The sequence below is a fragment of the Echiichthys vipera genome (genome assembly GCF_963691815.1).
Source record: "Echiichthys vipera genome assembly, chromosome: 21".
Taxonomy (NCBI): domain Eukaryota; kingdom Metazoa; phylum Chordata; class Actinopteri; order Perciformes; family Trachinidae; genus Echiichthys; species Echiichthys vipera.
Genome location: NC_139846.1, coordinates 2,385,466 through 2,529,644, shown reverse-complemented (window position 1 = coordinate 2,529,644; position 144,179 = coordinate 2,385,466). Strand labels below are relative to the sequence as shown.

The window sequence follows — 144,179 nt, the reverse complement described above, 5'->3', positions numbered from 1 at the left end:
ATTTATCAAACCTGGAAATTGCGTCTGTTTTTTATACATTTTAATCGAAGGTGCAGAGTTAAAGAATTCAACATCTACTGGAAAAAGATCAACGGAATCACTTTCAACACTTTTAAAACATATTATTACCCAACGAAATACTCAAGCTCAATAATTTCTAATTGTTTTAAAGTTTAAACCCTGCAAAATAATGGACGGATTGTCCTGAGAGATAGACTGTATTAAATATCCTGCCTGCAGCAGAAACTAGAAAGGTATTTAAATTGAGAGTGATGTCGGCTTGTTAATTAAGCTACTGTACCACTGCTGTGCGTAAATGCGCACATTGCTCTTAATTAAAAGACGCTCCTCCAAACTTTCCATATGCATTTTTTTCATAACACAGTAGATAAACTCAAATTTCAGTGGGAACAGTGTTGTTGGTCTCCCTTTTTTGCCAGTGCATCAAAGTCTGGAGTTAGTTTTGTTGTGGCAATTCTCAGGATAGATCTGAGGTGTTGGTCAGTTAACCGGAATCTTTGACGGGCTTTGTTGATGTTCATGACGCTGAAAGTCTGCTCACACACGTAGGTCAAGCCAAACAATGCCAGCATCTTCTGTGCCGTCCTCCGGAGGTTTGGAATTGTGGCTTCGTTAAGTGAAGCGTAAAAGTCATTCAGTTTAAGAGACTTGAACTTCTCCTGTGAGACGGAGTCAGACTGAAGACCGATCAGCTCCAATTGCAGCTCATGCAGTGCTGTTTCGGGGTCTTGTGACAGGGGACAGGACACCAGCTGAAGTGACTTTTCAATTTTTTCAAAATCAGAGAACCGACGGCAGAATTCTCTGTGCATGTCGTCCAGTGATTTGCAGTATTTCTTCACATTTCGGGTGGCCTCTTTCTGCATGGCCAGTGTGGGAAAATGGGCGAAAGATTTGTTTGACATTTAGCTGGAAAATAAAATCAGCTTGGATTTGAAGGCTCTCACATTTGTGTACATGTCGTGCACAAACTGATCTTTCCCCTGCAGCTTCACGTTCAGCTCATTCATGTGTGACAATATGTCCACAGCAAACGCAAAGTCACAAAGCCAGTCCTTGTCGCTCAGCTCAGGGAATTCATCGGATTTCCCCATTAGCTCCAAAACGAGCAAATCTCCTCTTTGAGCTCCCACACTTGTTGACACACTTTCCCCAAACTTAACCAGCGGACACGAGAGTGGTAAAGTAAGTCCTGGTGATCCGCATCGGTTTCCTCTAGGAACGTAATGAACTGACGGTGATTAAGTCCCCTTTCTCGTATGAAGTTAACAATTTTCACAACTGGATGCACGACACGATTAAGCTGCAATACAGACTTACACAGAGATTCTTGATGAATGATGCAGTGAAGAAAATAACATCCTGGTCAGGGTTTCCTTCTTTCACTTCATTCTGGATTCTTTTCAGCAGCCCAACGTTTTTTCCAGTTAAATTTGGCGATCCATCCGTGATGTCACTGACCAGTTTAGTAAAAGGCAGCTTCATTCTCTCAATGACAGCAGACACCTGTTCATATAAGTCCTCGCCTCGTGTTTTCCCCTTCAGCGATTCCATGCTCAAAAGCTCCTCCGTTATCTCAAAACTGTCATTAATCCCTCGGATAAAAATTAGGAGCTGAGCAGTGTCTTTTATGTCGATACTTCATCCAGTGCTAGTGGATATAACTTAAAGGACTCCGCCTTTTTGTTTAACTCGTTTACTATATCTTCGTCAAGCAGTTCCACACGGCGAGTCACTGTCCTGCGTGATAAACTGATTTTTTCAAACTTGCCTTTGCTCTCCGGACACAAGAGCTCTGCTGTCTCTACTATGCATTCTTTCAAAAACTCGCCTTCGGAGAAAGGCTTGCTAGCCTTTGCTAATTTGAATGCCAGCAAAAAACTTGCCTTGGTACTTGACTTTTGAAATCAGTTTGTCGGTGAAAAAAATTCCGCTGAGTCTGTAAATTAGCTGCCAACCTCTGTGAGGTAGCCGTCCGTTCTTGTGTTGACTGCTAGCTAGCGTAGTTTGCATGCTTCGTAGCAAAGTGACGGCTGATATTGTACTCTTTAAAAACTGCAACCATTTCTTGGCATATCAGACATACAGCTGTTGATCGGACTTCAATGAAAAAATATTTTGTTGTCCACTCCTTTTTAAACACTCGGCACTCAGTGTCCACTTTACTTTTCTTTGGTCCACTCATTTTTACCGAAGGGCGGAAATGGCAGCAGGAAAGTTACACTCCAACAAAGGTCAATGTGACTAGTGTGCCATCTTTTGCGGAAACGAGGGTATTGCAGGGGAAAGGGTGAAAAGGGGAAATGAATGAAGTTTTTACACATCCATGGGTTTTTAGCCTACTATAATTTGGACAAGCTCGGGGAGCCGGATTAAAAAGCCTAACGGGCTGTATATGGCCCGCGGGCCGTAGTTTGCCCATGTCTGCCTTAACATAACCAAGTAGTTAGTGAGTGTTTCTATTCACATTAACCATGATAAAAACCGTTTCACATCAGGCGCCTATCGCTGGTATGAGGACGTGTTATCTGGGAGAAAATACAGTTCTTAAACCTGACCACAAAGTGTAGTTTGAGTTAACCAAATGTGACCCATGTTTAAAACAGTGACCAGAATGGAGCGTAACACTTTGGCACACAGGACTTTCCAGTGTGTTGACGAGTTCGCGTGAGAGGAGGTCGAGGAGGTCGAGGTGGTCAGCGAAGACAAAGAACAGTAATATCTGATGAAATCAGAGCTACTGTGATTGACCATGTTCTTGTCCATGGTATGAGCATGAGGGAGGCCGGACAAAGGGTACCACCAAACATCGGTAGATTCACTGTGTCCACCATAATCCGAAGATTTAGAGAAGAGAACAGGTAATTATCTTTTTTGACATTATAGTTCAGTATGTAAATGTTGAGAGCAAATTACTGTATGAAATATTACAGTATATACTGTACCACAGTATACTGTAAGTAAATATATGTTTCAGTCCATCACTGTGCCAATGTACTGTAGTATTGTAATGGAAGGTTAGTCTAACTGTCTGTAGGCCTAGTATTCCATGTATATTTTTTGTAACTGCATGTTCTCTTTTTGTAGAATTGAAAGACTGCCACATGGGGGTGGGAGGACAGGTGGCACATGTACACAAGTGGCAAATGCATATGATTTCTGTTTGTTTTGTACAAGTGCTGCGTGTAAATTCACAAGATTTCTGTTTTTTGTCTTTGTGTACAAGTGCTAAATGCACAGGTTTTTTGTTTTGCAACATGCATTCAGCTTCATGTACCGAGCATTGTGTTTTCTATTTGTCTATATAGTGTTTAGTGACTGCTCAGTAGTGTTTTTAATTTTGATTGACTTGGGGCACGATTTGACAACAAAGTTCAGTTTTGGGCACAGATTGAACTGTTATGAGGTGAAAGTCTGGTTTTGCAAGAAGAGTCTGAGGTTTTGTGAATGTAGCTTGAAGATTGACTGATCACATCCATCTGTATGTGTTTAAACATATGAACCGTATCTACACTGACTGATCAGATCAGCCTGTTTATGTGTTTTAAACATGAACCGTATCTAGACTGACTGATCAGATCAGTCTGTATGTGTTTAAACATATGAACCGTATCTACACTGACTGATCAGATCAGTCTGTATGTGTTTAAACATATGAACCGTATCTACACTGACTGATCAGATCAGTCTGTATATGTGTTTTAAACATATGAACCGTATCTACACTTACTGATCAGATCAGTCTGTATTTGTTTTAAACATATGAACCGTATATTACGGTGGCCCTGAAGTGCAAATCACTACAGCAAATAGAAAACACAACGCCAAATCTGAAACCACAACGACAAATCGTAAAAAACAACAACATTAACTTCTACTCTCTCTGTCATCTGTCCGTCTTTTCTCTCTCTCTTTCTCCTTTTCTTCCTCGGGTCTATGTAAATCCTAAATAAGTCATAGAGTGTGGTTTATACCTAGTCTGTAAAGTGTCCTGAGATAACTTTTGTTATGATTTGGCATTGTAAATAAAATTGAATTGAATTGAATCAGCCTGTGTGTCACCTGCTGCCCCACTCACTGCTCTGGGCGGAGAAACAAAGTCAATGAATCAGTTAAACACTGTTGATTTCTTCCCATGGAGCCGACATGAAAACTATTTTTCTTTAGTACATTTCTGCGGTCACTCGGCTCAGGAGCTGCAGACAGACAGCAGAGGGCCGCAGGTCGGTGTGACAGCTGCCTCAAGGACCTTCAGCCTCTTTACATGGGGCGACTGCTCTAACCACTGTGCCACCGGCCACCCCCAGAAGAACACTGACACATTTGACAGTGCTTGTTTGTTGTAAATGTTTACAGCCTGGTACATCAAAGATTTTGGTCTCTATATCTAATTTAACTATTCATGACAACAGTACGGGGGTGAATTTGTATATAACCCACAACCTATATAATTTAGGCTTAAATTCTGCATGCGGGGACTCGTTGGGGTGGCAGTAGCACATTCTGTGGGGATTTGGTCCCTGTGTGGACCGAGTATGAAGGGTGGACTGGTAGCTGGCAAGGATTCAGATCACCTCCTGGGCACTGCCATGGTGCCCTTGAGCAAAGCAATGACCCCAGCCCCCTCACTCTGACATCTATGCATGTGTCGAGGTCCTGTTTGTGCATGTGTGTGTGTGTATGATTTGTAAAAAAATTCCCTGTCAAGGAACTTATGAAGATATGTTTTCTATCTGTCATGTTGTGTCAGTTCACCCTGTTAATAAACCTCAATAAATAATCAATCGCATATCTTGTCTTTCCGTGACTTCTCTTCTCTTTCCATTTTATTTTAGAATAGAGCAGTTACAGGTGGTCACTTCCACAGCGTCGGAGCTTGAGACAGGTCAGGCCTTGTGCCACAGTATACACCCAGTCAATCACTGTAGTGATGTCAGCAGAACGTGTTGGCATATAGTAAATGTCCTTCATTGGGTCTCTGCGTTACCCTGCTGACTCTCAGTAGGGTTTGCCTCCGATGGCAGCGAGTAACTCCTGCCTCTCTGCAGCAGTGGGCATGTCAGGTCTCACACCGTCTCTTCTCCTCTGTAGCATTATGTTGTGCTAAAAGGAAACAAACACAAAATACTCCACATATGACAAGCTGTACAGTGGTTAAATGGTTTGAATCCTACTTTAAGTAAAGGGACAACTTTGATCTTCGATCAGACAGCTGCCGTTAATTCAGAACGCTGCTGCTCGAGTCCTCACTAACACCGAAAAAGCACGCTGGAGATCCAAATTAGAAACAAGTTTTAAATACTTGATTTATTCTGATATGTTGATATTCTTTATTGCTCAGAATTTGATAGAATGTGTCTATACCACTGCTGTACTAGCATGTTTATTTTGTAAATAACCAAGGAGCCCAACAAAAAATGTGTAAATTAGAGATCCCTTTCAGATCCCTCCCAGTTATTGGTGTTAATCTGCACCTGGTAACAGTTTACTTCATTGTTGGACACACCCTATTTATCTGCTGCTCTCCTGGTGACTTTGTAAGATACCAAGCTGCTCTAAGGTGACTGAAACCCTGAGACAGCAGGTTGTCCAGATGAAGGCCAAAGGGATGACCCTCTCAGCCATCAGAGAGAGGTTGGGCGTTCACAGTCTGTGATTTCCAGTATATTGAAACTTTACAAGGACACAGAAGTCCCCCAAAAAGGCTGGTCGTCCACGTAAAACAAGTGCACTAGAGGACAGGATAATGAGAAGACTTTCAATGGGGCTTTGAGTCCCAACTTCGATATTCAAATATAATTTGAATATCTAAAAAAGTAATGATATTTGAACAAATATTAGGCAGCCCTCAATATTTGAACCTGTTATGGACATTATTCTTTGTAAATGTGTTTGCTTGTAAACATTTCACGTTTTGGTGAAGTTGTGAATTGTCCGCTCATTAGCAAGGCTCAGGAACGGTCAGGAATGGGGTTGTTTCACTCAGCATTGAAAAGACTGATACTAATTATCTGGGCAGCATTCTCTAACAGCAGTCAAGTTTTGATTTTATTGTAATGACACATTAAAATAGGAGATGACTTGTGCTTAAAGTGATGCTCCGAGCTCCAGTGTTTGCATCAGAATCACCTGAATAATTTCAGGATAACTTTGCTTTTTTTTCATTGGTTGTTGCCTTAAATCTTAACCAAATCTTTGACATTGATACTCTGCCCTGTGGTGGACAGAAAATATACAACTTAAGTCTGACACCAACATAGGTCTTACCGAAGGCATTTAATGGTCAAAATATTATTAATGCATATTTGAATATATTCAAATATTAATAACCAAATGAAATTTTAATATGTTTTTTTCAGGCAAAAGTCACAACCCTAGTGCTGACCAGGGCACTAGGGTACACTGAAATAACAATGTCTCGTCGTTTAAGACTTTTTGGAGTGAAAGCCCACTCTGCAGTGACCAAACCTCTCATCAGCATGAAGAATAAAAAGGCTAGACATGAGTTTACTGAGGAGCATGTTTACGCCTATCCCAGAAAGCCAGTTTGGGGGAAAAGTGGAATATTATGCCTCGTTTTCACATAGACGGGACGCAAATTGCTGCCTTTGCCTTGCTGCCAATGTAACAGCTTTTCTGTAGAAAAACACCTTAGGACATCATCAGGGTTATCTCAGCCTGGGTATGGAGACTACACAGATTAGAAAGCCTGAAGTGTGTGGTGCAGGGCCGTATCGAGACCTTCTGACGGGCAGGGGCTCTGACCTCTCCCCTGTACAGACTCTGTAACACAACAGATATGTATGAAGTGATTTTACCTGGATCATAATATGCAAACATACATAACTATATGTCTGTGGGTATAGCAAAGATACGTCTTTTTTTTAAACTTCAATGTTTCTTGGAACTGAATAATCAGGATCCCATTTGAAGTTTATAGCGTGATGGGGCTGACATTTATGTGATTAAGACATCATTAGGCTATACTTGTATATATTTATGTGACACATTAGAGCCACCCAGTCCCTTTGATCTGCAGAAATACATTTTTATTTGACTGAAACAACTTTTAGGCACCAAGACAGAAATGACAAACCTTTTCTTTTGCTTTATTATTGTGTTTGTTTGTACAATCTTTAACCGGGTGCCTGACAACAGTAACATCGATAACAATACTGCAGCTGGACCAGAAGCCTGTTATTAAACACAGTTTAAGGGCGCACTCTCACTGTCCGTCCGTACCGTGCCCCATGCTTTAGGGTAATTGTCCCCCCCTCCATCTCCCCCCGTGCCCCAGGCCCGTTTGTACTCACACTACCTGGGCCTCAGCGAATCCTTCTTGCCTGCCTATACGTCATCACGCCGTAACACGTCACACGCATTGATTGACGTCATGCGTCGCCATATAGAACCGCCATAGGCCTCGTGCTCGTACACATGCGCGCGCTCGTGCTTGTACATGTGCAAACGTGCTTTACAAAAGCCCACCTCTCCCAAACGGGCCTTGGACGGCAACCTAGGAGTGGTACGGTTGCACTCACACTGGTCTAGCGAACTAGACTTTAGCCATGAGACGTCCTGGGGCTCGATACGGATGGACTGTGTGAATGCAACCTAAGGAGACTGATCAGTAGGGATGGAAGGATACACTGACTTAACTCACCATTGGATTCCATTCACTATACTGAGTTCACAATACGATGTTTTTAACCAAATGTGATCTAATCCACAAAATATATAGGCTATTCTCTTCTCTTTTTCAAATGAAAGTATGATTATTTCTGAGGTATGAACTGCAAAACGGTGCACATTTCCTTTTCTTTGTAAAAGTTAAACTGAACATGTTTTTTTTTTTAAATAAGAAAAGCAATAATTGAATTAGAAAAATAAGAAACTAAGGCTTGGCCTGTGATCTCCTGCACACATGATGAATACCATTCTGAATACCAGCCTGTGTCACTAACAGGACACAGGCTGGTATAGGACAGGAAATCAGTGGATGAAGATTCACAACTTCTTTCACTTCCAAAAGAGAAAACTGAGTTAGAACCTCCAATAAAACCGAGCGGAGCGACCTGCTGCGCTCGCCGCCATCTTTGCACCGATGTCAACAAAGTCAAAAGTAGATAGCGCGATGCTATTAATTTTTTCATCTCAACCTATTTGAATCGTCACGCATTTTAATCGGTTTTAACTGTCTCAAGATGCATCGTTACATCCCTAGCTCAGATTTCAGCACCAACCAGAAGTTAGAGCAAAACTGCGCACACACACAGGCTGCAGTGAGGTGCACGCCTGTGTGTATGTGTGTGTACGAGAATGACAGAGAGAAAGAGTGCTATGCGGAGATGAATAAACGGAACAATATTTCAAAAGCGCGTTGAAAAATAACAAAAAACCCGGAATCAATTTGTGGCTCTTAGTGTTGATTGTGTGGCGCAGAGCCACACATTGGTCTATATATGGCACTACTGCAGCATCAATGAGCACAACCTTTGCTGTCTTCTACCAATAAAGAGGGGAGCATTGGCACCAAAGACATGGCTACTGGGAATCAAAGCCTGGGCAGAACATGACCATGCCTCGCCTGCATCCAGCTTTAATCTTTTTAACATCTCTGAATTTGTTTTCCTATCAGTTATTTCTCTTTGACACTTGAAACATACACTCACCCAGTATTTCCTACAGTTCTTATATCTCTGGAAATAGGCTGAACACATGCTCTTCTCATAGTTGTGGGCATCCAAACACTTCTGAGAGGCATCACTTTCCTGAAAAAGAGAAGAAGTTTCAGAACAGGAACAGGATTAAACACATCCCTGCAGCAGGCAGACACAGTGCAGGATGTATAGGGTTGGTAAGCTTACTTCGATGCACGGGTTAATGTCCTGATTTCGAAGTTTTCGTGTATTTTTTTCCATCCGGATCTGTGTAAAGACAAACAGGTTCAGTACTGGTATTAGTATTAGTGAAAGTAATTTCACTAATGAAGTCATAGAATGCCCAAAGATATTAATAATAATATAAAGGTAGTTTTCTATTTGACCACTTTCTGATGGAAATGAGAAATCTGAATTAAAGCATTATGCTTGCTGATTAATTCTCTGTTAATTTGTTGATACATTACCTTCAAATTATCTTAAAGTCAGCAGAAACAAAGACTCCACATTGCATAACTAAAACACAACTGCAAACTGTTTCTGCATGTTCACCGTTGGAGCTGTATGATGATGTTGAGGAATGATGAAGCTTACAGTATGAATCGCTGAGTGAAATGAATCAAAACCAAGATTTTTTTTTTTCTGGACGTAATTTCATTAAATGGAAATATTCCAGATGTGTTGCACATCATTCTTTACACATTTCCCCAAACTTCAGCTTGACATGTTTATTAGTGCTCTCCAAATGAAGCTTCATGAAGCATTAGTTGTATTTGTCGAGTCCACTAGATGGAGCTCTTGGTTTAAAGAGAAAAGCTCAATGAATGGTGATTCAGTGTGTTGTCAACCCTTTGTTTACAGAGAGCTCCATCTAGTGGAATAAAGAAATGCTTCATGAAGCTTTGGTTGGACAGCACTACTGTTTATCTTTCAAATATATAAATCTCACATGCGCAAACCATACACCAAAACATGCAGAATGATCAGGAATGGTGTGCTATATTTTTTGTCAAAGATTTGCCGTGCCATTTTCACAAAAATTGCAAAAAACTGTGCCAAATTTCCACATACACAACAATGGGAAATCGTTGTGGACCAAGCTCAAAACCACCCCTCTTTGGGGCTATGCGGATTTGCCCAACTTTAACGCAGAAAACCGATTACAAGTTTAAAGAGGTTTGAAGATTTGTGGCTTATTTGGTTGAATGGGCATTTTGAAAACAAGCACTGTTTTCCACCATTTTGGTTTTGATAATTTGTTAGTCAATTACAAGGGATGTCCAATCCTGCTCCTGCATATTTTAGGTTTCTCCCTGCTGTAACATGGTCTGTCTCTTATCAAGCACTCAGGTAAAGTAGGTGTAAGGCTTTAAATGCTCTGCTTGTTACCAAGCTTCAGCTGCTTGATAACGAGAGTGCTCACACTATCCTTTTGGCCGCGGCCAAAACCGTTTTTTCAGCTAAAGTCTAGTACCTTTAAGTAGTGTGAGCGCACCCGCTCCGCGCTCAACTGGGGCCAGCTGGGCCGCCACGGCCCGCTTGAAAGAGGTGGGCTTTAGCGGAGCCGTTTGCACATGTACGAGCATGAGCGTGCGCACGTGCACGCGCACGCGCACGAGCCCTACGGCAGTAGCGTTATGTCCGCCTGTTCGGACATGTAAATAGAAGGACGGACCATGCGCGGACATTTAACAACAACAACAATGGTGGGGAAAGGTTCACGTTGGTGTGGTGCGGAGGTGGAGTGTTTACTGCAGATTTGGTCGGATGAAAATATTCAAAAACAGTCGACAAGACACACAAAAACTCCGAGGTCTATGGAAAGATTTGTAAACAAAGCCACACACGCGATCAATGCGTGTGACGTGTTACGGCTTGATGGCGTGTGGACAGCAAGAAGCATTGGCCGAGGCCATGGTAGTGTGAGTACAAACGGGGCTGGGGCGCGGGGGGGAGAGGGAGGGGGGACAAGTACCCTAAAGTCCGGGTCTCGGTCCGGGAGGATAGTGTGAGCGCGCCCTTAGACTCAGGTGTGCTGGAGCAGAGAGAAACCTAAACATGCAGGACAGCAGCTCTCCAGGAGCAGGATCGGACACCTCCGGTCTAACTACTACTAGCCAACTTCAGATTTCACTACTTTTGACCTTAAATCGGGATGTGCACCAAGTATCAGAAGGGGTAAAAGTCAAGCCCACACTTAAAATTTCTTGCAGAATTTTCTAGTTATTATTATTTTCAACATAAGCACACTTCTATAACCAAAGTAGGGATCCCTTAATTGATAATTTAAGAGTTGTGAACAATATATGTAGCCTACTGAGCAGGACATTTTACAATGGATACACACAGGGTTATATATATTTTATCTTTATGTATTCATGTGCCTTTCATTTACCAGTACTCTTTTGTCACACCAATACACATTGGTTTTCAAAGCAATTGTAAATGGTAATGGACTTGTTCTTATATAGCGCCTTTCTAGTCTTCCGACTACTCAAGGCGCTTTCACAGTGTTTGTCACATTCACCCATTCACTCGGACATTCACACAGTGGACATCTACATACCATCTAATCTAATCATTCACACCACATTCACACACCCATGTGCAGCACGGGGAGCAATTCGGGCTTCAGTGTCTTGCCAAAGGACACTTCGACATGTGGACCGGGGGAGGCAGGGATCGAACACCGATCTCTCGAATGGAGGGTTACCCACTCTTACACTGAGCCACAGTCGCCCAGTGTAAGAAGCATGTCCAGCTATTGCATATTTCAGGCCATTTCATATTAATAATATAAATAAATAGATAATTTAGACTCCACAGAGGTTTCAGAGGAGAACATTTAAAGGTTGAATGTGGAGAATGAGCAGAACAGCGCCATCTAGTGTCTCAAAAATGTAGTCGCAACAACAAAAAATAAAAAAAATAATTCTAGCAGTCGGGTTGCCAGGTTGGTCAGACCCAGTAGCTACAGGAGACCAGAGTCTGTTTTGTTTTTTTTAAGTTTATTTTTTTGGCAGTTTTTCAAGCCTTTATTCTATAGGACAGACAGGACATTGGGTGAGTGGGAGAGAGGGGAAGACATGCAGCAAAGGGCTGCAGGTCGGAGTTGAAGCTAAGTCCAGCTAAGTAAAGATGAAAGTGATGTTAGCGATCAAGGAGAAGCGTAGCAATTTGGGTGTGCATTTTAATGGCGTTTCTCTCCTTTCTCTCAGTCCATGGAGTGAATGCTTGGCCTATATTGACTCTGTTTTTTGCCCTTCTCTGCTCACTCTGCTGCTGGGACAAATTGCTTCCCCGGAGTTGTTTGTGCTTTGTCGTCTCGCAGGTCTCTGCTGATCGTGGTGGTGCCTGCTGCCGTGGTCCTGCATGACGCTTCCTGCTGCTATTATACTCTATAACCTTAGCTGTGCTTGTTTCTACTATTCTGCTGTGTTAACTGCCATAACATATAAGTCATATTCACATTACTATAGATATTATTATACTTACTGGAAGTGTGTCTGTCTCTGTCTCTCTCTGTCCATCTGTCTGTCTTTTCTCTCTTTCTCTCTCCTTTTCTTCCTCCCCAACCGGTCAAGACAGATGGCCGTCCTCCACAGAGCTGGATCTGTCTGACGTTCCTGCCTGTAATAGGAAAGGTTTTTCGTTGCCACTGTACTCTACGGGGGAATTGTTGGGTCTATGTAAATCATAAATAAGTCATAGAGTGTGGTCTTTACCTTGTTTGTTAAGTGTCCGGACATAACTTTTGTTATGATTTGGCTCTATAAATAAAATTGAATTGAATAACACCCCCTTCACTGAGGCTCAGAAGCAGCTGCAGGATTGGCAAACTCAATTTCACCCAGTGCCAGCCTGCAGTAGCTGCACCCAACAACAGACAACCCTGGCAAACAGCAACGCCGGCTGGTACAATCAACAGAATGTGACAGAAAGTCATTGTCAAACCCACCAAAAATGTTTTTATTAATTCAGACTAAATTTATTTTTTATGTAAAAGCAAAACTTTTGATTCTGTAGCCCATTTAAAAAAAATATAGCTTTTGATTTTACATATTCAACCTTTAAATGAGGTGATGTTTTACTTGAACCTTTTCCATTGTACAGGGCACATGTTCTCTGCTGTGCACCTCATGTCAACATACACATTCTAAATGTGTCCCAATTTACTTCCTGTTGCAGATTATGTGAAAGACATCAGCTGGCAGGAAGTTAACAAGGACCAAGCTGTTGCCTAGCAATGGAATTCCATTAAAAAGCTCTATCGAGAGAAAATACACTCCAGTTGATTCAATATGTCACAAAGAATACCGAGTTCAAATCCAAATATTATGATGCATCATATTCACAATTCCTAACGGAGGTCAGAACTTAGACACAGACACTTTGAACTACTGTTTAACTTTAAGCACTGTCTACCACTAACCATATTGCGTATTAGCGGAATAGAAAAGAGAAGTTCAAATAGAAGTGAACATTATTTGGCTAGTATTACATATTAATTCAATTCAATTTTATTTATAGTGCCAAATCATAACAAAAGTTATCTCAGGACACTTTATAAACAAGGTAAAGACCACACTCTATGACTTATTTATGATTTACATGGACACAACAATTACTCCGTAGAGTACGGTGGCAACAAAAACCTTCCCTATTACAGGCAGGAATTACTTCTGCTTTGTGTGTAAACTGTATGCCGAATTGAAAAGTGTCTCTTCCTTTTGTAGAAAATGTCTGTTTTCGTATGGACCGGTGGTGGAAGTGTAACAATAAACACGTCTTACCGAACTGCCCGATTTCTCCATGGAGGCTGGTGTCCTCTACCACAGTAACCCGTGTTATGTATGCTACACTGTAACACGCTGACCTTCACTGATGTTAACAAACGGCCAAACTGGAAAATGGGTAGACTTTTCTTGTGGACGAAATGATCAGTAACGGTGAATGGAGATACAGCTCCACAAAGCTAACACCTACCTTTCCCAAATACACACTTTGATCCAGCGGCAGTGGTGACTTTGTGTTCACCTAATATCCACACCAGTGAAGATTATCCCGCTTTTGAAAATACCAAATGAACTGCCAATAATTGTTGTTGTTATCATTTATATCTCCTCGGAGTGATAACAAGAGTCTTGCTTCAAACCGCTAGAGAACAGCTCTCTACTAGCACACATGCGGCTAACTGAAGCTACACGAGCCACCGGCTGTAACCTCCCAGTCATGTCCCGGATAACTCCACTCTCCTTGTTGCAACAGCGCACCAGGAAAATCACCCACACCGTCACCGACGACTGACAGCAACACCAGCCAATGGGAACCCCTGAAAACTAACAACATAGACTGACAAGCCAATGAGCCAATAGCATTTCTTGGCTGACATGCTAGTCTTCCTATCGTTGTAAATTGTGCTAAACCAAATTTAAGCGATTGACAGTACATCTAGCAAGTCCAAAAATTGAGTTTTACTGAAAGGAGCTGTAACTGACATTGCAGTGAAAGTGGCAGCGCTGTACACAAATCAAAAGGCACAAGTGGGCGGGACATTGAGTGGGCGTGGCCAACATCTAGTGCGGTTGCATCGCAGCGCATACACAATGGCTGCTCGAAAGAGGGGAAAGCAAACAATTTTCAGGCCCGCCGCGTCTAGCAAAAAATATGAGAAAAAAATTATTAAAAATTCGGAAAATAGTTGAAAGTCAAGAAAAACCCAACAGAAAGGATGTTAAAGCGACCCGGGTAAGTTTGATGTAAATTAAGTGAGTGGTTACTCAGTTGTTGAATTAAAATATCGGGGTTATTTATATTATGAGAGAGGGGTGAGCTGGGGAAAAAGTTTGTGTTAATCAGTAGGCTGCCCAGTTTGGGAGCACAGAGAAAACCAGGGGAAGGCACACGTTTAGAGTTTTTTTTTTAAATTAAATGTCACTGGTAATACTAGTGTCACAGTGCGTGTCCACGAACATTGAAGACAGCAAGAACTACAGGAATAGGAAAGTTGAGTAAAGTGGAACATAGCCTTCTAACATAGTGTTTTTTTAAAATATAATAACGACAGTGTGATGAACACCAACAGCAACAAGCGCACTTGGATTCAGCAATAATGTCAGTCCCCCCGGTATGTGCATTCACGTGTATTGTCGCTGCACACTTCATCATTAGCGTGAACATGTCCTTATCGATCTAAGCATCTCCTCTCCAAAGCTGCACCGCCGAATGCAGCCGTGGAGCGGCTGTGACATTTTGTCGCTTCTCTCCCAGCCTATAGCCGTGCTATATCGCGTTTTCACCCACTGCAAGTATTGATCACGGTGTCATAGCATACGGATGACAGGTCGACTATGACCCGCTGTAAGGCGAATCAACAAGAAACGACAAGAAAGTGCTGGTCAATAAAGTAGCAAAATGGAGGGAGAATGTATGGCAAACTTGTGCAGCGCTTCAGGTCTGGATGTGCAGCAGATTAAGAGCAAAAGTCAACGTGTGTTGAGTTTGCCTGGTGTGGCAGGTTGCGCTGTGCAGAGTGTTTGAGCAGATCAGGTCCTGTACTGTACTGCTGTTGATGCCAGGAGACGCTGCAGCAGTGTGGAGCTCAGAAGCATCTTCGCACATTTGTTATTGATGTGAAGGAGCCAGTGTGCTGGTGTCGGTGGTTACACTGTTCCTGAGAGGAAGTGTGTTGTCAGTGTTGGCTCAGGTCCGTGTTTACACCTGTCCGACCTTAAACCAGACCTAAACTCTGTCTTATATGCAATTAATCTGCAGTTGTGTAACTGCCATGGCCTGGGTTTGACTCTGCTCTTTTCTACACACACGCACACGCACACGCACACACACGCACACGCACACGCACACACACAGAAACAAGTGTTTCTGATATGAGTTTGGCTGCTGAGTGCGTGTGTTTGCGACCATCAATACATCAGGAAATCCAAAGGCAGGGGGTTGCATCAGATCCATTGGATTTCTCTTTGATTCAGATGTTTACTGCTTGAGTTGGAGCTAAAAGGTAATTGTCTCTGTTTTTCGTGTTGTTTGAAAGCATAGGAAGTGTTGGGAGGAAAGAGCTGGGGAGGATGGGATTGAGTTGGAAGTCCTGCATGCATTTGTGTAACATCAGGTCTCCTACGACATTTCTGGACCTCAACTGCTAGTTGAGCTTGGTGGGTTTCTTCAGATTGGAACATTGTTAACAATATATTTGTACAGAAAAGGACATTGTTCCATATGTTTATCCTCAGATCAGTATTGCACCTGTGATGGAAAAAACAAATCATTTTGTTTTCAGCTCAGTGTCAACTCAAACCTTGTCAGGACCTATATTGTTGTGACTTTCAGTACAGACAACATTTACTTTAAATTTCAACAAAATAATTAGCATTTTGAAAATAAGGTTGGTCTCTATTCATAAATTAGTATCCTATATTCAATACAAGAAAAGCAGCTAAAGGAAGTCATTAAAGACGGTGTATTATCATCATTGATTTTAGTCAGATGAAAAATGTGACTTTTTATTAAGACAAAATATAAATGATAAACTAGATATTTTAGGTGTTAAATTAAAATGTTCTTTCAAATTTCAAGCACTGATACGTGCAAAAGTGTTGGCTATCAATTTAGTTATTTGCACTATTTAGTATTTTGGTAACTCTCTGTTAGAAATGTCTGAATTTGAGATGCCGATCTGAATGTTTTTCAACTGATAAAGATGTCGTGAGCACAGATGGATGGATTTAATATTCCCTGACCAAATCTAATCCATATCTAACCTAATATCACTGTTGTTAACACAACAAAACCAAATAGTTCTGACTTTTGACCAAGAATTCCAATGACATGTTTTGATATATTTGGTCAATGTGTATTTATTTGGCAGAATGCTTGTCAAGTCAAGAAAGCATTTTGGATTTGTATATGAGACCTTCATTTATCAGCTATAATTATATTGTGCATCCCTAATATTTAACATTATTATACATTACATACAGTGTATAACATTGTTAGCTAATCATATAAATAAACATTTGGAAAATAAAGAATTTAAAAAAAGCTAAATAAACCTTAGTACTTATATATTCAGTATCAGCCAATTATTGACTCTGCTGAACAAACTACATAATGAATGGATTTCATCATCATCCCAAGTATTTGTTTTCTGCATGATATGCTCTGTAAAAGAACTTTACATAACAGCGCATATGGGACAACATTTCCACCAATACTGATAGATGCTGATGTGTCTGTGATGACAGGATCATTTATCTGTACCCTCATATACTGTGCATCCTTAGTAGGAATCACTGCAATGTGCTGCATGTACTAACACTTATAGATGTATTATCACATTACAGTATTATATTGCGTGGATATTTTGCTGACTGATCATTCACATTGTGGGAATGTTTAGTCTTCTGTTATGACCTACTCGATATGGAAAATGTCTTGAGATGACTTTTGTTCTGATTTGGCACTATAAATTAAACAGAATTTTGTGAATTTTCAATAAGATAATTTGTGATGGCAGATGTGATCTATTTATCTGTCCCTCTCTGTTGGTTGTCTAGTGTTTATTCAGCATATATTTGTGTTTTATTCAGTGAAAGGTTTGTTTTGTAAACTTGCTTGGTTTAAGGCACGGGCTAAACTTCACAGACTTCTTTGTTTAAAATACATGATAACATCTAACAAGCTTATTTATTTGTCTCAATTTCTGCTCATACGGAATGTGAACAGAGGTTTGTAGACAACTAAAACAGGGCTGATTAGGACAGATTCTTCAGTCTGACGTGGAAGTGGTTTTGGTCATAGACGATTTCAAGATTTTGAATGAGGGCGCACTCGCACTGTCCATCCATACCGTGCCCAAACAGGTTTTACGGGTAAAGCCTAGTTCGTTTGACCAGTGTGAGTGCAACTGCACCGCGCCTAGCTGCGGCCAGCTTGCCGGCCACGGGCCACGTCTGCACATGTACGAGCACGAGCGTGCCCACATGTACGAGCAGTACCCTAAAGCACAGGGCACGGTACAGATGGACAGTGTGAGTGTGCCCTAAAACACCTCTGGCAGCCATTTTTAAAATATTCCCCTTGTGTCAATAGCAGGATGTAGGCTAGTGGTCAGTGTTTTGGTGTGTTCCAGTGATGTGCTGCCCATCAGACTGTCATGGAGGCCTCGGTGTGATCATCTCCTGTATGCAAAGGCATTTACTGTCACTATGATGCCCGTTTACTTTGAAGAGGACTACTTTACATCGATGGTAGTAGCTGTATTACCATAATTAATACCTCTGTGTTATTTAAGCAATAGCTCACGATAGGCCAGGGTATGTTGGGATTATATCGCTTTGCTTCGGCCTGCACAAGAGGTGATATAATCCTAACAAATCACAGCCTGAAGTGAGCTATTGCTTTTCTAAAATGGTTACCAACTATGGCAATATGATGGACATATTCCAATTTAAACAAAAATCATCCATAAACTTTTGTTCTTACAAAGAAATAGGCCCTGCTGGCCGGCGGTTGCTATGGAACATACTATCTTGATGATAATGAGCCTGTTGCTGCCCTGTTAACCGAGTGTAGTCTAGCGTAGCTTGTAGACATTGTGAAGTTTCTCAAACTGAATCAATGCCACACATATAAACACTAAACTCTGTTGCTAACTCAGTCCTGTTATAACCAAGATATCTGCCAGACAGATTTAGTTATTACGTCCGTGAAAATGTTAGTGTAGTGTTAGCGTAAGCTAAAGATAGCATTCTGTCACCGTGTCAGGGAATCAGAATCAGAAATACTTTAATAATCCGGGGGGGGGGGGGGGGGATTATAGAGCGTGTTGTTAAAAATTAGACTAACCAATCACTTTATAAATATGTTTTACTAAATAAGACTAACCAATCACTTTATAAACATGTTTTACTAAATAAAACTAACATATCACTTTATAAATATTTTTACTAAATAAGACTAACATATCACTTTATAAACATGTTTTACTAAATAAGACTAACTTATCACTTTATAAACATGTTTTACTAAAAAAGACTAACCAATCACTTTATAAACATGTTTTACTAAATAAAACTAACATATCACTTTATAAATATTTTTACTAAATAAGACTAACATATCACTTTATAAATACGTTTTACTAAATAAGACCAACATATCACTTTATAAACATGTTTTACTAAACACGACTAACTTATCACTTTATAAACATGTTTTACTTAACAAGACTAACCAATCACTTTATAAACATGTTTTACTTAACAAGACTAACCAATCACTTTATAAACATGTTTTACTAAATAAGACTAACTTATCACTTTATGAACATGTTTTACTAAATAAGACTAACCAATCACTTTATAAATACATTTTACTAAACAAGACTAACTTATCACTTTATAAACATGTTTTACTTAACAAGACTAACCAATCACTTTATAAATACATTTTACTAAATAAGACTAACCAATCACTTTATAAACATGTTTTACTAAATAAGACTAACCAATCACTTTATAAACATGTTTTACTAAATAAGACTAACTTATCACTTTATAAACATGTTTTACTAAATAAGACTAACCAATCACTTTATAAATACATTTTACTAAATAAGACTAACCAATCACTTTATAAACATGTTTTACTAAATAAAACTAACTTATCACTTTATAAATATTTTTTTACTAAATAAGACTAACTTATCACTTTATAAACATGTTTTACTAAATAAGACTAACTTATCACTTTATAAACGTGCTTTACTAAATAAGACTAACTTATCACTTTATAAACATGTTTTACTAAATAAGACTAACTTATCACTTTATAAATATTTTTTACTAAATAAGACTAACTTATCACTTTATAAACATGTTTTACTAAATAAAACTAACATATCACTTTATAAATATTTTTACTAAATAAGACTAACATATCACTTTATAAATATGTTTTACTAAATAAGACTAACATATCACTTTATAAACATGTTTTACTAAATAAGACTAACTTATCACTTTATAAATATCTCATCTCATCTCATCTTCAACGGCTTATCCGGGGTCGGGTCACGGGGGCAGCAGCTTTAGCAGGGGACCCCAAACTTCCCTTACCCGGGCCACATTAACCAGCTCTAACTGGGGGATCCTGAGGCCTTCCCAGGCCAATGTGGAGATATGGGGCTGCCTGCCGGCTCAGCTCTCTTTTCGTCACAACGGTGCGGTAGAGCAACTGCAACACCGCCCCCGCTGCTCCGATTCTCTGGCCAAACTCGAGCTCCATCGTCCCCTCACTCGTGAACATGATCCAGAGGTACTTGAACTCCTTCGCTTGGGGTAAGGACTCATTCCCTACCTGGAGTAAGCAATCCACCGGTTTCCTGCTGAGAGCCATGGCCTCAGATTTAGAGGTGCTGATCCTCTTTTTAGTAATGCAATTATATTTAATCATTATAATAAAAGTACTTAGTAGTATTGAAGAAACCAACTTTTTCTTTTAGCCAAACCCATGCAGATATCTTTAGTTTACATGTCTAGAATAAGTTATCCAATTTATGTTGATGTCAAATTCAGCTCAGTGTTATTTGCTCTGTGAAATACAAAATTAGTGAAAGTATTTGGCCAACAAGGGGAAGATTAGTGAACTTATAGAGTGAGTCAGTCAGGTAGGAACTAAAAACACACTTTACACTCTCACAAACAAATACACACACACACACACACACACGCTAGTCACACACACACACACACACACACACATGCTAGTCTCAGACACACACACACACACACACACACACACACACACACACACACACACACACACACACACTTGTTCTCATCCCCAGTGGCTAACGCTAAAGCTAGCGTTAAAACCCGACACATTAACCGTAGCCTCATGTCGCACAAGCTTTCTAAAACACAAAGTATCGTTACGTCAATGTCCTGACTTACCTAAATGTCATTATGGGATGCCCTGAGGTGTCTTTTAAGATTTGTGGTGTTTTTTCCTGTGATTTTGTGGTCGCATTTCTCCGTTTCTTTTTCCACAACACATCCTGTTTTCCTTTCCACGTCTGTGTAATGAAAGTGTGTCTTCTTTTCCTCCCAAAGACGACCCCCGGCTGGTGTCACACTTTGTTCTCATTTTTCTTTAGTTGTCGTTAACCCTAACGCTACCGTTAACGCTAACCCACAGCAGGGGCATCTTCAGAATCTAAATAATGCCGCGTGCGGGGATTGAGGAAGTGACGTTGCCTAGATGTGAGACTGGGAAAAAACGACAAAATAATAATAACGTGACTAAACGAGACGAAACAACGTTATTTCGTCTCGTTTTCGTCAACGAAATTGAATAGACATTTTAGCATAGTTTTTATTTTGTAAACCACATTTCGTCTCGTTTTTATTCGTCAACAAAGTTGCATTACATATTTAGTCTTAGTTATCGTCACATGACCAGCATTTTCGTTTCGTCTCGTCTATTTTTCGTCAGGTGATAAAGGTTCTTTGACAACAATATTTCGTCATCATTTTCGTTGACGAAAGCAACACTAGGGAGCATGCCGTTAAGGGGTTTTAGACAAACAGGAGAAACTTACCTTACTCTGCAATGATGAATATTTAGTTTAACATGGATTTCCCACATAGAAAGTAAAACAAACTCAGAGATTTATAGACTAGCACATCTAATATTTCTCCTTCACTGAATAATCATTCATTTGGCCTCGCCCCATCCTTCGCTATTTGCCTTTTAGCTTCTACAAAGCTGTTTCGAGGTTTAAACAGAAGCACGCAAACGCCTCATCAAGATGACTAAACACATCAGAGAGAATAAGCCTAAGGCCTACATGTTTGAGCTTCAGACAGGAGGCAGCGGGGCAGTAGAGCCACTTGGATCACTGACTCTTATGGCAGGTGCAACTCCTTGATCCCCACAGGTGGATGGACGAACACGGAGCCTGAACTGCCTGTCCATTGAGCTAACGTTAGTGAAGTTCTAGTTTTTGCATCGTGAGCCTGGTGTCAGTCAGACCCAGACTCAGACGAGGAGTTGGTTGTCACTAAAATGGTGAACATGAAGAAGTATCACAAAGATAAGTGTAGTAAGCATCTTTTATTAGTTTCTGTTGTCTGTTAGCTTGTTGGCTTGTAACTTTCAGTGGCTGACAGCTATGATGACAGAGTGTTTTCTCTCTGTACTGACAGTGCGCTCTGAGCTGGAGGTTTCACGTTTCTTTGCCGGTGTCGAAGTTGTTCCCCTGTCCAATAGTGTTTCACATCAGATAGTGAATGGTTTATGGATTATTTACACACCAACTAAAGCTGCCCTGATACGTTTAAATTTCAGAGAAGTGCACAGACATCTGCTCGTTCAGGAGAGAAATGTTAAAACTACTCAGATACAAGTCTCTATAGTCGGGTGTCATTGACATTTTTTGAGGACAAAACACTTTTTTGAGTCGATGGTGACTTTGAAATCAATTTGGAGCCATACTGGCAGCCACTGGAGAGAGGCCAGAATAGTAATAGTAAAAAATAGTAAAAAATCCACGTTCTCTCAACATGATCCAATCATATATTTGCCTTCTGGGAGCCGCCATCTTGTCAGACTTTGACTCTGCCTCATTTTTGTTTGATGTGACATTAGGGGGAGGGAGATACGTCCATCTGGCTAAGTTATACCTGACGTAAACTGAATTAGCCACATTATCTCCACCTAGGCTAACAGAACACGCTACTAGATAAATGGGAATGGAAGTCAATGTTGAGATTTTTTCCGGACGGAGAGGGAACGGGAGTCATTTTTTCATTTTGTAACGGGAACAGGATTTTTTAGAGGTCAGTCTCTAGCATAGTCAGATGGAAAACACACCGGCTCCAGGAGTCAAGTACAGGCAGCCAGCATTTATGATCTATTATCTAAACTGATATTCAACACACTACCATGCCCGCAGACTGTAAAACACAGACCCTCACAGCCTGAATCCTCCCGCTGCTCCAGATTAGCATCTAGTGTATGTGTCATAGATAGCAGGCTGTACTGCAAGTCATGGTGCAAGTGCGGCTATTTAATTAGCATAACAAAGCTAACTTTAACATGTTGTGTTCCTAAATCTGTTTTTTACAGTCGACCACACAAATGACCGCAGTCCAGGTCTAGATGACAAGTTAGCATGCGAATCCTGACAACTAGCCTCTGAAGGGAAGTGAGGGCCAGACCACGCCCCTAATTAATCATAAACTTTAACCTTCAATCAAATAAAAACTAGCTTGTTACAAAACAATTCACCCCGCTTAGTGTTGTCATGGAGATATGACCTAAACATACAGACTAGAATGTTCTTTTGTCCCATGCCTTAAACAGGTTTAATGATGCTGGGAAAATGGCCTGTTTAACATGGGGGTCACTGAGAAACTGCTAGTATTTAATAAAACCATTACGTCCAAATTATTACCAAAGTAAAGGCATGATCATTTTTAATAGGCACACACACACACACACACACACACACACACACACACACACACACACAAACAAATCTGTCATATTTGAATCATACTGTGGTTTATGTGGCGTATAATTATCTGTAGTAGCCATGCCTTTACTTTGGTAATAATTTGGAATTAGTTGATAGTGTGTTTAGCAGGCAGAATACAAGTAACCATGCATTCACACCAAAGAGATGGAGGCGATTAAATTGCCTGGAACGCAATTATCGCGTCACATGCTCACATTTGTCACATTTTTGATTATCGCTTCATCGTGTCAATCACAGGTAGCAGCCGAGGCGGCTAGCTAATAGAAGCTAACCCCCGCTAACACTCCGCTGTTATGCTAAATGGACATTATGCTAGTGCTAACCAGGGGTCTGAATGCTTCTAAAAGAACAGAAATGAGCTCTGAGGGCGCACTCATACTGTCCATCCGTACCGTGCCCAAACAGGTTCCACGGGTAAAGCCTAGTTCGTTTGACCAGTGTGAGTGCAACAGCACCGCGCCTAGCAGCGGCTAGCTTGCCGGCCACGGACCGTTTGGGAGAGGTGGGCTTTTGTTAGCGCGTTTACACATGTACGAGCAAGAGCACGAGGCCTACCGCGGCTCTGACGTCATTTTATGTGCGCCTGTTCGGACATATAAAAAAAAAGAAGAAAAAGACGGACCATACGCAGACATTTAAAACAATGGCGCCGAAAGGTTCACGTTGGTGTGGTGCGGAGGTTGAGTGTTTACTGCAGATTTGGTCGGATGAAAATATTCAAAAACAGTTGGACAACACGCACAAAAACTCAGAGGTCTATGGAAAGATTTGTAAATAAAGCGACGCATCGTGATGACGTCCATCAATGCGTGTGGCGTGTTACGGCGTGATGACGTATGGACAGGCAAAAAGCATTCGCGTGGGGCCCAGGCAGTGTGAATACAAACGGGCCTGGGGTGCGGGGGGAGAGGTAGGGAGGGGACAAGTACCCTAAAGCCCGGGGCATGGTACGGACGGACAGTGTGAGTGCGCCCTGAGATGAAATGTGCAGCTCTTAAAAGAGCCAATTTGTTGTAGTAAGATCAGGCCTCCGTAGCTGTACCTCCGTAGCTGTACAGGTGCTGCCAGGTCTCCGGTAGATCGGATCAGCTTCACTCTGCACTGACGGCTTTCTTCTTCTTCTGGATTTCTGGCAGACTAGATCCCGGCTGGGGCCCTTCTGTGTGGAGTGTGCATGTTCTCCCCGGTCTGTGTGGAGTTTTCTCCGGGTTCTCTGGCTTCCTCCCACAGTCCACAGACAAGCATGTGTTAGGTTAATTGATGACTCTAAATTGCCCGTAGGTGTGTCTGTCTCTGTTTGTCTCTATATGCCCTGTGATAGCCTGGTGTCCTGTCCAGGGTGTACCCTGCCTCACGCCCGATGTCAGCCCCCCCGTGACCCCGCTAGGGACAAGTGGTTGAATATGGATGGATAGACAGATGCCTGAAGGCATGTCGCTGCCATCCACAGATCATAGTTATATCCATTATATTACATCCACAGGAACAGTCTGGCATCCCCCAAGGACTGTGGGCGCACTCACACTGTCCATCCATACCAGGCCCCGTGCTTTAGGGTACTTGTCCCCCCCTCCCTCTCCCCCCGCGCCCTAGGCCGGTTTGTACTCACACTACCTGGGCCTCGGCGGAATGCTTCTTGCCTGCCTATACGTCATCACGCTTTAAATGACTCAATACTTTATTTGCTGCATGGACTACTGGGCACTGCAAATTATGGATTCAAATTTTTGTATCTCTTTCAATGTCCACTATGTGGCACCAGAGAACACACACTTACTATACACCATGTTGCTGTATATTAGATGTTGGCCACACCGTATAAATTTCATGTAAATCGGACGATGTCTGTCACATAAGCTTTACTTCCTATTGTCAGCAGGTGGCGCTGTGACTTTGTGTCATCAGGTGTGGTCTCTTATCCAGAATGAGAAATCTAGGGCAGAATGGACAATGTGAAGTAAAGTTTAAACAGTTTAACAGTCTAAATTTCATGGACATCAAAATAACTTTTTCCCCAATCATAGCGTGTGTTTGTGGGCGAGCCTGCTGGACACACCTGAGCCCAATTTCTGCAGAACAATTTTTGCCACTTCTGATGTGTGTGCCAGTATGGTGAGTTTTTGAGAATTCGCAGCCTCACAAAATGCGATGAAGTTTGACACACAAAGCCATATTCCTGCTGTCAATATGTGGCACTCTGACTATGACTCAGTTCAGCATGTAGATGTCTTCAGGCCTGGACTGTTATCCAGCAGGTGAAAAATTAAAGTTGATCTATGACAACTGTCTTTTTCAAGTTTTGGGCAAAATTCACCACCATGCCACATTGGGCGCATGAATCCTCAAAAGCTTTGCAATTTAGCATCACAAAGGTCTTTAGATGCAACCTACCAGATTTGAAGTCACTCAGGTTAATTCTCTAGGAGGAGTTCGTTAAAGTACAACACGTCTGACTGGCTTCACTTTGTAAAAAAAAAACTACAGTAAATCCAAAATGGCCAACTTCCTGTTTGACTCAGGGTATGGCTCCAAGAGGCTTTTCTTTTTAAGTCTCCATACTTTACATCTGCCAACCAAATTTTATACGTCTACATCAAATTTGAAGGTGGGGGCAGTGACTTTGAAATATTCTAGGGGGCACCCTTGAGCCAATTTAACACACACAAGCCCAAGACCCATATCAGGTTTTAAGTTTAGACACTTATGATGCATGTGAAACTTTTTGTCCACTTAAGAGCCGATGTGTCACGTCCGACCAATTGTAACATCAAATGTTGTGCATCCTTAAGTCCTCAAATGTGTTCGTAAAATGAAAATTAACACATGGAATCCAAGATGGCCGACTTCCTGTCCAAAGATGTACATGTTCTTTAAGATGAGCGCAATGATCACGCCAAATCCCAAGCCCATCAAAAATGTGATGGCGCAGTAGAAAAATAGTTATGATAATAATAAAAATCATTATTTTTTCAAAAACAGTAGATCCACTTTCAATGCCATGGCCATTTCAGCACCAGGGGCCTCATTTATAAAACTGTGCACAGGATCACTTCAAAGGTGGCATACGGACAAAACATAGGACATGCATGTGCATAAAAATATTGGGATTTATAAAACAGTGCGCCCGCACGTCCTACGCCGGTTTCCCTTTATAATACACAATCAACTCTAAATGTGGCGCAGAATTAACGGCTTCATGTCACACCCATACATGCCTATAAATAGTCAATGAAATGCCCAAAATGAATATTCATTCATGCTGACATCATGACAAACAAACAGAGGAAAACAAAAGAAGACAGTCAATCAATGTGAGGTTAAAATTTTTGTTTGAGAGGTGGAAAAAAGGAAAACACGTTGTATGGAAGGCACAGTGTGGGCATTAATAAAGACAAAATGGCCATAGAGTGGAGACATGCTGCAGACACAGTTAATGCAGCATCAGAAGAGATGAATGGAACCATTTTCATTCTCACTCTGGGAGAATCTCTTATAGCAACATGAGTGCATTCAACAGCACCAATTACATTTGGAAAACAGGACATTGCTGCAACTTGTGCTTTTTTAATTCCCTGTTCCCAGAGATCCAAATGAACCATGAGAACAGTACACTGCAGTTGAACCGGCTCATTTGTCAGTAAATCAGCGAGTGTGCGTCATTACACATTGCGATGTCATGACTTTTTCTTTCGATTTGATTGATCTAAAAAGCTACAGGTGTCGGGATTAATCTGATATAATTTATAATAAATACAAACACATTGAAAACAAGAATAAAACAAACTAAATCCATACAAATAAAGACTGTATTAAACACTGTGATATATAATAACCATATTTTAATCAGGGGGAACTTAATGATTTCAGTTTTAGAAGTGAAAGTAAGAATTTATTAAAAATGCATGACAATATTATATAATATGATTGTATTGTATGAGAGTCTTTGGTGATTAGACTCCATCGAGACTTCATGTTAAAGGGGTAGTGAAGCCAAGGATAGAGCAAAAGAAACCTCAGTAACATGCAAGTATTGTTTGATAATTAAAGAACATATTTATGAGTTATGAGGGTTTTTTCAAAGATATTTTCATTTGAATTTACGATCCTACATTTTGTTGTTTTTTCCAGTGCTGAGAGAAGCCATCAAAAAGCTGTTTGTGTATTAATTGTAAGAATGGCTTTTATGAATTATTCATATGATTAATGAGAGGGAATATTCTGATTTATTTTATACAATGGTCTCACTTTCACAGTTTCTCTCGGCTCATCATTCTGCTGTCGGTGTCACCATTTCTCATTTCTCCTGTTTGTGTGACGACCGCCAATTCTCCCGTCAAGTTAACTTTTTTTAAATCCCAAAGTTTGCTTAGAAAGTGGAATGCGCCCTCTTCTGTGCGTACGCCACCTTTAGAAATGAGGCCCCTGGTCTGGTCCACTTCATCACTGTTGTGTAGAAAAATACAAAGTCTGTTCCTTCAGTTTACTAATCTGTGCGCACAGTTTTGAAATCTGTATACCAGCCCATGCCTAGGCTCCATTGGACTTGGACAAGGTATAAAAATCTGCAGTAACCTGTTTTACCAAGAAAGATTAGTTCGCTATCCAGCCATCTTTGGACTCACAAAGTTGGCTCTCTTTTAAAGGTTCTGTGTGTAACTTTGTACATGTATTGGACCTTTTTTATTGCCAATGGGCGAGCAGGTTATTACATGACTTAAAACATTAGTCCATCCCCTACATTCTCAGTTTTCTATTACAGTCTGTGGACTGACTTCTATACAAAGTATTTGGGATGGATTTTCTGGAAAACTTCAAAAGGATTTGATATTTTGCACGCTGGCTAACTTTAGCTGGCTTGCTTGCTGAAACTTTAGCTGAATGTGTCTCAGCTGCTTTGTGGCATTATTGTGAATATGATTAGAATTCCTTTTACAGTATTATACCAACATGATGCCGGTCAATTATAACTTGTCTCACTGTTGTGGGCGGAACTCACGTACGGGAGCAAGCGACAGGATGCTCACTACAGTTCACTAACGGCCACTGGTGTCGCTAATAACAAGGGTTTTCTGAAAGTTGAACCTTTAACCAGGGTTCAATGATTAAGAGAATTGTGTTAATGCGCCTATTTCACCACTACAGCTCAAAATAACGAGGATACTTTTTGATAATTGGAAATGAAACATATACCCACTGTTGTTTTTTTATTAGGAATTGATAAACACACTATTAATTAGCTTATAAATGCATAATTTCAGTCTGATAAACCTCAGACACGAACTACTACTTTTCTCTTCTCCTCTCCTCTCTGTTTGGGAGCAGAAAAAAGTCTCAACAGACAGACAGACTTGAACAATTTTATGTTGGTTGTTTGTAAGTTTCACATATTCATATTCACATATTCATGAACGTTTTATCAAAGGGGAAGCTCAGTGAAGAAGAACGGTAACCCAAAGGGAGCCAGACTAAGTTGAACATGTTTTTGTGGTGCCTCAGATCAGTTGATTTATGATTTAGTGTCTTTTGTATTGCCAGTAACTCAGTCAACAATCTAAAACTGAACCATTCAGATGATCTTTTCTCTCTCTCTTTCTCAGGCCCCTGAGTCCGGGCGGTGTTGAGCACATAAAACTGGATAGAGTAATTGCATCAGTACTAGTTGGGCACTTCACAACTGTCCATGTAGCTGGCCTGCCTTAGAGTGCCATGGCCACGGGAACCCAGGGCCACCGTGACCACGTCCTGGAGAAAAACAAGCTTGCGCCACCCACGGGGAGGCGCAGGAAAGCAGAGGGGAAACCGAAAAAGAATTTCCCTTGTCCAGAGTGTCAGAAAGCTTTCAACAGTCTGGAGAAGTTGAAGGTGCATTCGTACTCTCACACAGGAGAAAGACCCTACCGCTGCTCCCACCCTGACTGCACCAAGGCTTTCGTCTCCAAATACAAGCTGCTACGGTACAGACTGGCTGCAGCATGTTGCTTTTCTCTTTACACCTTTGGTAACATAGTGCTCAGTAATAATCAGAATGATGTGTTGATGAATACTAGTTTTCAAGTCTTGTGTTTATGTGTAATGTAAAGCATGCCTACATGATTTCAACAATTCTGAGTGCTCATAGAATGTGTCTGTGTTCCAAGGCATATGGCAACTCACTCGCCAGAAAAAAACCACAAGTGTTCATACTGTGAGAAAATGTTCCACCGCAAGGATCACTTAAAGAATCACCTACACACTCACGACCCCTACAAGGAGGCATTCACCTGTCAGGAGTGTGGCAAGAGCTACAACACCAAGCTGGGCTTCAAACGCCACCTCGCCCTCCACGCCGCCAACAGTGGAGACCTCACCTGCCAAGTGTGCCTGCAGCTGTTCCCTAACACTGGGGTTCTTCTGGAACACCTCAAAACACATGCTGGCAAGTCCTCTGGTGGGACCAAAGAGAAAAAGCATCACTGCGAGCATTGTGAGCGCAGATTTTACACCCGTAAAGATGTGCGACGCCACATGGTGGTGCACACCGGACGCAAGGACTTCCTTTGTCAGTACTGTGCCCAGCGCTTCGGTAGGAAGGACCACCTGACACGCCATGTGAAGAAGAGCCACGCTCGGGAGCTGCTGAGAGTAAAAACTGAGCCAGCTGATTCGCTGGAGCCCGTTGTCTACGACTTGGCATCTGGTGGCATCAAGGGCGAGCTCCCGGGAATGCTGACACCAAGGCAGCACCAGCTCAACATGTACACAGGCCCCATCCTGGACGCAGAGCCCTTCCCTACCCCCACACACCCCTTTTCTTTTAAGTACCCACTGGGTTCCAACTTTACCTCATACACCATCTCACAGGAGCGGGAGCAGAATCTAAAGGGAGAACTGGAGACCTACCTGATGGAGCTGCAGAGCACCATGCCCTCCTCATCCTCTGTGGCCCAAGAACCCCAACTGTCTTCCTCCAAACTTGAGTTGGAACCTCAAGTGGGTGTGCTGGAGGAAGCAAGTGAGGGAGTGTCCCTGTCCAAAATGTCCACACCAATGGCAGCAGCCACTGCAGCTGACTCTCTGGCCTCATCCTCTTCTCTGATGGACTTCTCACAGCTTTTCAACTTCCTGCCACTCAATGGGCCCCCGTACAACCAGGCAGGGGGCAGCGAGGGGCAGGGCATTGCCTATCCACCCAACGACGAGGCTACACCTCTTGTCCAGCTTCCCCCCCACCCTCCTGAAGGTCCAGAGGCGGCAGAGAGTCCTCTTCAAAGGCTCCCCTCCTCCTTCATATCCAACCTGAGCACACCCACCACACTGCCCCGCTTCCATCAAGCTTTTCAGTGATCCAGTATGTTCTGGGCCTGGCACACATCCACTCTAACACATACATACTGACACACACATCGAGCTACATGTGCACAACCTCCCGAGCACACACCGAAACAAAATGCTATTAATACATGTTGAAGACATTAGCACTTTTGTCAGTTTAATATGACAACGTGAGCAGATAAACACATGCAGCAGACATGTTCAGCACTGAGCAACACACACACACACAAACACACACACACGGTTTGGGATGCTCTCTTTTCACCTTTTTAAGCTTTTTATTGACAAGTTGGGATACCTTGACCACCACTACTCCCTAATGGCATGTTCACAAAACAGCAGAAAAAACAAATGTTCTTGATCTGTTTGGATATGCAAAGACAATATCATTACCAAGAGAAATTCCTTTTTCGCTGACCTGCGGGCTACAATATACATAAATATCTATAATCCTTGGACAATCAGTGGAATAGTGAATAGAAGACAGTGCTGCTCTGGTTCATCATTTTGGTGCAGCACTGCTCTGTGAAAAAAACACATCCTAACCCAAACACACCACATACACATTAGTGGGGCAAAGACCATTTTTCTGCTAATAATACGAACATGGCTTCACTGTGACAGTGACAGCTGTGTCAGTTTTATCATGAATTACTTATTATATTTGGGAGTTGGAGAATTTTCACATAGATGAATGCTAATAGGGTTTTGATTGCAGTTGCATTTTCTTTTCTTTACTTAACCCCCTATGCTTTAGAACAGATTGACCTTAGTAAGCAGATTTTGCGATGTATTTTGTTGTTCATACAGCACTTTGAACTGAGCAACGTCGTCAATCACAGTTGACCTTCGTTTTATGTCTTTCTTATTTGTAGTAGGGACCAAAGTGTAGTTTTGGGATGTTTTTGCCCATGAACATTAATTTAACATATCATAAAAAACAGCTGATCAGACCTCTTCCAAAGCATACCAGGTTTTTGATTTTTTTTTTTTCACAACGTTCCAGGCAGCTATTGGGTTTCATTCATTTCTAATCTGTATGGAAATCAATTTACTTGAGTCAGGTAATCCATTACAATGATCATATCTACTTGTATTATTATCAATAACCAAATAACAAATAAAGGTGTATCTTATTGATAATATCACTCTAATGGATGCGCTTGCATTACATGGTTCAATGGAGATCACCTTGTCAGCAGCAGCAGACTTAATGTTCACTATAATATAACAAGTCTCTTTAAATTTATTTCTAATACAAAGTGGAATTATAGGAAACCTCCGGCTTCCTGGAATTTGTGAAAACTCAGTCAAAATATCTCCAATATGCTATAATAGATTTTTCTTGAAAAAAATTAAAGTATATGGGATTTGTAGCCAACAGGCTAAAACATGCCAAACCTCAATTTGGTCCTTTCGATCGATCCATAAAGCAGAAATTCATCTACATTATTCTAGACAAGGTACTGAGTAGGAACTACTGAGCATAAGTATTATACTTTGACATTTATTTTTGGTTGTTGGTTGATATTCTGGTCAAGTTTTATATTAATTCTCCAACAGTGGGGACATGTTCATGAAAGCTGACATGTGTCTCGGGACTTTCTTAGTTAACCCCAAACCAAAGTTAAGCAAACTCACTGCTGAAACGTTACTGTAGACCGAACAATGTCTTTGGAGTATTCAACAAAGAGATTGAAATGACACAAAGGGCTGTCAACCTCCAATTTCCTTCTTAAACATCCTCTCCACCACACACACACACACACACACGCACACGCACACGCACACAGACACACACAGACACACACAGACGCACACACAGCATCACCAGTTGGAGAGGTAACAGGCAGCAGTTTCCACACAGAAAACTGAAATTAGACTCTGAGGCGTGACACACAGACACACGTAGCTAGTAGCTATTCACTGTTTATGAGCCGTACCCAGTCAACTGAAGTTAGTCAGTTATCTTTACTACAGGCTTAATGTGTCATGGCTGATGGTTTTAGCTACTGAGCTGTTTCACTCTCCCCTTGCTTGTGTCATTTTGCCTTATTTATCAAAGCTCATAAAATATATTTTTATCAAATGTCATACTCCTATCAAACTTCACAATTGATTGGGAGGGGCAAGAGGGCTGAACTGAACACGGCATAGCTTAATATTTTCACTGGGCCCCCAGCCCCCTTTAGGACCAGTATTTTCAACATAATAAAGGATAAACATTTTAAGATGATGTGACCCATTTTAAACATTTAATATTTAATGAAAATATTTTTTTTACAATGTGCATCACTAACAGGCCCATTAAAAGTTACCAAAACTAGCATTTGCCAGATTAAAGGCATTTATGACTAAAGGGAGCATGAAATCAATTCACAAACCTCCACTTTGTATACATGCAGGCCTATCTGATCTGTTCTTCACCAGCACACTGACTCGACTGCTCAAGGGGCCAAGCATGAAAAAAAAACAACTTTGACTTTGTTTCCACAAAAATAGGCCTATTGATCTATTCCAATAAATATTATAGTCCCAGTAAAAAGTCTGGAATTACTTTAAATTTAGCTATACTGTATGTGGACTGCATACATTTGTTTGTTAGCTCATAGCCCATATAATATTAGAATACTTATCAACAAACATTATTACACTAAAAAGCTATATATTTTATTTTGTTTTCCATGAAGTTTATAGATCTTGTGAGATGACGGGAGAAAAACCTCTGCTCCTCAAGTTAAAAACTGAAATGATGGCCCAACAAGCTGTCTGTAGTTTGATGGAGAATAAACTGTTTATCTGGCCCCACAAGGAATAGTCACAACACATGCAGCCACTGCTATCGCTCTGCTGCTTACTTGAGCTGAAATCCATCTTCTCTTTTTTTGTTTTTCTGCCATTCTTGCAGTCTTTCATCTTAAAGCAGGGTGAGGCAGAATGGAAAAAATTGCCAGAATGTGAACTAGAGTGAGAAGTTAGCCTTCAAGGCTTTCTGCCCGAAAGCGTTTATTTTAACTACTCTTTTCCTAAACTTAACCAAGTAGATTTTGTTTCCTAAACCCAAGAGATTTCTTTCTCACTTCAACAATTGGCTACATATTTCCTGCATCTGTAAGCTTTTAGAAAACATGCGCAAATGGTGAAGAAATTAACAGAGTATGTACAGAAGGCACCGTCTGTATCTGATCTAACGTAGAGCATAAATGGGCCTTTCCTCTCCTCATGCATTTCTCTTTGCTGCATCCACTTATGTTCTTTGCTTGCTCGTAGCTAAATGCAAGAAAACTATTTTGAAGCATGCATTTCCAAACAATTCAATTCAATGTTCAATTAAACAGATTTGTTGGATAATAATTAAACATAGGACAGCCCCAGCTGAATAGACAACGCGATAACCATTATGTCACACATGCATGGGTAGCCCCAGTTGACATACATATGTCTACCTCTTTATGGCAATGCCGCCCAACACATACCCACATTAAACAAGTCCCACATTCTTGTGGCATTATAAATTGTTGTTATACCCCAATTCTGAAATGGCTATTCTTTTTCTGCCCATATAAAATCAGCTGACGAAAATTGATAAAAGCTGACATTCGCTTTGAGGACAGCCTGCTATTCAGTTAACTTGGTTAAAATGGTAAACGGGAATAATGTCTACCTCGAATATAATTGCATTTGTTAAAAAAACTGTTAAAAAAAATTCTATACCACCAGCCAACATGTTTCACCCATATGCTTTTTTCTTATGTCTCTCAAACAAGCATGGGCAAATTACAGGGCACAACCTTTTGCCAATAGTCAGTTTGCATATACTGTATCTGACGTGAGAAAGTATTTTCATAATTTCTAAGAAACAAAAATACAGAACACTCAAATATTTTGATGGAAGATATAAAACCATTTCAATCATTCAATCGTGAACAAGATCCCGAGGTACTTGGACTTTACTTGGGGTAAGGACTCACCGGTTTCCTGCTGAGAGCCATGGCCTCAGATTTAGAGGTTCTGATCCTCATCCAAGCCGTTTCACACTCAGCTGCGAACCGATCCAGTGAGTGCTGAAGGTCACTGACCAACGACGCCATCAGGACCACATCATCTGCAAAAAGCAGAGACGATATCCTCAGCCCACCGAACTGCAACCCCTCCCCACCACGACTACGCCTCGATATCCTGTCGATGAAAATCACAAACAAGATTGCTGACAAAGTGCACCCCTGAGGCCAACCCCTATTGGGAACGGATCTGACTTACTGCCGAGGATCCAGACACAGTTCTCGCTTTGGGTGTACAGAAATTGGATGGCCCACAGAAGTGACCCCCTCACCCCATACTTCCGCAGCACCTCCCACAGTATCTCCCGGGGGACCCGGTCATATGCCTTCTCCAGATTCATAAAGCACATGTAGACTGAATGGGCACACTCCCAGGCCCCCTCCAGGATCCTTGCGAGAGTGAAGAGCTGGTCAGTTGTTCTACCCCAGAAGAATCCACATTGCTCCTCTTCAATCTGAGGTACAAAGTATAGTACAAATGACAAAATACATTTTTTTTCAAAATTTTAAATATGATATGAGAAATACTGTCCATCTGTGAAAAGAGGTATAAAATATGTACATTCATATTTTTGAATGAAAGTTGTCCGTAGTATATGAAGTGTAATATTTTAGGAAAATACGAAATGTTAGTCGTGTTTCACTTAGGTAAAATCTGTCCACTGGAAACGTTTCAGTGCACGCTCTCTAACATGTCCTCTCACTCGGTGTGTTTCCATTACAAATAAGGACCCCAGAGGTGATGTTATCACTCTGAATGGGTTACGATTGTCGGGTAGTGACAGTTTCGACCGTGACGTCACATACAGGATGCATTTAACCAAGAGAGTAAATAACAATGGAGACGCTGAGATGGAAGGAGCAGAGCTTGCTGTGTTTCTTGTTGCTGAGTTCATGCACATGGCAGCGGAGACTATAAGATACTCTCTACTTCGCCGGTTTACAGTGCGTGTTGCTGTGGCATCGTCAAATAAGGGGGGTTTCGGCAAGGGAGACCTGCCTTATACCGGGTAATCGACTGTAATGGAAACGCTCCTAATGCTATTTTGTCTTCCCTTTATGAAGTCTGACTAAATGTTTTCTTCAAACATCCATAATTATTCAACTTGTGCAGGAGCTTGTGAGGTGTGACTTGGATAGAAAACATGCTTTACCATGTTCTGCTTCCAGTAAAACTCAAGCCAGAGGTCTCCTGAACTACATTCAGAAATTGTGCAAATGTATTGTAAGCTGCTCTAATTTAAAAAAAACTTTTAAAGTTTAGAATCAGTTCAGTAGTTTTAAAAATAAATGTCCTCAGCTACATGTTTTCATTCCTCTGGCATGGCTCCACATGACTTTATGTTTAAAGCAAAGTTGAGGTCTCACCGCTAAAACACGTTACTTCTGTGGCTTTGACTGCTCTGCCCAAATCTGCCAAATCTCTCTGAATGGCTGAAGCATGACAGAGCTGGGAGGCACAATGACAGAAACACAATTCAATTCTATTCAATTTTGTTTATAGTGCTAAATCACAACAAAAGTAATCTCAGACATTTTCATATGGAGTAGGTTTAGACCACTCTCTATGACTTAAACACAATGGACAGAATCTGATATACTGTACTTCAACTTTAACTTTCTAAGACATAGATACAATACAGTAATATAGCAAAAGGGTTGGTAGAGGGTGGATGGTATTTACATAAAACAACTACACTACAGTAATATAACACTATATTGTGATCTGCCCAAAAAATGTTGGCATTTTATCTTTCTGCAAACCACAGACACATCGATATCTTACATTTTTGGCACCCTTTTACGAATATAATAGAGTTGTATTATCATCAACAGGTTCATATGATCTCTTATCTCTTTAGATTATGCACAAACAATTCTATATCCTATGAAAAATGAAATGATATTTACGGTGACCAGGACGGGACTGCAATGGTTACATTTGGGAAACAAAAGTTATCGGTTAGGTTTATGCACTACTAACTATGTAGTTATGTTGTCTAAACCTAACCATGTAGTTATGTTGTCTAAACCTAACCATGTAGTTTAGTTGTCTAAACCTAACCATGTAGTTTTGTTGTCTAAACCTAACCATGTAGTTTTGTTGTCTAAACCTAAGTAAGGTTAATCATTTAATAATAATTTGTTTTTAAATACAAAACATTACTCATGTTAATCAAAACTGTGACTGTGGAGCATCAAAACGTGTTGGTGACATTATTTTATTTAACATATCTGTGGTTTGCAGAAACATACAATGCCAACAGTTTATTCTGATGACTGGGTATATTCATTAGCTTCCAGTGCTAATTTACTTGTACAGCATTATTTTTCTTCAAATGCCCTAGGTCAGCTGAAAATCTGAGGAGTGATGGTCAACGTTGTTCTCTCCTTTAACTGCTTCTAGTGCACTTAGGCACTTAGCTGCACCAGCAAAGCTGCTTATTTGTGGTTGGTAGAAGACTATGGTGATGCGCTGGAATTTCCAAGGTGTGGAATGAGTAGAGCTGTATGGAAGTGAAGCAGGGGGGTGCTGGGAAAGAGCTGAGATTCACAGCTAACCTTCCCTGGATCAAATAAAAATGGGCTTGATTAGGCCAAAGCTACGTTCAGATCATTCGTCTTGCTAGCCCTTCCTAAGTAAAACTTTAAAGGACTGTCACTGCAAATGCTGTTGAATATGGTTGGGAAAAAGTTTTAACTGCTTTGGGAATAGTAAAACATGCACACACCCCTAAGGCTCACTGACAAATCACATCCCTCTATAGTTGAGCTGTATCTACCTGTGCAGACATTTTGAGTTTGATTTATTTATTTACTTTGAATTTTTAAGATGTCTGCCTCCCATCCAGTAGAGTGAAGGTGAAAGTTTCAGGGAGCATTCAAATAGGAACTGTGTCTAGGTTGGATGATTTCAAGTCTCACATTTTACATCCAGTGCAGTGTAATGTGCCCTGCATGTTGAACGCACAGAGTAAGGATGGGGAGGTGGAGCGGTGTACGTGCATACAGGATACAGAAATTTGCGTTCTTTCACAGACCTGCAGTTATATTTGACTTTTAATTAACATGACCATGATCTTTTCTTAACCTTAATCAAAAATGACCTTACACCAAGATTGTAGAAAGCAATCATTTAAAAAGCATTAGCAATAGTTGTAAAAAAAAAAACAACAATGGAAAAAACAAAACACATTCTGGATAATCATTATATCCTTTATAAAACTGCCATAGTTGGCTTAGTTGTTCCGATGTCATGGTAGTCTCAAAACCTGGACAAATTCCACTAAAACTATCTTCAGGGAAGGGAACATGTTTTCTTTTGTGATACAATCAATCTTTTTTTAAAGGACATGATGTGTGATCACATCATTTGATCCTTCTTTAAGTTCTTGAGATGGTATTGTCGCTATTTCCTACAGTCAGTTAGGGCTTCTTCCAACCAAACCATCAAGAGTAGCACTTACCAGCATTGTCTGAGGCTTTTGTTAATTAAGAGATTTAGAAGAAAAAAGTGGAAGCTGTATGTAAACCTCCAGCATGGCATGGACTGCTACTGAAACAGTTGAGAAGTGGTCATGAGTAGTGAAGAAAATCAGTGATGGACCATAAGTGCAGAGTCCTCAGTGTCCCCATTTGTCCAAACAGATACAAATGCACATTTCCACCTTGTCTTCATTCTACATTAAATCATGCACAGTTTCCGGTTGTCAGAATGAACATTATCATATTCGACTCATACATTGTAATAAGGAAATTATGTCAGGTTAACCATGACAGTAACATCCACTATATACATCCGCTACGGTTACCGTAGAAATTATGCTGTAACATACAGGATACTGAAGTCTCAAAATGGGCTATCTTTGCGTTGTTTGCGATTGAAATGTTTGTGCAGAACAGAATAACAAATTCTTTCAAACTACGGTCACGTGATGACAAGTGAACAAACATACTAAAACTGAGCAAATTCAATCTGCTGATGAAGGCTCAAGATGGTAAATCTATCCCGATGTCAACCGGAACAATGCTCAGCATTTGAGTACTGTTGCTTCTATTGTAAAATGAATAAAGAAAACTTGGTTTGTATTATTATGTTGTTTTGGTAGCAGTATTAAAACCCTGGTATCATACTGACACATATTGAAAAATGTCAAGCATAAAAAGTCCCAAAGGTGGTGTTAGCTGATTTATCCATCATTAAACAAGGATACTTGTTTCATCTGTAGAACAGACATCATTTTGGACCTTTATCCTTTTTATACTTTTAAGAGACTGCATTCATTCATTATTTCATTCATTTATAATCCAGTAGTGTTATCATTTACCTCACATACTGTTGTTGTTTTTGTGCTCTGAAATTTAAACATGATGATGAACTAGAAGTGTTAAATGCCCCCTCTCCCTTCCTGAATGGCAGGACTTGATGAGACATGAATGGACAGAATATCTTTCCGGGTTGTATGAAATGTAGAGTTGAATGTGGATTGTTTCAGCATTTATGGAAGTTTGCTATTTGTATCTTGTGAAGGTTTGTGGTTTTACAAGATATGTTAGCAAGCTGCTTTTTGTAATCATAGCACTTTTTGTAAATTGAATGCCTTTATTTCCTCCAATACCCTTTGTTTAAAACCTTTATTACAAATGTATAGATTATATATTTAGCTCTTTTAGAGAACAATAACATGTAAATACAATATCAAATGTTTTATTTTTACAGGTACAATTTTGACAGTGTTTTTCCTATCAAAGTGTCATTTTTGCTTTACTTGCACAAGTGCTCTGTGTATCTCATTGAGGGGTCTTTTAACAAACAATGTACCTTAAACGCAAATTTTTGTCGGCCTGGTTTTTCAGAAGGCCTTCTTTGACTGTTCTACCGCTGGTTTAGGTGAGATCACATGCAATAATGAAGCTCAAATGGACGGTTATATAGCACTTCATTCTACCATCTTTTCATGGGTTGTTTAATTAGTTGCTAAAAAGACAGACACAATATACTGTATATTATTCTCCTATGGTTATTTTGTCCTCTTCTATAATCCTTTGACCTCAGTGTGATATTCTGAAAACACATTACTTGATTTCATAGTGGTTTCTGCCTAAGCTATTGAAAACACATTTTCCAATCAGCTAACTGCAGTTTCAACGTGTGTCACTACCGTATGACAGAATCTAGGGATTTGACATGGGGAAAATAAAAACAATTAACTGTGGATCAAAGCTTAGAGAATATAATCTCTACACATTGGAGAAAGTAGATCTAGATTCAGAGTCTGGTATCAGATTAAGTTCATAATTCTCAAGATTATCTTAACTGTCCTTGGATAAAGAAATAGGGAAAAACAGAACATCTCCCACAGCTTTGTGGTGAGCAGGAGACAGGAGATGCTCTTCAGTGAGAGGCACAGACCTTTTAGCAATTCATGTCAAACTTCTTTATAAGCTTCAGTGGTACCAGTGAACTTTATTGAATGTGTATGTAAAAAAAACACTGCAATACTGCAATATATTTTTGGTATTGGATCAAGCTGCTAACATACTTCTAAAGCTCCTTAAGGTGCTACAGACCTCTTTTCTAGTTCTTAAATGTATCGTTTGTACAAACAAAGTATCCAGTTTAGCTGAAGAGTTGCCATGTGTGCCTGGTTGTACTATATAGCTACATATATTTTTTATTGTACTGTGACTTTTGTAGTCTTTTTAAAGACTTGCCTGTAATATCACATGCCCAACCCCCTCCCCACCTGTATGTTGTGATATTGGGAAACTGAGTCATGGTGGGAGATTGCTCTGAGTGAAGTCACCGGTGCTGACGCTGAGAAACACGAAGTTCACAAACGAACTGCACTCCAGCCATGTTGGTTTTGTTATTTGTTGCATTTCAACAATGCCATCCTGTGACAATGATGGACTCATTGCTAATTCTCAATATTTACTTCAAATCTATTTTACAAACTACTGTTGTATTTTTATAAATATAGGCAAAGTAATAGACATAAACATATATGTATATATACAAGTAAATATATATGTATATGTTTAAAGGTTGTGTAAAATAAAAATGAATGCTGCAGCTTTTATCTGTTGTTTTTCTAAACATTGACATCATCCAAAGAGGCAGATTATTTATTGTCCTGCAGAATAACCTGATTTGATTTACATACCTTGCTGCTATGAGAAGAGCTGCAGTTGTCAACTCCAGTGTTTTTCACAATGTAATAAAAGTTCAATAAACAGAAGAAGGATTCAACTGCAGGTCTGCTTGGTCATTCCTACAAATGTGCCATTCATTGTCTTTTTGTCTGCCTGTATCAGTGGTTCACTAACAAGACCACACCATTGTACGATATTGGAGAAGTTTAATTGGAATAGCCGGGAATGCAAGAAGGTGGGGTGAGGGTGCGTTTAGGTGGGATGAAAAGAGGGGTCGAGGGAATGGTGAGCTGGTCGATCGCCAGGATTGGTGAACGGAGTCGATTGTGGGGGGTGAAGGACGTGGTCCGATCGTCAGGATGAAGGACATGGGCCGATCGTCGGGGATGAAGGACATGGGTCGATCGTCGGGATGAATGGTGCGAAGCGGGTTGAGGTGTGTATGGATGTCACACCTGCCCGGGGAGCGTGGCTCAGAGTGGGGTTACGCCTTGAGGTGTGCTGCTTAATCAACCCCCCCAGGTTCATGTCCAGAAGCCTCTTATTGTAGTGTAGATTACTGAGCTGCTGTCTCATTAAAAAAAAAAGGGGAAGAGGAGAAGAACGGGTTGTCCGAGGGGGAGGGTTGTGAAAACAGAGACGAACGAGAGAGAGAGAGAGTGGGTAAGACACGAATATATATATATGGTTGCACAGGTGGTTCAATTCAATTCAATTAAATTTTATTTATAGTGCCAAATCATAACAAAAGTTATCTCAGGACACTTTACAGAGTAGGTAAAGACCACACTCAATGACTTATTTATGATTTACATAGACCCAACAATTCCTCTGTAGAGTACGGTGGCAACGAAAACCTTCCCTTTAACAGGCAGGAACGTCGGACAAACCCAGCTCTGTGGAGGACGGACATCTGTCTTGACCGGTTGGGGAGGAAGAAAAGGAGAGAGAAAGAGAGAGAAGACACACAGATGGACAGAGAGACAGTTAATACAACAGAATAGTAGAAACAAGCACAGCTAAGGTGATAGAATATGACAATGATAATAATTATGGTGGCAAACATGATCAATGATGAGTAGTGGCAATAGCAGCTACAATACAGCGAGACATACCACTGATGATGTTTTTATGGCTACAAATTTTTTAGTTTATTAGACTGGTGATAGTATATATGAGTAACAGTGATAATAGCAGCAGGAAGCGTCATGTAGGACCACGGCAGCAGGCACCACCACCATCAGCAGAGACCTGCGAGACGACAAAGCACAAACAACTCCGGGGAAGAAGCTGAATTAGTAGCATGCATTGATGAGACATGAATGGTACAGACAGAGAGGAGAGAAGCTCAGAGTATCAGGAAAAGCATTATCCCCCAGTAGACTAGGCCTATAGCAGCATAATTAAGCAGAAGAAAATCTTATCGTAAGTCCTAGCTGTAAGCTTTATCAAAAAGGAAAGTTTTAAGTTTACTCTTAAATATGGGGACAGTGTCTACCTCCCGAATAACATTTGGGAGTTTGTTCCACAGGATAGGAGCTTGGTACCTGAAGGCTCTGCCTCCATTTCTACTTTTGGAGACTCTAGGAACGACAAGTAGCCCTGCATTCTCAGAGCGCAGAGATCTAGTCGGGTGATACGGTACTATGAGCTCTTTAAGATACAACGGAGCCTGACCAATAAGAGCTTTGTACCTAAGGAGAAGGATTTTAAATTCTATTCTAGATTTTACAGGTAGCCAGTGCAGAGAAGCTAATACAGGAGAAATATGTTCTCTTCTATTTGTTTTAGTCATTACACGAGCTGCAGCATTTTGGACCAACTGGAGACTCTTAACAGATTTATTGGAGCAGCCTGATAATAAGGAGTTGCAATAGTCCAGCCTAGAAGCAACAAATGCATGGACTAGTTTTTCTGCATCTTTCTGAGACACAATGTTCCTAATTTTCGCAATATTACGCAGGTGAAAATATGCAGTCCTTGTCGTTAGTTTTATGTGAGAATCGAAGGACATATCCTGATCAAAAATAACACCCAGATTCCTTACTGTGGTGCTGGAAGACAACACAACATCATCCAGAGTAACAATGTCTTTAGCTATTGAGTTTCGGAGGCCTTTATGGCCAAGTACAATAACTTCAGTTTTATCTGAGTTTAACATCAGAAAATTGCAGGTCATCTAGGTTTTTATTTCCTTAATGCACATTTGAAGTTTATCTAACTGATCGGTTTCTTCTGGTTTGATCGACAAATATAATTGTGTATCATCAGCATAACAATGAAAATTTATGGAGTGCTTCCTTATAATATTTCCTGAGGGAAATATATATAAGGTGAATAGAATCGGTCCAAGGACAGAACCCCTGTGACTTTAGTGTGCATGGAGGATTTGTCATTAACATGTACAAACTGAGATCTATCTGATAAATATGACTTAAACCAGCTCAGTGCGGTTCCTTTAATGCAGATCAGATGCTCCAGTCTCTGTAGCAGGATGTGATGGTCAATAGTGTCGAAGGCAGCACTAAGATCTAGTAAAACAAGTACAGAGACAAGTCCTTTGTCTAAAGCTATAAGAAGGTCGTTAGTAATTTTCACCAGTGCTGTCTCAGTGCTATGATTCGCTCTAAATCCTGACTGGAAATCCTCAAATATCTCATTATTATGTAAAAAGTCACACAACTGATTGGCAACTAATTTCTCGAGGATCTTAGAGAGAAAAGGAAGGTTAGATATAGGTCTATAGTTGGCTAGTACCTCAGGATCAAGACTGGGCTGTTTAAGAAGAGGTTTAATTACAGCTACTTTAAAAGACTGTGGTACATAACCTGCTGATAAAGACATGTTAATCATATCTAATACAGGAGTGCTAATTAAAGGTAACACTTCTTTAAGTAACCTAGTTGGGATAGAGTCTAGGAGACAAGTAGAAGGTTTTGATGCTGAAATAGTAGAGGTTAATAGGAAAAGCAGTCCAAGAACATATCAGGTCGTACAGTTGGTTCCTGGGTTCCTGGGTTTGAAGAAAAATCTGTGCCAAGCGAGTTGATTTTGTCTCTTAATAGTTATAATTTTGTCATTAAAGAAGGTCATGAAGTCGTTACTACTGAGGGTTACAGGAATACATGGCTTAATAGAGCTGTGGCTCTCTGTCATCCTGGCTACAGTGCTGAAAAGAAATCTAGGATTGTTCTTATTCTCCTCTATTAAAGATGAGTAATAGGCTGCTCTGGCATTACAGAGGGCCTTCCTATATGTTTTAAGACTTTCTTGCCAAACTAAGTAAGATTCCTCCAGTTTAATGGAGCGCCGGTTGAGTTAATGAGACACAGGTGTTGCGTTAATGGGATACAGGTGGTTTAATTGTGAGGCGTGAGTGGTGGAATTAGTGAAGGGAGAGGGGTATGGTCTTGTTCCTGAACCTCAGTTAAATTAACTACATTTCACTAACAAGACCACACCATTGTATGACATTGGAGAAGTTTAATTGGAATAGCCGGGGAATGCAAGAAGGTGGGGTGAGGGTGCGTTTAGGTGGGATGAGGAGAGGGGTTGAGGGAATGATGAGAGGGTCAATCGCCAGGGATGAAGAACGGAGTCGATCGTCGGGGATGAAGGACGTGGGTCGATCGGCGGGAATGAATGGTGCGAAGCGGGTTGAGGTGTGTATGGATGTCACACCTGCCCAGGGAGCTTGGCTCAGAGTGGGGTTATGCCTTGATGTGTGCTGCCTCATCAAGCCCCAAAAAACTTCATTGGATGAGATGAGAATGGACTGTTCGAATATCGCTTGGATAACTGTGCATGGCTTAGGTAGTTTGGAATGACCAGAGGGTATTTGGGAAATAGATAGAAGCGCTGTTGAGGCTTTCACGTAGTGATGGGTTGTAGGTGGTAAATGCTGGACGTCTGAAGAAACCAAAATTGCTAAGACGAACATTAATTCAAGAGTTGGGTTGACGGGGGAGATGTATCCTGCACGTAGGGTCTGGATGCCACGGATGAGGAGGTCGGCGGCTGAGGGTGAGTGTTTGGAGCGATATGGGGTTCTGTCTTGCGTAGGTCTTATTAACACGTTTCTGCAGGAGTAAAAATAAAATAGAGGGGCTGGTGCTCCGGTTAGCTGTTTGGGTTAGTATACGCAATTATCTGGATTTAGGAATGAGAGGGTGTTGGCGACGGAGTTAGTAGCCTGAAATGTGGCGGTGCGGTTTAGTTATGGCTGTGGTTGGACATGTTGTGTTGAGCTGCCTTGTTTATGATGTCGACTGTAGTTTGGTTGTCTGGATGGATGATTTATCATAATTACCACTCCTGCCCCCAAAGAATGGCAGGGACAACAATGAGGCACGGTTCGAAAGCGCAGGGAGAGGAGAGAGAAGTTCTGGAGGCGGACTGTCTACCGCCGAGGTAACGACAGACGCTGAGGGACAGGTGGCTGTGTCAGCGCGGAGTCCGATGTCGCTGCATTGAGGTGAAGGAAGGTGAAGTAGAAGAGCCCCTGTTGTGCTTGATATGGTTTACACGGACCCAACAATTACCCCATGAGCGGTAACTTAGTGCACATGGTGGCAACGAAAACCTTCCCCTGTACGGGCAGGAACGTCGAACAGACCCGGCTCTATGGAGGACGGCCAGCTGTCTTGACCGGTTGGGGAGGAAGAAAAGGAGAAAGAAAGAGAGAAGAGACAGGCAGTTGGACAGAGAGACAAAGACAGACAACCGTGAAGGTAGAGACAACTGGAATCATTACGATTCGGAATAACCAAGGGATGCGGGAAGGATGGGGTGAGGGATGAGGGATAAAGGGGGGGTGTCAAAAGGGAGGGATGAAACGGGGGTCAAAGGGTATAGATGAGGGATGAAAAGGGGGAGTCGAAGGAGAGGAATCGGTTGTTGCGGGATGAGAGATGGAAGGGGAGGGATGAAAGGAGTAGAAGGGGAGGGATGAGGGGAGGGGTCGGCTGTCAGGGGATGATTGGATGAACTGGGTTGAAGGGGAGGGATGAGGGGAGAGGTCAGTCGATGAGGGAAGAGGGATGGAAAGGAGTTGAAGGGGAGTGATCGGTCGTTGCGTAATGTGGGGCGAAAAGTGGTCAAAGGGGAGGGATGAGGGTAGCGGTCGGCTGTTGCGGGATGAATGGTTGAACCAGGTTGAAGTGTGGACGAGCGTCTGAGAACCATCAATGTATGGGGTGAGAATTAGCTGGTCGGACGTCGCTTAGATTGCTGTGACTGTAACTTTGGTAGGCTCAGGATGACCAGCGCTCAAGAATTTTCATAGCCTGGTCTGGTACACCCTGCCCGGAAGTGGTCGAAACGGCTCCTATGTGAAAGTAGTAGTCAGAGTACCGGATTTGACCGGATTCGGCGGAGATGGTGGAACCAGAAGCGGGTTGCAACATGGCCCGATACCGTGGTAAAAAGCTGGTCATGTGGAGAGGCGTGGAGGGATAGTTTCTGATTTACAAAGGTGAGGATGGTACAGAGGGGAAGTGGAGAAGAAAGGATGCCGGGATGGAGGGATGCATGTGCGGGGATCGGAAGTGTAGCCTGCGGACACAGGGATGAAAGAAAACATGGGACCAATCAGATACAGAGGGAGCAGGCAGAGCGGGACATACGACCTGGCCCGGGGCTCTGGGAGGCCGTGACGCCATCGGCGTGCTGGTGATGCTGAAACAAGAACCCGGAAGCGGGCGGCTGCCCGGAGTCGTGTAGATGGTGGAGGCAGTGAAGAAAATAGTAATATTACTTTTACTTCCCTGTCCTAAGCACTATCGTGAATATAACTGGAATAATTTTATATTTTTTTATTCATATATTTATTAGAAATAGTACGTCTACCAAGTACTAACTAAATAAAATACCACATATTTAATATGATGAGGTTTTACTAGCCGTGATGTAATACACTTAAATTGTACAGTGGCATAGACTACATAGCTAAAAAAAAATAAACAAGTGTAGTGTACCAAGTGATAATGTTTATATTAGCCTACTAACAAAGTTAGTAAATTACGTACCATCATCTCCTTTAATCAATACGTCCATGCTGCTAGGAAAACCTTTGACTGTGTCCATGAGATGAACTATAGAAAAAGATCAGAAAATGTGTGAGCAGCAGAGTTGTGTCTCTGCAGGAGCCTTTCACTGGGCCTTTACTGAGACAGAACCTAATGCTGCTGAATGTGTTTCACTATGGCTCATGTTAGCCACGCACCCTCCTTCTCCTGCCCATAACTCCATTTTGGTAGGGTCTAAAATAATGAAAACATAAATTTTTTTAGTAGAGGGTCTAGAGATAATTATAAGGCTTTTGATTGGTATCTAAAAAAAAATTCAGAGGTGATCTCCTCTTCCCCATATGTATGTGAGTGAATGGGCACAGGAGACAAGACAAAAAGGCGAGTGCTGCAGTATTACGCTTGGCTGCTAAGCCCATGGTGGCATATTATTAGAGCGCCGGGACCCGGTTATCTGCAGTAGATGACAGTTAGCATACTGCCAGTTTGGAGAAGCAGAATGGAGTAGTGACATGAAAGCTAAGCAACTCACAGCTGTGGAAGGTGACAGAAAATAAACCGAGTTTAGACACCTAAATAAAGGCACACCTAATAAACCCATTTCCGTTTAAATGTATGCTATATTTAGAATATTTAGTCAAACAACTCTGCTCCAGTTTCTACAGAAGTTTCTCCTCTATCTCTTTCAGCTGTGCAGTGACCCGCTGCAGAAGTTCTTCTTCTGCATACTCAGGCCCATATGGGATTCTCTTGTCTTCACAGTGAACTGCATTTCGTCATCTTCGTTGTTATAATCACTCATTTTTATTTTCCTGTATTTGTTTATTCCATTAACCATGGAAAGTCTCAAATTTTTAGACTCAAACATCTGGTCTGCGGTGTAATACACAGTTGGGCTTCTGCAAGGTCATTTAGTGCTGATAATGATTTCTTAGGTGGCCTTTTGTAAGGTGACTAAAGTATGTTTTGCTGCAACTGCTGGCCCTGTCATCAGCAGCTTCAGAGTCAGCACTCCTGTCTGCTTCTCCAACTGTCCTTTACTGTAGCTAACGCACTGAATATTTAGAAGTACCTCATATAAACACACTACAAAATAGTCAAACAATCCCTTCAATACTTTGACTTCCCTACCCCTTCTATTATCCTGGAAACCAGACAAATCTGTCTAGCTCATGTTTCATTTGCTCAGGCAGATACGTCTGGCCCCTCTCTCATTCAGACAGATTTCCAGCAACTTGAGATGTGATGGACCCATTAAAACTGTTCATCTATCGTGAGGCAGGTTTAAGATGATGACCGACAGAAGCGCCATGCTTGAATGTATAGTTCCTGCATGTAACTGGTATTCTCAGTCCAGTCCAGCTTACCAGGCTCATGAAACTCTGATCAAACTGTGAAACTAGGCAGCACTGATCAAAAATTAATCAAGATTCTAGTACTGTGTTTTCTCTCCTCAAATATTTTCATAGACACATTTTAGTTACTGTTTAGCTGTGATTTGAGAAACTTTATGACCTGACTGATATTGTTTTCCTGCTTCAGGACAGACCAAGCATCACCTCAACTTGCATTTATGCATTGAAAATATGTGTCTGAATGTTTTGACTCTGAATTTAACTCTTTATTTTTCAATATTCATAAATTCAAGTTAAAAAAATTCAATGTTAAAAATTCAAAGTAAAAAAATTTCAGTATGCCAAATTCAGAAGCAAAATACAAAGTAGCAGCCACAGTTGCAATGAAAACAAGTGGCTACAGTCATTTATTGGTAAATGGTAAATGTACTTATATAGCGCCTTTCTAATCTTCTGACTACTCAAGGCGCTTTCACAGTGTTTGTCACATTCACCCATTCACACAGACATTCACACTGATGGCAGTGGACATCTACATACCATCTAATCTAACCATTCACACCACGCTTACACACCCATTCGTAGCACGGGAGCAATTCAGGGTTCAGTGTCTTGCCCAAGGACACTTCGACATGTGGACCGGGGGAGGTGGGGATCGAACCGTCAATCTCTCGAGTGGAGGACGATCCACTGAGACACAGTCGCCCTTTAATTGATATTGTTATAACAATTATTGATGTAATTTTGACTTTTGAATATGTCAGTACAAATTATGTATTGAAGTGATAACTGTTTACATTGTATGAGCTGTATGAAAGAACCAGCTCTTCTTGGTGAGCTGAGCCAAAGGATCTGGCTCACGAAAAGAACCAGAATGGATGAACTGTGCGGGGAAATAACACTGGAAAACTGGACCCAAATGCAGACACGGACACGGGGTAAAAGTACAAACAAATATTTAATGAAAACGACAGACAAACGTAAATAACGACAGGGTAAACAGGAACGCTGAGGACTAGACGATCGAGGGAAACAGGAACGCGGGAAACTATGGAGAAAACAGAGACAACAAAGATTAACAAAATACCAACAACACGGAGCGCAAAACAAACGAACGAGAAAACGGGAGCCAATCCGACAAAGAGTTTACCAGGGGAAGGATAACAGCGGTCCGGCGCTGCATGCCTGTCCGCTCAGGGTTTTTATAGTCCTACAGGTGATCAGCGTAACAGGCTGCAGCTGGGAAGGACACGCCTACCGGACCTGGACAAACAAAACACAAAGTGGAGACACATGCAGGGAAAAACAGACAGAGGGAGACAAACTCAAACAAAAGGGAGAGAGCAGGACACTGACAGAACCAACTCTTGACACGGAATTCACATCACTAGTAGTTTAAACAGGATGTGAGTTGGTCATTTTCTTGTGCTGGTGGTCTCATAATTTAATGTCACTAGTTTATTTAATCTTCTGGTAAACAAACCCATCAAATTGACCATTTCTATCATTCTGTCACATTTCCAGAGACCATTCCAACAAGACAGGTCACCAGTCTGACACCTAATGTGTTAAAAGTTCTCATTAGCTGTCCCTGCCTCAAATTTCAACTGAGCCAGGCTGGATTCTATGCAGTATAGACCTTTTCAAAGCTGTAAATATAAACATTATAAATGTGTCTTATTTTATTTCCTGTTGCAGTTTATGTGAATGACATCAGCTGACAGGACGTTGAGGACAGAGGCTGTTGCCCAGCAATGGAATTCCGTTGAAAAGGTCAACAGCATATACTTGTGTCTGTACAGTGTATTCTAGCTAATGGTGGTTCCACAGACTGTATAAAAAATGGACGTAGCGTCTCCGTTGAGGTCCGTTCTCTCAACTTGATCCAATCGTCCTAGCCTACGGGAGCCGCCATCTTGTAAGACTTTGACTCCGTCTCATTTCCAAAAAAGGGCATGTATGTGACGTTGGGGGGAGGGAGATACGTCCATCAGGCTGACGGAGAAGTGAGGGCAAGAGGCTAGCTGTCACTCAAGAGGCCACGCCCCTAATTATTCATAAACTTTAACCTCCAATAAAATAACATCGGAGCCAGCGACACCAACAGACTCAACAAACTGATCAGGAAGGCTGGCTCTGTGATTGGCTGCAAACAGGACACTCTGGAGGCTGTGGTGGAGAGGAGGACACTGAAAACACTGTTATCCATCATGGATAATCCTCTCCACCCTCTCCAACTCACACTGGTCAGACAGCGGAGCACCTTCTCAAGAAGGCTGCTTCAGCCTCGCTGTCGTAGCAACAGATACAGGAAATCTTTCCTGCCACAATCCATCACTGTATATAATAACTCTCTCACCTCTGCCTGACAGAGAACTCTCTCTACTGTTTTGTTGTATATATCATTATTGTTATCATTGTTATAGTATATTTTGCATATTTTGTTGTATATGTTATTATTGTTTATTGTTTATAGCACACTGTGCACTGTATATATACACTATGTATATATTGGATTCTATTTATGTTATGTACAAAGTGTTTATTTGCTGACCCGCTACTGCTGTTACAAAATAATTTCCCAGTCTGGGATCATTAAAGTAATTCTATTCTATTCTAATTCTATTCAATTCTAAAAACTAGCCTGGTACAAAAAAAATATAATATTCACCCCCCTCAGTGTTGTCATGGAGATATGGCCTAAACATACAGACTAGAGTGTTTTTGTCCCAGGCCTTAAACAGGTTTAATGATGCAGTGAAAACAGCCTGTTGGGGGTCAATGAGAAACTGCTCTATTATGAAACCTGCCCCTAGTGGACACTGAGAAATGCAGCTTTTGGCACTTCCTGAATGGATCCACCAGGAAGTCATTGTGGTGGGGAGTTGGGTGGTTGCTGCTCTCACTGTGATCTGTGTGCCTTGACATTCATGCTTCTCTCACTTTATCATGCTGTCCGTTTGCTTGAAACCTCTGTGTTTTTGTGGACGTTCTGGAAAATTCTGAATTTATGAGTGGCCGCAAGTTCAGGTTTCCATCATGCACTCCTGGACAGAGACACTGATAATTTCAAAAACCTACTTTGATATTCTAAGGATCAGCCTAGGAGGTCAACTTGTCCAGTCACAAGGGAACAGAACAAAGAGTAACAGAGTGTACCGTCGCTGCCCTCTTATCATTCATGGCCATCATACACTGAAGGTGTGTGTTTACTGTGTGATCATCTGCTTCTGCATGCTGAAGTCTCAGTGAAGACTGAAAAGGACAAACACAAGCTCTGAGCTGTTCCATGTTTTTCAGGGGGGCTCCCACCCCCAACCCTCATATTCACTTTGTGTACACTTTTAAACTCTACACTACACAAAATGGTCAAACAGTCTAGCTGCTCATTAGATAGTCCATAGCATGCACCTATGTGGTAAATGAGTTTCGACACATAAATATTATTGTGCTTAATACCACAGAATGCAAAAAGTGTCTTTGATCGCGCCCTCTCCTGCCGCTGAGAGTAAACTGAGTTGAACCATCAGGATGAACCTGTTGAACCCCAGCAGAAAGCATTACAGTACATACTCCTCAACACTAAGTGGCGGTGTGGCCGGCTGGCTGGTGTTTCGTGTGTGCGTGTGTGTAAAATCGTTGAGCACCGAGCTGTTAATCAGTCAGCAGCAGACTTCAGGCTGCACGCTGTCTCCACCACGCGCGATGCCTTCTCCAATCCCCGTGACCCGCCTGCTGCCCAAAGACATCTACCCCACACTGGACTTAGGGACCTGCAGCAGCCCGCTAACCAAATGCTCTCTCGGCACCACTTTACAAGTCCCTGTTCAGCGGCTCCACGGCAGAGTTGCCAGCCGGCTCTGGTCCACTGTGATCCACTGGAAGGAAATCCGCTCCGTGCAGCCTGTGGGCTCCGGGGGGTTCGGCTCCGTCTACAGGGCAGAGTACCTCGGGGAGACCGTCGCCCTTAAGAAAGTGAAGAAGTCCACCAAGAACAAGCTGGCGTCCCGGCAGAGCTTCTGGGCCGAGCTGAACGCAGCACACCTGCGCCACAGAAACGTCGTGCGCGTCATCGCTGCGACCACCTGCGTACCGTCGGATTTTGGAGATGAGAGCAGCATCGGGACCATACTGATGGAATTTGTGGGGAACATAAACCTGCAGCAGATCATTTACGGATGTGTAGAGCCGCTGGGGGAGGACCGGTGGCTCCGGTACGCCACAGACATTGTGCACGGTTTGCGGTTTCTCCACTCCCAGCGGGTCGTGCATCTGGACATAAAGCCGGCCAACGTGTTGGTGTCCAGTGAAGACGTCTGCAAAATAGTGGATTTCGGCTGCTCTCTGAAACTGGACCCCGGGTGTGAAGAAAGCGCCTTCAGCCCCCATCTGAGCCATGTCGGCGGCACGTACACGCACAGAGCCCCGGAGCTGCTGAGGGGAGAGGGGTTGTCTGCTAAAGCGGACATCTTCTCTTTCGGGATCACATGGTGGCAGCTGATCACCAGAGAGCAGCCCTACACCGGCGACAGGCAGCACGTGCTCTACGCGGTCGTGGCGCACAATCTGCGGCCCTCGGTTCAGGAGCACCCGGTGTTTGGGTCTGAGCAGGGCCGGCTGTGTAGGACTTTGCTGGACAGGTGCTGGAGCGCAGAGGGCCGCTGCAGACCCAGTGCCCAGGAGCTGTTGCCTCACCTGGAGCAGCTGCGCTCCCACACAGCACTGCTTTTATAGCGGACTTTTACAAAGTGGAAATGTTTTAGCGGCATTTTAGAAGCACAGAACGCAGCAGTGGACCACCCATTTTCTTATGGTTACCTTAAAGGCATTGACCTAAATCCGGATCTGGTTTTAAAAAGCAAAGAAATTCTTGTTTATCGGCGCAAATATGACCTGCCTAACAACGTGTAAATCTCCAGATTACCATGGAGATGTAATGTTTGTACGAAGTAGTTATTTTAATAAATGGGTTTGAAATAGTGTCCAGTGCTCACGCCTGGATGGTTGCGTAATAGCGTCACGTTAAATGCATTGTGATGGGAATGAAGTGGCTCATAAGGCTTCTGCACTGACATGGTCCGGTTGCTTTCTTAGCAGTATGAGGTAACTGCTCCTGAGGGAAAGCATCTCTGACATGTCCTTTATTTGACTATTCTTTATTGACAACTTAACCCATCCATACTCGAAGTTCCTGTGAGACTTCGAAATGACTGTGTTTTAGCAGTGTTTCTAACATTATGGAAACAAAATGTGTTGTGAATTGAGTTTGATTTGTAATGTGAGATTAAGTGTGATAGATTTTCATTAAAATTATTTTAATACTTCATATGTTCTCAGCTCTTCCTCACATCATGTTCTCGCTAACATGTACCCAAACAAACATCCATTCACTTTGGAGTTTCTGCATTCAGATTGAGGAAAGCCGCACAGGCATGCAGATGGAACCCAGCTGGTTAGTGTATTCAAACCCAGGGCCATGTAACTTTTAGTTGGGCTCTGCCCTCCTCATGATGATGGCAAATTAACAATCCCATGAACACTTGGGGCCTGTCCTCATGTAGGAAATAGACAGATGTAAGACCTGCCAAGTTATCAACACCGCTCACTTGAGCTACCTCTTGGAACTAGAATGATTGTTGGGAAGGTTTTTGATTTTTTTTCTTCTCCAAAATATGGTAATCCTAAAAGTGTAACATTTTATTAAAATGTTTACTGTTAAGTTTACATCTTTAAGAAGCTTAATTGTGATTAGACAATACAAATACAGTTTTTAGAATTTAAAGAGATTGTGGTTATGCTAAACAGGAAGAATCAAATGTAAAACATTTTTGGTTGTATTTTTCTTGAATCAAGTCAAGATTTATATTTGATTGTTGTTGTAGGTCTTGAGACAAAAGTCTCTTATCTTTTTCATCAACTTATCAGATTTTTTGAAAATCTTTTCTTTGTTAAAGTGTGCATCCTCTGACTTTGTGTTGTAACATCACCACCTGCTGGTCCCTCCGAACTGATCTGAAGCTCTGAAATATGAAAATAAATAAAGGAACAAATACAACCAAATTAAGTAGCAATCCTGACAGTGCATTAACATATATATTAAAACATATTCACAGGTATCTGTAATTAAAATTGAGAAACATTTAAATGCAATACAATGAGCAGTACAAAGAAACTAAACCAACAGAAGAAGCCTCTAAACACAGGAGCTGTGTTTTTTTCACATTTCACAACCGACTTCAGTAGCTTGTTTTTATATTCAAGGGTTCAAGGGTTTATGATATAACCCTCATGGAGTTTAAAAATAAAAAAATGTTAATTACTAGTTTGTTTTTTTTTATCCAGAAAAAAAGCTCCCCAGTTTACTTCCCAGTATGAACAGTTAATGTGGGGGGCGTGACTTGAAGGGCTTTCAGGTCATGAAACACAGGCCCCTTTTCTTCCTCCCCAACTGGTGCAGACAGATGTCCGTCCTCCATAGAGCTGTTCCACGTTCCACGTTCCTGCCTGTTAAAGGGAAGGTTTGCGTTGCCACTGTGTACACAAGATTGCTGTTGCTGCTCATGGGGGAATTGTTTGGTCTTTGTAAATCATAAATAAGTCATAGAGTGTGGTCTTCACCTAAACTGTAAAGTGTCTTGGGATAACTTTTGTTATGATTTGGCACTGAAGAAAAAACAACTAATGAATTGAATTAGATGGACTCTCTTGGCTACAGTAGCTGTCTCCAGGACCACAATTTACCATGATGACACACACATCCAGAGTGAAAACAATGACAGCATTACTGTTGCGGATGGTAATAACACAGTGTTTGAAACTGCATTGGCAGCTGTGATGCAGCCATGACGTATCACTTTCTGGAGGCCTGCTATTGGTTATTTTATTTTGTTAGTGCTTAAGGGAAGGAATTATGGGCAGACATGACTGTAGTCGTTATTTAACTCAGAGATTTAAAGTGAAATTCTGGTGTAAAATCATCCCAGGCTTTTTTTAGGCAATCGCACTCATTAAATAAGCCATTGAGACCATTTTTTTCGTGCACAAACAACTAACAGAGAAATCCGGGACAGACGCTAACTTCTTCTAACTGTTAACACTAACTGTCTTTCATAGCCAAATGCGGCTAACAGTGATAAGTTTGGAGTGGCGAGTTGGACGCATTCAAATGTCTTTTTTAACCACTAAAACTGCTCCAAATAACATCTCCATCAGCATCTCAATATCCAGATTCAAACAATAATCCACAGGTTTATCAGAGTATGGTCATCGAACCACAATGGCAGCCTATGAAAAGTTTCTGGGTTGGAAGCTTTCATTTTTGTTTCACACCCGGGAAAGATACAAACATGAACCATTCTGTCTCTCTTCACTTCACGTTTCAGGCTGGTTGTCTTTACCCGTGCCTGCACTCACTGGACGTCATCCAGCAACACACGCCCCCTGACCCCTGAGACCTGGCGCCTGAGAAAGATGCTGTACGGGACTTTTCTAAACCTTTTCCCATCTATTATTAACTTCTATTTCACCAAATTGCCACAAACCACAACGTTTACGTGTTTTGCTGGAATAAATCATCACTGGTTTACTTTCTTTTGGATTGTATTTGGTAATCGACTTGAATGGAGCAGCTGGTACCGGGGCCAGTAGGTAAGTCTTTAAAACACTCTAATAATAAACTCTGATGTCACTAACTATGTTGTTGGTGCTTCAGTTAATGCTGCTGCAGAGTTTTGGTGTTCTTTGGATTATTATTAGTGGTTAAAAAAGACGTTTGAATGCGTTCAACTCACTGCCCCAAGCTAATCCGTGTTAGCCGCATTTGCCTTCAAAGGACTCTTAGCGTCTGTCACGGATTTCTCCGTTAGTTGTTCATGCACGAAAAAAACTGTCTCGATGGCTTCTTTGATGAGTGTTTTTGCCTAAAAAGAGCCTGGGATGATTTTACATCGGAATTTCACTTTAAATCAAAGTTTCCTGAAACTTCTTTATATAAAATGCATCAGATCTATATTTTCTAAAATGTGTTTTATTCAAAAGTCAAAGTTTAGGAACATTCTTAAGACTATTTCTTAGGCTCAGGTCCACAGGTGAGACAGGGTGTTTGTTGATTATTGATGTCTAAATGAAGCTTCATGAAGCATTAGTTGTATTTGTTGAGTCCACTAGATGGAGCTCTTGGTTTAAAGAGAAAGGCTCTATGAATGGTGATTCAGTGTGTTTTCAACCCTTTCTTGAACAGAGAGCTCCATCTAGTAGAAAATAAAGAAAATGCTTCAGGAAGCACTACTTTTGACTAGGGGAAACAACAGTCATTTATTAGAACAAATATTACAATTAATAAATAGACTCACATGACATGACTGTGAAGCTGTACTAGTCCTACAAATATCAAATCAACCTCTCCTTCATCTTTAATGCAACACAAATTGCTTCACAAAATGCACACTCGTACAACTACTGAACACAGGTGGTATGAAAGAAGAAGTGCATTGAAGATCCATCCAGCTCTAATCACGTGTGAGAAATGAAAAATACTCTTCATTTGGTTGTGTTATTGCCATGGTTAAGTGTGGAAATTGTTTTTGACTAAAATAAAAAGGGGCCATAGCATTATCCTCTCTATAAGTATAAAGCATATTTTCTATTCAAATTTCAGTATGGTCTGAAAATAAATCAGCAGACACTAGGGATGCCTTAGATGGATGATCCATCACATTTCCTTTTATTTCCTGTTACAGTTATATTACTGCAGTGTGGTAATGCTGCAGTGTGAAAGGATAGATTCATTTCAAAGTTGTTGTGACATCATGGAAAGAGAGTCAGATACATGGATTTATTGTTGAACTCAATAATATTAAAGCACTGAGTAGTTCACTGATCATCCTCCTGCTGTAGGAAACGGCACACTGTAAACAAGATAGCAGGGCATGGTGAACACAACAGATTCACATCAGCCCACTATGAAATGCTAAACAGAAAAGAGCTGATGGAAATGCTACATATTCAGTAGATCTACAACGCTGAGAAGGACCATCTGACGTATAATAAAGAGACAACTTCACAAACTATATCAGCTCTGAGTTGTGCTGTCTGACATTAAAATAAATGATTGTAGAAAAGTCTCTTAATTCAATTGTTTATCAAAGCCTTGATAAGAGCATGACAGATGGGTACCATATACTACAGACCTGGCACACAGAAAAACGTACAACACAGCGATGCTGCAGAATCAACAAATCCTCAAAACATTGACAGTTTGCAGTAGGATATTGTCACCAAAACTTTGAATAATTTCAACCAACATAACTAGTAATATGCTTCAACCTGATAAAGCCATGATTTATTGCAATTTCAGTGTTATTTTGTTGAGGTGCAAGAATAAAGAGACTACTGAAATTTGTATTTTATTAAAGGTTCAGTAGGCAGCAGAGGCCATTGCTCTAAGACTGCAAGGGAAGCTCAGCTTTCCCTAAAATGTCACCCAAAAAAAGTGGTGAAGTATGTTTTGCTGTGTGTACCTTTCATTGACTAAATACGTGCTAGAAAGCCTTCATCTTTTGTTCTGAATCAGCTACTTATCACAGGTAACCGGAGCAACTTCCTTCTCATTCATCCCCACAGCACCACAGCGCTTTGCACAGTCGGACGCTCAGCTTCTACTGACTTCACTATGGCATCATCAGGGTTATTACGTGGACTTGATATTATTGAAACCAAACTTTTATGGCCCCCGGTTAAAGAAAAATTCCCATCCACACCCCTGGTGTGATAAAAAATATCTTGGTCCACATGAAACTGCAAAATCCACCTCTGTCAGCTGGTCATGTCTAGAGTGCTCCACAAGTTTCCATGGATACAACTGACTGTTTACTGTTACACAGTGTGACGTCAAACAATGGTTTTCCTGTCCACACATGACTGCTGAAAATGGACTCTGGTTACAAAAAACTAGCTTGTTACATGTGAAAGTCTGAAAGGCCAAAACATGCAGAGAAACACACACTTTCAAAAATACATACGTTCCTATGGACAGCCCCTTAGTTGGACAAAATGTAACATCATACAAGGTCAGGAGTCAACTGCTAATAAGTACACGATTTACATGGGCAAAACTGTTCACAATGACAGAGTAAGAAAAATATGCCATTTCAGTGGGAATCATGTAAATGACTAATGTTCATTAGCTTCAATAAAACAGCTAGGGCAGTTTATGTGAAAATCCCAATAAAGGAGCAGACAGTGTGACGCAGCAATCACATGATGGTGACTCTCTCAGGTGAAACATGGGCAGCTGAGCCCACTGGCTCCAGGCGCTGGCAGCGGTACTGACTGCTGTCCAGACCCCGGCGTATCTGGTGGAGCTTGCGGGCCATGCAGGGAAGCAGCATCAACACCTTACCCAGTATAACACACACTGGCAGGGCAAGGGCCACCACGAAGCTGGGGGGCAGGTAGAAACGGTAGGCTTCCTCCTCAAAGGCTTTCTTCCAGCCAAACAGCAGGCCGTGGAAGGTGGCGATGAGCAGAGCGATGTAGCCCAGAGTGGACTGGAGCAAAGACAGGATTTCTCATGATGGTACATACAGTAACAACTGCTGTGATCATACACTAAAGAGAGAAAAGCCAGTGAGCCCTATCAGACACACAATTCCAGTTACCCTGTAACAAAGCCATATGACTTACTTGACTCTATTTAAAGTGTAATTCCAGCGTAAAATCAGCTGTTCAGTGTTAGCCACTTCCAGCTGTTAGCGACTCTCCCGAATATCTCCATTAGTAGTTTATTCATAAAAAACTGTTTCGATGGCTCATTTGTTGTGTGCAAGTGCCGAAAAAGACCATGGGATAATTTTATGCCGGAATTACACTTTAAGGCAGCAGTGGAGGCGTGAAGCTTAGATGGTTCTATCTCCCAGACCAGCAGGATTAGTCTAAAGCCCAGTTCAGACCAATGATTCGCAACGCGACGTAACTGTTTTAGAACATCGCAGGTGAAAGTTGAGGCAGTGTGAACTGACCCGTCTCATCTGGACTCAAACTAGCTTTCCAAATCATCAGCAGCTGGTTTTAAAACACATGTCATCTTTTTCAACAGCCAATCAAGTCTTAGGAAAGTCCGCTGGTCAGGTCACTTACAAACTGTCAGCTGGTTGAAAAGGCTGTTTTGGAGGAGGCTTGAGTGTGTGTGTGTGTGTGTGAGAGAGAGAGAAAGAGAGAGAGAGAGGGTTGAGCGAGTACTACAATGAATAAGGAGAGCAGCGCAGTAATCCAGAACAAAGCAGTGAATCAGGGAAATAAAACAGTATTTTCTCTGTGTCATCTCTATAGAAATGCAGCTGTAGAGAGTATCTCACTGTCTCTGTCTTCATTTATATTTTAGAATGCTTCAAATTGTATCCAGTTAAAAAGGCCTGAAAAGGAGATGATACATCGTCTCACCTCATCTCACAGGTGTGAACAGGTTTCAGAACATTGCTGATCAGCACATTGCAAGTTTCAACTCGTCTCGTTTCAAATCTTTGGTCTGAAGTGGGCTTAACACTACACCAGTGGAGCTGTTCAACGGTCAGCAGATCGGACTGTGGTTGTACTAGGGAGTATTGCTCTCAGTGATACTCTCCCCTAAATAACTGTGAAAATTGAAGCTGTTCCTGCTGCTGACTTAACCCTTACTCCTTGATCAACAAAGGGTAGAAAACACACTGAATTATTCCTTGAGCCTAATGGTTCATAAAGCTTCATTTGGACATCAATACCTTTAACCTACGTGACCGCTAGGCCGGTCTGGCCAGCTAGACCACAACATGTGTAAACTGATGTAGTTTAGGTTGTGTGCTAAACAAGCACATTTTCAGAAACTAAAGATGGTACCTCTCACATGAAGCCTCATACATGCCCCTTGGCCTTGCAGTTCTTTTGCTATAAGCTTTGACTCAAAAACCCTACCCCTACCACCAAATTTTAGTGCTCAATTGCTGCAACTTGCACCTATTTGAGTTATAATTCAGTCAAACCTGAAAATAAAGATATGATACACACATTCTTAGATTCAATGTGACTTACACTTTCTGAAGTTTTTTAAGTTTTCTTCAGTGTGAAAGTAATCAAACCCCAAATTTATAAATGTGTACCTGTATGAAGCCGAACTCCCTCCAGTTGAGCGTGCTGTGGACAGAGGGAATGGAGGTGATGGCCAGGAGCGACAGGAGCCCAAGACTCATGATCCCAAAGGAAACGTACATCTCCACTCTCCACACCTCCTCCTCATTCCACGCATTCTCCACATTAGCATGGACCTGCCAACACAGAAGAAGCTCAAAATTGAATTCATCCCAGTCATTTTTTTCACTTGTTTGTTTGATGCCTGGCCAAATTAACCTGCAAAAGGGACAAAGATGAGGTCGGAGTTGAACCAGGATTGTGCGGCAAGGACTTGCTACTCTACCACTGAGCCACCACCAGGCACCTCTTCTTTTCAGACTTATATTGTGTTAGGGTCAAATTTGATCCGTTTTCAATCTCAGATGTGTAAAAAGTACCATTTACTTTTAAACATTGGAACAATGCTTCATGATTTCCTCAGAAGCAACTAACATTTTTTTCAACAATTTCAATAAATTGTAAAGGTCTCTAAACAAAGTGACAAATATGACCAGGAAGATAATACTGGCTGTTGCATAAGTTGTTAGTTGATCTGTGGATAAAATATGCCACATTTGCACCCACCTTACACTCACAGACAGTCACACACACACACACACACACATACACAACCCCACTTCTAAACCAGTGGCGATTGCACGAACCGCGCATTCACACCAAAAGCGGTGGAGGCGATTAAATCGCCCTGAACGCGTGTATGGCGTCGCTTGCTCAGATTTGTCACATTTTTGATAATCGCTTCATCGCGTCAATCACAAGTAGCAGCCAAGGCGGCTAGCTAAGTGAAGCTAACCACCGGCTCAGCCTACTCTGCTGTTATGCTAAATGGAAGTGATGCTAGTGCTAACCGGGGGTCTGAATGCTTCTAAAAGAACAGAAATGAGCTCTCAGATTAAATGTGTGGCTCTTAAAAGAGCTGTTGTGTTGTAGTCAGATCAGGCCATCAGTGATTTAATCTCCGTAGCTGTACAGGTGCTGCCCGGTCTCCGGGATACGCTTCACTCTGCACTGACGGCTTTCTTCTTCTTTCTCTGGATTTCCGGCAGACTAGATGCCTAAAGGCACGTCGCTACCATCTACAGTTCATAGTTATATCTATTATATTATATCCATATGAACAGTCTTGTTTCCCCCAAGGACTGCAACAATAGTGGCTGTGGAGAACCCGGGGGGCCCATGGGGTGTGATGTCGCTTGAAAAGTTCAAATTTTTCAACTTCAAGCGACACACGCGATGAGGCGATGGACGCATCACTGCTGCATCGCATCACTCTTATCGCTCAGAATGCGTCCCCCCGAAGCGTCATTGCATCATCGTGTCATCGTGTCATCGCCTCATCGCGTCATTTACATTGGTTTTTAAAGGCAGCTTGACGCTTTCATCGCCTCCATCGCTTTTGGTGTGAATGCATGGTTAAGACTGCAGGGGAAGCTGAGCTTCCTCTAAAATTTCACCAAAAAAAAAAAGGTGGTGAAATATGAACTGCTGTACATTTCATTGACTAAATATGTGCTAGAAAGCCTTCATCTTTTGTTCAGAATCAGCTCCTTATCACAGGTAACCAGAGCAACTTCCTTCTCATTCATCCCCACAGCGCCACAGCGCTTTAGAGAGTCGGACGCTCAGCTTCTACTGACTTCAGTGGGGAAGCATAGAGCAGGTTGTTCCACTGCAGCCAAACTAGACGATGATTGGATAAATGCTGGGCTTTGTCCCGCCCATCGGATGCTCAGCGTCTCTGGGGGTCTATGGGACAGTGGGCTGGCCTGGACGCTCGGCTTCTGCATGATGATTGGATTAGCTGTCTAAGGCGGAATCCTTTTTTGATTGACAGCTAAATAAGCGAATCAGCGATCTTGAGGAATAAACATCCAGCGAATCCAAGTTTTTCATTCCATTGTTTTGAACTGATCCGGAGACTTTAACGATCCCCAGAGACTTTGTCTTTGTTAAAAACGACTAGCGTTGTGTTTGGTGACTCTGTTCTTTCACTCTGCGGTTTCTTTCCCCAACAAGCAGCGGCAGCTCCCCGTCACTCACACTCACAGGCGGTCACACTTCACAGTAGCCTGGCGCAGCAGCTCCAGCTGCTAGCATTAGCAAGCTGACCATTAGGGCAGATGATATGAATGTTGTCGACCGGATTTTGGCGAAGCCATTTGATAGTGTTCTTCTTCTTACGAAGGAGTTAAAGAGCAGGGCATGTCAACTCCTAAGATTGATTTAGTGCAAAAGGTGGGGAAAAGTAACAGGTCTTTTCAGGTGTCCTCATCTGACAAGGTGAGCTGGCTGACTGGAAGTTCAGTCACAAATAAAATGTACTGTTGGCCATGCCTCTTGATGAAACCATCTCAGGGATGTATTGCCTGGTCAAAAGTGGGTTTCGGGGATCAAAAGGCATGAAAAAAGCAATGAACATGTGAGTGCATGTGCAAGGTTAAGTTGCCTGTGCAGAGGCAGGGTTGAACACGCAATAAATGAAGGTGCTCGCAGTCAAATAGCAAAACATAATGAAACAGTCAAACAAAACAGGGCTTTCCTAAACTGTCTTATTGATGTGACTTCCTTGCTTGGCCCTCAGGAACTGTCATTTAGGGGGCATGATGAGAGTGGTGAATCATCCAGCAAGGTTAATTACAGGGAGTTTACAGAAACATTAGCAAAATATGATTCTTCCCTAGCCACACAATTCCAGTCATCAACTGTGTTTTCTGGGATGTCCCATTCAATCCAAAATGACTTGATCACTGCTCTTTCAGCCACTGTTTCTGATGAGATCAAAGATGAAATTCAGGCTGCTCCCTTTCTTTGCATGGCAGGTGGACGAGACAACTGATATAGCTTGCTGTGCCCAACTCTCTGTCATTGTTCGCTATGTGGAGAGTGCAGGTAAAATTCAGGAGCGCTTTATTGGATTTTTTTATGTTTCTGGGGGAAAATATGCTCAGTCTGTTTTTGAAGTCTTGAATGAGAGCATGCAGGGCTATAATTTCATGGAGAAACTTGTGGCACAAACCTATGATGGGGCTGCTGTCATGGCTTCAGCTCTCAATGGTTTGCAGGTCAAAGTTTAAGCAATAGCCCCCAGTGCAATGTTTGCTATGCACACAGTTTGAATCTGGTGCTATCTCAGGGGGCTAATTGCTTATCTGAGTGCAGATTTTTTTTTTTACCTTTTACCCTAACATAATTCTATACGGGTCCCTTTTTGACCACAGATGTCATTATTGGTGGAAAAAAAAATGTTATCCTAAGGTTTATTATTATTTTTCTGCTTACTTCTTCCGTATGTTTTTCAGACGCCTCTAGCTGCTGCATTCTTTCAGCTACAGAGACCATCCAACTATCAAAATGTTCAGCTTTTCAGCTCTTTTGTGCTGATTTTCAACTTTTCTTTTCTGCCTTTCATACTTTTTAATATATTCAGCTTTTTCCACATTTTTTTATAATGAAAACCATAGAGATCAGCTTTAAATCCTTTAAAACATGCCTCTCTTTGAACCTCATCTTGTTCAACATACTTCTACCTACAGACTTAATTCCAGCTTTAAACGATTCGCATGACTTTGACCTATACGGCTCTATGTTTTCCTTTTCATTTCTTTAAGATTTTTCCTATTATCAAAGTTTATGTTTTATGATTTTGTTTAGACCTGATCAGAAGTTATAATGACTGTGTATTGGGTTTCCTCCCTTTGATGTTGCCTCACTCTGGCTTCAGCTGTTGAGTTTGATTAACAAAGCTTTTTCACTAAATATTCTCAAGCTTCCACTACATTCACTTCTCAGATATAATTTCGATCTCAAAATGAAGGCATTCTTGTCTTCTTTCAGAAAATGTGCTCATTGTAGCACTAGGACTCATAGTTTGTTTGTTTTTTTAAAGATCATTTTATGGGCTGTTTTTCAAGCCTTTATTATATACGACAGACAGGAAATGGGGTGAGAGAGAGGGGGGGAGACATGCAGCAAAGGTTGCAGGTCGGAGTCGAACCCGACTGCTGCCTCGAGGACCTTCAGCCTCTTTACATGGGGCAACTGCTCTAACCACTGTTCTACCAGCCGACCCGACCTATAGTTTTTTTTAATTCTGGGGCTCAAAACACCAAGAGATGCATTCTTGCTCTGATCCACTACAATGATAGATATCGTCAGCACGCACAGTCAAAGACACAAAACTTCAGGATTTTAAAACTGTGATTTAGCAGTGATTTTTTCCACACAAAAAACATGTCTCCTTGTTGACCAAACCCTCATAATGCTCAAGGTGAAGAAATTTTCACAATACAAGTCATATTTTTTCCGTGAGAATGAGTTGTTTCGAAGCATGCTTCTACTGCTACTACTAGCCTAATCCTGCTACTACCTCCACTACTTCTACTATTACTTGTACTACTACTGCTGCTACTGCTACTACTACTACAACTTATGCTACCCTGTATGGTGCCATTTCACCTCCTGGTAGTGCCAAGGTGCCTTGTGCATTCATCTTTTTTATACTTTTGAACATATTCAGCTTTTTAAAAAAAATTCAAATGTTAAGCTTTTTTATACTGTAAGCGCTTCAGAAGTGAGGAGACCAATTGCTGTCATTTTTATATTGGAATGTTTTCCCATTCCTGTTTGATGTAGGATTTCAGCTGCTCGACAGTTCGTTTTGCTCCAAACAAGTCAGGACTGCAGACAAGTCAGTTTAGCACCGGTGCTCGAGACAACTGTCAGAGCACTGTGAGTTCAGGGCTGTACTGGATGATATGCCGCAGGACAGGTTGGTTTTTGGCATAAATGATGACGGCATGCAGCGCCCATTATTAGGAGAAACCACACTTACCTTCAAGAAAGCGTTGGACATTGCTCAGGCATTGGAAACGGCAGTTAACAACACTAACGGTGGCACACAGCCAAGCGCCATTCATCACGTGTACAAGGACAACAAAGGCAAGCCATCAAAACCCGTTGAATGTTACCGTTGTGGGGGCGCACACTTTGCCAATGATTGTGGCTTTAAGGACTCTATGTGTCACAACTGCAAGAAAAAGGGACACATAGCAAAGAAGTGCAGGGGTGCTAAACATAAACAAAACAAAGACTGGGGGACGACAAAACCCAGGGCAACACATCACCTGCAGAGCGAGGAGTCTGAGGAGCAGTGTTCCTTCAACACGTTCAACCTCATCGAGGTCAGTGAGCCAACGGCGGAGCCCATCTATGAAACATTGCAGGTGAATGGAAAAGACCTGAAAATGGAGGTGTACACAGGCGCCTCAGCTTCAGTGATAAGTCCAGCAACCTACTGCAGTTTGTGGTGCTCTGGAGAGGCACCTGCGCTTAGTAAGACTAATATCAGACTGAGACAAAATACGGGTGAGTGCATTCCACCTCTTGGGGCTATAGAGGTGGAGGTGCTGTATCAAGGCCAGGAGGCTATAGTGAGACTGCTCGTGGTTAAAGGGGCTGGACCAAGTTTGCTGGGACGTGACCTCCTATGGAAAATCCGCCTGAATTGGAGAGAAATCAGGTATGTGGCAGTGATTGGAGAAATCCTAGAAAAATATGCAGATGTTTTTAAAGATGAGCTTGGCACCCTACGCGGCACTACAGTGAAGCTGTGTGTGGATCCCAAAGCACCACCACTCTTTTTCAAACTGCGCACAGTCCCTTACGCCATGAAGGCTAAAGTAGAGGCTGAGCTGGACAGGCTGCAGCAGATTGGTGTCATTGAGCTTATTGAGTTCTCAGACTGGGCAGCTCCGATTGTGCCAGAACTGAAAGGTGATGGTGGGGAACGCATATGTGGTGATTACAAACTAACAATAAACCAAGCCTCGCAACTTGCACCACTACTTGTGCATTTTGATCCAGACAAAGAAGTCATCTTATCCTGTGACGCATTCCCGTGGGAGCCGCATTGCATTGCATGAAGGATGGAGCTGAACAGCCTGTTGGGTATGTGTCACGCACTCTCACAGCAGCAGAAAAAGGGTATTTGCAGTTAGAGAAGAAGAAGAATTACTTTATTAATCCTGCAACGGGACTCTATTATTATTCATGTTACACATGAACTATATACATGCAATTAATGAACAGATTTCAGAGCGAGGCGCCCCAAGCAGGGGGTTCGGTGCCTTGCTTAACAGCACCTCGGCGATGAACTGGCACCTCTCCAGCCACGAGTACACGCTCCATTCATGGTCCACAGAGGGACTCGAACCAGCAACCCTTCGGTTCCTAGCCGAGTCACCTATGGACTGAGCTACTACCACCCCTTTCCCCTGCCGCCCCCAACTACAGCTAGCCCCAGGAATGGGTTTTTTTGCTGTAAAATGTTTCCATCAGTAACTGTACGGACGCCCTTTTAATATCTTTATGGACCATAAGCCCCTACTAGGTCTGTTCAGTGAATCAAAAGGCATTCCACCCATGGCTGCAGCAAGAGTGCAATGCTGGGCATTAACTTTGTCAGCATACCAGTATCACATAGTGTACAAAGCAGGAAGTGACAATGCAAATGCTGATGCTTTCAGCCGTCTTCCTCTCCCAGAGACACCAAGCCAAACGTGCCTAACTCCAGAAACTGTATTTTTGTTGGAAAGACTGTCTAACTCTCCTGTGACGGCAAAACAAATCAAACTGTTGACGGAAAGAGACCCGGTGTAGAGAATGCTGATGCAGGGCTGGCCGGCAATGATTGAGCAGGAGGAGCTCAAACCTTATGCCAAGCAGCAGCAGGAGCTGAGTGTTCTTGATGGATGTATCCTCTGGGGATCCAGAGTGGTGGTTCCACCCCCAGGACGAGCCCAGATTGTGGACGAACTGCATGAGGCCCATCCCAGAGTCTCCCGGATGAAAAGCTTTGCCAGGTCATATGTGTGGTGGCCTGGGATGGACTGAGCCTTAGAGGAAAAGGTAAAAGTTCACAGTGTCAAAGTAAACAAAAGATGCCAGCACCTGCTCCCCTCCACCCATGGGAGTGGCCCAGCTGAACATGGTCAAGGCTCCACTTGGATATGCTGGTCCTTTTATGGGTCATATGTTCCTAGTGCTGGTAAACTTATCATTCAAAGTGAATGGATGTACATATCATGACAAACATCACAGCTCCAGTCACCACTGACAGGCTCAGGAGCATGTTTGCTATACATGGACTGTCAGATGCTGTTGTAACTGACAATGGGCCCACTTTCACTAGTGGGGATTTCAAGGAGTTCATGGAAAGAAACGGTATACGCCACATCCTTACTGCACCTTATCACCCTGACTCCAACGGCTTAGCAGAACGTGCGGTGGAGACTCTGAAAGAGGGTCTGAGAAAAATGTCAGGGCACTCACTGGAAGCTAAGCTTGCACGTTTGAAGTTTAGTTTATTTGAAAACAGGGACAGTGCACATTAATAACATTACTGTAAATGGACCAGAATTAGCCAAGAGGCTATTTTTCATCTCTAGTCCCTAGACAGATGTTAAAGTCACCCTAAAAACAGAACAGAATATAGAAGAAAAAATTAGATTAAAATTACAGAGGTTCCTAGCCAGGGCAATCTACAAAACATGCACAGCAGTTAACAAACATGACAAAATAGCATAAATAACATCAATTTAGAAAACATCATTCAAGACGCAAGACACATCACACCACAGCATGCAAAGCAGAAACACAAATACAAAATGCATGCAACACGATAAAAACAAGACTTCAATAAGACAGCATGCAGTAAAAAGAGAAGAAAGAGAAGATAGCTACAGGTTCAGCACAGACGGACCGAGGACAGGAAGGTGTAATCAAGTGTTAGTGCTGACAGAGCTGGGCACCAATTAACCATCTCTTCAAATGAGCTCTGAATAAACTATAGCTATTCAGGTCTCTAATAGTTGCTGGGATGGAATTTCATTCTAGTGCAGCTCTAACAGAGAATGCAGACTGACTAAAATAACTTTTCCTAAGTGGAATAATACAGTCTCCTCTTGCTGCACCTCTTGTGAACCCGTATGCAGTTGTTCTTATGTTGACGAACTGTCCGAGCGGAGGAGAGGTGGAACCATGTATAATCTTGTACATTAGACAAGTATTTACATATTTAATCAAATTGTCCCAACTCAGCAGGTTATATTTTCTTAATATTGAGCAATGATGAAAATCTACTGGTTTCTTGTCAAGGATTTTAACTGTTCGTTTATACAGAGATTTGTGACCATATAGTTAAACAGTAGATGATGTGGGAAAAAAACATAGAATGCATATACATCTTAGCCGCCTCTGTTGACATATAATCTCGAATGAACCTGAAGTTTGAGAGATCGAATTTGACCCAGTTACAGACCTTTTTCACCTGAGCCTTGAAAGAAAGTTTAGAGTCAACCAAAACACCAAGGTACTTGTATTCAGATACAACCTGTAGCCTCTCCCCTGATACAAAGATATCCGGCTCAACACTAGGACTCTTCTTCTTGGTGAAAAACATACATATTGTTTTAGACACATTCAGCTGCAAACAGCATTGCTTTAACCATTTACATGAGTCATTGAGTTTGTAAGTTTATCAGCAACCTGTGTCATGCTGCTACCATGTACATAAATTACTGTGTCGTCAGCATACATTTGGATGTTGGCATGTGGATATACATAGGGTAAGTCATTGATATATAATGTAAATAGCAAAGGGCCCAGTATGGATCCTTGTGGGACTCCTGTGGATAGATGAAGAGCAGCTGATTGATGATTCTGAAAATTCTATAACTAGCTAACTTTGACATGAGAATTCTATGATTAACAGTATCAAATAACTTCTTGAGGTCAAGGAACACAACTCCAACAACACCACCTTTATCCAGTAGAGATTTGATTTTTTCTGTTAAAAAACAGTTGGCTGTTTCAGTTGAATAACTGGCTCTGAAGCCGACATTACATTAGTGTACTCAGGTGAAAAACACTGTGCAATAGTAGCCACAGAATTGATAAAGTAGTGGTTAAGAGCTTCCGCTACTTCCGCAGGATCGTTTGTAAGCGTTCCATTTATTTAAAGTTCAAGCTCTTTATTTTGATGTCCTGTTCATTTTCTTAGCTGGTTCCAGATAATTTTAGAGTTGCCTCTTGCCTTTTCTATTATGGTTAAGAAAAAATCTGCTTATGCTTTTCTTAGTTTCTTTAGAACTTTGTTCCATAAACTAGCAAAGTGTTGATTGTCATAACTCAACTTAGTTTTTATTGCAGTTTTTAAAACAAGGCCCCCCTTCTTTCATTAGTTTAAGGAAGTCTGCATTTATCCAAGGGACAGTGTTTTTATTATTTTTGCGCCTAAATTTGCAGTTAAAAAGTTTAACAATGCTTTGTAGTTTCTTTTAGAATATTTGAATATCTTCTTCATGGTCTATGCCCAACAGTTAATCATCCCACTCAATCTGTTCAACCGCATTTTTAAAATTCTCCTGTTTGTTTTTGGGGTTTTCAAAAAAAACTCATATTCCTTGGCACTAGTGCTAAACCGTTTATTGCTTAGTTTTATGACTACCAGTGTCAAATTGTGGTCAGAGAGACCAGTTACCATATTATGGGATTTTAAAATTCTCTCAGGTCTGTTACTAAATATTAAATCAATCTGAGTACTTTTTGAATTAGTTATTCTTGTGGGCCCATTATCGGTTATCTGTTTGAATTTCTTTCTAGAGGATTTTTCTCCCCAGTGGATGTTAAAATCTCCCATAATAATTACTTCTTTGTTGAAATGAAATTCTTTCAATAATTTCTCAAATTTCTCATAGAAACTAATATACGTAGAGTGAGGCCGGTAAATTACAATACGAGTAAAATAAAAAAGAGTAATCTGTGGTGACAAAATGATATTTAGACCAATACATTCCAATTCCTCACAGTTTGACCAATGGATTTCATTACACTGGATTCTGTCTTTCTCATAAATCATAACTCCTCCTCCCTTTGAGCCCACTCTATCTCTCCTGTAAAAGTTTTTGTGCAGCCAAGTCTCAGATAAACAAAGGAAGTCCAAATTAGAATCCAGCAAAAAATGAAGCACTTGATCACTTTTGATTTAATACTTCTTATGTTAAAATGCCCTCCCAAACGTCCCTTTGGCTTAGCTTTATGATCCCCAACAATTTTTGAGTGATTGACAGTCCGAAAGATATCCCCCTTCCTGTTCCTTGAGTTCCTGTTTACTTTGTGCAAAAATACTGCAAATGGATTACTTGAACCAGAGATGACAATGGTCGGAATATTCTGGATCTGGATCTCCTCCGACCAGACGTGGTTAGCAAAATTGGCTCGATCACAGGAGGAGCAGAAGGTGAGGCGAGACCAACATGCCAAAGAAATGTTCTTTAAGCCAGGGGACTCTGTTTATGTCAAGAACTTTGCCAGGGACCCACCCTGGTTACCAGGGGTTATTCACCGCTGAACAGGTCTGGTGTCTTTTGTGGTGGATTTAAAGGATGGCAGGCAAGTTCGCCTCCACCAGGATCACGTGCAACTCTGCCTTAATATGGGTAGGGAGGTTTAACAGAGTGTTTCACACAAGGACAGTGTGAGCAGCCCTCTGGACTGTTGGGTGGAGCCTGCATCTGATGGACTTTCTATTTCATCTGATGGACTGTTAGTGCAAACTGCCCCGCCTGCTCCTGTTTCAAACTCTGCTCAGGAAGCACAGGCTTCTCCAGAACCTGTGGACACTACAGCAGGGCTGAGGAAATCAAAGAGGCAACATAAGCCGACTGATGTGAGCATCAGTTTGTCATTGTGCAATACTCTGTTCAATTTATACACTTTGATTGAAGGTTACATTTGATCTAAAAGCGGTGGTGTGGCTTTAAAACCCTGAAACATATGACTCATTAAGCATGGAAACACCAGTGTGTGAAACCCAATTAATTGCTGTTGAACTTGGACAGCATGTTTGAATCCTAATAAAACATTGTTTAAATCTTCTCTTCTGACACAAAACAAAAGTGCCTTGGTTATTTAAAAAACATAGTACAGCAGTGGTATGGACACAGCTGATATTCTATCAAATTCTGAACAATAAAAAATAACAGTATTTTTAGAACAAATCAAGTAATAATAATTGTTCTCTATTTTCGATCTCCAGTGTATGCGCATTAACAGCTTAATGCTGTAACAAACAGTTAATAGGACAAACAGGAGCAAATGGAGAAGAAAGAAGCTTCATTTCAAAATATTACCAAATGTACTAAGCATCTGTCTCGATATGCCTACTTTAAATAAAGGCCTGGTGCCCTCTGCAGCTGAGCTCAATTCATATGTTGTGCAACCAAAAGAACCACAGAGCCCCTTATGTGCACATCAAATGTGTCATTTTGATGAAAAAATTTAGCCAATAGTTTCTTCTGCACATCAATAGGAGTGTTGGAGACTGAAGGCAGTTAACACAGCACAATCACTTTAAACTCCCCCAGTGTGTGCATCCTAAACACCATAACCAGAGTAACGACTGTGTGTCACCTCTTTTCAAATTAGGCTGGCAAATGGACAAGTTCTAATTTCTGTCCCAGTCCCAGACAACAATATGTTTCCTCTAAAGAAAACTACCGGATTCACAAACTTTCAGAGTGTCATTAAAGAGAGAGCTCTGTGATTAAAGGGATTGAAAGTTACTGCTGTCCAAATTAAGCTTCATGGAGCATTTTCCACTAAAGGGAGCTCTCTGTTCAACAAAGGGTTGAAAACACACTGAATCACCATTCATTGAGCCTTTCTCTTTAAACCAAGAGCTCTATCTAGTGGACTCAACAAATACAACTAATGCTTCATGAAGCTGCATATAAGAAGCACCTATAAGAAGATATTCTTTCTGATCCCACCCCGTTGCCAGAACAACAAAATCCCTCATCGTGAATCACCATGTAAATTCAGTATCAAGAATTATTTAGCCTTTATTCATGCTTAGCATCAAGATTGGGGGAATGTGTTATTGTCCCTTTTCTTCTGCTGCTTGTCATTATGCTAATCTAGTCTAAACAACTTGTACATAAAACACAGACAGTGATACCAGTGATCTTCTCGTGTCATTGGTATCACAGGAGCAAATAATCTAATTTCTCAAAAAATTGGAAGCTTTGTGTGGGTGGAAGGTCAAATGTATGAGAATCAGTGTGGCCCTGGTGTCAGAGCCTTTTATCCCACTGACCTGCTGGTAGGCAGTGTTGAGCAGCAGGTACCTCTCAGACCTCCTCATGGGCAGACAGATGCTGTAGAGAACATGGACAGCAGCCAGGAAGAAGCTGAGGAGGCCTAGCTGTTTCCGGCTCTGCAGCCAGCCGTCCAGCCAGTGTGGGAAATGCCTGTACTTGGTACCAAAGTAGAGCTGGTGAGCAGCTGCCAGCTGGCCTGCCAAGTACACCAGGGCCAAGAGAGTGATGGCCACAGTGGGCAGTGTCCGATTCACCATCTCTATAGGGATCTTGTAGAAGTCACTGTGCTTGTATTTCACATATGGGTGGATGATATCTCGTATAAAAGAGTAGGCAAAAAAGAAAATGGAGAGGGCCACGGCAGCAAGGACGGGGCCCTTCCAGCCAGGAAATAACTGTATAGGAATGTTCTCAATATCCCGTGAAGAAGATAGCATGCCCATATCAACCGGCAGGAAGTTGAGCTGGCGGGCTAATTCCATGATCTGCTGTCGAGCCTCCACCGAGTCACTGCAGATGTACACCTACACAGAGCCAGGATTACAGACAGGAACACTGGTTAGACATACAGTGAAGAAAACCAGGAAGGATGGATCCCAGAGGGGAGGACATGTGACAATACATAACATATGGCTCTTTGTCATAGAGCTGAGCTATTGTCCAAAAACTATTAAAAATACCTCAGTGTGTTAAAGCACAAAAGGGTGTAGCAGTTAATTCCAGTTTGCGACATTTTAGAGAGTGATGATAAACTAGAAGATCTAAGGAATCTGTTCATACTAGGGGTGTGACGAGGCACTCAGCTCATGAGACGATACAAGATACAGGGTTCATGAGAACAAGAGGAGCAAGATTTGAACACTATTTCAGTATCAGTATTTTCTTTACACATTAACATATACATATCATATATTTGAGCAGAGAGCTGTGGTGATGCTGCAGGTGTCTTTGCATATTGCTTGTGTTAGCTGCAGTGTATGGCACTCATACGGTCCACTGAACTATAGGTGTGAAAGTGACCTTAATGCCGTTTGTCAATGCTTTTTAAAAAAAATTATTACTGTGAACTAGGGATGTCCGATAATATCGGCCCACCGATATTATCGGCCGATATTGAGTTAAAAATGTAATATCGGGAATTATCGGTATCGGGTTTGTACAACCGATGTTAGTTCTGTAGGCTTCAGCATTTCCGAGTGTACCTGAATGCAACACGGGCCGTTTACAGGCGCGTGCTTGATGACGTATAACAACAACAACACGCTAGACTCGTAGATTGCTAACCGTGGCTAACAAGCTTCAGCTCTCCCAGTGCATGAGATGTCCGTGGTTTGGAAGTATTTCCAAGTGTCACCTCCTAACAGTAAGTGTGCGCTTTGCAATGACTGCAAGGCGTCGGTTATGAGAGGAGGAAACAAGGTGTCTTCCTTTAATACATCACATTTGATCACCCACCTCAAGAAGATTCATGGGGAGTTAAACGCTACATCTGTGCAGCAAAGTGATGAAAAGGAGCAACAGCCGACACCGAGAAAAAAACTTTTTCTATCGTTCAAGATGCCGGATTCACCAAACGTGTGGAGTTCCTGGAGCCAGGTTATGTCTGTATAACGCCCAGTCACAAGTATTTCTCAGACCAGTGCTTACCTGAATTGTACAGCATTGTTTATAGTCACGCCGAGAAGCTAATTTCTGGTGCTGTATCCATTAGATCCAATACAGGTTAGCATGTTGAGCTTAACTGCTAATTTATTGATTGCATTATTTGCCAAGTTATGGCTCAGTCGTTACTCAGTCTGTAAAAAGAAGACTATGTTTGTTTACTACTCTGGACTGAAGAGATGCATCTACCTTGTTGTGATGTTGTCTGTAGTGTTGTTTGAGGCAAAATATTCTCTCTAAAAACACAAACAAATAAATGAATGGCACTTTTTTCAATAACTTATTTTGTACAGACTGTGTTTAAATTTGAAAAGCCGTGTTGCATTTATGTATGCATCCAGTGGGGCATCACAATAAAATTAGGCATAATGTGTTAATTCCATAATAGGTGATATGTGATGAATTTTGGTGTAAAAAGGCTGCATATATCGGTATCGGGTGATATCGGTATCGGAAATTAAGGGTTGGACAATATCGGAATATCGGATATCGGCAGAAAAGCCAATATCGAGCATCCCTAATTATGAGTAGTAAATGTTACTACAGTTCCTTTTCCCAGTCAGTTGCCAGATTGTCAATGATACTTATGCCTTTGCTTTCCAATTCAATTTGATTTTCAATAAATTGTATTTATAGTAATATCAAGACACTTAACATATAGAGTCGGTCAAGACTACACTCTATGACTAAGGTTGTCTATAAGCTGTTCAGCCATCTGAACTAGGGTTGTCATCTACCACTGGGACCAACGTTGAGAGTTAAAAGCCCCTCCTCTTTAAAAAGTAAAAATTCTCATTATCAATGTGTAAATTGATTATGTAAATACAACTGGACGGGGTATTGACCATCTTGGAATTAAGGCGTTAATTTTCATTAGGATGAACAAAAACGTACAAAACTGTGGACCCATATTGGAACTACCAATTATTTTGATTTGTTGGCTCTAAAGGGCCCCCTAATTACTTTTAGCCTTTGAACGCATTTTAGTACCCTTGGTAGACTTGAAAGAGCAGAACACACATCAAAACCCATGAACATCATCAACGTATAGAGATTAGGCTCATCTGTGATGATCAGGCTTGATACGCCCCCTAATGTGTGGAAGGCCTTAGTTGAAATAAAGTTATTCCGATAGTCACAAAATTTGGTATCCACATAGCTCTCATAATTCCAGACATATTTCTCATTGGCTTTTGGTAACTTCTCCAAGAAAACTCAATAATAGATCCATCTAAAATATGGTCAGCAGAATCTCAAGACCTGTACAATGCCAAATTGCAAAGTTTTTGTTTTTTCGTGAAACAGGGTTGCTGCGGAGAGGTGGGCAACAATTTTTGAGTGATTGACAGTCCGAAAGATATCCCCCTTCCTGTTCCTTGAGTTCCTGTTTACTTTGTGCAAAAATACTGCAAATGGATTACTTGAACCAGAGATGACAATGGTCGGAATATTCTGGATCTGGATCTCCTCCGACCAGACGTGGTTAGCAAAATTGGCTCGATCACAGGAGGAGCAGAAGGTGAGGCGAGACCAACATGCCAAAGAAATGTTCTTTAAGCCAGGGGACTCTGTTTATGTCAAGAACTTTGCCAGGGACCCACCCTGGTTACCAGGGGTTATTCACCGCTGAACAGGTCTGGGGCCTGTTTCACAAAGCAGGTTCAAAAAACTCTGAGTCTAACCCGGAACTCTGAGTTGATCTACTCTGAGATAGGAAACTCTGAGTTTTCGGTTCCAGAACAGCTGATTTGCGTTAGGTTGATCAACTCAGAGTAGTTTGACCTGGAGTTAAGCGCGTGCACCACAAGTAAAAAAAGACAGCATCAATGGAGCCCTGATTCAACGAGTCACCATGGCAACGGGGAAGCGAAGGGCTACGCTACAACTGGAAATGGAAACATTAATGCGCTCATACGGAGAGTTTGAGAAGGTTTACACCGCTGCAGCAGCAAAAGAGAGGGAGACGGTGCTGGAGGACATTGCGGCTCGGGTCAGTGCATAAGTTTAAATGTAGTCCTGTTGCAATCACAGTAATATCACAGGGGGAACTGCTTGAGTGGGAGCCTATTAATTTATTTCATTTAAGTGCAACCCCGCGGGGGAGAAGCGCAGCTTAAGATGAAACATAAAAACATTTTTCAAACAGGTAAAACCTCTGCACAGTCTCATGGTGACGCCTCATTTTGAGCAGGTTTTACATCGTAAAGTAAATATTACCGTAAGTGGCTGTTTTTTATACAACATATCAATGTTGTATAAAAAACTCCCATTTGCAAAAAAAAACGCAGCGCAACACACAATATCTGCTGTGATATGAAAGCATTACTGGTTGTCAATGTTGGAAATGTAAGGAGGGGTGAGATGGACTGTGACATTAAACGGTGTTGTGCCGTATTCAGCCCCCTCGCATTATAGGTGATATTCTGGATCAGAAGGCAATATAGGAGTAGTTAATATACCGGTAACCCAACTAAAAGCACACACTTTTGAACCTATGAATTGCAAGAAAAGCTGGAATTATATTTAGAAACGCTGAGTCAAATACATTCAACTTGCTCAAAAGATCCATTTCATTCATTTTGTAATAATGGCTGCAGTATATTAAGGACGTCTATGCGCGGTCTGATAATCATCTTCCGACGAATATTTAATTCTCTTTGCGAAATGCGTCACCTTCATTCACGGGATCGTTATCAAAATGACACGCCATGGTAGTGTAAATATTCACCACCTAATATAACTTTTAATGTAGGCCTACTGAATGACTTTTATACGTTGTATACAAAAACTCCCGTTTGCAAAAAAACGCAGCGCAACACAGAATATCTGCTGTGATATGAAACGGTACCGCTCAAACAGAGAATTGCCTGGAAATGCAAGAACATCTATAATCAATAGTCTGATAATCATCTCCCGACGAATATATAATTCTCTGCGCAGTAATGATGCAGCTTCATCCACGGGATTGTTATCAGAAGGACACGCCATGGTAGTGAAATAGTCGCCACCTAATATAACTTCTAATGACTGATGTTTGCAGTGATTTTCTGAAAAAACAGACAGAACTATACTACGCCAAAACTCGCGTGCTGACTGAATGAATGAGGAAATGAAACACCGTGTGTGGCTGAAAGAGGGCGGAGACAGAGAGAAACTCAAGGTTTTCTGAGAAAAAACCTGGTCCCGACCAGGTTAGTTTCAGAGAGCATGTTACCATGGTAACTGACCGAGAGTTTAAGTTACCTCCCTTTGTGAAACAGGCTAGAGTTACCCCTCTGTCTCTGGTTTGAGTTACCTCCCTTTGTGAAACGGAAAACTCAGAGTTTCCCTCATTTCAGGGTTAACATACTCAGAGTTTTCACTAAACCTGCTTTGTGAAACAGGCCCCTGGTGTCTTATGTCTGAATTGTACAGCATTGTTTATAGTCACGCCGAGAAGCTAATTTCTGGTGCTGTATCCATTAGATCCAATACAGGTTAGCATGTTGAGCTTAACTGCTAATTTATTGATTGTATTATTTGCCAAGTTATGGCTCAGTCGTTACTCAGTCTGTAAAAAGAGGACTATGTTTGTTTACTACTCTGGACTGAAGAGATGCATCTACCGTGTTGTGATGTTGTCTGTAGTGTTGTTTGAGGCAAAATATTCTCTCTAAAAACACAAACAAATAAATGAATGGCACTTTTTTCAATAACTTATTTTGTACAGACTGTGTTTAAATTTGAAAAGCCGTGTTGCATTTATGTATGCATCCAGTGGGGCATCACAATAAAATTAGGCATAATGTGTTAATTCCATAATAGGTGATATGTGATGAATTTTGGTGTAAAAAGGCTGCATATATCGGTATCGGGTGATATCGGTATCGGAAATTAAGGGTTGGACAATATCGGAATATCGGATATCGGCAGAAAAGCCAATATCGAGCATCCCTAATTATGAGTAGTAAATGTTACTACAGTTCCTTTTCCCAGTCAGTTGCCAGATTGTCAATGATACTTATGCCTTTGCCTTCCAATTCAATTTGATTTTTAATAAATTGTATTTATAGTAATATCAAGACACTTAACATATAGAGTCGGTCAAGACTACACTCTATGACTAAGGTTGTCTATAAGCTGTTCAGCCATCTGAACTAGGGTTGTCATCTACCACTGGGACCAACGTTGAGAGTTAAAAGCCCCTCCTCTTTAAAAAGTAAAAATTCTCATTATCAATGTGTAAATTGATTATGTAAATACAACTGGACGGGATATTGACCATCTTGGAATTAAGGCGTTAATTTTCATTAGGATGAACAAAAACGTACAAAACTGTGGACCCATATTGGAACTACCAATTATTTTGATTTGTTGGCTCTAAAGGGCCCCCTAATTACTTTTAGCCTTTGAACGCATTTTAGTACCCTTGGTAGACTTGAAAGAGCAGAACACACATCAAAACCCATGAACATCATCAACGTATAGAGATTAGGCTCATCTGTGATGATCAGGCTTGATAGCACCCCCTAATGTGTGGAAGGCCTTAGTTGAAATAAAGTATAAAACATCTACATTCCCATATTGAGTCAGAGTCACAGTTCCACCCTCTTACAACAAGAAGTAAAGCTTATGTGACAGACATCATCCAATTAACATGAAATTGACATGGTGTGGCCTACACATGATATACAAACAGCAACATGATGTACAAGTAATGTTTGTTCTCTAGTGCCACATAGTGGACATAGGAAATGGGACAAAACGTTCAATACGTCATTTCCCACATGATGCACCCCATGCAGGAAATTGGGTATAAACATACATGACAATCCCCCTGATATTCCCCTGGAGACTCCTGTTTTTCATTGCCCTTTTCGGGTTTCCTCCCAGGTTATTTTTTTCCAAATTCTTTTTATTGAATTCTGCAGACAAGTACACAGACAAAAGTATGATAGTTGTACAGAGTGTCTGCTTTAAGGTGAAAAAACACAGAAAAGAACAGAAAAACCCCAACATGAATCCCGCTAGCCCTCCCAACAACCCACGTCAGACACGGTCACAGTAACCAACAAAGTAACCAAATAACATTTAACATAAGTAGATAGGTAAAGTAAAAAAATATAAAAAAACAACTAAAAACTAATAGCAAAAATAAATAACGTAATTCAAGAAAGAGAAAGACAACAAAAGTAAATAAATACATAAAAAAGAAGAGGAGGGGGGGTCTCTCCTTCCAAACACTAGGAAGTGTCTTCAGTATCATCAGGAGTAACAGTAAGACTATTGCTAATAAAAACCAGCAGTGGTTTGCTGTCAAAGATCCCCTCCGTGAAAACCTTAAACTTCTCTAACCTTAGACATTGTAAACTGTTGTGAGTCGGTGGAGAAACTTTTCCATTCAAGGAGAATTTTACGTCTGGCCAGCAGGGTGGTCAAGGCCACGACACGTTGTGTAGTAATGGACAGATTTCTAGATGGAGGGGGCCCAAAAAGAGCAGTCAGGCGATTGGGTTCCAAATTTGTGTTAAGAGCCTGTTTGAGGGTTTGAAATATATCAGACAAAAATTTTTCAGAACATGTGCGTGTGGTTGTCTCAGGACAGCTTACAACGGTTACAATAATCACTGTGAATAGGGTATATTTTAGCCAGTTTAGCGTTGATGAAATGGGCTCTATGAAGCACCTTCCACTGTAACAGGTCGTGGCTGGCACAAATCGAGGATGAGTGGACCAGTTTTAGAATGTGGGGACTGGGCTCAGAAGAGTAATCTTATTATAAATGACAGATATCAGTAGTTTTTGTTGTACGTTGAGAGACAGGAACTGGTCCATCTCAACTTCAGTGGGGCGGTTTGGAAAATGTGGGAATTGCTTTTGGGTAAATGTCTCATTTGAAGGTACCATAAAAAAATGCAAAGGATGCAAAAACACCTTCTTCATACAGGTCATTAAGCGTTTTGAGGCCCTTATCCGACCATATGCGGAATGCACAGTCGGTGCAGGAAGGGAGAAACACATAGTTATTCAAAACTGGGGCAAGGATCAAAGCCCTTTGCAAGCCGTACTGCTTCCTGAACTGGATCCAAATTTTAATAATATTGGGGACAACCGGATTAGGTGAGACCTCATGACCGGATATGGGGAGCTGTGAGCAAATTGTAGAGTGCAGAAAGCAGGAGGAAGATGTTATCTCAGCGGGCAGGTGACTCTGTGACTCTTTCACAGAGCCAATATAAAAGTTTATTAATGTTGCAGGCCCAGAAGTAGCTGCGAAAATTAGGGAGTGCTAGTCCCCCTTCAGGTTAAGGGAGTTGAAGAATAGTTTTTTTTGTTTGTTTTTTTGTTTTTCAACTCAGTTTTTATTTAAGTTTCATTCAAAATCATGTACAGAATCATGTTAATCAAATCTGCTGTTTCATACACAAGGTAACGGATATGGTAAAACAAAAAACAAAGACTACAGAAAAAAAAGGAAAAAAGAGAATAAAGCAAGATGAAATGAAAGAAATAGAATTATATCAGTATATCCATAGCAGGGCTCCGCCTTTTAGTGAATATATGTCTTTGAAGTCTCAGGGGGTCTGTTATTTGTAGCTGTTGCTAGTAGTATCTGTAGGAGATATTTTTTTGCTCTTCCTTTTTATTCCTTTTACCAGAATGCTTCCAGTTTTGGGCAGAGCCAGAGTATGTGGGTCAGATTACCAATGTGTGGGCAACAGTTTCTCCAGCATTTATTTGAGTGTATCGTGCTAAATTTAGCTGCAATTTCAGGTGTCCGAAAGAACCTCATGACTATCTCCCATTTAAATTCTCTCCATACATTGGAATTAGTTACCAGATGTACTTCAGTACAAATTTCCTCCCACATTTCACATGATATGTTGAAATTAGTTTCAGTTTCCCATCTCTCCTAAACCTTTGCAGTATTATTCAAATTCTTTGAAATTTGAACGTTAATCAATAACTCTTCAATTAGCGTTGGTTTAGCAAATTTGTCCCAGTCTTTGTGTTTCAACAAGAAATCCCTTAACTGTAAGTATCTGAAGAAATATGTGCTTGGTAGCTTAAATTCATCCGTCAGCTGTGCAAATGATTTATAATTGCCAGTCTTGTGAAGTTGATTTAAATTAGTGCGTCCATACCTCAACCATTTCCTGAAGCCTGTAGCTGATTTAAAGGGCACAAAGTCATTTATATATCCAATGTTTGTAAGTGTTGAGATTGTTTTAGGCAGCCCAAATGTAGATTTTATTGTCTTCCATACTTTTAACGTGATTTTGGTCCAATCACCCATATTTATTTCACTGGGATGTATATCTAAAAATGGCATTGCCTGTAAAGGTCTTTCACATAAACTCTTTTCAAAGATAACTGTAGCACTTTTAGTCTGATTCTTGGTCGCTTTCTCTGCCAAATAAGTATTGAAACTAGCTTGTCCAATTTGTCAAATGTATTTTTGGGGATGTCAATAGGTAGCATTTGAAACAAATATAGTAGTTTAGGCAGCACATTCATACGGACACTTTCAATGCGACCCAGCATAGATAGGGGCAGTATTGACCATCGGTCTAAGTCCTTACTAATGTTATGGATTAAACTTTTGTAATTTAAATCGTATAGTTTTTCTAATGAAGGTGGTATATGAATGCCTAAATATTTGATGCCATCTACTGGCCATTTAAACCCACTCTGCAATTTAGTTGAATCTGAGATGTTGCCACATATATCCATGGCCATTGTTTTGTCCACTAATTTGTAGACTGAGGAGTTTCCGTAAGTGAAAATGATGTCCTTTAAATATTGTATGGTTGTTGCAGGTTTTGTAAGATACAGCAATACATCGTCAGCATACATTGAGATTTAATGCTGTTCTCCGTTTATCCTAACCCCCCTTATATTATCATTATCCCTAATCAACTGTGCTAATGGTTCAATACTGATATCAAATAACAAAGGAGATAGTGAACAACCTTGTCTACACCCCCATTCCAGAGTGAAACAGTCCGAGAGAAATCTGTTCGCCTTAACTGTGGATTGGGTTCGGGCCAAATTGGAACCGTTTCAAAGTTTGAATAAGGTATTGCCATGATACCCGATCAAATGCTTTTATGGCATCCAAGAATAATATCATTGACTCTTCTTCTTTAATCTTTGGGTGTGTCATTATATTTAACAACCTTCTGATGTAGTCCCCATAGGATCGATCTTCCCTTTATAAACCCTGTCTGATCGGGATGGATAATTTCTGTAGCAATTTTATTGACATGTCTTGCCAGAATCTTTATGTATCACCACTATAATAGCCTCTCTCCAAAAGGGGGCCATGGTTCCAGATTTTAATGCATGGTGGTAAGCGTGTAGTAATGAAGGTGATATAATGTCTATAAAAGCTTTGTAAAATTCGTTAATATACCCGTCTGGGCCAGGGCTTTTATTATTTTTCAGTGTGGAGATTATCTGACGTATTTCCAGGTCCTTGATTGGCTCATCCAGTGCTCTCGTCATAGATTCAGATAGGTCTTTTAATTTGATGCCTTTTAAAAAATGTGCCAGTTCCTCATCATTTGTACAAGTGTCTGTATTTTTGTACAAAGTCTTGTAAAATTCGGCGAAGGACTGTGATATTTCATCCGGCTTTGTGAGAGTTGAATTATTCTCCTTTAATTTCTGCACTGTTTGATGACTGTTGTTTTTTAAGTCTTAATGCTAGTAACCTGCTTCGCCTATTACCATTTTCATAGTATTTTTGGTTAGTGAACCTTAAATTGCCCTCTATTTTCTCATTAATTAAGCTGTTTAGATCCCTGCCTGCCTCTTTCAAATTATTCAATAAGCTTGTGGTTGAGTTTCTTTTGTGTTGCTGTTCGAACTGCCTTATTTTGTCTTCCAGCTCTCGCTGTTTTTCTTCCTTTTTTCTCGTCCTGGCACATGTAAAGGAAATGATTCGGCCTCTGATATATGCCTTTGCACAGTCCCATAGAGTAAGGGGTGATATTTCAGGTGCTGTATTAGTGTCAAGATAGTTTTTTAGTTCAGCTTTTATAAACCCGATAATTTCTCTATCGTTGAGGAGCGACGCATTTAATCGGCAATGTTTAGTTGATGGCCTGTTACCAATGTTCCACAACAGTATGAGAGGAGCGTGATTGGATAATGTAATTGGGAGGATCTTTATGTCGACCACTCTATAAGATTCTGCTTTGGGGGTAAAAAAGAAGTCTATTCTGGAGTATGAAGAATGCCTATGCTAGAAAAAAGAAGTGCTAGATGAGGTTGTCTATCCAAATGTTGGGACATGACACAATGAAATTCTCCTCCTAACAGTAAAATACCAGAGCTATGCTGCAATATTATAGAGAAGATTGTATCAATTTCACGTATCCAACTGTTAATGTTAGAATAAAGCCAGGCTCATCCTTGTTTGGAGCGTAAATATTCATAAGACAGACTTCCAATTAATCTGTTCATTATGAATTTTGGTTAATGTGAAATTGACCTGTCTGTGTATCAGAATGATTCACCTCTTTTCCGACCAGATGAGTGTGATGAATAAAATAACTTTATCTGCCCAGGACTTCTTTAGTTTATTGTGTTCCTTGTCTGAAAGATGAGTTTCTTGCAAAAATGCAATCAGGCAGTTATTTCTCTTTAGCTAATTTATAATTTTCTTTCTCTTGATTGGGCTGTGGAGACCTTTAACATTGTAACTTATTACCTTAAGGGATCCCATAACTCAAAAGCAGGGTGAGATGTAATGAAAATAAAAGAAAGAGTAAAATAATGTACAATAAACAATTAAAAAAGTTGTGGAAAAATAAAATCAATCAAATAGTAAATTGGGTGTTCATAAAGAGACATAAAGCTACATGAAACATACCTGAGAGTTACCAAGATATCAGCAGCACATGTTTTGTAGCATTGCAACTTTAACAAAATATTCTTATCCTGAAAGAGTGTGTGGATGAGAAAGTTTACTGTTGCTCTTCTTAGATCCCTGGGTAATGAGGCGATCGTCACAGACAGAGCAGAACATAAAACTACAATAGCCAAGAACACGGCTGACATAAGTGTCTCGAGCATGCAGCTGTGCGAACAGTCCATGAAGAACAGAGTTTGCGTTGGTTTGGACAGAAGCCAAACCTTATTCATTCAGTAGGTATGCACATCGAGCTGCCCCACAACCTCATATGAAATAAAGACATCTTAAACTGATTGTCCCTCAATTATTCGTTACTCAATGTACAGATGACAAATCCCCCAATCCAATCAGCTCGCTTAATAAATCACATATTCTGTCATATTACCATAAAGGTTGCGGTTTTAGTGTATCAGGTTTCCTTTTTTTCAAACCTGATGTCAGTAAAGGATACTGTCGCTTAGTGCTCTGATCCCTCTGCTGGAAGGATGTTTTTCTTTATATAGTCTATTGCCATAGCCACATCCACGAACTCCCGCTCATCGTTGTTGTTGGAGATGTGGAACCTGGCCGGATACAGCAGGCCGTACCGGACCCCAGGTTTTCCCTGAAGCACCTTTCTGGCGGGCGTAAACGCTGATCTGGCCCTGGCAACGTTTGCAATGTAGTCCGGAAATATAGCGATCGGGTTTCCCTTGTAATTGAGCTGGCCGCCTCTGTCCCTTGCTTTCCTCAAAATGTCCAAAGCATCTCCTTCACTGTGTAGCTTCACAATAATTACACGGGGCTTATCTCCATGCTCATCCTGCCCTCCATGTCTTTGCACTTTTCTTTTAAATCTTCGACTTGCTTCTTGAGGTCTGTTACCGTAGACACCGAGACAACTTCATCCAACCACGCTGACAGTCCATCCTCGACAGCCTTTACTTTAGCTTGCACCTGCTCAACCTCTGTGTGGATAGCTGCAGTGTTGTCAACTATCTCGGTTTTCACGTCAATAATTTCTTTCTTCAGTGATTCAAAATCCTTCGCCAGCGCACATATTTCTTTTCTCAAGAAGGAAAGGATGTCAGCTTTGATTGTTGCGGTGTTCATGCTTGTACTTGCTCCAGGTAAAGCTGAGCGCGGGCTGGGTTCATCTTGACTCTTATCCGAGGAGGTTTGGGGCCTTGTGTTAGAGCGAGCTACATAGTTGTATTTTCTGGGATTTGCTGCCATCAGCGTCATTTCTTCTCCACTGACCTTGCCGGGTAGTGTTAATTATACAGTAACTGCCTTTAATTTGTATTTTTGAGTGTAGATGTCATATAATATATTTGTAAGTGAGACTCTGTGGAGCCCACAAAAGTGCGGCTAACTCAATTGTGGCTCGCTAGCACCCCTGAAGAATATGTTTTTTGATACAGGCTGGATTATTCTGCCAAATAAAAGTGTTAAGTTCAAAAAACGATTTGTTCAGACAAATTGGGAGATGTTGAAAAAGATACAGGAACTAATCTAACTTATCTTGTCTAACCTAGACAAGTCTGACTTACATTTATCTAGTAGCGCCTGGAAGTTCTTTTTTTGGAAAAGGTCCCTGAAGGAGCTGGTGATAAACACCTCCAAATACTTGAACCCCTTGTCAGCTGCTTTAAAGGGGAATATGGATTGTGGATGTGATCTCACAAAGATGTTAACAAAAAATAACTCACTCTTTTGAATATTCAACTTATACCCCAATAGGTGCCCAAACTGATTCAGAATTGATAAAACTGGGGGGAGGGAGGATGTGGGGTTTGAAATAAATAAGTCATCGGCATATAAGGAGAGTTTGTGGACTAGACCAAAATGAGTGATGCCTTCAAACTCATACTGGTTTGTAAGCCAGATGGCTAATGGCTCAATGGGTAAGTTGAACAACAAGGGTGAGAGCGGACAGCCCTGCCGGGTCCCACATTTGAAAGGGAAATATGCTGAGCGGACACCGTTAGTGTTAACAGATGCAGAGGGGTTACATACAGAAGATTAACCCAAGAAATACAATTAGAATCAAGGCCAAATTTCTCCAAAATGAAAAATAGGAAGACTTACACTACCTGGTCGAAGGCGTCTAGCACCACTACGACCTTAGGAGTGTCTGACCCAGGTGAGAATATGATGTTGAGCAGCCTTCTGGTATTGAAGAATGGATGTCTCCCTAATAGGAAGCCTGTCTGGTCTAGTGAAATTGTTGATGACAGCACACTTTTGAGGCGGAGGGTGAGGACCTTAGCTAGGATCTTACACTGACTCTGTGTCCCCAGAGTTAAAACTAAACATGGCAGCATTCAGTTTTTATGCTCCACATATCTGGAACAAACTTCCAGAAAACGGCAGGTCTGCTGCAACTCTCCGCTCTTTTTAATCAAGACTAAAGACTTTTATATTTGCTGCTTTTCAGTAAACTGCACTGTAACTTCTGTAACTCTAATCATCTTTTATGTTTTAAAAATGACCTTTAATGCGTTTTAAATCTTTTATATGTTTTAAATGACCTTTTATGTGTTTACAGCCTAGCCTGTTTGGCTCTTCTCATTTGAGAAATATAGGATATCACTTTCTGTAAGTAAGCGGTTTTGAGTCGCAACAAAATCTTTAAACCTACTATCCGACAATAAGTGTGAGCTGAACCTCTATGGTGAATGTGGAATTGTATCCTTTGGAAAACTGATGTCAACTGTGGTAGGAGCGTGGTCAGAAGTGACTATTGGGTGATATTCACATGCATTCACGCAGTCGAGGAAGTTGTTATCGAGTAAGAAGAAATCAATTCGGAGAATGTGTGGTGTACATGGGAAAAAAAGGAGAAAGCTTTACCATGGGGATTTCTAAACCTCCAAGGATCCAAAATTCCCAACTGTGATGCAAATGTTTTTACTGTGTGTGCTGATTTGGATAGTGTAACCTGTGTACGAGAAGATCTGTCGAGAGTCACATCCTGCACCAGGTTGAATGGTAAATGCTAAGTGGTAAATGGACTTGTACTTATATAGCGCCTTTCTAGTCTTCTGACTACTCAAGGCGCTTTCACAGTGTTTGTCACATTCACCCATTCACACAGACATTCACACTGATGGCAGTGGACATCTACATAATATCTAATCTAACCATTCACACCACATTCACACACCCGTGCACAGCACAGGGAGCAATTTGGGGTTCAGTGTCTTGCCCAAGGACACTTCGACATGTGGACCGGGGGTGCTGGCGATCGAACCGCCGATCTCTCAAATGGAGGACAATCCACTCTTTTACTGAGCCACAGTCGCCCAAGTCAATGATAATTTATGAAAATGCGGTGACTATCAGTGGTTGGGATTTTGGCAAATAGCTTTGTAAAAAAACTTTTCATCATCCCAGGTAGGCGCATAAAACGAAAATAAGACCACTGGTGTGTTCTGAAGTGTGCCCGAAATTATGACATAACGGCCGTCAGTATCTAGGATTACATATGTTGGCTCTAACAGGACCCTTTTATGAATGATGATGGCTGCCACTCTGACTCTATCCAGGTTTACAATTTTTACGTATTTCTCCTGATTTATGAAAGATTTTCACTTTGTTTCCTTTTTGTTATCATAACCTGCCGGACACTGTACAGTAGTGATGCACATTAATAATGGAATCGTTTGTGGGTGGGTGAAATAATACATAATTAATGAAGAAAATATTAATTACCTTCTCTAAAATGTGAACAGAGCAAGAATAGTGCAGCGATGCTGCTCTGCTGTACACAGCAGCTTTACATCATTGATTATTTCAGTAACTAGTTCTGTTTTCCATTGTCAAGTTACTTTTACTGTTACAGTGCCATTACTGCTCTCATGGAAATGTTTACAATCACAGCACTGACATGTACAGACTCTCTAAGGGACAGGGGCAAAGAATGAATGAATAAATAAATGAACATTGATAAATAGAGTATGGGGTCACATTATTCTGTATTTTTCCCCAGAAAATAGTGATGGGCAAACTAGTCTTTATGAAGCTATATAAACCACGAGTACCACTGCACTTAAAAGCACACTGAATTTCCATTCCCTGAGCTTTTTTCTTTGAGAGCTGCATCTATGAACCCTCATTTGCCCAAGTGTAAAGGATTTCACATCGCTGTGGCTGTACTCATTAATTTGTTTTATTAACTCTTTAAAATTCACCAGAATGCCGCACTTCAGCTCAATAAAGGTTTGAGGCAAAAAAGGGAAAAAAGCACTTCGCTCATTTGTCAAATGTGTCGCAATAACATAGATCCTGAACTGCTCTCGGATTGGTCAGAATTGCCATGCTGACAAATGCTAGGAGATTTAAACAGAATGACAGCAGACAACGCACCCACCACAAAGGATGTTTTGATTTTGGCGTTGGTCTTCGGTTATTACATAGTGTGTTGTTGTTGTCGTGGTGACAGGGGAGGTACTTAACTGTGGCGTAAATCACGTAGCTGCTTACAAGAGCTAGGTTGATCCAAAAATGCACAGTGCTTTCTGCAGTTAGTGCTGACCCAAGGCGGATCTGTGCGTAATCTGTGCCTTAATGCTAACAAAATGAATGTGTCAGAGAGCAAGAAATGCAGGCGCACTATATGAACTGTCATTGTCTCTGTCATATACAGTATGGTGGCTGTCATCTCGTTCTCCTCCAGTCAGGCTTTATTTATGTTAACTGGATAAAAAGAACATAAAACCCCACTCAGAGATAATGTGAGAGCCACAGTTGCAAGTCGCGGCAGTGTGTGAAGTGTGTGCAGATAAATGGTGTTTGGCTTCCCTCTGTGGCCTCATTAGTGGTCCACTTAGAGAGCAACAAGGTAATTCAAAGTGCTTTACGTAAAATATTAAAAGCATTGGAAAGAGACATATATAAAATTACATTCTGATAGCAGATCAAATATTTTCAAAAATAATAAAAAAGATAAAAACAATTAAAAAGAATAAAATCAAGAATATCAAAGGAATATAAGTTACAGTGCAGTATTAGCAATTAATAAATTGTAACTTTTGAAAGGCATCGACAAACAGAACAGTCTTCAGTCTTGATTTAAGAGAGCTGAGAGTTGCAGCAGACCTGCAGTTTTCTGGAAGTTTGTTACAAATATGTGGTGCATAAAAACTGAACGCTGCCTCTCTATGTTTAGTTCTGACTCTGCGGTCACAGAGCAGACCTGTCCCATGTTTAGTCCTGACTCTGGGGACAGAGTAGACCTGTCCCATGTTTAGTCCTGACTCAGGGGACATAGAGCAGACCTGTCCCATGTTTAGTTCTGACTCCGGGGACACAGAGCAGACCTGTCCCAGATGATCAGAGAGGTCTGGATGGTTCGTAGCTGAGCACAATATCAGAAATGTATTTTGGTCCGAAACCATTCAGTGCTTTGTAAACCAACAGAAGTATTTCAAAAACACTTATTTGACAGACAGGAAGCCAGTGTAAAGATCTGAGGACTGGAGTGATATGATTTACTTTTTTGGTCTTAGTGAGGACTCGAGCAGCAGCGTTCTGGATTAACTGCAGCTGCCTGATGGACTTTTTAGGGCGACCTGTAAAGACACTTGTTAGAGTAATTGTACATAAAGTAATCTCATATTTACTCCAATTACCTTTACATATAAACTAACCTTACTTGGTGTGTGAGTGTATAGCCAATTTGTGCAGAGTTGTTTTGCAGGTAGAAGAAATCAGATAAGCATGAATGCTGATGAGTCACATAAGGGATATCTGTGCAAAAACAGAAACTGCTCATCTGTTTAAAGACAGAACATGTTTCAAGGACGAGCAACATGTGCCCCCTCTCCTTAAGAGCTATAACTCATGAAGATAATGAATTGAGTAACACATGAAGAGTTGCAGTATTGTGCTCCCTTTCCCTTACAGCTATAACTCATATTGTAACTAGGGTCCACCTAAAGAAATAAAGAGAAAGGGCTCTGCAGATTGTGTTTCAGAGCGGTAGGGGATTGTAACTGAACGCATCTCTATCCGTTCTCCTTGCAAGTAAAACATATAACTGTTGTTTTTCTCTCCTTTGTTATGTTTGGGATGTTTTAGGTTGCTTGAACCTGACAACACTGATTCAAACCATTTTAATACTGTGCCAGAAAGTCCAACCCAGTTTTCCAGACGGTCCAGTAGTATGTTGTATTCAACTGTGTCGAATGCAGCACTGAGATCCAGTAAAACTAAGAGTGAGATTTTTACATTGTCCGTGTTTAAGTGGATGTGATTGAAGACTGGAAGACGTCAAGACAACTGTTCATTAACATGAAGTTGTTCAGCTGCTTAAAAACTAACTGAGTAATAGGAGGTTTGATATTGGTCTATAAATGTTCATTAGTGAAGTGTCTAAATCGTTTTTTTTAAGAGAGGCTTGATAACAGCAGTTTTCAGGGCCTGTGGGAAGACACTGGAAAGAAGAGACATGTTTACAATCTGTAGAAGATCTGATGCCATGCAGTTTGATACATTTTTGAAAAGGCCTGTTGGGAGAATATCGAGGCAGCAGGAGGAGGATTTCAAATGTTGTATAATGTCCTCCAAGGTCTGATGGTTAATCACATAAAATTGTGTTGTGGTATTTGAATTATTTATAAATGGACACATGGACAACACACGCCCTGCCCCTGATGTGGAGGAATTGACTGTTTGCCTAATTTTTGGAATTTTGTCAGTAAAAAAGAGGGCCAATTCATTGCAGGCCCTGGTGGAAAGCAGTTGAGGGGCTACTGGCACAAGAGGGTTGGTTTGCCAGAGAAGGTTTGTTTTGCATTTCTCAGTTTAAGGTTTTGGATTTTGTAGGAAAAGAAGAGAGAACTACACTTATTATAATACACAGGCAATGTGGACTAAGGCCGATGACAACCTAGTCACCCCCCGGACTTATCAGTATAGGCCCGTTAAAAGTGATGAGAGACGGGTCGAGGATCAGGGACCAAAAGATCCAACTCCACTCCTCAGGACCGTATCCCTCCCAATCCACGCGTGTCGATCTTGCCTCGATCTCCAAAGGTGAAAGATGCCATCAAGCAGGAAGCGGGTATGATATGGATATGGTCCAAAACCGCTGCCTCCTCCTGCACTGGTCCAAACTGTCTGGAAAGGGCATCCGGCTCGATGTCCTTGCCGCCTGGACAATATGTAAGGGAAAAATCGAGGCCAAAGAACCCCACCGGGCTTTAGAGGTTAGTCTTTTGGCATTCCTTCAGGGTCTGGAAAGCCTTCTCAGCTGCAGGAGACCAAATGGGGCAGAAGTAGAGGTTAATTTAGTCATGGGTGCCACCCCGTGGCTATAGTTATGGATGAACCGACGGTAAAAGTTAGCAAAACCCAAAAAATGTTGCAACAGTTTCCTAGAGGAAGGTGTCGGCCATTCAGTCACAGCTTGAACCTTAGCAGGATCCGCCTTCACCTGCCCACTCTCCACGATGTACCCCAGAAAGGTCACAGATAGGACATGGAACTCGCACTTCTTTGCCTTTACATACAGTCTGTTCTCCAGTAGGACCTGACAAACATTGGTGAAGTGGTTGGACACATTCTTGGAAAAAATCAGGATATCGTCTAGATAAGCAAATACTGAACGGTTGAGCAGGTCCCTAAGAACATTGTTTACCATACCCTGGAAAACAGGGCCAAGAGGTGTGTTGAAAGCAGTCTTCCACTCGTCTCCCTCTTTTATCCAAACCAGATGGTAGGCATTACGAAGGTCTAGTTTAGTGAAGACAGTGGCGTCATGTAGGGGTTCAAAAGCAGAATTAATTAACGTAGGGGGTACTTATTATTATATTATTATATTTTGACTGTGATGTTATTGAGTCCACCGTAATCGATGCCTTGTCTAAGGGATTTATCTTTAGTAGAGACAAAGAAAAACCCAGCCCCCAGGTGAGAGGAAGATGGTCAAATGATACCAGACTTGATGAAATCGCCGATGTACTGCTCCATGGCCTCTGGCTCAGGTGCCGACAGGTTGTGAAGACAACTGGTAGGAAAGATCTACCCAGGCAGTAAATCAATCTGGCAGTACTATGGTCGGTGAGGTGGTAAGGACAGGGCCTTAGTCCTGCTAAACACCTCAGCGAGGTTATGATGGATGTGGGGCACAGAGGACAGATCTGGAGGCACAGGAGACGGGGAACAGGAAGCACTGGAGCACTTAGAAGGAGCAGAACGGAGACAAGAGGATTGAAAGTGGCTGCTCCAACTCACAACTCTTCCTGCTACCCAACTGATGATTGGGTTGTGAATGTGAAGCGAAAGGATACTGAGAATAACAGGGGCATTGGCAGAAGGCATGATGTGGAAGGTAATAGACTCTTTGTGGTTTCCAGTTAGTGACTGGAAAATTGGAACAGTCTCTGCCGAGATTCGAGCCAATTCTTCTCCACTGAGGGCGTTAACCACTAGGGGTGTATCAAGGGGAATGGTCAGCTGGTGTTTTGGCTCCCCCCAGTAGATGCACAGCTTCTCTCTGAGCCACCGATGACGTTCCGTTTGGGTTAGGCGACAGAGGCCTAGCTGCATTGGTTTACCCTTGATTGAGACGGAGGACTGGTTGAACACTTGAGAACTGAATCATGGGTTAATGGAAGTGAGGATGGGTTTACTGAGGAAGATGACCGTCTCTCACAGCACCTCTCACAGAGGCGGTTGTCAATCTAAATGGCCAAGCTGATGAGCTCCTGTAAACACTTTGACTCAGATCTTCCCACTAGACAGTCTTTGACCTCCTCGTTTAAGCCCTTAAAGAAAATACTCTGTAGAGCCCTGTCGTCCCACCTTAATTCAGCCACCAAGGTGTGAAAATCAACGGAATAATCAGCGGCATTGCCAGAGCCCTGGCGCAGTTTGAGGAGCTGGTTGCTGTGTTAGACACAGGATGATTGAATACGGAGAGTCTCACTGGAAAATTGCTGATAAGTTGAATACTGGGTCAAAGGATTGCTCCCCCAATTCCTGGCCCTGCCCGTGAGTAAATCTAACACATAGGCTATCTTGGTGGTATTGTTAGCGTAAGTGAGTGGCTGTTGTCCAATAACCAGCTAGCATTCCAATGCATTCCATGTCTTACATTCTCCTAATTTCCCATCATAACGCTCAGGTGCAGGAGCGAAGGTTCACAGAGCTGTTTCCAAGAGGAAAGGAGACGTCTCAGCTCCAGAGCAGTTTCCAGACGTGCAGAACACTGGGTCTCTCCCAAGGCGAAGTGCAGGCAGAACCAGGTCATCAGAGGATTCATCAGAGGCCAAGGAGTGGACTTGCTGTCCAACAGGCTGGCACATAACAGCCTCTCGATAGGGGACGCTTCACCGTGGCAACAGATCAGCTTCAAAGGGTCACTTTCGTTCAGTTGGTCACTTGTCAAGCTCTTGGTGAAAACTGGAGTTTGATATAAACTTTAAATGGTAACTTTGCGCTATTGACTAAAGCTTAATTTAACCAGCCAAGATAAAATAACCTTGTTCTCAAAAACACAAGCACTAACTTAAAACGAAGATTGATTGATTAATAAATTGTTATTAATCAAATAAAACACTGAACTTTGTTGAATGAAAGTCAGGCAGAAAGTTACTTGTTAAACTATATAGATGTTACAAAATAAAAGACTGTACAATGAACAAGACAAAAAACAAAAGCAAGACTAGTAGTGGAAGAGAAGAAGGAAGAAGTCTGAAGAGTTCTGAGGAGACAGCTTGGGTTTGCTATCTTTAAGTCCAGTTCTAAGGTGTGGCCTGGATAATGAGATGCATTCATTTTCCCACTCAAAGTGGGAGAAACTCCCTCTTTTCTTTTTTTCCAAAAGAAGAGGATAACTTTTCATAGGCATAAGGCACATCAGACCAAATATATGAATTCAACATTAAACGAACACAGTAACATATAATGTTAGCTTTCTAATAGTTATTAATCCCCCGGGAATGTTGACACAATCAGTGGCACAATTACATCAGATAATAACATATTCATATGTTAAAATAATCATTCTGTGATAGAAGTCTAAATATATCTTGATAATGTGTTAAAATAAAATCATCAATAATAATATACAGTATGATTAAATGATACATGCATACAGACTGGGACAAACTTAAAATATAATCCTTGTTTAATGTCTTAATGTCCGTCTCTTTTGTCCTCTTCTTATCTGATCGGATAAGCATTTCTGTAAGTTGCTGTGCTTCCTGTGAAAGGAATGTGGGGGTCTCGAGTTAGAGTCAAGGTGCAATAAACCTATCTCTTGAAAAATTTCACTGACCTTGACGTAATATTTTTCAGTCTTTAATGAGCTTGAGTTTCTCCAAAGGGTCAAAGGATCAAGGCAGTAAAGCAGGGAGGGGCCCAGCCGGGCTAAGGCATCGGGGGGGGGGGGGGGGGGGTTTCTGATCAGACTGGCAATAGGGGCGTCATCACAAATTGTGTCCCCATTCTTTGATGACAATATATAAGGGCAATGTTTCCTACAATTTGAAGTCTTTCTTTATAGATGTCACCTTAGCGGGTGCAATGGCATCAGTAATTTTGTGATCAATTTAATTTTCACATTGAAATGATCAACAAGCTCATTTACTAAGACCCAGGGGAGGTTGGTTGTGGAGGAGAATGCCTGAATAAATGTCCCACAGGTGTTTTCTGTGATATACTGTGATAACGTTTCTTTGAACATTAGTGTGCACAGAGACAACTCTCTCAAAGAAAAGACGGAAATGATCAGAGAGAGCAACATCAGTAACAACAACCTTAGAAATGTCCAGAGTGTGACCTTTGTTGTGTGTGGCCTCTGTCACTTGCTGAGTCAGTCAATAGTTATTAATGACAATACAGTTCTTTCATCAAAAAGGCTGCACAGTATTTAGGTGGCCTGTAGACATTTAGGAACATCACTCAGAAGAAGACACTCATTCATCTTCAATCGCTTATCCGGGCTCACACTTGGAAGAAGAATTCACCTTCATAGCCACATATTCAAAGGAGGCAAAGCTTTCGTAAGATATCTGCTTGCATTGGAGGTTGGGAGGAGCTTATTCAATAAAAACTGCAGCACTGTTGTTTTGATCCTATCAAGTTTCATTTAAGAACAAACAATCAAGATTGTGATTGACAATACATTAATTGATTTAAAATGTTTTTCCTGCCAAATACCTGACATGTATTAAAGCTAGATTTAGTGTGTTAAAATTATTATCTGCTTTGCTGTGGCATACAAGGGATGGATGTTAAATTTGATATATATACAGAATGAGTTGTGTGATTCTTGTTCAGCCTTTTTCGTTTAGTTTACTATCAAGACTGGAATTGAGCAAGCTACCAGCCTTTTTGGCCCCGACTTATCCTGGAAAAATTAATAAGTGCAATCTGTCCTGTAGCCTGAGCCCAGCACATATCGGTTAGAGCTTGCTGCATTTTGTACACAAGTAACTGAATGTGCTGTATTGTTACCAGGCTGTGGAGACAGAGGGGGATTTTGCCGTAGTTGTAGGGGTGGGGATGGTGCAGGTTGTGCCTTTGGCAATTATGCCAGAACTGAATGAGGACTGAGAGCTAATGGTGGAAAAGGGGGCAATGAGACATGGGGGTCAGGCTGACCTGGACGTGGTTTAGGGAGGGGAGGGAGATGAATTTGTTGGTAAGGTGGGAACTCCTCTGTCTATCGAAGATTTTTGGAGAAGCAACCAGCTGTGTCCGCTGCATTACTTTCCCCTGAAGTACAAAAACAGGAAAAGGACCCTTACAGAGGCAGACCTAACAGCAGCAGAGGAGGTTGCACAGGCTCTTAAGCAACTGAAGAAAGCCACATTGGTGATGTCTCAGGAAGGTACCCCTGATCTGTCTGTTATCGTAGAGCAAAACTTCTGGAGGAAATGCAACTGGCCCCCAATGATGCTGGAATGGTAAGGGAAATTAAATAAGTGGTGCACCAGAATCTCCAGAAAAGGTATTTATTGTCCTACATCATCATAAAATTGTTAGGCCTGTTTTATTCATAGTGTGTCTGTTTTTCACAGTAACTATACACTACAAACATTTTTTTATTAGAATTTAATGATTATGAGGGGATGTAATGTGAATTAATTAATTTCTCTTTATTCAAGGTGACATGGGCTTGAAGGACAAACTCCTGTTAGCTTCATCTTCAAGGCCCTGCCTATTCTGTCTGATGATGAGGGTGAGGAGATCTTTGCCAAACTCACCACTATCATTGATGCATTAGCAAAAAATCGAATGGTGAGATTCATTTTTTAAAAAAGATTTTTTGCCGGTTTAAAGCCATTATTCAGTAGGACAGACAGGAAATGGGGTGAGAGGGGGGGGGGGGGGCATGCAGCAAAGGGCCACAGGTCGGAGTCGAACCCGCAGGCACTGCCTCGAGGACCTTCAGCCTCTTTACATGAGGAAACTGCTCTAACCACTGTTCAACTGGCTGCCCAGAATTGTGAGATTCTTAACAATACCCAGCCCTAACACAATGAGATGCAAACAGTTTGTGCTACTGTAATGGCTTCCTTTGTTGGCATTCATAGACTGGCTTAACTTTTGGGGAGCTTTCAAGCTCTCCATCGTTAAAAACAAAGCATCTGGATCACCGTCGTAATCAGTTGGGTGGTCAGGCGAGTGTATGGATGTCCCAAATGGGTCTCTACGTCTCTACTTCCTGCGCAGACTCTGTCTGCAAAATTACAACTGTATGATTTTTCCCACGGCTGAGAATATCTTATATAACATGGGTGTCAAAGTCAAGGCCCGCGGGCCAGATCCGGCCCGCGAATGAATCATCTTGGATGATATTTGATTAGTATTAGAACCGGCCCGCACGCCACAGCTGTCTGCCGGTGTTTTTCACGCACCAAAACTACATTACCCACAATGCAACGGTAGCCCGCAAACTCACTGCAGCGCCGCAAGTGGCCCGCCTCGGCTTCATTATTCATCAGCATTCAGGGCAGATGTCAACTTTTGGCACCCCCCCCCCCCCCCCCCCCCAATAATGGCTAAACAGAAGGTGGACGATGAGCACATGTTCACAAAGCTGTGTGTCTTTATCTTGATATTAAGGAACACATTTGATTTTTAAAGGACATTTTCTTTTTTGCTGTTTGCCTGTTGAAAATGTTTTCCTTAAAATAACTAAAGTCATAAGAAAATCTTGCTTTATTCATGTAATGTACAGGACATGTGTTTTCTCTTTGGAGGAAGTTTGTTTTTGCCTGTTGAAAAATGTTTTCACTTGAAATTACTGACAGAGCCGTACAAAAATATTGGATTATTCATTTAATTATTAAATAATATACGGTACACTGTGTTAGGACTTGGTTCAATAGGTTATATGCAATCATTTTAATATGTTTTAGTAAACATTGAACCAGTCCGGCCCTCGGCTTGTAACAAATTTGTTTTTTTGGCCCTCTGATGTACTTGACTTTGACATCCCTGTTATAGAATAAGAATATAGAGAATAGTGCCAGTGTGAAAATGGCTGCCTTTCTCCCATTTCACTAGTCCAAACATTAACAGTGTTTTTGTCTCATTAATTCTTAATTTCAGAATGTTTCAGGTTTTTATGATGAATTATCAACTAGGGGTGGAACGTAGCTAAAGCCTTCATGACCGCTGTCCTTTCTCGTGTCCATCTCAGCGCTACGTCTCAGCGCTACGTCTCAGCGCTACGTCTCAGCGCTACGTCTCAGCACTACATCTCGGCGCTACGTCTCAGCGCCTCAAATCCCGGCGTGCAGGTGGACTTGCTCTGTGCGCGCCCTTTAGGAGCGCGGCCACAACGCTACGCACGCTCCCGCTACGCTCTTCTTCGTGGGTTTCTGAATCCTTGGCAACAGCTCGCTAAGCCCCGCTCTGTTGTTGTTCTCAATCGTTTCAGTCTGATCAAATCTGTGGTTAAATCACCACATGAATGTCTCTTTCTACTCTGAAAAAAAGAAAAGTTGACACAGAAAACCACCAGTTCACCAGAGAATGGACAGAAGTTTTTGTTTCTGTCACTGTAAAGCCTGTGTTTACTCTGCAGCCATATCTGAGTGGAAAGAGGATAAGTTGAGAAGGCATTTTCAAAAAAATCGTGCTACTCTGCAATTATGTTCATTTGTGTCAGTCCAGTTTTTGATGAATAAACTAATGTTTCATATGTGGTTGTCAGCCTGGTAAAGTAACTAGTAAATTAAGTAATCAGATAAATGTAGTGGAGTAAAAAGTAGAATATTTGTAGTGTAGAGGAGTAGAAGTATAAAGTAGCATGTAAATAAAATAGTTAAGTAAAGGAGAAGAGCCTAAAACTTTACTTTAATCCAATAATTGAGTGAAAACCTCTGGTTAACAGGTTTGTTCATTCAACAAGGATTGTTTTTGAAAAGCTTGTTGCACTTTGATGTCATGACTACTATTTATATTGATAAAATAAAGACAATATATGTACTATATTGGATTGTGTACAATATCCATTAATGTGATGCTCATGTTTTTTCCGGCCCCTCATTTTGGATTATTTTCGTCAACCGGCCCCAATTCCAAATTAATTGAATAGCCCTGATGACAAACTATTTTCTTAATTTTTTTAGAGATTTGATAATGTATAAGTGTTTATATTCTTACCTAGAAGGCAAACCATTGTTTACCTTTTTGCTAGATATATAGATATATAAACATGTAAATGCAGCAATGTCTCCTACTGTTTCAAAATCTCACTTACCTTTGATTTAAGATTGTTACAGTTATCCCTAAACAAGCTGCCTCATTATTTCAGTTTTTGCATGATTGCATGACATGTCCTTAAGAATATCTGATTAATAAAATAATCTAATTATTAGGCTATAGATCTGATACATGGTATTTTTAGTATCTAAAAGAAATAGAAAAAAACTACCGAACCGAACCGAAAAACCGTGACCCGAAAACCCGATATGAACCGAAAAGTGGATTTTGAGAACCGTTCCACCCCTATTATTAACTGATGTGTATAAATTCATTTTTCATACATATAAAAACAAAAGTAATACACAGTAATTTGTGCATTTTCCAAGTAATTATTTCCTGCGTATTCCACGTTTTTGTAACAGAAAAAGGCAATGCACGATAAGTTGTGTGTATTCCACATATTTATTTTGTGTGTATTCCATGTATTGAAAGCAGGAGACATAGTAGGTCATGTGGGCTTGGGTTGTGAATGGGTCCCAAAATACAGGACTTTCACACGGGTGAGTGGGGTTAATTTCCTGTTGCAGATGTACTTCACCAAACCTTTTTTCTAACCCTAACCAAGTCGTTTTTATGCCTAACCCTAACTGTCACCCTGTGTTGGCTTAGAATGGTCATATAACAGTAGTAGTAGACACCAAAAGCAACCGTCCAATCCACTTCCAGTCCGTTGCCATCTTGCGGTTGACTTCTCAGTCCACTTCTCAGTCCACTTCTTGTCCGTCTGACGGTCAACTTCCATTCACCTTCACTTTTTGTGCAATATCCTACAAACCTACGGAACGTCAGTAAACTCAGTATTTGCCTTACTACCTCCATGCCTGTGATTCTGCATGTGGGTCTTCTCTGATTTGTGACAGCCAGTTGGCCAGTCATCAGAAAGTCCTGCAGTTCCAATTGCAGCCCATGCCAATGATTGATGTCCCATTTTCCAGAATTGGCATGGACATTGTAGGGCCCTTAGAGAGGTCTCAAGCAGGTTATAGGTACTGATAGTATGTGATTATGCTACTCGTACCCCAGAGCTTTTCCTTTGAGGTGACCACCCCAGAGGCATCTGTTTGGACGACAAAAGGCTGGCTGAAGTCTGGGCTCTGCAATACTGGATCATGGCAGAGGTTATACCCTTTGGGTCAAGGAATGCTTGTTCATTCTTTTCTTCCCATGGCAGTTGATTAGGGCTGGGCTTCTGGGTGTGGGTGTGGTTTATGGGTTGATAGTATTTTTGCTATGCTTCAGCCTGTGATGTGGGGTAGATCAGCTGCTCAACAGCTCAACAAAGCTCCGGTTGATCAGACCGGGATAGGCTTCACTTTTCAGTTCAAGCGACACATGCAATGAGGCGATGGATGCGATGGATGCATCATCGCATCGCTCTTATCGCTCAGAACGCGTCGCCCCGCAGTGACATTGCGTGTCACCGCGTCGTTTACATTGATTTTGAATGGCAGCTTGACGCTTTCATCGCCTCTATCGCTTTTGGTGAGAATGCACGTACAGGAAGCTCCTTCAAGCTTCGACAGACTGCTCACAATTTGAACTCTTGTACGGAAAGCAAGTGAGAGGACCTCTTGATGTTCTCAGAGACACCTGGAAGTCACAGTCCACAGCAAGTCCCATTATGTCTTGAAAATGAAGGAAAAGATGGAGCAGATGACAACTCTGCTACGGGCCAACATGGAGAATGAAGAACAGAAAACGCAAGAAGACTGGTTTGATAAGAAGGCAAAGGCCAGAGTTTACCAGCCAGGGCAAGCTGTCCTGCTGCTTCTTCCAACTGCAGGGGCCCTTTAAAGTTCTCTAAGAGATGGGTCCTGCTACGTATTAGCTTGACATGTCCCACCATTGGAAGAAGAAGCTGACCTATCATGTCAATCTCCTCAAAGAATGGCAGCCATGAGCTGTATAAGCAAGCCAGCAGTTTTTGCCAGGGCTGTAAAGTCTGAAGAGGATCAAACTGCTCAGTCTTTGCGTGGAGACCAAGGTGAGACTTGCATCCACTCGGACCTATCTCATCTGTCCCCGGATATGCAGAGGGAGCTTTTGGCTATTGTTTCTCCAAATTTGTTTGCCAAAAGATGTATCGGGTCCTGGAGCAGATGCTTCCAGCCGTAAATAAGGAACTGGAGGTGATGATGTCACTAGGGGTCGTCGAAAGATCACACAGTGGGGGAGTAGCCCTGTAGTGCTGTTTAGTCCTGTAAAGATGGGGCCATAAGATTTTGTATTGACTTTCATAAACTTAAATCTCAGTAACAGTTTGATGCTTATCCCACTCACAGGCTGGATTACCTCATTGAGCGTATTGGCCAGGCCCACTACATATGCACTCTGGACTTGTGCAAAGGGTATTGTCAGGTGAATATTGCTCTGGAAGCCCAACAGTACACAGACTTTAGAACTCCTCAGGGCCTTTTTCAGTTTACTGTCATGCCATTTGGTCTGCAGGGTGCACCGGCCACTTTTCAGTAGCTCATGGACCAAGTCTTGAGGGGATGGATTCCTTTTCAGCTGCCTACCTAGATGACATTGTCATCGTGATACGGCCCCAACAAGACAAGGTGCAAGCAGTCAAGGACAGTCCTTATCCCCAAACAAATGGCTGGATGGTACCTGCGTTTTTTCCCCACTTTGCCACCAGGGTGGCCCCTTTACCTTACTTGACCCAGAAGCCCAGCCCTTATCAACTACCATGGGAAGAAAAGAATGAACAAGCATTCCTTGACTAAAGGGTATAACCTCTGCCATGATCAAGTATTGCAGAGCCCAGACTTCAGCCAGCCTTTTGTCGTCCAAACAGATGCGTCTGGGGTGGGTCTGGGGTAGGTCGTGTTCCAGGGTGAAGTGGTGGACCAGAAGCCAGTGGTTTATGTCAGCCGGAAACTATGACAAGGTACTAAACCATTGAACTAGCTAGGCAGATAATTCATCCTTGAAACTGAACTAGCTAGGCAGATAATCCATCCTTGAAACAGATCACCAGGGTCTGCAATTGCTCTACAAGATGATATACTCAAACAACTGGATCTCCACCTCGAAGCTGGAGATGCAAACTTACTTACTACCTGGCTCTCAATCCTTATGGCGAGCTTCCAAGGGGGAGGGAAATGTGAAAAGGCTCCCTTCTCCCTTTGCACTTGTCCCTGTTCCTAACATTAACAGTGTTTTGTGTATGCTAAATCTTTAATTTCAGCATAATGCCTCAGTTTATCCGATAAATAATCAACTTATGTGTATACATGACAAAGGCCTTTTTAGTTGGTTTATGGGTTGATAGTATTTTTGCTATGCTTCAGCCTGTGATGTGGGGTTCAGCTGCTCAACAGCTCAACAAAGGAAAATACAGAAGAAAAATGTTTTATTTATTCATGTAATATTTTTACTTATTAAAGGTGATTAGGTCTATCCTAAATCACAGTGAAATTAGATCCATCTGCACACACACACACACACACACACACACACGTTCCACTGCCCCTGGGAGCACACAACTCTTTCGTGCTGCCCAGCCGTTCACTTGACATGCGGTTGGATCAAAGTGCTGCTGGAGATGGGACGTTATTACATGATAGATTATTCATTAGTCTGCATTACGACCTTTCAAAATAAATCAAACTTTTAATTTAGTTGTTGACCAGACTGATGCGCTCTCGCTCAGTGGTGGACCGCACTGTCCAACTGAAAAAGTGTGTTAAGTAACCTGCTGTGTTGTACACAGTATGCACCATGTGTGCCCCCACTCAGCCCACAGCCGTGGCATTGAAACCTCACAGCAAATCATTTCACTTGTTTGACATGTTAGCAGATCACTTCATTAAACTGTGAAGTGACTGAGGACTATACTCAGGCCAGAACATATAAAGTGGATTTCATAGTCTTCTTAAGAAAACTTCATTAAGGAAAGTTTGTATCTCTGCAGAGGAAACTTTTTTTTTTTGCTGCCCTTCAATCTGTCGTGTTCTTATTATTATCGTTTTCTTTCCTTCTCTTCGGTTGTCTGAGTTTAATGTGACCTGTCAAATGTCAGTCAATCAGTTACCTGGAAATGGTTAATCAGGGGATAATCAGATCATTGAAGTTCCCCATGTATACATGAAAGGGGGTTGAATTGGAAAATGACGGGAGTAACTTGACCTCCGGTACAGTAGGTGGAGCTCCGCCAACATACAGCTGGTTGGACTATGGCTTTTTTTCTGGTTCACCTTTATCAAAATCACAAGCAGGGGAAAGTGGCTGACTTTTGGACAGAATGAGGATAGAAACAGCTCTTCTTGCTAGTGATGTTAGTTGCCATCGAGAAGTCTTCCCTAGGTTTAAAGGGAACGCTCTAATGTTGTTGTTGATGTTTTTTTCACATTGTTTTTGGCGCAGTTGCTTCCTGATTTATTCTATTTCAAAAGCCCCTGCTGCAGAGTGGGGGTGAGGAGTTATATCCGATGGAGCATAATATATAAAATAATAGTAAACCCGATATTAGTCCGGGTTGAGCGTTTACATGCACGAATACCCCAGTTACTAAAGGAGTTATCTAGGTCTGATACCGGGGTATGAGAACTCTTATTTTACCTAGGGTACGGTGTTTACATGGTGTTTGAGAAACAGGAGTATGCCCTTAACCCAAATATAATCAGGTTTTTACTGACTTTATATGGCTTTATTGGGGTGTTTCCCTGCTAATTCCGATCTGCCTTGCAGTTATGTACAACATAACTCAAGAACAGATATTCCATATAGGATTCATGGTATATTTTTTTCTTGCACAAAGCAATAAGAGAAAAACATTCATGCATGAGGTCCAGTGATTTACAATACTCTTAGATGCAACATGATATGAGTATAAATATTCATTCTTGAACCTTGGAATAGAAGTGACTAAATAATCACAACTTCAGCTATTAGCTTAGGAGATTTTAACCTAAAGTTGTGGCCTTCCTCTGGGAATGGAGTTTGCTCAGTGTCATCACATGACCTACAGTAAATGTGGAACTTCTGTCCCAGAATAACAGTCTACGGAGTCTGATGCTGACAGCTGATGATGTCTGATTTCTTATAGTCTCTTGTCCAGAGTACTTGCTGTCTTCCAGACCTCAATCCAATGGATGGCTGTAGAAGGGTCAGGGAGGGCATTCACACAACAAACACAACTCCTCCATATAAAAACCTGTGATCATATGACTGACGGTCTTTACTGAAGTGACTTTACGATAAGTGATGAGCCACCTCGGTAAGCTGAACAAACTCTATCTGTTGTGGAAGAATGTGAAAAGCCATGAATACTCCAAAAAAAGCTTGTAAGTTATGTTTGTTGTTTGTTTTTAAAAGACTCTACTCATACATACCTGGACACTTTTTCTTTTACTCCTACTTTTTTTTGTGCAATAATTTTATCCACCACTTTATCTCATCTCATCTCATCTTCAACCACTTATCCGGGGTCAGGTCGCGGGGGCAGCAGCTTTACCAGGGGACCCCAAACTTCCCTTTCCCGGGCAACATAACCAGCTCTAACTGGGGGATCCCAAGGCGTTCCCAGGCCAGTGTGGAGATATAATCTCTCCACCTAGTCCTGGGTCTTCCCCGAGGCCTCCTCCTAGTTGGACGTGCCTGGAACACCTCCCTAGGGAGGCGCCCAGGGGGCATCCTTACTAGATGCCCGAACCACCTCAACTGGCTCCGTTCAACTCAAAGGAGCAGCAGCTCTACTCGGAGTTCCTCACGGATGGCTGAACTTCTCACCCTATCGCTAAGGGAGACTCCAGCCACCCTCCTGAGAAAACCCATTTCGGCCGCTGCTCCGATTCTCCAGCCAAACTCACGCTCCATCGTCCCCTTATCCCGAGGTACTTGAACTCCTTCACTTGGGGTAAGGACTCATTCCCTACCTGGAGTAAGCAATTCACAGGTTTCCTGTTGAGAGCCATGGCCTCAGATTTAGAGGTGTTTATCCTAATCCCAGCCTTTTCACACTCGGCTGCGAACCGATCCAGTGAGTGCTGAAGGTCACTGACCGACGATGCCATCAGGACCACATCATCTGCAAAAAGCAGAGACGAGATCCTCAGCCCACCAAACTGCAACCCCTCCCCACCATGACTACGCCTCAATATCCTGTCCATAAAAATCACAAACAGGATTGGTAACAAAGCACACCCCTGGCGGAGGCCAACCCCCACCGGGAACGAATCCGACTTACTGCCGAGGATCCGGACACAGCTCTCGCTTTGGGCGTACAGAGATTGGATGGCCCACAGAAGTGACCCCCTCACCCAATACTCCCGCAGCACCTCCCACAGTATCTCCCGAGGGACCCTGTCATATGCCTTCTCCAGATCCACAAAGCACATGTAGACTGGATGGGCATACTCCCATTCAGACAGCTTCCCTGACCACCGGTGTCCACCACTGTGTTTGAGGGTTACCCCTACTTGAGGCACCTAAGACCTTGAGGCCAGAGCTCACCGCTGCGGCTTCAGCAATGGAAGCTTTGAACATTGCCCACTCCGGTTCAATGCCCCCAACCTCCACAGGGATGCCAGAAAAGCTCCGCCGGAGGTGTGAGTTGAAGATCTCTCGGACAGGGGCCTCCTCCAGCCGTTCCCAGTTCACCAGCACTACTTGTTTGGGCTTACCTGGTCTGTCGAGAATCTTCCCCTATCCTCTGACCCAACTCATAACCAGATGATCAGTTGATAGCTCTGCCCCTCTCTTCACTCGAGTGTCCAAAACATACGGCCTCAGATCAGATGATACGATCACAAACACATGGTGTTAGTTATGGACAATCCGTGACTAGCACAGAAGTCCATTAACAGACCCCCGCTCGGATTTAGATCAGGGAGGCCGTTCCTCCCAATCACGCCTCTCCAGGTGTCTCCATCATTGCCCACGTGGGCGTTGAAGTCTCCCAGCAGAACTATGGAGTCCCCTAGTGGAGCCCCATGCAAACTACTGTTCGGTGCATATGCACAAACAGACAGAGTTTTCCCCCCTACCACCCGCAGGCGTAAGGAGGTGACCCTCTCATCCACCGGGGTCTCAACACTGCAGCGCTCAGCCGGGGGTTTGTGAGTATCCCAACACCCGCCAGGCGCCTCACACCCTGGGCAACTCCAGAGAAGAATAGGGTCCAGCCCCTATCCAGGAGTACGGTTCCAGAACCGAGACTGTGTGTGGAGATTAGCCCCACCAGATCTAACTGGTAACGCTCCACCTCCCGCACAAGCTCCGGCTCCTTCCCTGACAGAGAGGTGACATTCCACGTCCCCAGAGCCAGCCTCTGCTGCCTGTGTCTGGTCCGTCGAGGCCCCTCACCTTCACTGGCAAACCTGGCCACCAGGCGCTCGCCGGCGAGCCCTCCGTCTGGGCCTGGCTCCAGACGGGGGCCCCGGGCTTACTCCGGGCAGGGTCTCTCTTCCTCTTCCTCGTTTGTACATAGAGTGCAATAATTTAATCTTACTGCTCATACATATTTTATCTAATACATTTTCTCTACATTTACCTTATCTGATTTCATTTGCCGTGAATTTTTACCTGTATTCTTACATCAACTTCATATACATTATATTTAACTAAGAATATATTGTTCACTGTTTATTGTTTTTTATACTTTCTGTATTTATTTAGCTAAGATTTTATTGGTTATCTTATACTGAATTTTTATATATACTACTCCCTTGTGCTTTTTGTAAGCTGCTGGAAACTCAATTTCCTTGCGGGAGTCATCCCTAAGGGATCAATAAAGAGAAGTCTAAGTCTAAGAACAGCATACAGTATGTTTAACTGTACCTGTGTACTGGCATCTTTGGGGCAGCTCTGCTTCATGGCCCAGGCTGAGATGACATTGAAGCCTTTGACCGTGATGGAGTCTGGCAGCAGTGAAGCGAGATACTCAGCATTGGACTCTGGATACTGGTTCACCCTCCTGTTGTTACTAACGTCCACTAGGATCTTGCCTGCAGGACAAGACAAACAAACGATTTCCGTAGTTAAAGGTATTTAATTTGGGCTGTCAGACACAACTTCAGCTGCACAAAATGTCTCCAGGGGTTGAATGACCGAATTGTAGGTGTGTTTCCATTAGGCTTGAATGAAGCGGGTCTCCCTCACCGAAACACCCCTAATTTGCATGTGAGTCGCTTGAGCGGCCGTTTTACTGGCGTTTTTTTTAACCTGTGGCAGAGCAGGCGGAAGCCTGGTTGCTGATTGGATGTTACTCTGTGCGGGATGTGATGTGTGGTAGTACACACAACAACGCAGTAGAGTAGACACTTTTATCCAGTGGTGTAGTAGAATGTAGGAACCTCGAGGTGGCCTGCTCCTTTGAGAACACTCATTCCTGATTTCCCCTTTGGCCATCTGCTAAATGTCACAGGAGAGGAGTGTGAGATAAGAAGTTTTATAACTCTTGCAATGTGAGATAAGGAGTTTTTTAACGAATTTTGCCCTCCTGCTAGGATGATAAAAAACTGCACTCCGGAACACCTCCTCCCAGGATGGAGAACTCCCTTTCCTTTTAAATCAAACGGACATATGACCGGTAATTGAACTAAGGGAAGGTCTCACAAGACTTTCAAGAAGGAGCAGAACAAAGACAACAAAAAGTTGGGAAAACGGCTAAGTTCACTGTTTCATCGCAACTGGCTGTTCAAAGACAATCTCTTAAATATGTAACTGTGTATTTTTGTTCATGATTATGTTTATCTAGTTTCAGAAGTGCAAAGTCTCTGTTCAGTTCCTGAATATTCTTTGTTTTAAATAATTCTTCCATTCACTCAGTAAGGTTATCTGTTAAACTGCCTTTCTAAAGATTTTGGTTAGATTAGATATGAGAAAGATTAATAACGAAAAATCACCCAGAGATAGGTAAATCTTCCTTGCTTGAATATAGACGCAGCTAATTTGTTCCGAACCAGAAACTCGACCCGCCCCCAAGACACCTCTGTGCCTCCTGGAGATAAAATCACGAACGGATGCGACTTTAGTCTCTCTTCTCAACTCTCTTCCGTGCGGTTTTCACCTCTCTCTTCAGCGTTCTCCTCGCTGCTGTTTTTTTTTGTTTCCTTTGTCTGCAGCACCTAGTCTTTACTCCCCGTGGAGAACACTCCTTTACCTTCAAAGTTATACGTTTCCTTTGTTCAACTTCATTGCTCAAGAGTTCGCTAGAAACGTTACTTTTATATTTTATTTTCTTACTCAAGTATTTTCGTTTATTACCGTAATTTCCGGACTATAAGCCGCTACTTTTTTCCCTCGTTCTGGTCCCTGAGGCTTATACAACGGTGCGGCTTTTCTACGGCTTACGGTAACCAGGGGCGCGCACTACCGAGGATGCGCGAGACCGAGGCAGACATCTGGCGCCAGGTAACGAGAGCAAAACAAAGAGTAGGAGAGCGTCAGCGACAGTTTGCGCGAAGGAAGTGTTCATGCAAACACCCTCAACATGGAAAACAAACGGAGAAGTGCATATGATGCTGCTTTTAAGTTAAAGGCAATCGATCTGGCTGTCAAAGAAGGAAATAGAGCTGCTGCACGTACCCTTGACATCAATGAATGGCTGGTTATTTTGATAACGTAAACGGCCGCGGGACTGCACTTATACTGCCGTGTTACAGGCGAGCACTTTGTATTACTTTGCACCGTTGTATTATTTGTACTCTGCACGAATGCTGTTCGCCATGTCAAAGATGTGAAAGTTTGATTGAATGATTGAAAGATTTATTGTTAATAAATGGGACGCTTTGCGTTCCCAAACAGTCATCTCTGTCCCGTAAATCCCCTCCGTGGTAGCAGGCTTATATATGGAGCAATCTGTATTTTCCCCTAAATTTAGCTGGTGAGGCTTATAGTCAGGTGCGCTTTATAGTCCGGAAATTACGATAATCTATTTTTATCGCGCGACTTTGTAAGTCTTCTATGATAAGTTTTTATCTCCTTTTTGTAACTATAGTAAAGCCACTTCATGCTGATCTTTGTTGCATCTGTCCGGCCGACAGGTTGCATTGAATTTTGCGCGACACCAACTCAACAGCACCAGTCAGAACTTCTTTTTGACTACCAACGACAGCCAGAGCCAAGCTACCTGAAAGGGCCAGAATCAAAGCAGGGACGTGAAGCAGCAGCAGTCCCACTGCTCCAACTGCGCCAGTCCGACAGTCGACCCAGTCCACAGCTGAACTACAGGTCCGTCAAACACCGGGACTCGGACCCACGGACCCAGCATCTGTGACCGTGAGATGTCTAGGCGACTGTATTACTAACAGCAAAATAAGGTTGGCCTTTTACTACAGCTTCTGGTTAAGACTGTTGGTGATAATTAAGTTCTGATCCGAGTTCTGTTGATAGGCTAATTAGAGCCAGTTTAAGTCTGCCAGTAATATTATTATATAAACCAGCTCCTTAGGTCTGAACTACTCTGGTCTTAAACTTGAGATATTCACATTTAACCCTTTGCCACTCATCTATTCAGTATTGTATTATTCTGTATTATCCTTGCCAGTTAATCAAATAAATGTTTAAAACTTTACGTCGTTGTGAGAATCTTCCCTTCTGTGCAGAAGTTGATGGTCACTGGTGACTAACGCGTTCGAGACGAGACTGATGAAATTTAAATAATCAAATATTTTAAGTTGCTAGGTATTAAACCTTCACCAAAGTTTAATAAACACCCTGTCTTATTTTGGTGTGGTCCCTACTTAATTCACAATTAATTTGGCGATTAATCTATTCAAGCCATAATACGTGTAGACTCCCTACAAGAACGTAGCGCAGACAATTATCTGTGCACAAATGAGTGCTGCAGTTGTTGGATTCTGACCTGTGGTCCTTTGCTGCATGCTCTGTTTCTCCCCCATTTACACACAAACGCATGCACACACACCGTTCCGCAAGCGGGGTGCAAGCTTGTCTATCAACACACACTTTTACAGTGCTTGGTGTTTTCCTTCACTTATATAAACTGACGTTATAAATCATACGGGCGAGAGTGAACGGCCCTTTGAGAGGGCGTGCCCTGAGACTTCCGAGCGGCCACATTTTACTCTAATGGAGACACGCCTTATGAGATTTAATGCCATACCAGACAGTAAAACTTCCCTAGTGCTGCCTCTGACTTAATGTTTTGTAAGAGGGACATTTAAGAAAAGGTTGCTGTATGGGGCACACTGTCTGGGGAAACATAAAGCAACTTTGTTTTAAAAAAGAAAGTAGCTGAGGAAGATCCGTCTGACTCTGAGTGCTAAACACCTTAATTTTACACAGAACGTGGACTGTGGATTTTGTCCCTCATCTCTTACATAACAATCATACTGGCAAGGCCACAGCCACTCGGATCAGGAGGAATGACTGCAGCAGCAGCAGAAGTAGTAGTATTAGAAGAAATTTGCAGCACATACACTGAAGATCAAAATTAGAGAATTGATTAATTCTTGATTTACTCTAAAATACTGTTATTTTTTTATTGTTCAGAATTTTATAGAATATCGTCTGTGGTTATACCACTGCTGTACTAGCATGTTTTTTTAAATAACCAAGGCACTCAGGGTTTGACATTGACATCCACCCACCTGCCATATGCGGGTAAATTTCACTCGTGGTGGGTAACACAGATGCCCCAACTAGTCACTTCTGCTGGTTGAATTTAATGGTACTCTTCTCAAAGGGCATCTGAAATAATAAACTATTGGCAAAGTGATAATACGACACTTCAACTCCCTGTCATGAGCGCTCAAGCACAAGCGCTCATGACAGATGTGTTTCGTGTTGGCCGGACAACAAAAAGAGATAAGTTGAGAAACACAGCTAGAACTAGAGATGTAGACCTAGACGTGAATAGTACTAATGTCCAAATGGAGCTTCATGAAGCATTAGTTGTATTTGTTGAGTCCACTAGATGGAGCTCTTGGTTTAAAGAGAAATGCTCAATGAATGGAGATTCAATGGGCCTCATTTATCAATCTTGCGTGAAAACGGAAATCTGAGCTCAGAATTGGTCGTATGACAGGACCCACGTGTGATTTATGAAACATTCGTATCGGACCAATCTCAGCGTACGAATGAGCGGGCCTTGATAAATGCGGCAGCTGAATTCGATCGTCATAAACATGTTACGCCCTTAAATATTCCTGGTCCGGAGGCCTTGCCCACTGAGGTCAAACATGCAGAGGAGAAACGCTAGGAAGAAAAGACACTTTTCCAACACACAGATCGGCATCCTGACATCCGAGATGGAGCAAAATAAAGATGTGTTTTTTGGCAGTCTTAAGAGTGGATTAAAAGGGGCCCATAAAAACGCTGTATGGAAAAGAATAACGGAGGCAGTTAACCCGAAGCAGCGCTCCACTGTGACCCATGTGCGCCTGTGCGTGTGTGCCCACTGCTAAAACCTGCGCTCCTGCTCTGTAGCGGGGTTTGCCAGCAGGGTTATTAGGTATTCCGTTAGAGGATAACCTTTGTCGTCGAGAAGAACCTTACCAAGATGTTAATCATCTGATACCTTGTTTGATTTAATGCAATTTATCGAGGGTAGCCACTAACCGAGGAGATGACTTTGGCTCTGCAGTGCGCTTTCCTTTTCATTCATTCATCTTCAACCATTTATCGAGTGGTAGTTTTTGCGATTGATGAATGCGTAATCATTCATGGATGGTGCCTTGTGAGCACATGAGTACAATCAATCGCTCCAACCACAATTTTAATTTTATTCGTTTTAAGAATCCGTTTTGATCTGTTCTTAATATGTGACTGCTTATGCTTAATGACAGCTGATGTTTGTTAATTATTTTCAGCCAGGTTTTGCTGTGCTGCACCGCAAATCCACTGGCTCAAATTTGCGTACATGACCTCAGACCAGGCGTGAGATTTGATCGCAGCTCCCGCTCACGTCCAAAATGATAAACGCCGAAGTTTGCCGTACGTTCGTTTGATAAATGAGGGCCAATGTGTTTTCAACCCTTTGTTGAACAAAGAGCTCAATCTAGTGGAAAATAAAGACAATGCTTCAGTAAGCTTCATTTGGATCTACACCCCATAGAGAATCTCTGGAAAATTGTCTACAAAGTAATGTAGAAGAAACCCACTACAGTTAGTGAACTGTGGAAGCGACTGGGTCAGAATGGACCAAGATCAAACCAGAGCAGTGTGAGAAACTAGTGATGTCCTGTGGGCGCAGATGTGCTGAGCTCATTCAAAGCTGTGGCCTCGACACTTCCATTAATTTTTTAATCCTATAGAAGAAAACCTTGTTGAAATCTTCTCTTCTGACACAGTGGATATTCTGTCACATTCTGAACCCTAAAAAATAACAGTATTTCAGAATAAATCAAGAGTTAATACTTACATGTGGTGGGGGTTAACAGCGTGAACTGCTGTGAGGAGACTGAACAGTTTTTCCGTTTTATGCAAACTTAGTTAAACTTTTCGTCACAGAGCACTTCAGCTGGCAGATGATCTATGGAGTAAGATAGCTATCAAAAAGGTGTGTCCATGATTAAAAGATGCATTCGTGATTCTAACCATTCGTGTTCGTAATAAAAATGTTGTACACAAAATTCTGCTGTCATACACAATTCTGAGCAATTGTTCGGGTTAGGATTGTTTTTATGTGAGTATGAATCTAAAAGCTGTGAGTACAACTCTAATTTCTACTACTACAAAGTTACTGCTTGCATTAGCTACCAACAATAGAAGTTGGCTTAAGTTAGCTAATCAGGGGTCCATTTCACAAAGCAAGTTCAACAAACTCTAAGTCTAACCCTGAACTCTGAGTTGATCTACTCTGAGATAGGAAACTACTCTGAGTTTTCGGGTCCAGAACAGCTGATTTGATTTAGTTTGATCAACTCTGAGTAGTGTGACCTGGAGTTAAGCGCGTGCACCACAAGTATAAAAAGACAGCATCAATGGAGCCCTGATTCGACGAGTCACCATGGCCACGAGGAAGGGGAGGGCTACATTTTTCACCCCACTGGAATTGGAAATATTAATGCGCTCATACGGGAGTTTGAGCAGGTTTTTCGCCGAAAGTGTAACACCGCTGCAGCAGCAAAAGAGAGGGAGATGACGTGGGAGAACATTGCTGCTCAGGTCAATGCGTAAGTTTAAGTGTAGTACTGTTGCAATCACAATAATATCACAGGGGGAACTGCTTGAGTGGTAGTCTATTAATTTATTTAAGTGTATTCCCATGGGGAAGAAGTGCACTTGGCAGCAGCTTAAGATGAAACATAAAAACATTGTTCCAACAGGTAAAACCTCAGCACAATCTCATTGTGACGCCTCATTTTGAGCATGTTTTACATTGTAAAGTAAATATTACCGTAAGTGGCTGTTTTATTTGTTGTATGCAAAAAACGCAGCGCAACACAGAATATCTGCTGGGATGTGAGAGCATGACTTTGGTTGTTAATGTTGGAAATGTAAGGACGGATGAGGTTGTGTATGTAAATGATGGACTGTGACATGAAACGGTGTTGTGCCGTATTCAGCACCCCTGCCTTGAAATGCACCCCCTCGCATTATAGGTGATATTCTGGATCAGAAGGCTGTTGTTTCGACCTATAGGAGTAGTTTATATACAGGTAACCCAATTAAAAGCACACACTTTTGAACCTATGAATTGCAAGAAAAGCTGGGATTATATTTAGGAAACGCTGAGTCAAATACATTCAACTTGCTCAAAAGATCCATTTCATTCATTTTGTAATTATGGCTGCAGTATATTTCCACAGAACATACAAAAAGGTGTTGTTTTGTGTTCGCTATTATCCAAGTTTGTGACTTTAAACTCTTTAAAATAGTTTAAAGACTGTAAGTAAACAGTGTTCTGGCCGTTGTGGGTTACCAGGATATATATATATATATATATATATATATATATATATATATATATATATATATATACATATAAACAACAGCCTTCTGATCCAGAATATCACCTATAATGCGAGGGGGTGCATTTCACGGCAGGGGTGCCGAATACGGCACAACAACTACGGTACCGCTGGAAATGCAAGGACGTCTGATAATCATCTCCCGACTAATATTTAATTCTCTGTGCAATAATGCTGCAACTTCATCCACGGGATCGTTATCAAAAGGACATGCCATGGTAGTGGAAATAGTCGCCACCTAATATAACTTATAATGACTGATTTTTGCAATGATTTTCTGAAAAAACAGACGACAGAACTATACTACGCCAAAACTGGCCTGCTGATGGAATGAATGAGGAAATCAAATACCGTGTGTGGCTGAAAGAGGGCGTGGACAGAGCTGGTCCTGACCAGGTTAGGTTCAGAGAGCATGTTACCATGGTAGCTGGCCGAGAGTTTAAGTTACCTCTCTTTGTGAAACAGGCTAGAGTTACCCCTCTTTCTCTGGTTTGAGTTACCTCCCTTTGTGAAACGGAAAACTCAGAGTTCCCTCATTTCAGGGTTAACAGACTCAGAGTTTTCACTAAACCTGCTTTGTGAAACGGACCCCAGGCGTTATGGAGCGCTTGTGTCGCGGTGCTGCAGAGACGAGAGCTGGGACACCGGGTCTGAGGCTCCATTCTCCACGTAATTAGTAATTTATATAACCAGCACTATAACTCTAAAGCACATAACAATATATAAATGCTAATAACTAAAAATGCAATGACAGACCAACATTGATAACACTCATAAAGCCCTATAAGAGTTATTATTATTTACCTGCAGTCATTTGCTTGAGATCAGGCGCTCAAGTGTGATTTGCATGGGTCCAGACTGTAGTATTAGTTACAGTAATAATAATAATAATTATTATTAATAATCATATAATCATTGATATTTGTTGTATTAACTTGCATGCTAATGATTGGCATATACAGTTCCGGAAAAAAATAAGAGACCACTCCCAAAATGATCAGTTTCTCTGGTTTTACTATCTGTATCTGTTTGAGTAAAATTAAATACCGGTACATTTTTTTTGTTTTATTCTATCAACTACCGACAACATTTCTCCCAAATTTGAAAGAAAAAAAATATTGACATTTAGAGCTTTTATTGGTTAATGACTAAACTAGTCTAAACAACAAAAACATTAAGTCTTTTCAGACCTTGAATAATAATATCCCCAAAGCAATTTCAGTCAAAAGCAACTGGACTTGGTTATTTGTCTAGGAAAACGTTTCACCTCTCATCCAAGAGGCTTCATCAGTTCATGCCTCTCAGGTGCTTGTGTTCTTCCCCTCGGGCCTGTGAGCTGGTGGGTACGTTTTCAGCTCTGTGTTGCAGGGTTCTGATAACTATTATTTAAAACAGTACAATTTTATGAAATAAATAACTACATAAAAATAAATAAATGTTGGATATGTTATTGACTTTAGCTGTGATGATGTGTCCCCTGAGTTACCGGCGGTGTCAGTGGGTGCACTGCCATCCTCGGCTTTGGTGCATCATTCGGGGTTCGATTACTTTCCCCTGTGACCTGCATGTGACGTCATTTCAACACTTTTTCTACTCGTACCCACAAACTGAATTCGTGTTCATAGGGCAGATTTCGTAGTCTTAGAAATTAATTAAATTCAATTTTATTTATAGTGTAAAATCATAACAAAGGTTATCTCAGGACACTTTACAAACTAGGTAAAGACCACACTCTATGACTTATTTATGATAAACATAGACCCAACAATTCCCCGTAGAGTACGGTGGCAATGAAAACCTTCCCTATTACAGGCAGGAACGTCAGACAGACCCAGCTCTGTGGAGGACGGCCATCTGTCTGCACCGGTTGGGGAGGAAGAAAAGGAGAAAGAAAGAGAGAAAAGACGGACAGATGGACAGAGAGAGACAAAGACAGAGACAGACACACTTCCAGTAACTATAATAATATCTATAGTAATTAGAGTTGTACTCACAGCTTTTAGATTCATACTCACATAAAAACAATCCTAACCCGAACAATTTCTCAGAATTGTGTATTCTGAATTGGGGGGACAACTTTTTTATTTACGAATACGAATGGTTAGAATCACGGATGATTCTTTTAATCATGGACACATCTTTTTGACAGCTGTCTTACTCCATAATGATCAAGGTGGGGTTGCAGCCTAATGATAATCACAGAATACAAACTTTAAAAATGCTTTCGGATACCAGAAGGTCAGTGCACGCTGTTCAGCACCGCTATAGCTTTTGGATAAAAACTGTTCTTAAGTCTGTTAGTCCTATCATTCAGAGACCTGAAACGTCTGCAATAACTCAAAGTGTTGGTGACCTGGGTGGAACGAATGCCTTAGAATGTTTTTAGCCCTACTAAGACAGTGAGAGCTGTACAGTTCTTCCAGGGTGGGGAGTGAGCAACCAATGATCTTTTGGGCTGTGTTAACAATCCTTTGGAGGGCTTTCCGGTCAGCCACTGTGCAGCTGGCAAACCACACACACATACAGTAAGTCAGTATGCTTTCTATGGAGCAACGATAGAAAGACACCAAAAGTTTCTCAGTTAGATTGTTATTCCTGAGAACTCTCAGCAAGTACAGTCTCTGTTGTGCTTTCTTGATGGTGGTTGTGGTTGTGAGGAACGGTGCCCTGGGACAGTAACTGGTTAAAAATTGTGGTAAAAACCCCAGCCAGCTGGTCTGCACAGTCCTGGAGCCCCTATGCCGAGATGCTGGTCCTGATGCTTTCCTCTGCTTCACCACCCTCAGCGTGTGTCGCACCTCGTGCTCCTCCACTGTGAGAAGGTGACTGCTGTGGGCTGAAAGATGTGGTGTGGTTGTGTCCTGTGAGGTTGCCTCAAAGCGGGTGAAAAAGTGGTTCAGCTCCTCTGCCAGTGAGATGTTACTGGCATCAGCAGAGGTGTTGTTCGGTCTATTGTTGGTGATGTGCTGAACCCCCTGCCACACCTGCCTGGAGTTGTTGCTCTCAAAGCAGTCCTCAATCTTCCTCTTGTAGTCAGCCTTGGCCTCCCTGATGCCTCTCTTCAGGTTGGATCTGATCACCAGCCCTGAAAGCGATGTTTCTCTCCCTGAGCAGGCACTGCACTTCTTTTGTCATCCACGGCTTCCTGTTTGGGTAGAACCGGATGCACTTTTCTACAGTTACATTGTCTGTGCAGTATTTTATATAGTCCAAGACAGATGTTGTGTACTGCTCCAGATCTTGGTGTTTAAAGATGTCCCAGTCTGTTGACTCAAAAAAGTCCTGAAGCTGTTCAGAAGCACCTTCAGGCCATGTTTTAACACTTTTCCTGCGAGGGGTGTATGCTGGTATTAAATGGAGGGTCATGTGGTCTGACTGACCGAGTTGAGGAAGTGGTTTAGCCTTGAAACCTTGTTTAATGTTGGATTACACCTTCTCTAGTGGAGTGTCTCCCCTGGTAGCACATGTAACATGCTGATGGAGTTTGGGAGTGCAGTCTTTGAATCCACATGATTAAGGTCCCCAGCAATGATGTGAATAGCCTCAGGAAACGAATTCTGTTGGCTGCTGATAGTGTCATATAAATGTCAGAGTGCCACGTTAGCATTAGCATCCGGAGGAATGTACACAGCTGTTGGCATCACAACTCACGAGGCAGATAAAAGGGCCTGCACTTGACAGTTACATACTCCAGATGTGGCGAGCAGTGGCTGTTAATTGTCCTAGTGTCAGTGCACCGGCAGTTGTTAACATAAATGCAAAGCCAACCTCCGTGGCTCTTACAGGAGTCTCTTGTCTTGTCATGCCGGAATGTTGTGCGACCTGCTAGCTCAATAGCTGTATCCAGAATGGAAGGATTAAGCCAAGACTCTGTGATGAGCAGCATGCAGCAATCCTTCACAATGTTGTTATTTGCAACCTGTTATCTTAGTTCGTCCATTTTGTTCACCAGTGATCTTGCATTTGTGAGGAAGATACTCGGAAGCGGCAGTTTGTGTGGGAGCTTCCTTAGCCTTAGCAACAGGCCAGCTCTGCATCCGATCCCGTCTGGGATGGTAATCCAGGTTGAGCCGGGGTGCCTAGCTATATCCACGGGTATTTTGTGCGAGCGAATAAAGTCAGTTGTAACAGACCGCTCGCTGTGTAAACCTATTCCTAAGAGATCCTTCCGGCTATAGATGGTGTTTGCCGAACAGGATTTTAACAAGAATAGTATAAATGGACACACTAGTAAATAAACAAACACCGAAAGGGAGAGCACTCAGACGCTGTGTCTGAACGCGCCGCCATCTTGCCAGATATAAACTTAATTTATTCTATTCCTTTATTTTGTGTTACACTCAATTTGGTCATGTATCTCACTGCACTTGAAGCAACATGGAAGGTCCAAAACTGTCTGGTTTAAGATTGACAGGCTGGAGTGTCAGGGGACTTAATAAGCTAACTAAACTGAAACAGGTAATGAACAGACTTAAAAACCTACATTCTAAAATAATTGTTTCTTCAGGAAATTCATATCACAGTTACTGAAGTTAAACAAGTACAACGTAGGTGGCCTGGTCAAGTTATACATGCCACATATAACAATTATGCTAGGGGGATGCAAATTCTTCTCCACAAAACAATTCCATTTCAACTTATTAATACAATCCGCGACCCCCAGGGTAGGTTTGTAATCGCCCAGGGTACGATACTGTCTCTCGCATTGAATTTGGTCAGCATATAAGGTCCTATTGAGAATAACCCAAAATTTTTTGAAGATTTCTTCTTAACCTTGTCCTTATTGTATGGCTTAAACATTATTGGCAGGGATTTCAATTGCACTTTCAACCCGTTGGTAGACCGCTCTACAAAAAGTGATCACCATAAAAATCAATCTAGAAAAACAATTTTACAATATATCATGAAAACTTAACCCTGATAAATTGGAATACTCATGTCATTCAGGAATACAAAAGTCCAGGTCTCGCATTGATTATTTTTTAGCATCGCAAGAACTGGTATCCAAAATTAAGGATTGTTGTTATGACTGTATATTCATTAGTGATCACTCCCCCATTTCTATGTCTGTACAAATGGAGAAACTCCAACAGTCCCTCCCTAATTGCCGTTTGCAAGTGAGGTGGCTTAAAATTCCAGAATTTGTTAAATATTTTGAAGATAAGATTGACGTGTACCTTCAGATTAACACTACCCAAACTAACGCATGCATTAGATGGTAATCCTTCAAGGTGTATATTAGAGGGCAAATTATTAATTTCACCAGTACAAAAAACAGGAAACAAAAAGCAGAAATGAATGAAGTGGGAGAAACAAATAAAATCCTTGGAAATAGATATAAATAATAAAGATGACCCTGAAAAACAAAAACAGTTACTAATCTTAAGAACGGAAGCAGCAAAATGTTTACTGTGGCTGAACCAAATTGTTAACTTGGAGAATTAAAAGAATACAATCTGAAAGAGCCATTAATGGCATAGCTACTCAATCAGGGGAGATATCTAACAATCCTCAAGATATTAATAATACATTTAAGACATTTTATCAATCACTGTACCGGTCAGAATGCTCCTTTATATTTTTCTTAATCTGCTCCAGTTCAAAGTGCTCACAGAGGAGGTCCAGGTCCTCGAGAGCATGATGATGGAAGAGTTATTGCAGGCCATAAAAAGTATCAACTCAGGCAAAGCTCCAGGGCCTGATGGCCTTTTATAAAACCTTCCAGAAGCAGTTGTTGACCCCACTTTTTGTTTAACGAGTCATTTAGTAATGGTATATTACCATCAACTTTAAGACTCGCTACAATAATCCTTATTTTGAAACATGGGAAAATACCGACTGACTGCTCCTCATACAGGCCTATTAGTCTTATGGGAGTAGACACAAAAATATTGTGTAACGTTCTTGCTAAAAGGCTAGATCCGCATATCTCCTTTTTGGTACATAGGGATCAGAATGGGTTTGTACTGAAAGGGATTTCATAACATAAGAAGGGTCCTCAACATAATCCACTCTAAAAATAATTACCAGGGATACAGCACTGTTATCTCTGGATGCTAGACAAGCATTTGATAGAATTGAATGGCATTATTTGTTCAATTTGTTACCAAGATATGTGCGGTAGTGACCAATAACAACTTATCAAGCCTGTTTACGCTGGAGAGGTCAACTCGTCAGGGCTGACCTCTCCCCACTATTGTTCATCTTGGTAATTGAGCCTTTAGCCATGTCTATTAGAGCCGAAGCCAATCTGTCAGGAATAACAATCGAAAATCATGAACATAGGATATGCAGACGATGTGATTATTTTTTTGTCAAACTTATTAAACAGTGTTCAGACAGTTTTACATCTAATTAATAGATTTGGTCAGTTTTCTGGATACAGTATTAATATTGCGAAATCTTCTATTCTTTTCCTGAACAAAGATAAAAGAACAAAAAAGTTATAACAACACCCTTTTTTTTGTGCGAGCGAGGGCTTTACCTATCTCGGAATTAAGATTACCCCCCAAATTAATACTGTTGTTTAAGCAAACTATGACCCGTTGATGAGAGAGGTACAAGAATTACTGGAAATATGGACAACAATGCCAATATCGATGGTTGGCCGGATCAACATAATCAAGATGACTATCTTGCAGAAATTCTTATATTTGTTTCAACCACTTCCAAAGCCACTACCAAAATCTTTTTTTAAAGAAATTAATAACGCATTTTGTAGATTTATCTGGAAAAACTGAAAACCTGGATTGAGACTCAGATTATTGTATATACCATATGATAGGGGTGGATTACAGATGCCCAGTTTACAGTGGTACTACTGGGCCGCTCAGCTGCACAGTGTTATATTTTATTTTGTCACACGTTTTCCTCCAGCGTGGGGTCATATTGAACAAGCATCAATATCTAGGCTGCCACTAGACCTATATTTATATTCAGCAGATCTTAAAACTTAATGAAAAAAACAACAAATCCCTTCCTTAAAAACTCTATTGATATATGGTTCAAAGCTCATACACATATTGGTGATCAACCTTTGTTTGAAATATTCAACTCCAAAAAAACTTTTTTAAATACTTTCAATTGAAGCATTTCATCTCATCAAAGTGTCATCAAGATACACATGAACCACCGTTGTCCTGCCTACAGGACATTGTGTAAAAACACATGAATGGGAAACGCCAAATCTCTATACTGTACACAGTACTTGTCTCACATGATAAGGAATCTAGTCATAACAGAAGGAGGACATGACGTTTAGATAATAAGAAAGATATTGAAGAAGCTGAATGGGCGACAGCTTGCATAAAAGCTCAAATAAAAACCATTAATACTCGCATGAAACTGCTACAACAGAAGTGGTTAATGAGGACATACATTATGTATGATACATAACCCCTGAGAAACTCAATAAATGGTCCCCTGACACTTTCCTGGCAAACGTCGGCATTTATCAATTTGGACGTGAGCGGGAGCTACGATCAAATCTCACGTCTGGTCTGAGATCGTGTACGCACATTTGAGCCTGTGTATTTGTGGTGCAGCACAGTGAAATCTGGCTGAAAATAATGAACAAACCTCAGCTGTCATTAAGCATAAGCAGTCACATATTAAGAACAGATCAAAACGGATTCTTAAAACGAATAAAAAATAAATAAAAATTGTTGGAGCAATTGATTGTACTCATTTGCGTCTGAAGGCACCACCATTCATCAATCGCAAAAACTACCACTCAATAAATGTACACGTGATTTGTGATGCCAAGCTGTCGCTTTTAAACGTGGCGGTCCGGTGGCCAGGGGGAACAAACGATTCTTTTAAATATCAAAACAGCTCGGCTCCAGCCCCCCGCGACCCCGACATTGAATTAATGAATGAATGTGCTGGCGCGCGGCTGCAGCAAGACGCACTGCAGAGCCAAAGTCATCTCCTCGGTAAGTGGCTACCCTCGATAAACTGAATTAAATCAAACAAGGTAGCAGTCGCTCTACCGCACCGTTGTGACGAAAAGAGAGCTGAGCCGGAAGGCAAAGCTCTCGATCTACCGGTCAATCTTCGTTCCTACCCTCACCTATGGTCATGAAAGCTGGGTCATGACCGAAAGAACGAGGTCGCGGGTACAAGCGGCCGAAATGGGTTTTCTCAGGAGGGTGGCTGGAGTCTCCCTTAGAGATAGGGTGAGAAGTTTGGCCATCCGTGAGGAACTCGGAGTAGAGCCACTGCTCCTTAGCGTTGAAAGGAGCCAGTTGAGGTGGTTCGGGCATCTAGTAAGGATGCCCCCTGGGCGCCTCCCTAGGGAGGTGTTCCAGGCACGTCCAGCTGGGAGGAGGCCTCGGGGAAGACCCAGGACTAGGTGAAGAGATTATATCTCCACACTGGCCTGGGAACGCTTCGGGATCCCCCAGTTAGAGCTGGTTGATGTGGCCCGGGAAAGGGAAGTTTGGGGCCCCCTGCTAAAGCTGCTGCCCCCGCGACCTGACCCCGGGTAAGCGGATGAAGATGAGATGAGATGAGGTATCAGATGATTAACATCTTGGTATGGTTCTTCTAGATGACAAAGGTTATCCTCTAACGGTATACCTAATAACCCTGCTGGCAAACCCCGCTACAGAGCAAGAGCGCCGGTGTTGTGCCGTATTCAGCACCCCTGCCGTGACATGCACCCCCTCGCATTATAGGTGATATTCTGGATCAGAAGGCTGTTGTTTCCACCTATAGGAGTAGTTTATATACAGGTAACCCACAACGGCCAGAACATTGGTTACTTACAGTCTTTAAACTATTTTAAAGAGTTTAAAGTCAAAAACTTGGATAATAGCGAACACAAAATAACACCTTTTTGTATGTTCTGTGGAAATACAAAATGAATTAAATGGATCTTTTGAGCAAGTTGAATGTATTTGCTCTGTACTACTCTACTCTGTAAAGTGTCCTGAGATAACTTTTGTTATGATTCGACACTATAAATAAAATTGAATTGAATTGAATTTGACTTAGCGTTTCCTAAATATAATCCCAGCTTTTCTTGCAATTCATAGGTTCAAAAGTGTGTGCTTATAATGTGGTTACCTGTATATAAGCTACTCCTATAGGTCAAAACAACAGCGTTCTGATCCAGAATATCACCTATAATGCGAGGGGGTGCATTTCACGGCAGGGGTGCTGAGTACGGCACAACACCTGCCCAACAGTGCGCACAGGCGCACTCGGGTCACAGTGGAGCGCTGCTTCGGGTTGACTGCCTCCGTTATTCTTTTCCATACAGTGTTTTTATGGGCCCCTTTTATTCCACTCTTAAGACTGCCAAAAAACACATCTTTATTTTGCTCCATCTCGGATGTCAGGATGGCGATCTCTGTGTCGGAAAAGTTTCTTTTCTTACCAGTGTTTCTTCTCTCCATGTTTGACCTCAGTGGGCGAGGCCATTTAAGGGCGTAACATGTTAATGACGATCGAATTCAGCTGCCGCATTTATCAAGGCCCGCTCATTTGTACGCTGAGATTGGTCAGATACGAATGATCATAAATCACACGTAGGTCCTTTCCTACGACCAAGTCTGCGCTCAGATCTGCGCCCGTTTTCACGCAAGATTGATAAATGAGGCCCAATGAATCAAAGGCACTTTGATTCATGTTAATCAAAGGCACTTTGATTCATTGTGTATGGGAATGTCCTAAACTGGTAGCTTTTTGGAAAATGGTTGTTCAAACTCTAAGCAAAATAACAGGTATTCAGGTACCCTGCTCAGCAAAACTTTGTATTTTAGGGATATACCCAGATAGCTTTTCTGTTAACTCTAAGTGTAAGACTCTCAACTTTGACCTCCTGCAGGCCAGGAGGAGGGTTGCTTTGTCTTGGAGAGAGACTGAAGTATCCTCCACACAATCTTGGATTAGAGAGATTCCATTAGTGTATGTTACACTAGAAAAAGCTAACCTATGTAATCAGGGGTAAAGTACAAGAATTTGAAGAGGTGTGGACACCGTTAATGGACTTTCTCAAGCAACAATAGATTCAATCTATCTGTATTGTAATTTATTTATTATTATTATTTTATGTGGTTATATGTTTTTGTGTGCGTGTCTATTTTTATTAATACTGTTAATTGACCCGTTTGTTTGTTGTTGTTTTTTTTGTGTGTGTGTTTTGTTCTGGGTTATTTTGTATGTATGTGTATGCAGCAAGGTTTGCCTGCATTTCATTGCGCAACCTGTGTGGTATGTGTCAATGTGTTTTGTGTCCTCTTATTGGTAAACAATAAAAACATTGATCGAAAAAAAGCTGGTGTTCTCAGTGTTTATGTGTATATTGATCTACCTTCCAACAGATGCTTGAGGTCCCACAGGACAGAGTAGTGTTCACGGTGGATTGCCAGGATCACAATGCTGGCCTTCCCCACGGCGTCTTCATGGTGTGTCACATCCACCACATGAGGAAATGACTGGGCTGCCAGTTTTGGATGGCGACTTCCCACCACCACATGGAAGCCACAGCGCAGCAGGCGTATGGTCAGGCACTTGGAGAAGTCACCTGAGCCCAGGATAGCCACTGTGGGCTGGACAGGCAGACAGGCAGTCTCTGCATCTCCAGCTCCGCTCTTTGTGCCGTTAGGCAGGAAATATGTCTGCGCATGTTGGAGGTGGAAGGAGGATGGGGCTGTGAGGAACATAGGACTCCTGCTGCCGCCCATCATAGAGATGGAGTCCATCCTTCCTCCCTATAACTTCTTTTTGACTGGTCTTCTGCTTAGGAGGATTTCAGTAGGTCTAAGGGGGGTAAAAGGACAGAAAAAGAGCAGCAAAGTTAACTCACTATTAAATTAATGGTTTTCTTGGGCATTTATTCTTAGCTTCCCCTATATCATTCCAGGTAGAATGACTCTTTCACATATTAAATTCTGTGTAAAGCAATCACAAAAGTGGGATCTGAGTTCATCACATTACAGAAAAATGTGTCATTAACCACTCTAATTTGAAAGAATAAAATATCACCAAGTATGAAAAAATAAGGTTTCCAAATCATAAAAACTAAGCACTGCTCTCTTTACTGAAATGCTTGGGGCATGTCCTCTGGAGCCATTAGAGCTGTTGAGACCACGCCCACTCGCCTATCTCAACTGTCAGTCAAAAAGATGGATGATACATCACAGACTGTTAAATGAATGGATGGAGCAACTGGGTCGGAAAAAGGAAACCAACGAAGAAGTGCCGGCCATTCTAGCGAGCCATACGTTGGTTGCAGAAGACATCCGCTTGCATTCAAGTCAATGGGGAAAATTACCTACTTCTCTCTTGATCTGTCACAACAATAAGTCAGTTGCAGAGGTTTTTATTGTCTCTATCATTAATTTGATGCTTTTTACAATAACCAACAGTGTTCATTTTTTCAAATTCAGTCTTAGTTTAAGTCCAATAGACGATGAAGCAGGGGATGCCTTGGGGCATGGCTTACTTGTGATTGACAGGTCCAAATCTCAACAAATCTCAAACAAGACCACATTTGCCAACTTCTGGCTTTGTGCCTGAACACCACATATTTCCAGTTTAATGGCACTTTCTATAGACAAAAACACGGCTGTGCCATGGGTTCACCAGTATCCCCTATTGTGGCAAATCTATAAATGGAGGAGGTAGAGGACAAGGGTTTGAACTCCTTCAAAGGACTAACACTGAGCCCTTCACATATGTGGACGACACATGGGTTAAAATCAAATCCAAAGAGGTGCAAACTTTTACCGAATACATACACTCAGTGGACAGAAACATCAAGTTCACCAGAGAAGAAGTCAAGGACAACAGTTTGCCTTTCCTAGACTGTGACGTCCATATGGAGAATGACAGAAGCCTCCACATTGGGGTATACAGAAAACCCACTCACACGGATCAATATCTACTGTTTGACTCCCATCACTCCCTGGAACACAAGCTTGGAGTTATCAGGACCCTGCAACAAAGAGCTGATAACATACCCACCAGCTCACAGGCCCAAGGGGAAGAACGCAAGCACCTGAGAGGCGCCCTCACAACTTGTGGTTACCCCAGCTGGATCTTTGTGGAGACGGCAGCTGCTTCCAGAAAGAAAACCCAAGTGGTTGAAAAAGAAAAAGAAAACAAGAGAAAAAACATAGTCATTCTGTATGTGGCTGGGGTATCAGAGAAAATCAGGAGGATCTTCTGTCATGAACGGTACAGAAATAACATACAAAAATGGTGGACCCAATGCAGACACGGACACAAAGTAAAAGTACAAACAAAGGTTTAATGATACTAAACAGACAAACGCAAAACACTACAGAATAAACAGGTAATACAAATGACAAGACGGTCGAGGGAAAAAACAGGAATGAGGAGACGACGGAAGATCGGGGAGACGGACGGAAAACAGGAACACAGGAAACTACGGAGAAACAGAAAACAAACACGATTAGTATACTTAACGACGGGGAGCGTGATAACCACAACGAGGAAGATCTTCAACGAACACCGCACCCCTGTATATTTCAAACCCAGTAATACACTCAGACTGGGACTAGTACATCCCAAGGACAGAACAACACACACCCACAAAAGCAATCTGGTTTATGCTATCCAATGCAACAAGGAATGCATAGATCTCTACATTGGAGAAACAAAACAACCACTGCATAAACGCATGGCCCAACACAGGAGAGCTAACTCCTCAGGCCCGAAATCCACTCCTTTGATGACAACAATGTCCAAATTCTGGACAGAGAGGACAGATGGTTTGAAAGAGGAGTAAAAGAAGCAATCTATGCAAAAGTAGAGAAACCATCGCTAAACAGAGGAGGAGGTCTGAGACACCACCACTTATCTCCAATTTACAATGATGCTCTTTCATCTCTTCCCAGGAGATTCAACAATCTAACCTAACTTTTTAATTTAATTAAACTTCCTCAAGTTACCAGCCCACCACTTATGTAACTGATGTATAGTAATATTTGACCGTGGAACCATATTGATTGCATTGCACAATGGAATCTGGTGGTCAGGCACTTATTAGGTTGGCCCGACCTACAATCTATATTCAAAAAGTCAAGGCAATCACAGAATACATGAGGAAAAGTATAACAGCATCAGCAAAGCTGCATGACATACAGCTACGGCCTAAACATGATGTGGCAACGTGATGGAATTCAACATTTTATATGCTCCAGAGAATGTTACAGATTAAAGAGCCCTTGGGCTCAACGTTTGCCACAGTAAATCCACAGATGCCAACACTGACACTTCAGGAGTGGCCAACTGTGAAAGAGGCCTGTGAAGTACTTCAACCTTTTGAGGAGATCACTACTGAGATGAGCTCAGAGAGGTATACATATGATTTTAGGCCTATACAGTAATTTTTGCAACACAGACTGAGTGAATGTCTTGAGAAAAAAGTCAGTCATTGTTGGAAGGACTTTTAAGTAATATATTTTGTAGAAAGCTGCATTACAATAAACAAAACTCACTGATTATTGCTGATCAATCTTTGCTCAACTTTGTGACAGGCACAAAAGCAATTTTTATTGCATGAGGGCTACAACGATTCATTGCCCATAGACAGCGAACCTACCCAAACAGTGCAACAGTTTTGGATCCGATCAACAGGAACACAGCTGAAATAGACAAAAGACTTGCACTCCTTAAAATGGTCCCTGTACTGGCTGATGCCACATTTTTGGACCCAAGGTTCAAAAAGCATACCTTGTATGCAGGTGAGGCTCAGGTTAGAGTGGAGAGGGCAACCACACAGACAGCAACTCCATCATCAGCTAAAGTCAAAGAGGCTGAAGCTACCCCAGCCCCTCCTGCAAGCACTCAAACTGGGCCTGTTTCTTGGTTTGGGCTGACTTTGAGGAGCAGATAACACGTTTAAGGCCAAATCTACAGAACCCCCATGCTGAGTCGTTGCTTGAGGTCAAGGGGTTTCTGGCTGAACAACTGATTCCCTTCACAGCCGATCTCTTGGAGTGGTGTAAGGTACGGTCACTTGTGTACAAGAACTTATGCACAGTGATAAAGACCAGGCTCTGCATTGTTGCCACGTCAGTGCCCTCACAGAGATTTTTTTCTAAAACAGTGCATTTTGCACCCTAACCAGAAGGGGTCAAGACTTTTATCCGTCAAAATTGACCAGACTGTCCATTGGGATCAGGATGCAAAGTCACAGTTTAATACACCTCGCAGTTGCAGTCTTACATACCTCTCCATGCTCCCTGTGGGGCACTTTCCAGCTCAGTATCCTATACAAAAGCTGTGTGCCTCACGGTCATCTAAATTAACTAAATCAAAAATGAACAGAAAAACTTGATACAAATTAACAATAAATCTGCGATAATGCAACAAAATCAGAAATTAAAATGTGGACTTTTAAACATCAGATCTTTGTCATCTAAAGCTGTATTAGTACATGATCTGATATCAGATAATCATATTGATTTACTCTGTCCCGACTGAAACCTCGCTGTGTCATGAAGGATATGTTAGCCTAAATGAATCCACTCCTCCCAGTAATATAAATACTCCTCGAGGCAGTGGTTGAGCAGGAGGCCTTGCGGCTATTTATGACTCAGTCCTGTTAATCAACCCTAAACCTAAACTTAATTATAATTCATTTGAAAGTCTTGTTCTTAGTCTTTCACATTCAACCTGGAAAACTGTGCAGCCCATTATACTTGTTATAGTGTACCGTGCTCCTGGTTTATACTCTGAATTTCAAACTGTATTCTCAGAGTTTCTGTCAAATTTAGTCCTTAAATCTGATTAGTAATCATTGTAGGAGATTTTAATATTCACGTGGACGCTGATAATAGCCTAAGTATTGCTTTTATCTCTCTAGTAGATTCGATTGGTTTTAGTCAGAGTGTACATAAACCTACTCACTGTTTTAATTGTGCCCTCGAGCAAGCCTTGTTTTGGCTTATGGTGTGAATAAATTAAAGACTTAGTCTTTCCACAGAATCCTATTTTATGAGACCATTATTTAATAACTACTACTCACCTCTGGGGAAAAGTTACTACACTAAATATTTATCTGATAGTGCTTTAACTAAATTTAAGGAAGCAATTCCAGCAGCATTTAATTTAATGCTTTATCCAAATATTTAAGATTCCTGCACTAATGAACATTCCTAAATTTCTCTTTTTAGCACTGTAGCCAGGCTGGCAGAGAGCCACAGCTCGATTGAGCCATGTATTCCATGTATAACCCTCAGTAGTAACGACTGCATGACCTTCTTTAATGACAAAATTATAACTAATAGAGACAAAATCAACTTGATTAGCACCAATTTTTCTTCTAACCCAGGAACCTTAGAACCAACTGTACGACCTTATATATTCTTGGACTGCTTTGCTACAGTTGACCATAACAAATTAACCTCTACTATCTCTGCATCAAAACCTACTACTTGTCTCCTAGACTCTATTCCAACTAGGTTACTTAAAGAAGTGTTACCTTTAGTTAGCACTCCTGTACTAGACATGATTAATATGTCTTTATCAGCAGGTTATGTACCACAGTCTTTTAAAGTAGCTGTAATTAAACCTCTTCTTAAAAAGCCCAGTCTTGATCCTGAGGTTCTAGCCAACTATAGACCTATATCTAACCTTCCTTTTCTCTCTAAGATCCTCGAGAAATTAGTCGGAAATCAGCTGTGTGACTATTTACATAATAATGAGTTATTTGAGGACTTCCAGTAAGGATTTAGAATTAATCATAGCACTGAGACAGCACTGGTTAAAATCACTAACAACCTTCTAATAGCTTCAGACAAAGGACTTGTTTCTGTACTTGTTTTACTAGATCTTAGGGCGGCCTTCGACACTACTGACCATCGCATCCTGCTACAGAGACTAGAGCATCTAAGGAAGTACTCACACTGTCCTTCTGGCCGGGACCCGGGCTTTAGGGTACTTGTCCCCCCTCCCTCTCCCCCCCGAGCCCCAGCCCCGTTTGTACTCACACTGCCAGGGCCGGCCAATGCTTCTTGCTGTCCATACGCCATCACGCATTGATCGCGTGTGTGTGGCTTTGTTTACAAATCTTTCCATAGACCTAGGAGTTTTTGTGCGTCTTGTCGACTGTTTTTGAATATTTTCATCCGACCAAATCTGCAGTAAACACTCCACCTCCGCATCACATCAACGTGAACCTTTCACCGCCATTGTTGTTGTTGTTAAATGTCCGTGCATGGTCCGTCCTTCTATTTACATGTCCGAACAGGCGGACATAACGCTACTGCCGTAGGGCTCGTGCTCGTGCTCGTACACGTGCGCACGCTCGTGCTCGTACATGCGCAAACGGCTCCGCTAAAGCCCACCTCTTTCAAGCGGGCCGTGGGCGGCCCGCTGGCCGCAGTTATGTGCGGAGCGGGTGCACTCACACTGCTTAAAGGTACTAGGCTTTAGCTGAAAAAGCGGTTTTGGCCCCGGCCAGAAGGACAGTGTGAGTACGCCCTAAATGGCATTAAAGGAACCACATTAAGCTGGTTTAAGTCGTATTTAGCAGATAGATCTCAGTTTGTACATGTTAATGACAAATTCTCCATGCACACTAAAGTCAGTCACAGAGTTCCACAGGGTTCTGTCCTTGGACCCATTCTATTCGTCTCATATATGCTTCCCTTAGGAAATATTATAAGGAAGCACTCCATAAATTGTCATTGTTATGCTTATGATACACAATTATATTTATCAATCAAACCAGAAAAAACGATCAGTTAGATAAACTTCAAATGTGCATTAAGGAAATAAAAAGCTGGATGACCTGCAATTTTCTGATGTTAAACTCAGATAAAACTGAAGTTATTGTACTTGGCCCCAAAGGCCTCCGAAACTCAACAGCTAAAGACATTGTTACTCTGGAAGATGTTGTGTTGTCCTCCAGCACCGCAGTAAGGAATCTTGGTGTTAGTTTTATGTGAGAATCAAAGGACACATCCTGATCAAAACTAACGACATGGACTAAATATTTTCACCTGCGTAAAATTGCAAAAATTAGGAACATCGTGTCTCAGAAAGATGCAGAACTACTAGTCCATGTATTTGTTACTTCTAGGCTGGATTATTGCAACTCCTTATAATCAGGCTGCTCCAATAAGTCTGTTAAGAGTCGTATCTTAAAAAGCTCACAGTACTGTATTACCCAACTAGATCGCTGCGCTCTGAGAATGCAGGACTACTTGTTGTGCCTAGAGTCTCCAAAAGTAGAATGGGAGGCAGACTCAATGGGGGAATATTGGGTCTATGTAAATCATAAATAGGTCACAGAGTGGTCTATACCTACTCGCTAAAGTGCCCTGAGATAACTTTTGCTATGATTTGGCACTATAAATAAAACTGAATTGAATTGAATTCCAAAAGAGTGAAGGAGCAAACTCACCACTGACAAAGTGAGTCGACTGGCATTTTTAAATGCTAACCTTACAAGCACTAAAAAGTAGGCTATATACAGTGCCTATAAAAATGTATGATACACTTTTGAATATATACACATATACATACATATACATATATATACATAAACACATATATAAACTGTATATACATACATATATCAATACATATATACTGTATATACACACATATACACATATATATGTGATATATATATATATATATATATATATATATATATATATATATATATATATATATATATACACATGATCAATGATTCTGTAGCTCTAAAGGAGCGTGTTAAGTCGGAGAGGTTGTGTGTTGGGATTTAATTGTACTAGGATAGTTTTTATTTTATTGGAGGTTAACATTTTTGAATAATTAGGGGCGTGGCCTCTTGAGCGACAGCTAGCCACTGGCCCTCACTTCTCCTCGGAGGCCAGCTAGATAGACGTATGTCCCTTCCCCCAACGTCACAACAGTGCCCTTTATTGGTCAGAGGAAATGAGGAGTCTGACAAGATGACGACTCCCGTCGAGTACGATTGGATCCAGTTGAGAGAATAGACCTAGATGGAAAGTCTACGTCCACATTTTTTACTTTATAAAATGATTCTCTAAAGTTTGGAGCAAGCGGCTCCTATATTAAACAAAGTAAGACAGCTTTTTCTTATATATATTTTAGTACTATTCTTTCTGGCAGAATTTCTCATTATGATCAACTCGAAGGTTGTATATGGAGAATGGGTAGAACACCGCCATCTAGTGTCTCTAGACCGTAATCGCAACAACAAAAAATAATTACAGCAAATCTGTTGCAGGTCTGGAGACAGCCTACAGGAGACCAGAGTCTGTTTGAGACTCTTTGAACCCATCCCCTCCAGCAAATCACACCATAAAAACAAGGATTAGAGTTTGACTGTTACCGTTAGCCGTTAGTTGTTAGCGTTAGCCGTTCCAGCTAAGTAAAGATGAAAGAGGTGTTAGCGATCAAGGAGAATCGTAGCCATTTGGGCGTGCGTTTTAATGCCGTTTCTCTCCTTTCTCTCAGTCCATGGAGTGAATGCTCGGCCTATATTGACTCTGGTTTGTGCCCATCTCCGCTCACTCAGCTGCTGGGACAAATAACGCCCCCTTCACTGAGGCTCCAAAGCAGCTGCAGGATTGGCAAACTCCATTTCACCCAGTGCCAGCCTACAGTAGCTGCCCCCAACAACAGACAACCCTGGCAACCAGCAAGGCGCAACGCTATTGGCTGCTACCATGGAAACACAACGGGATAGAAAGTCATTGTCAAACCCGTCAAACATTTACAATATTCATTCAGACTAAATAAATGTTTTTTATGGAAAAGCAAGACTTTCATTCTGTACCCCTCAAAAAAAAAATATATATATTTTTTTTTTAAATATAGGTTCTACATATTCAACCTCTGGATTTTAAGTCACCGTAGTCCCTAAATATAGAAATGCAGGCAATGGGATTCAATTCGCAAACATGGTTCTGGCGAAGGACCCCAGACCCCCTGTTTTCCAGCTGTATCTAAAAGCTATATATAGGGTTAATGAATCGTTTACTAATGCTTTATAGACCAGCTATATGACACTAATAAAAACTAATTTGGTGTTACCATGTTGCGACGCTTAAAACAGGCGGCTATGTAATTGTCCAGGCAGGCTGTCCTCTCTATCCTATCTATCATGTGCTGAAGCAGTCGATCAGAGGACGTCCGTCCCCAGACAGAAGCTGCGTCTTCTAATAACCTTGTGTCTGCAGACACGGTGATCCTGTGAAGGTCACGGCCGTGTGTGTACACGCAGCCTGTGTGCACCTGTAGCGCTGCAGCACGGCCACTTCTGTTCTGCCATGGAGCGGCACCATACGGCAATACGCACGCACACACACACACACATACCGAATCCACTGTGAAACTACATCCACTGTGTGAGTGTGGTGGTATGTTACCGACCTTCACCGGGATGCTGCTGCTGATGCTGGGACAGCCGCGCTGCTAGCTGCCTATCCTGATCCTGATGCTGTTCTTCCTCCGCGTCTGTCTGAACACATGCTGCGTTCACATCCCGTGGGAAGATGGGAAATAGCAGCTTTCATCTGAAAACCACGCGTCTGTAGCTTTTGCATAACAATATACTGTTTTGTAACCAACACTATTAAAACATCTAAACAATGACATACAGGGAAGTAAACGTAGCATATTTAACACTGTACATAAATACCCTGAGCAGCAGTAACGTAAGATTCGCCCATATAGGCTACAAAAACGTAAAGTTAATAAATAATAATAGTAATAATAATAATAATATACATATACGTATAAATACCCACACATACACTTTAAATAAGTGGTAAGTAGGTAAAGTAAAATTAATTTATTTTTCAAAATGTAATAGAATTTAAAAACATAATTTTATTGTTTTGCCACGCCTGACGCCAAACTGACTGCTGACAACGCCAAACAATGGAATCACACACATAACCAAACAATTCCCTTGGTGTTCCTGTTCAACGGCTGCTATCAATTCAGCGACTGTTGCAGGTCTAATAGTGTAGACTTTGTCTTTTAGGTACAAAAAAAGTGAGTTATCAACTGTGTATATTTTTGGTACACCAAAGTATATACCACTATATAATATTTGACTGCCCTTACTTACACTGCATTAAAAGTGGTATTTATGGCAGATATCGTCAGGATAAATTTCTGTGGAACTCCCAGACAACTGGAAGTTTCAGTTAGCTCCTGATAACTGCCAGTCATTTCCGTGAACTTACAGTCAATGGTGAGAAAGTCCCCCCAGGCCGTGGGTTAGGGTTAGCAGGCAACCCCAAACTTCCCTTTCCCGCGCCACATTAACCAGCTCTAACTGGTGGATCCTGAGGCGTTCTCAGGCCAGTGTGGAGATGTTATCTCTCCACCTAGTCCTGGGTCTTCCCCGAGGCCTACTCCCAGCTGGACGTGCCTGGAACACCTCCCTAGGGAGGTGAACTGGCACCTCTCCAGCCACCAGTCCACACTCCATACATGGTCCAGACAGGGACTTGAACCAGCAACCCTACGGTTCCCAGCCAAGTCACCTATGGACTGAGCTACTGCCGTAGAGCAGCGGTTCTACTCCGAGTTGCTCACGGATGGCTGAACTTCTCTCCCTATCTCTAAGGGAGACTCCAGCCACCCTCCTGAGAAAACCCATTTCCCGCCGCTTGTATCCACGACCTCGTTCTTTCAGTCATGACTAAAACACTTTATCACATTCCAATTTCCCTACTAAAACAAACAATAATTTGAATCTGACACAGGTTTGGAAGTTTTTTCAGCCTGTGATATAACACCTTAATGAGCTGACAAAATATGAGGGGAAACATTTTATTAAGTATAAATCAATCAAGAAACAATGATTAAAAACAATTCAACAGTCCCCTGCAGCGGGTGTGTCGGTGTAAAGCCTGGAAGACCAGTGTGACCCACACAGGGTTACTTGAGTGCAATCCTCTAATCCGCCGGAGGGTGCCGGGTACACCCTTGGGGATTTTCTAAAAAAGGCACTCACCTTTCTTTTCTTCCTGTAAGATGTTGCCAGCATGGATCTGTAAGCTCCTCGAGATACCTCCGGTAAGGATGCTATTGCTATGTTGTAAAATACTGTTCTTTTAAAACCAGTCGGAGTTGTTACCCTGATACTTGCTGTTTTATATCACATAGACGCAGATTGTCTTATGTTGTTGGAAAAGCTTACAAAAGATGGCTAATCATGCTAGCTGTGTGCTAATCGCTAGCATGCCAATTGTTAGCAATTAAATGTGGATTTGTTCTGGTTTGAACTCTGCTGCTAGCTCAACTAAGACACTGTAGCAGCAGATCATTGATAACATTCAAACCACCAAAGTTGCCTTATTCTCTGTTTGTAGACTTAGAAGTCATTTAATTGAGGCAGTATTTACTAAACTACGTAGGTGATGGTGATTTAGTTCATTAATTGCCAATATATGTGTTTAATATTGATATGACAAGCATAAGTTCATCTTTACTTAAAAAAGACTGACTATAGGATATCGAGGCGTAGTCGTGGTGGAGAGGGGTTGCAGTTCAGTGGGTCTTTGGTTTTTGCAGATGATGTGGTCCTGATGGCATCGTCGGTCAGTGACCTTCAGCACTCACTGGATCGGTTTGCAGCCGAGTGTGAAACGGCTGGGATGAGGACCAGCACCTAAGGGCGCTATCACACTGTTCGCCCCGCGCTTTAGGGTACTTGCCCCCCCTCCCTCTCCCCCCGCGCCCCAGGCCCGTTTGTACTCACACTGCCTGGGCCTCGAGCAAATGCTTCTTGCTGTCTATACGTCATCACGCCGTAACACGTCACACGCATTGATTGACGTCATCGCGATGCGTCGCTTTGTTTACAGATCTTTCCATAGACCTTGGAGTTTTTGTGCGTCTTGTCCCACTGTTTTTTTATTTTTCATCCGACCAAATCTGCAGTAAACACTCCACCTCCGCATCACACCAACGTGAACCTTTCACCGCCGTTGTTGTTGTTGTTAAATGTCCGCGCATGGTCCGTCCTTCTATTTACATGTCCGAACAGGCGGACATAACGCTACTGCCGTAGGGCTCGTGCTCGTACACGTGCGCACGCTCGTGCTCGTACATGTGCAAACGGCTCCGCTAAAGCCCACCTCTTTCAAGCGGGCCGTGGGCGCGGAAGTTATGCGCGGAACGGATGCAATCATTTCCAACATGCACAACACATTTTTTTCTCGACCAAATATTGTGATTCAATCCACATTTGTTGGCATTCAGAATTAAACAGCTGTGTTGCACCCTGCAGCCACCACCAGCCCCGGCAGTCTACTGAATACCGATCCTAACAGCAGACGTTAGTAGCTAATGTTATAATAGCTTGGGAAGAACGCAGGCCCAACAAACTCTGAGCCTGACCTCTGAGTTGATCCTGAGATGGGAAACTTTTCTGAACAAAAAAATCTCAAAAGGTTTACAAAATGCCTGTAAAAAGAAAAATACACCTTACAAGGTCTTCATAATACAGAGGACAAAAGATGCATAAAATAAATACAAAATATATAAAAATAAATTAACTAAAATATTGAGAGAAAGCTAGAAAGAATACTTCCATAAAGTATTGTAAAAGAACAAAAATAATCTGAAAGGAATGTGGGGGATACTAAACAAGGTCATCAAAAACTGTCTAAAGCAATTGAGTTATCCTAAGTATGTTATCTATAATGGAGAGGAGAATTACAACATAAATGAGGTGGTAAACAGCTTCAACAAGTTTTTTTGTAAATGTTTGGTCTGAACTTCACTGATTCTGTGCCTTCTGCAGAAGGGAATGACCTGTTAATTGATCAAAATCCTACCTCCATGTTTCTCACAGCTGTGGAAGAGAAAGAAATTATTGATAAACACCAAAAGATCTACAGATTGTGACAGAATTAATATGACTGTTGTTCAAAAGGACATACAGGGAATTTCAGAACCACTTGCTTACATCTGTTATTTATCATTTCAAAAAGGTAAATCTCATAACAAAATGAAAACAGCTAAAGTCATTCCCTTATAAACACAACTTCACAAATTATAGACCTGTTTCTGTACTGCCACAATTCTCAAAAATTCTAGAAAAACTATTCAATTACAGGTTAGCCAAATTCATAGACACACATCAATTACTTACAGACAGTACAGATTCAGGTAAAACCGTTTAACAGCACTTGCATTAATGGAATAAATTGAGAAAATTACAAACTCTATAGATCAAAAACAGTACACAGTTGGAATATTTATTGACCTAAAAAAAGCATTTGACACAATCAACCATGAAATACTTCACAATAAACTGGAACAGTACGGCATCAGGGGGTTAGTTTTAAATTGGTAAAGAAGTTATCTTAGTAACACGAAACAATTTGTGCAGTTGTGTGAATATTCCTCTTCATGTTTGGATATTACATGTGGTGTACCACAGGGGTCAGTACTGGGTCCACAATTGTTTATCCTGTACATTAATGACATTTGTAAAGTTTCAAGATTCAAGATTCAAGAAGCGTTATTTATCCCAAGGGAAATTATTATGCAACAGTTTCAATACAAAGATGGGAAAGGATCAGAGTAACAATAAGCTAACATAAATCAAATCAAAAGAAAGCTAACATAAAATAAATTAAACAATAACTAATGTGACAGAGTGCAACAGACATTGTGGTTAAACGTAGGTATATACAACATACAACAATACGCACCGTGCAGTTTAGCAGCATATTGAAATAAAATAAAATAAAATAATTGAAGGAGCGATACCTGATAACAGTGTTAAAAGTGTAGAAGCATTTCTTACAGAAATAAGTTACAGTACAACTAAATGAAGTGATGTAGTGATGATATAAAGTGATAAAAAGTGACAAACTGACATTTTTCTCAGGACACAGTGTCTCCACTGTTCCTTACCTGACCGGGGGGAGATGAATTATAGAGTTTGATGACCACCGGAAGAAAAGACTCCCTCCGGCGTTTAGTGTTACACCGGGGGAGAATGAGTCTGTGACTGAAGGTGCTTCTGCTCGAGGTCAGCAGCTGGTGGAGAGGGTGAGTGTTGTTGTACAGGATGCTGTGCAGTTTAGACAGCATCCTCCTCTCAGACACCACCACCAAAGAGTCCAGTTGGACCCCCAGGACGGAATCAGCCTTCTCGATGATCTTACTGATCCTCTTGGCGTCTGCTGCCCTTAGTCTGCTGCCCCAGCACACAACAGCAAAGAAGAAGGCCCTGGATACCACCGACTGGTAGAACATCCTCAGCATGATGTTACATACATTGAATGACCGGAGCTTCCTCAGGAAGTAGAGACGACTCTTGCCCTTCTTGTAAACAGCCTCAGTGTTCTTGGACCAGTCCAGTTTGTTATCCAGGTATACTCCAAGGTATTTGTAATCCTGGACAACATCAACAGTCACACCGTTGATGGAGATGGGTGTGAGGGCAGATTTACTCCTGCGGAAATCCACCACTAGCTCCTTAGTCTTGGTGGGGTTTAGAAGGAGTCCAGGGGTACAGGGGCATTGTACTCCTCCTCCTTCCCCTCACTGACACAGCCAACAATTGCCGAATCGTCAGCAAACTTCTGCAGGTGGCAGGACTCAGAGAGGAGCTGAAAGTCTGAGGTATACAGGGTGAACAGAAAGGGGGAAAGAACAGTTCCCTGTGGAGCCCCAGTGTTACTGACCAGTGTTAGACACTCCGTCCTGTAGTCTGACATACTGTGGTCGACTCGTCAAGTAATCAGTAATCCAAGAAACCAGGGGAGGGTCCACCTCGCCGTCAGCTTACTCCCCAGCAGAGCAGGCCGGATGGTATTGAACGCACTGGAGAAGTTCATGAACAAGATTCTCACAGTGGTTCCTGGTCTGTCCAGGTGGGCGCAGGCCCGGTGTAGCAGGAAGATGATAGCGTCCTCCACACCTAGTCTCGGCTGGTAGGCAAACTGTAGAGGGTCCAGTGATGAGCTGACCAGGGGCTGAAGAAGTGACAGGACCAGCCTCTCCAGGGACTTCATCAGGTGCGACATCAGCACCCCCGGTCTGTAGTCTTCAGAGGTGCTAGGACGCACCTTCTTCGGTACTGGTACCAGGCAGGACAGGGACCTTCTCTAGACTCAGGCTGAGGTTGAAGATGTACTGCAAGACTCCACTCAGCTGGGTCGCACATGCTTTGAGGACCCTTGCTGCCTTGCCTGGGCGGAGTCTGCACAGCTCATTCCTCACTTGCTCTGCAGTGAAGGTCTGTCTGCTATGTGCGTTGATGGGGGTGGAGAGAGGCGATGGTGGGGGGGAGGGGACAGGTAGGGCAAAGTCAGGAAGGAACTGGGAGGAGGGGGGGTGTCAGCAGGGCTGGAGGTTTGGAGGTGGATGGTTGTGGAGGAGCTGGGGGAGGGGTGGTCAAGAGCCCTTCCATCAAATCTGTTGAAGAACAGATTCAGCTCGTTGGCACGTTCAGTACCACCTCCTAGTGTCTGGCTACCAGATTGTTTGTAGCCAGTGATGCTCCTCACTCCGCTCCACAAGTCCTTCACATTGTTCTGCTGGAGTTGGTGCTCCAGCTCCCTATTGTAGGTGTCTTTGCCCTGTTAAATCCTTTTCTTAGGCTCCCTCTGGCCCTGCCTCATCTGCTCTCTGTCCCCATCTCTGAAGGCCCTCTTCTTCTCATTGAGCAGGACCTTGATGTCTCTGGTGACCCACGGCTTGTTATTGGGGAAACAGTGTACAGTCACTGTAGGAACAATGCTGTCCACATAGAAATTGATGTACCCCATTATGCAGTCTGTGAGATCGGCAAGGTCCTCTCCGTGTGAATCACAGAGTAAATCCCAGTCTGTAAATTCGAAGCATCCCTGTAAAGCTTCATCGGTCTCCTGTGACCATCTCCTCACACTCCTGTTGGTCACAGGAAGCCGCTGGACTTGGGGCTTATACAGGGACTGCAGGTGGATGAGGTTGTGGTCCGATCTTCCAAGAGGAGAAAGGGCAGTGGAGCTGTAAGCCTCTTTAACATTGGCATACAGCAGATCCAGTGTCTTGTTTTCCCTGGTGGGACATGGTGTTAGCGACAATAGCTGTTCACCGGTGTAAACAATGGACCCGCCGCATTGTTGCGTCCCGACGGAGTCGCAGTCGGCAAAAATAGTCCCAAGAATAAGACAAACGGACAAAAAACATGTAATAAAGTTCACAAACGTAGTTGGCTAAGGTTAGCAGGACGACTTACAGGAAAAAAACACTAATGAAAAGACAGTAAATAAGATAAAAAAGCTTAAAGAGGTGCAAAGGTGCTCAAATTGGTATTATTTGCAGATGATACAAGTATTTTTTGTTCTCGGGCTCATCTGCAGAGACTAATAGAGGTGATAAGATAAAAGGCTGGTTTGACAAAAATAGATTGTCAATACATTTGTCCAAGACTAAATTCATAGTCTTCTGCAGTTTTAAAATACATTCTCAAGTAAATATAAAGATAGCAGGAATGGACATTGAAAGAGTGCATGAAATTGAATTTCTTGGTGTTATAATAGATGACAAGAAGAATTGGAAATCTCACATCAAACATGTACAATCTAAACTGTCAAGAAGCATTTCGATATTGGGCAAAGCTAAGCATATTCTGGATCACAGGTCACTACATATTGTATACTGTTCCGTGGTTTTGCCAAATTTCATTTACTGTGCAGAAGTCTGGGGAAACATAAATCTGCACTGCAATCACTAACAATACTTCAAAAAAGAGCTATAAGAATAGTCCACAAAGCTGAATATCGAGACCACATGAATTCATTTTTTTAAAGTCAAAAACAAAAATCGATATTATATAATTAAAAACTGCACAAATAATGTTCAAAGATATTTAACTCGCACATTGGAGGCGGTGGAAGTGTTGGCGGCGAATATCGATTCGTTTTTCACATCTATAAATCTTCACATCACAGGTACGCCAGGAACGCACTGCCTGCGCCAGGAACGCACTGCCTGCGCTCAAATTGCGCCTGTAGATTGACTGTATGTACTCGCGCTGTTTCTATTACATCCGTCGCAGGTGGTGTGATCACAGCATAATGTCTATGTCTATAGAGGGCATTAAAATGATACATGGTCATTTTTAAAACATGCAAAATATGTCTTGGAAATGCAAAATTTAAAAGCCGTTCATGTCATACAGTGACATTAATAGCTTATTTAGCTTTCAGGCTTTTCAAAGTAAAAAGAAATGCTTAGCCTGCCTGCATGAAGCTAATGTTATGTATGCATTACTCAATTTTGCATAACAGCCCCAGCTTGCAGTTCGGTGGGCTGAGAATCTCGTCTCTGCTTTTTGCAGATGTGGTCTTGATGGCATCCTTGGTCAGGGACCTTCAGCACTTACTGGATCGGTTCACAGCCGAGTGTGAAACGGCTGGGATGAGGATCAGCACCTCTAAATCTGAGGCCATGGCTCTCAGCAGGAAACCGGTCGATTGCTTACTCCAGGTAGGGAATGAGTCCTTACCCCAAGTGAAGGAGTTCAAGTACCTCGGGATCATGTTCACGAGTGAGGGTACGATGGAGCGTGAGTTTTACCGGAGAACCAGAGCAGCAGGGGCGGTGTTGCAGTCACTCTACCGCACCGTTATGACGAAAAGAGAGCTGAGCCGGAAGGCAAAGCTCTCGATCTACCTGTCAATCTTTGTTCCAATCTTCACCTATGGTCATGAAAGCTGGGTCATGACCTAAAGAACGAGGTTGCGGGTACAAGCGGAAAAGGGTTTTCTCAGGAGGATGGGTGGAGTCTCCCTTAGAGATAAGGTGAGGAACTCGGAGTAGAGCCGCTGCTCCTTTGCGTTGAAAGTAGCCAGTTGAGGAGGTTCGGGCATCTGGTAAGGATGCCCCCTGGGCGCCTCACTAGGGAGGTGTTCCGGGCACGTCCAGCTAGGAGGAGGCCTTGGAGAAGACCCAGGACTAGGTGGAGAGATTATATCTCCACACTGGCCTGGGAACGCCTCGGGATTCCCCAGTTAGAGCTGGTTAATGTGGCCCTGGAATGGGAAATTTGGGGTCCCCTGCTAAAGCTGCTGCCCCCACAACCCGACCCTGGATAAGCGGTTGAAGATGAGATGAGATCAGATGAGCCCCAGCTTGTGGCTGATTGTTGTCAGATTTTGCACAGACCCTCAGCGTGGCATGAAATAACTTTTCCAAGTCTTGTGATAATCAGACAAACTACTGCAAAGTAACGCAACACTTCCGGTTTTGAGTACATTGTACAGGAAGTCTTTCCTCTCAGCTTCCACATTGTTTGGATTCTGAAAACGATTTTGACAACTTTCAATCATAGGGTTAGAAAGATTATGTTTGCGAAATTTCATGCTGATGGGACTCTTGGCCTAGGACGAGTTTGCATATGTAGGTTTTGAATATTTTTCGATGGATTTGGTATTTTTTCAATTTCGTAACAGCGCCAACCAATGTCCGATAGACCTCAAAATTTGCACTGAAGGAGAACTACCAATCCGAGTTTAATGCTAATCGGACTAAATATTGCAAAGATATACAACACTTCCTGTTATGAGTACAACATATAGAAAGTTGTTCCTTTATAACATACACGTTTTGGACTTTTCATCAAGATGATTAAAGGATAATCCCTGCAAAGTTTGGTGGTGATCGGACTCTGAGCCAAGGATGAGTTAAAAAATATAGGATTTTCATTTTGGGGAATTTTGTACAAATATACTAGACAGAAATGTGCCGTGGTCTTTATCCTGAGATTCAGCACCTTTCAGAATACATGTGGATTTAAGAAATCTAAATTTGTGATATATATAAATGTGGAGGTTAGAGGCCAAGAAAATATGCTAAATTCTGCATAACTGTGCCACCTAGTGGATGGTTGATGTCAAATGTTGTAGCAGGCCTCAGTAAGACATAGGAAACTAGATTTCCAAGTTTTGTGCACAATTTGGATACGCAGATAGAAGATATGCAGCACTTCCTGTTTTGACAGTAATCTACAGGAAGTTGTTCCTGCTAGGCCGCAAGGTGAACCACAAAAAATATTTTAGAAAAGGATTCCCACTACGCAGTTTGGCATCTACACAATATTTAGTTCATAAAAAAGAACGAGCTACGGAAAGCTACCAAAAAAAGGTTTGTCGATAATTTTCCAGTCAATTTTCCATGCGTCTATGTTTTATGCAGAACTAGTTTGTTCAGAGCGTAATAATATTTTTGCCGCAGGTGTCCATGCTACACCAATAAGATCGCTGCTTTTTGCCAATAGAATGGAAAGATGGGGACCACTATGGCTTCATTGAGCAGTACCGACGACAAGGAAAAACCCCTCAGAAAGCTTTAAAAAATAGATATAATCAAAATCCAAACACTGCTATATGCATATTGCTTCTGTTAAGCACGAGGAGGTGGATGATTTCACCACCACACGATGAAATACATACAGGAAAAGCCTACAAAAGTGGCTCGGGCTGAAGGGTGAGTCTCGGGATGTGGCTGAAATTACAGCATTACAACACTGTATTGATCTGGAGACTGAAAATATTCCAAAGGACACTGGCTTCCATCACACATGCCACCGTAGGTTTACCGACAAAAACGCAAAGGTAGAAAGACGTCATGAAAGACGTTATGGAAGAACACGATGTCTCAGAGGCCATTCCATCGATGTCGAGCAGCACGATCCAGAGTCCAGCAAAGAAACTCAGATCCAGGTCCTGTCCTTATGCAAGAAAAAGGAGAAACTTATCAACAAAGCAGGCAAATGTCAAAGGGATCCTCTGTCAAAGGCTGAAACATTAACAGTAGGTAAACAAAAATCTAAAATTCAACCCATCCCCCCACCCCTGTGTGTGTGTGAGAGTTTATGGGCCTCATTTATCAATCTTGCGTGAAAACAGTCGCAGATCTGAGCGCAGAATTGGTCGTATGACAGGACCCACGTGTAATTTACGAAACATTCGTATCTGATGTAGGAATTTTACACACAATACTTTAGGCCAATCAGAAGGACCTCACAGAGTATATATTGCCTAATTCAAATTCTACAGGTGGCTTTCTGGAGTCAGCAGTCGTTGGTAGTTTAATGCGCCAGCAGGCATTTATTAGTAGATGGACATCGGATGATACAGACGTCTGGAGAAATGTTCTATTCTCTATCTAGAGTAACTGTGTGCAACACAGTACCCGTGATCAGAGGCAAGAAGTTCTGATCTCTATTCTATCTGCTCCAGCATATAAACTTGTTACAAAGGCGTGGTTATGTGTCCGCTTGTGCGTGCATATGTTTATTTCAGAAGTAGCAGTCCTCCGTCCTGACTCCCCCATCTTCAACCCCTGCGTGTCAGGGTACCCTCTGTGTCCACAGGAGTCTTCTTCTTTATCTGTGAAGGAAGCACAGCACGGACAGCAAATCTCTAATCTAAACTTGTTGCCAGGTGCATATTTGCAACATGGCTAGTTCATTGTCTTTGTGACCTTGACTGACTGCCAAAAGTTTTTGTGCAGAAAGAGCAGAAAAGCTTGAGTCAGAAGTTTGTGTGATTTGCTGGAAGCAGAAAAGTTTGAGCTTGGACTAAT

The 144,179-nt window shown here is 41.9% G+C and overlaps 4 protein-coding genes across 4 annotated transcripts; 2 read left to right on the top strand and 2 right to left on the bottom strand.

Moving 5' to 3' along the window:
• Positions 1 to 4,831: 4,831 nt before the first annotated feature.
• chchd7 (coiled-coil-helix-coiled-coil-helix domain containing 7) lies at positions 4,832 to 13,926 on the bottom strand. Its single transcript, XM_083936435.1, has 4 exons — positions 13,668 to 13,926; positions 8,889 to 8,948; positions 8,694 to 8,792; positions 4,832 to 5,124 (listed from the first exon to the last, which is right to left on the bottom strand). Exons 2-4 carry the CDS (start codon positions 8,940 to 8,942, stop codon positions 5,020 to 5,022), a joined length of 258 nt encoding a protein of 85 aa, XP_083792561.1. The 5' UTR covers positions 8,943 to 8,948; positions 13,668 to 13,926; the 3' UTR covers positions 4,832 to 5,019.
• A 409-nt stretch (positions 13,927 to 14,335) lies between these two features.
• On the top strand, positions 14,336 to 30,564 carry plag1 (pleiomorphic adenoma gene 1; the record flags this gene model as incomplete). Its single annotated transcript, XM_083936018.1, has 3 exons — positions 14,336 to 14,429; positions 28,839 to 29,195; positions 29,379 to 30,564. Exons 2-3 carry the CDS (start codon positions 28,948 to 28,950, stop codon positions 30,562 to 30,564), a joined length of 1,434 nt encoding a protein of 477 aa, XP_083792144.1. The 5' UTR covers positions 14,336 to 14,429; positions 28,839 to 28,947.
• A 21,291-nt stretch (positions 30,565 to 51,855) lies between these two features.
• On the top strand, positions 51,856 to 53,318 carry mos (v-mos Moloney murine sarcoma viral oncogene homolog; the record flags this gene model as incomplete). Its single annotated transcript, XM_083935903.1, has 1 exon — positions 51,856 to 53,318. The coding sequence occupies one exon, from the start codon at positions 51,856 to 51,858 to the stop codon at positions 52,882 to 52,884; it is 1,029 nt and encodes a 342-aa protein (XP_083792029.1). The 3' UTR covers positions 52,885 to 53,318.
• Positions 53,319 to 58,403: 5,085 nt separating this feature from the next.
• On the bottom strand, positions 58,404 to 124,339 carry steap2 (STEAP family member 2, metalloreductase; the record flags this gene model as incomplete). The annotated part of the gene is made up of 5 exons (XM_083935711.1): positions 58,404 to 58,697; positions 60,282 to 60,446; positions 72,467 to 72,994; positions 106,531 to 106,697; positions 123,949 to 124,339. 5 exons carry the CDS (start codon positions 124,337 to 124,339, stop codon positions 58,404 to 58,406), a joined length of 1,545 nt encoding a protein of 514 aa, XP_083791837.1.
• Positions 124,340 to 144,179: the final 19,840 nt, after the last annotated feature.

Excerpts from the sequence above, each read along its gene's own strand:
- chchd7 (XM_083936435.1), bottom strand. The coding sequence starts at position 8,942 with ATGGAAAAAAATACACGAAAACTTCGAAATCAGGACATTAACCCGTGC. Across the intron at positions 8,793-8,888 it reads ACATTAACCCGTGCATCGAA|GAAAGTGATGCCTCTCAGAA; the intron begins GTAAGCTTACCA and ends TCTCTTTTTCAG. Across the intron at positions 5,125-8,693 it reads AGAACTGTAGGAAATACTGG|CACAACATAATGCTACAGAG; the intron begins GTGAGTGTATGT and ends GTTTCCTTTTAG.